The sequence below is a fragment of the Pistacia vera genome, unplaced genomic scaffold (genome assembly GCF_008641045.1).
Source record: "Pistacia vera cultivar Batoury unplaced genomic scaffold, PisVer_v2 Contig140, whole genome shotgun sequence".
Lineage (NCBI taxonomy): Eukaryota > Viridiplantae > Streptophyta > Magnoliopsida > Sapindales > Anacardiaceae > Pistacia > Pistacia vera.
Window position 1 is genome coordinate 1247332 of NW_022195467.1, and position 136893 is coordinate 1384224.

Genomic DNA, 136893 nt, shown 5'->3' on the forward strand with positions numbered 1-136893 from the left:
CACTGTGAGTATTCAATGTTATTTTAGACCAAGAATAGACCTCTAACCCATAATAGTTTTCATGATCTTGGATCCTATGCCATTGGTCATTTGTCACATAAAAAGGAACTTGATCGCCATCTAATTGGCTAAAATTTCTCTGAATCTTGGGATAAGGTATTGAGGCTATCCTCATCACAAATTGGATGAAATATATGTTCCACAGGAAGCATATTAGAACTTTACCCCTTTGAATAAAATGGATATAAACTTTGACATATCTGGAAGAAAATTTACAAGAAGGGTACTGATATAGATTGATCTCAATAGCATATACATTTTTCGTTCTCAAAGAGGTATCTTTCGTCATAACTGTGTTTATAGAAACATAATAAGGCAAAACCTTCTGTTTTTTATAAGAAAGGGAAGTTTACCAATTACTGTGCTATTCTACTTAACATGTAACATGTAACCCCAGGAACAAACCTCACTTCTTAAGGAACATTTCTCTGAACTCATTATTTGACTTCGGCTTCTCATCTTCCACTTCCCCAACTTTTGGATTTGTTGAGGGGACACCAAGTGGTCTGAGTTCCTTGGCATTGCAAATGTGTTCCTCCCCTTCAGTTGAATGCTATCACTATGTGTATTAGTAGCAGAGTGTGGCGCTCTAGACTCCCTGAAAATCTGATTACTACTCTCCGCTGCCATTTAACCCAAAGGAGTAAGAAAATAAAAGGTAGAAGTGGGAAACACAAACATGCTAATGTCTATAGACTGCATTGCACACAAACAAACACACACAAGTAATAACAAAGATAAAACATAATTCCACTTAGCCTACCATGTTCTCCAGAGGCCCCATGACTAGCAGAATCCTTTCTCTTTTGCTTCAGATTTGATCTTGCAATGCTTATCCTCTTCCCAAGAAATTTTTTTTGTTCTTTCCTACAGCTGCAGCAAGGTGTGCATCATCGGCAAAATCCACATATGCGAAGCCCTTCAAAAATCAATTAGAGGATATTATAAATTAGTACGCAACAGTCCCATACAGATGCTCTACAGTTTAAAGGCAAGCTGGAATATGGGTAAATCTGTATTGGATTATGGTTGAGTCTCCTAAGCATATCACTTGCTAGAAAAATGAAAAAATATGCTCTTAGACAGTTAGACTTTTTATACTTAGAAAATTAAGCAATTTTACCATAATTATGGAATTCAACGCTTCTGCAGGTTTATTTGAGACTGCATAGTCATCTCTGGAGGGGACATTCATCTTAAAACCAAAAGCGTAACAACTAAATGATTTATTGATTGCATGCAAGGAAGAAATCAAATTGCAGTTTCAGTGAACACCCTTGAGAAATTTGATCAAAGAGAATGGACTGCAATTAGCAGTTTCTATCTCCCTGAAGCATCGGCCATGCTGATCTCCCAATCTTATTAAAATTAGTTTCTTATGGCTAATTTCTGTGGTATAGTCCACATTATGCATACATATGTTGAAGTTTAAAGGTCAAGCAATGTTAAATAAGGATTTGACTGTAAGACTGATGTGCACATGGAAGGTTTAGTGGATAGCTTCCCCTTTTTTTCATTTGAAACATAAAGGACAAAGAACACTGACAAATAATGAATGAGAGAAACAGAGTCATACCTTTGACTTTCCGGTGAACTTGTCCTATAGAATTCAAACAGATCCAATCCCACCAACATCGCTAAAGAATTTTTTCAAATCTTCAGAAGTTGTCTAAAAAACATTTAAAACCATCAAAATTATCTCTCTGTATTTGCCTATCCAGCGTCAAAAAAGAATAAAAAGCAATCTCTCTCTGAAGTGCGAGAGAATCTCTACTTGCCCTGAAGTTAAGGTTTGATAAAAATGCAGTACACTCGTCAGTGTATACTTTAGCTCTTCCAGTGGTGGAGTCTTTGATGTGCTACTCATTTCAATGCTCTTCAAACTTGGATTTTGCTTCTTCTACTTCCTTTTCTTCAGCTAAGTTTTGTGCTCATCCCCTTTCTTTCCCATGCACTTTGTTTTGGGTTTTGGGCAATATTTTTCTGCTGCTTAGCTGGAGACTGTTTGTCAGTCATATTTGCATTTGTTTTACTCTTTCCATTAACACTTTTCTTATGCGACTTCTCTTTCTGATCTATTAGTTTAAGAACAGATTTGGCTTCTTGCTATAACCTAAATAGTTGCAGCTCTTCCAAGTGGGGTGTAATATGAGAAAGGGCATCTTTACGCATTGAGTTAAAATAGCAAGGATTGCATACATTCAATAAATACCAAGCAGATGTATCATAATTCAGTAACATCTTTAACAATGTTATGTAACAACTTGACTTAAAAGCTTAAATTGATAGTTAAGCGTTCAACAACCATACTTAAAATTTAGCACAATCCCGTGCGCTGAATAGCCACAATCACAACTATAAATATAACATAAATACATATACAAGTTTATAATCTAAATAAGAGCCTATTTGTTATAAATTTTAAATGGTGTTTTATTTTCAAAAACAAGGAATATAAGGAATTTTATGAAAATACGTTTTTATAAAAATAAGTTGAAATGTTTTCCAAACAATGTTTTTGCATATAATCCTAAAAATTAGTGTAAAATTGGAAAACAAGAAAAATATAATTTCTCAGTCTTTATGTAGTTTTTAACTTCAAAAACAATTTTTAATACCAGATATATTTTCAAATATTTAAAATTTTGAGATAAAGCTTTAAGATTTTTAATTGTAACTTAGTTTTTTAAAATTATTTTTGAATCACAAACGAAACTGGCCCAAATCTCTTAAAGAGATTTAAAATACAAAATATATTTTCATATATTTAAAATTTAGAGATAAAACTTTAAAATTTTTAGTTGTAACTTAATTTTGCAAAATTATTTTTGAATTACAAACCAAACTAGCCCAAATCTCATATAGAGAGATTTAAACATGAAATCAAGAGAAAACAAATCCCGATAATCTTTTTATTTCAATCCCTTAAACTAGATAAGACTTAGATAACTCTTAAATTGATCATATTCTAATCTAGAAATCCTACACTCCCCTCCAGCCGGTGAAAAGATATTTATCATTCCCAGCATGGAAACTAGATTAACAAACAACTGTCTAGGCAGTCCTTTTGTAAGAACATATATTGTCTACTGACTTGTAGGCAAGTAGGTAACACACAACAGCTTATCTTCTATCATCTCTTTGATGAAATGTCTATCTATTTCAACGTGCTTGGTCCTATCATGATGCACTGGATTGTGTGCTATCCCAATCGCAACCTTGTTGTCACAGTACAACCTCATAGGCTCCGCACTTTTGATTTCAAGCCCTCCCAAGATTCTTCTTAGCCATATTAGTTCACAAATCCCATGAGCCATAGCACAAAATTCAGCCTCAACACTACTTCGAGCTACCATGTTCTACTTCTTACTTCTCCAGGTTACTAAATTTCCCTAAACAAAAGTGTAATAACCTACGGTCGATCTTTTATCATCCACAGAACCAGCCCAGTCCGCATCCATGAATGGTTCTACTTTCCTTTCATTCTTTTTACCAAAAAATAGCCCCTTCCTAAGGGTCATTTTAAGGTACCTTAGAATCTTACTCACAGCCCCAAAATGCTTCTCTAGTGGGCTATGCATATGCTGACTCACTATGCTCACCGGAAAGGTTATGTCAGGTCTAATATGAGATAGGTATATCAACTTCCCAACCAACCTTTGATACCGACCTTTATCAACCAGAGCATCACAACTCATTTCCTCAAATTTCAAATTTGGTTCAATGGGAGTCTCAACTGGCTTGCAACGTAGCATACCTATCTCCTTCAGTAAATCCAGCACATATTTTCTTTGTGAAACTGAAATTCCCTTTTTACTCCTAGCAATCTCCATACCAAGAAAATACCTCAACTGCCCCAAGTCTTTCAATTCAAAATCCCAAGCAAGAGCCTTCTTAACAGCCTCCATTTCTTCAAAACTATCTTCAGTAATAATAATATCGTCTACATAAACAATTAAAATAGTAATCTTACCTATAGAGGTTTTAAGGAATAATGTATGATCAGTCTGCCCCCGAGTAAAACAATACATCTTAATAGCCTTTATGAATTTTTCAAACCAGGCTTGTGGAGACTGTTTTGGGCCATATAATGATTTCTTCAATTTGCACACTTCTCTATCCTTTCCACTTCCTTCAAACCCTGGTGGCATTTCCATGTATACCTCTTTTGCAAGTTCACCATTCAAAAACGCGTTTTTTCACATCTAGTTGTTGTAAAGGCCAATCTAGATTTGTTGCAAGAGACGAGCACCCTGATAGTATTCAACTTAGCCACCGAAGCAAATATCACCTCATAGTCTACTCCATGCATTTGCATAAATCCCCTTGCCGCTAGCCTTGCCTTATACCTTTCAACTGTTCCATATGCCTTATACTAAATAGTAAACACCCACTTGCACCTCACAGTTGTTTTCCCTCTAGGTGAACTCACCAACTCCCAAGTCTTGTTTTTTCTCAAAAGCCTCCATCTCCTCTATCACAGTCTTCCTCCACTTTTTATCCCCTAATGCCTCATGCATCGGTGCTGGAACCTTCACAATTGAGAGACCAGTGGTGAATGCCAAAAAATCATCTGCCAACTTATCGTATGCCACATACTTAGCAATAGGATGCAACGTACAGGATCTAACACCCTTCCTTAGAGCAATACGTAAATGTAAATCATCATGCCCTGATTTAGACTCATCAGAAGATAGTTCTTCCTTATCTTGTGACTGTGAATCACTGGTTTCTTCTAGTTGGGATGATTGCTCATGCAGATCATTAGGTTTCCTTCCATTTTGATAGTCAGTTTTTCGAGAATAACATTGAAGACCCAGCTTATTTAATCTCTCCATACCTCCCCTTGGTTCCAATCCTTCCTAGGAGTTTGGTTTACCAAGAGTGGGCTATATAGTTAGAGTAGGACCTAAATTGGTAGGCTGACCACGAGACTGACTCATCTTTATAAGACTAGGCTGACCTATAGGAACCTAACCTGAATTAGGCTGATTAGGAGACTGGCTCATTCTTATAGGACTAGGCTGACCTATAGGAAACTAGGTGACTTTGAACTTTAACCTGGACTGGGAGACTACTGAGACTGACTCAAGTGTGGTTGTAAGGGTAACACTACTTCCCACGAATGACCTTCACAATCTCTCAAATTCTCCCCTGAAAGGAAGTGGGAAAGAATGGATGTGACTCAAAAAATGTAACATCACTATAGACATATAATTTTCTCTTTATAGGGCAATAGCACTAATAGTCTTTCTGTGTGGGAGAATATCCAAGCAAGATACATTTAATGGCCCTAGAGTCTAGCTTTCTTCTATTAGGAGACATAACATGTACAAAAGCAATACATCCAAACACCTTTACGGGTAAAGTATTTAGGATCCTACAACTAGGAAAGATCTTTAGCAAAGTCTCAAGAGGTGTATGAAAATCAAGAATTCTAGTAGGTACTCCATTTATCAAAGATGCAGCTATTAAAATCACATGACTCCAAAAATACTTAGGTACATTCATGGTAAACATTAAGACTCTAGTTACCTCTAATAGGTGCCTATTCTTTCTTTCAACTATCCCATTTTGTTGAGGGGTATTAACACAAAAGCTTTGATGAACAATCCTGTGATGTAATAGGTAGTTTCCTAGGATAGAGTGAAAATATTCCTTACCATTATCAGTCCGTAAAACCTGGATTTTTTCTCGAAACTGAGTTTCAACTGTTGAATGAAAGTTTTTGAACAATTGACGTGCTTCAAACTTGTTTTTCATCAAGTATACCTAACATACTCTAGTGTGATCATCAATAAATGTAATGAACCCCTTTTGAAGTCTTGGAAGGCCTGTGATAAAATCCATTGATATACTTTCCCATTTCCATTCAGTAATGCTGAGTGGCTGAAGCAAACCTGATGGTCTTTGGTGTTTTGCTTTCACTTGTTGACAAACCAAACACTTAGTCACATAATCTCCAATATCTCTCTTCATACCTGGCCACCAATAACTTTTCTTTAAATCTTGATACATCTTGGTTCCTCTGCAAGAATCTTTCTCTTCAACTCAGCATCTTGAGGAATGCATATATGATTTTGACAGTGGAGGACACCATCTAACAACTGAAATTCTGATATCTTGCCCTCAATCACTTGCTGACTTACTTTCTAACACCACTCATCAACAACTCTTTGTAATAATGTTCATTAATCAATAATAAAAGGCATCTTATTCTATATCGCGTAAATCATTATTATTGCAATATATATTGATATATGTCCTTAGAATCTTAGAACCGTGACGAGGGTATCAAGTGTTTCAAATCTTGATAGTGAGAACCTTATGAGCACATATGGTGGCCATTCTAGAAACGTCCGTAGCCCCAGTATTATTCTAAAGTAAAGGCACAGATAATACGATAAGGCTATCATAGTGTTGAATGACCCTGTCGAAAGGCAATGACTGATCTCACTTGTCAAGGTTGTTTGATGACAACCTTGTGTAACACATGGGTGCTTGCTGTAGACGATTACACCGTAGCAAGTTCACTGGACTGACCCACCAGAGGATTCTATATGGATGGTAACCCCAATGTCTATGGAACAAATCCTCTAACGAATGGGGAGGCATGTGATCTTAGACTTGAGATCACCAGAGCACCTTGCGCACCAATTGGTGCAGTTTGACACTAGCCTAACGTAGTTTTTTCAGAGCTGTCAATACGGTGGTGATTTGCTGCATCGAGGAGTGTATCAAGACTATGGTGGATTGACAGAGGATTCATCACTCCAGGTACGAGAGAAGTTATCTCACGGCGTAATTTAGTATATGGCAATGACGTTAAAAACTGTGGCCACAGTGGGATTGAGTTGTTGCTCATCCAGTTTTAATACGGGTCATTGGTCCAGAAACTGAATACAAATATCGAGAGTACACGCAGGTTGACAATATTTCTATACCTTCGTCTCGTAAGATAACATATGATGAAAGGATCGAATTGCACAGTAACCATATCGTTGACAGGTAGCTACTTTACTAAATCCGAATCTATCGGGTGGCCATGATGCCTGCTAGGGGCCAATCTTGGTCTGTGTATTAGTGAGACGATTAATTGGTGTAATCGCGATACTATACACTAACGGGTATTATGAGGAGCCTATGGCACACACATAGAGATAATTTAAGATCAGGAAGAAAGCAGGGTGTTTTCGTCTTTTAAGGTAAAGGGGATTTGGTAATTTCATAGTGCAATTAAATTTGCTGAGATCATAGCCTTTATTAATTTGTTAGAAAAATTAAATAAGTGAAATATGTTTAAATATGTGTTCGCACATATTTAAATATATTATCATTATTGTTAAATGTTAATATTATTAAATATATATTATGATTTTAATTGAGATAATGATGGAAAATAAAAATATCAAATTGGGAGTGTTTGGCAACATGGGTGGTTTGGTTGGAGCCAAGGCTTTCCATATTGGGAATAGGGCAACTTGATTATCTATAAAAAAGAAAAGTGTGTGATTATTCCATTATGGATTCCTTTGAAATTAAAACACACACCAGCCCCTCTTTCTCTTCCCACGCCAGCAACAAACCTTTGGCCTAAAATCAATTCAATGATTTGCTTTCTTCTAATCTGAAGCCAAAGAGGATCTAGCAAACCCTCTTTGGTTCTTTGAGATTGTATTCGTGTGGACTAGTGGGTTCGATCCTACACTTGGATCGGTAGCAAAACACTCATTGACAAATTGGAGGAGCCTCCAACGTGCGTTTGTTTTCTTTAAACTCAGATTATTTTTCTGCAGATTTATTTAATAGAATTGTAAAATATACCCTTGATCTTGGCTATGTAAACGATCCTTGTATTATATATTTTTGTTTTGCTGCGTATATGGGGACGTTTACTAACAGTGGTATCAAAGCCCAGGGTATGAATTTTACAATTTTTATTTGGATGGTTGATGACATGTATTTGATGATATAATATTGCCTTATAAAATCTGCCTTAAATCAATTTTTGAGAAATTGATTAATCGATTAATCTAATTTGTGATGACTACAAGTTGGTTTAATGGTTGATGGAGTTTGTTGAGATCAATGTGTTTGATTGATTGCAAAATCCGTTTTTAAGTGTATATGGTTGGCTGTATGAACAGATCTGGAGCTAAGATCTGGTATGCTCGCTGCGGCGATATAACCATCTTCACAGCGAGCGTGTTCACGCTAGCGCTGGTGATGAAACTAGCGCTCGCCGTGGCTATATAAAGCATCACCGCAGCGATCGTCCTCTGGATGAGCGCTGTACGAAAACATTCGCTTGCCGCGATGATAAATCCATTGCTGCGGCGATCATCCTTAGACTAGCATTGTACCAAATCACCATGGCGATAAGCATGACGTCAAGTTACCAATGCATGCCGCGGCGTCACCGCAACGAGTGCACTTCCGACGTGTGCAGGGGGCAAAATGTAAAGTTTCAAAACTTTGGACCAAACAAGTTCTAAAATTTCAGGGGGTAAATAGTAATTATTAGGGGGTAAATAGTATTGACCCACAATTTCAAAAATTGATTGTTTTTAAATGTACGTTGTGTACTTGTTTATATATTGCTGGTGCCCGGTACATGAGCCTTAGACCTAAGGGTGAATGTTTTAAAATATTTTGGTTATGTTGGTTGTATATTATTAAATAGGGCCTCCGTGTCCTGCCTTTCTCATATCTCGTGTACATTTCTTCTCACTCATTCCCCGAATGTAAATCAAGATTTCTAAATTTATGATGTAAAGATGTATAATTATTTATTGTAATATTAAAACGATATTTTGTAATGTACTTGAAAGACGAGCAAAGGACGAGGAAACCATACTTAAGACTCATGATGTTTATTACAGACCCTAGGTGACCCCACCGATCCCTCTAGGCTCGGGAAATCAGTTTTAGGTGGGCCATGTACCAGCACATTTTAATAGTTTGTTAGAATGCATGTAAGGTTGAATGTTCAATAACATGCCAAACAATGTCATTCTAACAAAGATATAATATGGTGAGACATTAAATAACAAAACCCTCAATTAAAGTATATAAGCAACTAAGCCTCCATCACCATGGTTTTTAATCAACCAATTTGTCGAAACCTTGTTCGCCAAAGCGAAGGGTACACTTCTACAGTGGGAGGTTAAAATGCATTGGAGTTTTCCTTAAGTGATGGGTCGACTTAAAATGACGGTTTTGCTGTGTTCGCCAAGCGAATGTGATAAACGTGACATAGGCATAGTAGAGCAATACACATATACGTGTAGTGTGACATGTGGTGTCCACTCTACGATACTAAGAACACCTTGAGGACGATGGCAGTAGTGACCATTGGATTGTGTGATTGGCATGTTGCTTTTCTCACATTTGAGGTTGATAGTGGGAGCTATCATCTGGTGTGGATTAAGTTTGTGGGCCTATCTAATCAACTCATTTGGCTTGTTCGCCAGAGCGAAGGTTTGAAATGGGCGAGGATAGGATCTCAGTCCATAGAAAGTCAACGGACTTCCAAGTTAATGGTGGGGCTTAGACCTTGAGTTAAATAGTGGGAGCTTCGTTTAATAAAGACATATTAAACAAATAATGAACATGGTATAACGGTTACTTTTTCTGCACTTGTAGATTCACTTAAATTTGAGCAAAATGATCCCAAATCAATGCGACAAATCATCAAACTGGGAGAGAAATGGAATGGTGAAAATTTCGTTGACTGGATTAGAGTATAACTAAATACTTTAGTCAAGCGATAGTTATACACCATTGAGCAAGCTCTATCACAAGAGCCTGTGATAGTTCTATCCATGAGACTGGGTATGTATAGTGAAGCATACACATGATGCAAAAGCAAAAATGACTAGATACATTGTGCTTGCATCAATGGCACCATTACTACGACAGTAGGGCCAGAAAATGGATTTAGCTTCTATTCTTCATTTTCTTCGAAGAAATGAGAAGCTATGGTGTCTCGGTCATTCAGATGTAAGACGGAAGAGGGTACCAAAATTGGCGATCATATACTCAAGTGGACCGGTAGTATATGAACAAGTTGAGATTTTGGTGTGGACTAAAGAAGGTTTAGCAATAAACTAATATTACAGTCATTATCGGATTCTTATTCTCAATTGTCTATGACTTCATTGAGGAAGATAAGAAGAATACCCTTCGAGCTTCTGGATTTGTTGAAGGCCACTAAATCAGGCATGAAAATGTCAGAAACATTGACGTTGGTTAAAGCCAACTCAAGTGAAAAGGAAATGGTCAGAAGTCATTGGAAAGAACTGTTACAGAAAGGAAAGCGTTTGTCCTCACTGTGGGAATCCAGCATGAAGGAAACATTGCAAGGCCTTCCTAGCAAAATAGAAGAATAATGTCACTTCTTGTTAGGTACATTCTTAAGATTAACTTCTCTCGTAAACATCTAGTTGACACAAGATGTGGTTCTCACCATTTGATTGATGTGCAGGAACTACGATAGAGTAGATTGCTCACCGAAGGAAAGGTGGACCTACCAGTTAGAAATGAAGCACGTGCTGCTGCATTGCTGTAAGATATCTCGTCTGATTTAGGATGGACTGTTTCTGGAAATTGTGGATTATTTCAGTTTCTAGAAATTTATTTCTGTGTCACATAGGAACAAATGAGAAATTAGTTTACTAATGGATTATGTCTTGAGTATAAAAATATTCTTTATGGAACTGTTTCATAATAATATGTTCTTAAGAAAGACAACAAGGGATAATCTAAAAAATGACAACTATGCCAACTTTGGCAAGTTGAGCTAAACATACCCTGAAGGGATGTGGGATAGTATCATACTCACCCCTCCTATATACACCCCAACACATGGAGTGTCAGAAAGGAGGAATATGACCTTATGACAGGTTAAGTCCATGATGAGTTTTAGTGATTTACCGCATCATTCTGGGGTTATACACTAGAGACTGCGACTCATGTTTTGAACCGGTGCTGTCAAAGTCTATAGATAAGACCCATATGAGCTATGAAGTGGGCGAAAGCCCAATTGTCTTATCAAGGATTTGGGTTGCAAAGCTTATGTTAAGAAATGACTTCGAACAAGTTGGGCCCAAAATCCTGTAATGTATATTTGTGGGGTATCCAAAGGAGACCAAAGGATACTATTTCTGCACACAGAAGAGCGCAAAATTTTTGTTGCTTGATCTGATGTTTCCTAGAAAGGAATATTTTTTAAGAAGTACTAGTGGGAGAAAAGTAGAACTTGATGAAGTTATAGAACCACAAGAAATACTAGACGAAAGATGGACGATGTGCACAGGAAGTGGTTGAGCGTCATGAGGAGGTTACCGACATTTGTGGATCAAAGTGAACCATCAAGTAGCATAGGAGCTACGTAGATCTGGGAGAGTACGCCATGAGCCGAGAGATACGGTTATCTCGTGACTCAACATGTGACGTACTGTCACCAAGATGAGAACCAGAACCTACAAAGACGCTATATCAGATCAGATTCTATTAAATGGCTTGAAGCCATGAAATCTGAGTGGACTCATGTACCAGAACCAAGTGTGGTCTCTAGTGGAACACTGAAGGGTTAAAACCCATAGGGGTAAATGGGTCTGAGAAGAAGACTGACATGGTTGACATCGGGCACACTTATAAAGCATGACTGGTTGCCAAAGGTTTCAAACAAATTCATGGCATTGACTATGAAGAAACCTTTTCACCAGTTGCCATGATAAATCCACAGATTATGCTTGCAATTGCTACATATCATAACACTTGAGATTGGCAAATGGATGTCAAAACTGCCTTTCCTGAACGGAAACCTTGAGGAGGATGTGTATATGATACAACCTAATGGTTTCGTTTCTGATAGTCAAGCTAATAAGGTATGCAAGTTGCAGAGATCATTATGGACTATAGCAAGCCCAAGGAGCTGGAACATTTGTTTTGATGAAGCCGTAAAAGAATCGAGTTTTTATCAGAACAGAGATGAGCCTTGGTTTACAAGAAAAGTGAGTGGGAGCACAAAGTATTCTACTGTATGTCGATGACATACTTCTGATGGGAATGATATACCAAACTTGCAGTTGGTAAAGACTTGGTATCCAAGTGCTCTCATGAAGGACTTAGGGGAAGCAGCCACATCCTTGAATAAAGATCTATCATGATAGATCTGTAAGTGCAAACTAAGTCAGAGTACATAGACAAGGTACTGAACGCATTCAGTATAGAAAAATCCAAGAAGGGATTTCTTCTAATGGCATATGGTGTCTATCTGTGTAAGGATATGTGTCCTTACCACACAATGAGAGAGATAGAATGAGAGGATCCCACATGCTTCAACAAGTGGATCCATCTTGTATGCTAAGATTGATAATCTAATGTGCATTCATCACTTGTAATGGATATCAATCAGGCTAAGTGAGCAATATGTTTGTACTTAGATTGATGTCTTATGTGCAATCAGCACTATAGAAGATATCAGCTAAATCCAAGTAATGACACTAGGTGAGTGTCAATGGACATTCTTAAGTACTTGAAAGGGCTTAAGAACATATTCTTGGTCTAGGAGGAAAGATGAGCTCACTATAAGGAATACAGTGACGCTATTTCCAAATGGGGAAAGGATGGTTATAGTTCGCAATTTGGGATAACATTTTTGTCTTAATGTAACTGTAGTGAGCGGAAGACTCGAATCACGTGTACTGTAGCTGAGTTTTCAATGTGATGCTAAGTTATGCATTTTAATGTACGTGTAGGTGGTTTGGATCAAGAAGTTCATTACTGAACTGATTTGATTTCAAGCATTCAATCCAGTATAGTATACTGCGATAACAATGGAGCCTTTTTGTGGCTAAGAAATCACGATCTCACAGTAATCCAAACACTTACATAGTTGATTCAATATGTCTGAATGATCGATAAGAAGGAATGTGCAGATTTGTTAGAATACCTACCAACCCACTATAAAGTTATGTCGCAGCAGAAGCATGATGGCAATGGGTCATTCAATGTTGAGTGCATGAATGATTGGTATAGTACAAGCACTTGGGTCATCAGTGTTAAGTACATGAATGATTGGTTATGTGCAAGTGGGAGATTGTTGGAGTAGGTGCCTAGAGCCAATCAAATTATATAAATTGACTTTTTGTAAAATGTTATAATCAATAATAAAGGCATCTTATTCTATATCGCGTAAATCATTATTATTGCAATATGTATTGATATATTTCCTTAGAATGGTTGAACTGTGACAAGGGTATCAAGTGTTTCAAACTTGATAGTGAGAACCCCTGTGAGCACATATGGTGGCCATTCTAAAAACGTTCTGTAGCCAGTTATTTTGAAGAGAAGGGCACAGATAATACGGTAAGGCTATCATAGTGTTGAACGACCCTGTCGAAAGGCAGTGACTGATCTCACTTGTCAAGGGGTTTGGTGACAACCTGGTGCAACACATGGGTGCTTGCTGTAGATGATTACACCGCAGCAAGTTCACTAACGACACCAGGGATTCCATATGGATGGTAACCCCAGTGTCTATGGAACAAATCCTCTAACAAATGGTGGTGCATGTGATCCTTAGACTTGAGATCACCAGAGTGCCTTGTGCACGATTGGTGAAGTTTGACATTAGCCTAACGCTAGTTCTTTTCAGGCTGTCATACGGTGGTGATGGCGCATCAAGGAGTGTATCAAGACTATGGTGGATTGACAAGTGATTCATCACTCCGGGTACGAGAGAAGTTATCTCAGGCGCAATTCAGTATATGGCAATGACGTTAAACTGTTGCCACAGGGGGATTGAGTTGTTGCTCTATCCAATTTTATATAGGGTCATTGGTCCAAAAACTGAATGCATAATATCGAGAGTAACCGAAGGTGACCACTATTTCTATGTTGTCTCATCGAGAAAACGTATGATGAAGGACGAATTGCACGTAACCATATCATTGACAGGTAGCTACTTTGCTGAATCGAATCTATCGGGTGGCCATGATGCCTTGCTAGGAGCCAATCTTGGTCGTGTATTAGTAGAAGATTATTGGTGTTAATCGCGATACTATACACTGCCGGTATGATGAGGAGCCTATGGGTCAACACATAAAAGATAATTAAGACTCAGGAAGAAAGAAGGGTGTTTTCATCTTTTAAGGCGAAAGGGTATTTTGGTAATTTCATAGTGCAATTTAAATTTGCTGGATTCATAGCTTATTAATTATTAGAAATAAATAAGTGAAATTACGTTTAAATATGTGTTCGCACATATTAAATTATTATTATTATGTTAAATGTTAATATATATAAATAATATTAATTGATTTAATTGAGTAATGATGGAAATAAAATATCAAATTGGGAGTGTTTGGCAATATGTGTGTTTAGGTTGGAGCCAAGCCTATTCATTGGCATAGGGCAACTTGATTTTTTAAATAAAAAGAAAAGGGTGGATTATTCATTAATGGATTTCCTTTGAAATTAAAACACACACGGCCTCTCTCTTTCTCTCCCACGCTTAGCAATACCTTTTGGCCTAAAATCAATTCAATTGATTTGCTTTCTCCTTAATCTTGAGCAAAGAGGATCTAGCAAATCCCTCTTTGGTCTTTTGAGATTGTATTCGTGTGGACTATATGGTCGATCATACACTTGGATCGGTAGCAAACCTCGTTGACAAATTGGAGGAACCTCCAACGTGCGTTGTTTCTTTAAACTCGGATTTATTTTTCTGCAGATTTTATTTTAATATGAATTGTAAAATTATACCCTTGATCTTGGCTCATGTAAACAATCCTTGTATTATATATTTTTGTTTCCTTTGCGTATATGGGACTGTTTACTAACATTTAATCTCTTCTAGCAAAGTAGGCTGAATTTCTAACCTGGCAAGCCTTCCTGGTATCACCTCTTTTTGGTCCTTTATCAACTCTCCCAATAACTCTTTCTATCTTGTGAGTTGAGACAAGTAGGCCATTCTACTCAAGGCATCAACTACTACATTGGCTTTTCCAGGTTGATACTTAATTTCACAATCATAATCCTTTACTAGCTCTAACCATCTCATTTGCCTCATATTCAACTCTCTTTGGGTGAAGAAGTACTTCAAACTCTTATGATCCGTATAAATGTTACTCTTTGCTCCATACAAATAATGCCTCCATATTTTTAGTGCAAAAACTACAGCAGCCAACTCTAGAGCATGCTTAGGGTATCTCATCTCATACTCTTTTAACTTTCAAGAAGCATAGGCTATTACTCTACCCAAATGCATCAATACTGCACCAAGTCCTTGAAATGAGGCATCTGTATAAATATCATAATCTACACCCTCCTGTGGTAACACAAGAATAAGAGCTGTAGTCAATCATCTCTTTAACTCTTGAAAACTTTCTTCACAGGCATTCGACCATATGAAAGATGTTCTCTATTTGGTGAGAGTTGTAAGCGGCTTAGCCAACTGAACCCTACTACAAACCGCCTATAGTAGCTTGCTAGCCCCAAGAAACTTCTAACTTCCTTTAATATCTTCGGCTGTTGTCATTCCAGAATTGCCTTTACTTTACTTGGATCCACTAATATACCCTCCTTTGAGACGGTATGGCCCAGGAAGATAACTTGATCTAGCCAAAACTTACACTTAGAAAATTTGGCAAACAGCTTCTTATCTCGCAATCGCTGTAGCACAAATCTCAGGTGTTCTTCATGCTCCTCTTCTGTCTTAGAATAAACTAGGATATCATCAATAAACACCACTATGAATCGATCAAGACAATCCTGAAACACCCAGTTCATTAAATCCATAAAGACTATTGATAATCCGTAAATTATACAGTTTTTATTTGATCTTTTTGTCAAATTTCAGGTACTTTCCAGTGCATTTTGACCTGAATTGTTGCTTAATTCTTTACTTTTCGTGTTTCAGGTTAAAATGGACATTTTGAGCAAATAAGGACAAAATTGGATAATTTTGACTAAAAAATAAGAGGATCTCAGAAGATTGGAGAGTTCCGGAGCAGGATAAAGCACGATGAAGCTTGTTCCCAAGGAAGAGCACCGAGAATCGAACGAAGAAGCAAGCAGAGTGGCAGTTCTATAATTTCAGAACTTTTCAAGTAGCTTCGCCTCGATGAAGAAATTGTCTTCGCCGCGGCAAAGTAAGCCAGGGACGAATGTGTCTGCTTCATTCTTCGCCGCGGCGACAGTCAATTTTTCCAGTTTTTTTAAACGCACAGTTTCGTTTTGTGCGTGTTTTGGCTGGGTTATTTGGACTAAGTATAAAAGAAAAACTTAACCTTTTGCCAAAGGGTCTTCAGCTTTTTAGGTTGAGCCGCTTTTTACAATTTTCTTAGAGTAAAACTTTGAGCTTTTCGGATTGTTAAAGGGAGAAGATTCGGATTCTGACTGGGAGATTCATCTTTTGGGGAGATTTCTTATCTTTCATCTTAGTTCCATTATGTTGAACTTGTTTATTTCCGTTTTTCGTTTTTGTAGTATTAATTTAGCTATGAACTAATCTTTTATGGGTTAGGGTTTTGATTGTAGTTTGGATTTTAATGGGTTAAGTGTTTCATTGTTTTATTTTCATATGAATTTGCATGGGTTATGTGTTACTCTGAATTTTTAATGCTTTATATGATGAACATGATGAGATTGAGAAATAATTCATGTTAGGCTTATTGGGTAAACACCATTATAGTATTGGATGCTAGAGATAGATTCAAGAATTAATGCAATCATTTTAGAATTCTTTTGCTTAATGAGTTTGGAATTATTAATCTTCATTTTGTTGGGTGCGGAAGGTTAATAAGGATGAATAGGAAAACATAGCCCGAGAGGGTATGTTTAACACATTAGCGAGTTCGATTTACAACCATTGCATATGAATGTGAATTTAGTGTAATTTTTAGGTTTAACCCATAAAATCCGAATGAAGTCAAAACCCTACCCATTTTGCCTGAATTGATATTCCGTGTTTTCATATTGCTTTCTTAATCAAGTTTTAATTCTTAGTCTAAAATTCATTGTCTTTTTAATTAAAATTTGGTCCCACCAATCCAAAGTATTCGATTGCTTCAACTAGGTAATATTAGGAAACTTAGTGCTTTGCTAACAATCCTCGTGGGAATGATATCCTACTCATCATTTTATTACTTGAGCGACTAGTGCACTTGCTATTTTTGCATGTTGTAAGAAACACGGATCAACTGTTGGGCCATTGGTTAACCTAAAAGGCATCACCACAAACTCATAATGCTGATATCTGGTTCGAAAAGCAGTCTAGGCAATATCTTGCTCTGTAACCATTACCTGGTGATAACCCGGGCTCAAATCAATCTTTGAAAACACGGCTGCTCCTTTCAGCTGATCAAACAAATCATCTATGCGAGGTAACAGGTATTTATTTTTCACTGTCACTTTATTTAACTCTCTGTAATCTATACACATCCATAGAGATCCATCTTTCTTCTTCACAAATAAAATTGGAGCACCCCAAGGAGAATGGCTAGGTCGAATAAAGCCCTTGTCTAAGAGTTCCTGAAGCTGCTTTTTCAATTCCTGAAGTTCAGCTGGGGCCATCTGGTAAGGGGCTTTAGAAATTGGTGCTGTCCCTGGTGCCAGTTCAATACTAAATTCTACTTCTCTTTCCAGAGATAAACCCGACAAATCTTTCAGAAATACATCTAAAAACTCCCGGACTATTGGCACATTCTGAATCTCTGGTTATGGGACATCATTACTATGCACTAGATGAGCAATATACCCCGAGCACCCTTTTCTTAGCATCTTTTTGGCCTTTACACTGCTAATTAACATACTAAGCTGGTGATCCTTGCCAAAATTAAACTGATGACCATCATCAAGATTAAATCTTGCTTTCTTCTTCCGACAATCAATCTCAACTCCAAATCTCCCTGGGAAATCCATGCCCAAAATAACATCAAAATCGGGCATATCAAACACTATCAAATCCACTGGTAACTCTCTTCCATGGATAACTACAGACTCCCTTGGAAGCATCTCTTGAGTTACCACAGTAACACCATCTGGTAACTTTATCTTAATGGGACAATCCACTATAATAGGTTTCAAACCTAATCTCTCTAAAATCCCATGTGTAATAAATGAATGTGTGGCTCCATAATCAATTAATGCATAAAGGGGAATTGAGTGTAATAATAACTGACCAGTAACTACGGATGGGCTAGATTCAGCTTCACTTTGTGCTACTATAAACACTCGAGCATTAGTACCTCTAGGTGTCTGCGCTGCGGGTGTAAGAGGGGCTTTGCAATCTCTCATCATACGCCTTGGCTGCCAGCATCTATAACATATATTTCGGCCCAGAATGATTTCTTCCACACTTCTGGCATTGGGGAACTTCAACAGTTCTCGACCTTTTATTCTGCCAATCCCTCCTATTCTTTTTGGGTTGAAATCTTTTCTTATTTCTCACCTCTCTATTAGTGAGGGCATTAGCTCTATCTCTTTGTGGAGCAGAAGATGGAACACTAGGGGCTACTGCTGATGGAGTTGCTGGGGTTCGCTTATTCACAAATATTTCTGCCCATAAGGATCGTTCCAAAGCTTCACTGTATGTCTGAGGGGGCTAGGCACCGGCTATCACATCTCGGGCTATTTTTGGTTTCAGCATATGCAGGAACTTATCTCTCCTCAATTCTAGTGTACTCACTACACCTAGTGAAAGCCTTGTTAGGGAATTAAATTTCACCGAATATTCTTTCACTAAACTAGTCCTCTGTTGCAAACTGATAAACTCCTGAACCTTTTATGAACTCGATCAACTGTTCTATATTCTGCCTCAAACAATCTTCTGAAATCTCCCCAAGTCATCGAGGCTACATCATGAGTATCCTCCATTAATTCCCACCATATACGGGCATCAGCCCCAAACAGGAAGCTTGCATACTGAATCTTCTCCCAGTCTGTCATAGGGAAATGTGCCCTCATACGCTTTACGGATCTAAACCACTCATCTGCCACTATTGGGTCTGCCGTACCCTTGAATTCTGACAGCTGATGTTGATTAGGCAACCCATATATCGGCTCAATACGATTTTGCACTACTGGGGGTACCAGCCTCTCTCTCTCCTCTCTAGGGGCACTACAAGAAATATATTATATTGTGACAAAATTAATTTTATCAAAAGTTATTTCGTCACAAGTAATATATGTATTATGACAAAATAAAAAAACATCACATTAAGTATGACAAAAGGAATATATAGTGACTAAAACAAATATTGTCATTATATTTTATCACAATAAAGAAATCCATAAGAAATATATTGAAGAAAAACAATTTTATTATAATATTTCATCACAAATTTTTGGCGTCAAATTTTGGCACTTAGGTAAATTGTTTATTGTGACAATCATATTTTGTCATAAAACATTTTAGTCACTATATTTAGTTATACATGCTATAACTACAAATTATTTTGTCACTAAAGAATTTATTTATTGCTACAAAAATAAATTGTCATAATATATGCTAAAATGAAGGTATTAATAACAAAATGTTTTGAGTCAAAATTTAAGCGTCAAGATAAATTGTTTATCGTGGCAAACCATATTTGTCATAAAAAACTTTAGTCATTATATATATGTGTTAAAATCAAGGTATTAATGAGAAAATACTTGAGTCAAATTATATATGATATTTTGTGACAAAAATTTGCTAAAAAAACATAATTAATATGTGTACAACTATTTATCATTCCTCTCAAGTTTTTAGCGATAACATATATTTCATTTAAAAAAAATCATTAATAATTTTAGCATATATGTCACTAAAAAAAACTCATTAACACATAGGATCGGGTATGAAAGACGTTGTTGATAAATCTGTAACTGAACGAAAAACTGAAAAAAAAAAAAAATTTGAAAATGTGTGATTGTATTTCTCTCTTGAAGAAGACGAAGACCAACTCTTTTATAGTTGGTGAAAAAACAATGAAGAAACGCAGCGTTTTGAACACACAGAATTAAACAAAACGCTGCGTTTGATTTTTCTTTGGACGAGTACAAGTAAACCCCCTTTCTTTACACTATTACAAATTCACCTCATTCCAAAAACATACAGGACAATTCTTCAACACTTTATCTAATATTCCCTCTCGAACAGAACTTCTCTTCAAACATTCAGGACAACGTTTCTCCACTTCATCTAATATTCCCTCTTAAACACAACTTCAATTCCATTCTGTTTTTTTTTTTTTTTTTTGGTCTGCTACTGCAGTCAGTTTCTTGCAGTGTTTCTCTTCATTAAGCTTCACATTAAAAAATAAAAAAAAAAAAAAAAAGAAAAAAAATAAAAAAAAAAAAATTTTTGGAAGAAAAAGAAAATAAAATAAAAAAAAATTTTTTTCTGATTTTTCTTCCTTCTTGTTTTTTTTTTTTTTCTTTAATAAAAAAAATTTAAAAAAGCACAATAATATTAAAAACGAAAATATTTCCCTGTTTTTTTTGTTGTTCCTTTCTTTCTTTTTTCTTTTTTTTTTTTTTAAAAAAAAAAAAATTAAAAACTTAAAAAAAAAAAAAAAAAAAAAAAAAGAAAAAAAAAAAAAAAAAATTTTTTCTCTCTCTTTTTTTTTCCTAACAAAAAAAAAATTTTTTTTTTTTTTTTTTCTTTTTTTGTTTTTCTTTCTGTTTTTTTTTTTTTCCTTTTTTTCTTTCTCTTTTTCCTCTCAGGATTTTTTCTTTCTCCTTTTCCCCCGAGAAAAAACAAAAATTAAAAAATAAAATTAAAAAAAAAAAAAAAAAAAAAAAAATTAAAAAAAAAAAAAAAAAAAAAAAAAAAACACTACTTTTTTTTGTCCCTTTTTAAAAAAAAAACCAAAAAAACAACAAAAAAAAAAAAAATTAAAAAAAAAAAAAACATTAGATACTTTTTTTTTTTTAAATTTTTTTTGTATTTTTTTTTTTCGTTCTTTTTTTTTTTTTTTGTTTTTTCTTCAATCAAAAAAAAAAAACATAAAAAAAAAAAAAAAAAAAACGATTAATTAAAAAACAAGAAAATGATTTATTCCTTGGGGGGCTTTGGGTTTTAAAAAAAATTAAAAAAGAACAAAAAAACAAGGAAGAGATAAAAGAGAAATAAATGAAAAAATTAAAAAAAAAAACTTAAAATTTTTTTTTTTTTTTTTTCCTTTTATTTCCTTTTTTTTTTTTCCTCCATTTTTTCTCATGTTTTCCTTCTTCCCTTTCTTTTGTTTCTCTTTCTCCTTTCAGATTTTTCTTTTCTAAGTTTTTTTTTTCTTTCTGTGGGTTTTGTCTCTTTTCCCTCCTTTTTCTCTCCCTTCTTCTTTCCTTTTCTTATCCTCTCCTCACATTTTTTTTCTCTTCCTATCCTTTCCCCCTCCTTCTTTTCCTTCCTTTTTTTTTTCCTCTTTTTCCCTTCCCTTTATTGTAGGTTTAGGTTTTTTTCTTTTTAGTTTTCCTCGAACGATAACAAGAGATAATTAAGTTAAGAAGTTAAAATATATACAAAAAAATTTTTTCTTCAAATTAGTTTTTTTTCTTTTCTCCTGTCCTAAAAGAACATGACATTTTCTCTCTTTTTTTCTTTTTTCTATCCTTTTTTTTTTTTGGTTTTTTCCCTCTTTTATCTTTGTCTTCTTTTTTTTTTTTTCTTTCCCCTTTTGGGATTTTCTGCCTTTCGTTTTTTATTTTTCTTTTTTTCCCCTTTTTTTTCCCTTTCCTTTTTTTTTCCTTTTTTCTTAGGTTGTGTTTTTTTCCCCTTTCCTCTCCTTTTTTCAAAAAGAAAAAAAAAAAAAAAAAAAAGGAGGGGGCGGGGAAAACAAAAAAAAAGAGAGAGGAAAAAAAAAAAAAAGAATTTAACAAAAAAAGGGGGGGGGGGGGGGTTTTTTTTTTTTTCCCTTTTTCCTCTTCTTAGGGTTTCCTTTTTTTATTCTCTTCCATTTGTCTTTCCTTTTAGGGTTGGTGTAGAGTAGTGATAGGTTTGTTGTTTAAAGATTTTTGAGAGGTAGAGTATTTTTTCCTTTTTCTTTGGGAAGGGGTTTTCTTTTTTTTTCTTCGTTCGTAATTTTCCTTCTTTTTTCTTTTTCTCCCTCTTTCGGTTCTCACTGCTTTTCTTCTCCTTTTTCCTCCTTCCCCGTCTTTTTTTTTTTGTTCTTTCTCTTCTTTTTTCTTTCCTTTCTCTCCTTCTTTCCCTTGTACGATAAATCACAAAAGAAAAAAAGAATGAGAAAAAAAGGAAAGTTAAAATGAGAAATAATAAGGTTAATTTTTTTCTCCTTTCTTTTTCCTTCTTTTCTTTCCTACATCTTGTGAATTTCTCTTTCTGTTTTTTTCTTTTCCATTTCTATTTCAGAGAAATTTTCTGGCTAATGAATTTTCTCCTTCCTCCATTTTTTTTTTTTCGCTTTTTCTTGTCTCTATTTGTTCTCTTTTTTCTGTTTCTTGGTAAAAGGGTTCTGTCCCCTTTTCTGATTTTTTTTTCTTTTTTTGTGTGTTTAGGTTTTCCATTTTTTCTTTAATTTTTGTTTTCCTTTTTTCTTTTTTTCTTTCATTTGTTTTTTTGTCTTAAGTTTTTTTACCCCCAAGAAAAAAAAAAAAAAAATAACAAAAAACCAGAAACACAAAAACAAAAAAAAAAAAATAACTTATAAAAAAAAAAATTCAAGAGGTAAAATAAAAACAGAAAAAAAAAAAAATAAAAAATTTTCTTTCTTGTGTTTTTTTCCCCATCCCTTTTTTTTTTTCCCTTAATTAACAAAAAAAAAAAGATTAAAAAAACAATTTTTTTTTTTTCCCCCTTCCCTGTTGTCGATTTCTCCCGCCCAAAATTTTCTTTTTTTTTCTCTTCCTGCTCTCCTCTTTTGACCTTCTTTTTAAGGTCCTTTTTGGTTTCTGCTTTGTTTTTTTCCTTTTTTTTTTTTTCCCCCTCTTTCTTTTTGTTTTCTTTCCTTTTTTTTTTTTTCTCCCCTCCCCCTCTTCTTTCAGTTTTTTTCCGCTTTTTTTTCTTTTCCTTTCTCCTCTTTTTTTTTTTTTTTTTTCCTCTTCGGAAGTTATTTAAAAAAAAAAAAAAAAAAAAAAGAAAAAATTAAAAAGAACAAAAAAAAATTACACAAAAACCAATTAAAAAAAAAAAAAAAAAACAAAAAAAAAAAAAAAAAAAAAAAAATAACAAAAAAAATTTTCTGCGTCCCCTTTTCTCTTTCTCCATTTTCTTTTTTTTTTCCCTTTTTTCTCTTTTTCTTTTCTTTTTTTTGGTTTAAAAAAAAAAACTAAAACGTAATAAATTAAAAAAAAAAAGAAAAAAAAAAAAAAAAAAAAAAACAAAATTAATCCAAATAAGAAAAAGAAAGAAAAAAAATTAAAAAATCTAGATTTTCGTTGTGAAATATAACAGAATGGAGGGAATGAGTGAGGGAGAGAGGCAGGCCGCGTTAACAAAGAAAGAAAAGAACCGACAAACTAGAATAAAACGGGGGAAGAAAAAAACGTTAAAAAATAAAAACAATTAAAAAAACAAAACCAGAACAACAAACTTAAAAGAGAAACAAAAAAACAAAAATTTTCTCTATGTTTGAAATTGTCTAGCCGGGCGGTTTTTCTTTTTTCTTTCTCTGGTTTTCTCACGTGGTGGGTTTATTCTTTGTTTTTTCTCCTTCTGTTTTTTTTGTTTTTCTGTTTTTTCTCTCGTCCTATTTTTTTTTCTTTGATGGTTTTTTTTTTCGTTTTTCCTCCCTTGAAGTATGGTGGTTGTTTTTATTTTCCCTTTCTTTTCTTTTTTTTTCTTTCCTGCCAAGGATTCTCTTTCCCCCTTTGTATTTTTTCTAGTCTCCCTTTTTTTTTTTTCCTTACTCAAAAAGAAAAAAATAAAGAAAAAAAAAGAAAAAAACAAAAGACGAAAATAAAAAAAAATAATTTTATTTTTTCCTCACTTAGTTTTTTTCTTTTTTTTAATTTCCTGGGGTGGGTGTTTTCAACAACGAAGTAAACTTAAAATTACACTTAAAAACAAAATTAAAATTTGTTTTTTTCTTTCTATCCCTTTTTCCTTTCCTTGAAGTTGTTTTTTTTTTTAAATTAAAATTAAAAAAAAAAATTAAGAATAAAAAAAAAAAAAAAAAAAAAAAAAAAACAACAATAAAAAAAAATAAAAAAAAAACAAGAATAAAGAAAAAAACCCAGAAAAAAGGAAAAAATGAGAAGAAATAATAAAGTTAAAAAAAAAAAAAAAACAAAATAAAAAAAAAAAAAATTAAAAAAAAGAACATTAAATTAATTTTTTCTTCTTCTCGTTCCGTTCGTTAGGGTTTTTTTCTGCATTGTGTTTTTTGCTTTCCTGTTTCTGTTTTTGTTTTTTTTTCGTGTTGTTTAAATTTCTTCTCCCTCAGTTGTGGTTTTCCTTTCTCTGCGCTCTCCAGTTTTCCCTTCTTCTCCCCCTCTATTTTTTAAATAAGAAAAGAAAAAAAGAAAAAAAAATGTTTTTTTCCTAGTTTCCCCTTTTTAATTTTCTCTTGGGGGATTTTATTTTCCTCATCCTTCTCTTCTTTTGGCTTTTTTTTTGTTCTTTTCTTTTCTCTTTTCTTTTTTTTTTTCTGGTCCTCGCTACTGCATTAGTTTTACAGTCTTTTCTTCTTCTCACCATTTTTCCCCTTCTCGGCACTGCACACACTCATTTTCTGCCTTCTGTTACAGATGCATTTTCTGCATATCAGTCAACTAACACATCCAAACGCTGCATTGGTCTCTAAAAAAAATACCACTAACATATTCATTCTACTATCCATTCAACTTTCTCCATTTTTCTAACATGATGAGATCACCAAAATGCCACCCAAACTCAATGAATATTGTTAATGAGACTCAGCGAAACAGCTCTGCATACTAAACAAATGATATATATATTGTTTGGATTGACAAACACTGCAAGCAGAAAATAAGAATGACAGAGAAAAGATAAAAAGTGGCTAGCACTTCGAGGGTCTAGCGGCCCTCCCACTGATTCCAGATTTCATCCTCCTTCAGCTAACAAATGCTCTCTCTTAAATACAACTGAAATCACACTTTCTGCACTCCCTTACGAGAGATTCTTCCTAACTAATTCTAATTGAATTTCCTTTGCTGCCCCTGTCCAATGAATTCCCAGTGCCCTTTTCTTCTTCTTGTATATTTTAGTTATAGGAGGCTATCAAATACACTCAGCTTTTCTGCATTTTACTATCCCATCAACTTTCGACATTTTTCTCAACACTTCATCTTTTTTTTGCATTTTACTAACCAACAACTTTCTCATTTTCTAACACTTCAGTTTTCTCTGCATTTACTAACACATCAGCTTTTGCATTGTACTAAACACAATCACTTTCTGCATTTTACTATCCCATTCAACTTCTTCTGCATTTTTTCTAACACTTCTAGTTTCTTTCTGCTTTTACTACCAATCAACTCTTTGCATTTTCTAACACTTCAGTTTTCTGCATTGTACTAAACACAATCAGCTTTCTGCATTTTCCGCTTGAATTTCTGCGCTTCTACTCACTATTCAGTTTTCTGCATTTTTCTAACACTATCACTTTTCTGCATTTTTCTAACACATTCACTTTTCGCAGCATTTCTACATTGATTCCAGCATGACCTGCAATATCATTCTACTCCCACATCATTCTACTACCCATTCAGCTTTCTGCATTTTCTTAGTGAATTTTCTGCTGCGCTTCTACGCTTACAGGTCATGGGTCGCTAAGAAATTTGGTCGGATGGGGGGTGATTAGGGGCGGGTCGAGTTATTACGTTTTGACTTTTGCTAAAGTTTTCAAGATACAATTATTACAGTTTTTGCATGGACATCGAATCTACTAGGCAGAGTCAGCGTGATATGTTGCAGCATCCAAGAAATTTTGTATACCCTCGAATGTATGTGGGGCTGAATCTTTGATTGAGTTTCATCCAACTTCTATCCATTCAAATAATCTCATAAAAAAAAAAAAAAAAGATACGGTGATCATAAATTGTATTACAATCAGATCCATAAATTAAAAATCAAACAACCTAGATCAGCAAGAATAATAAGATAAAGAACTTACTGGTTTCTAGCCCAAAGAACCCGAAATTCAAGATCTGGAGCTGCTTTTTTGGTTTTCTTCAAGGTCACCTTCTTACTTCTTGCTCTTCTTTTACTCCTTTGCTTCTTTTCTTGATTTCGTTATGAGCTCTCCTTTGATTGTCCTAAATTTTTTGTAGCTAATGTTCGGGTTAGAGTTTGGGCGAAAAAGGGAAAAAGGGGAAAAATTGATTTGGGCGAAAAGGGGAAAAATTGAATTGGGCAAAAAAGGGAAAAATTGAATTGGGTGAAGTGAGCTGCCTTTGGTCTCTTCTTTTCTTTGTAAATTTGAATTGGGAAAACCAAAATTGTGAAGAAAAATGAATTGGGAGCAAGGTGGCAAACGAAAGGCAAGAAGGAAAATATGCAGGGAGAGGGGACAAACAAACAACTAAAACGCCGTCGTTTCTCTCACACTTGAGCTGAGTTTGTTTTTCTAGGTAGATATAAAGAAATTAAATATATATAATTAATAAGGAAATAAAACAAATGAGCATATTTGCCCGGGTGGTTAAGGGGAAGACTTGAGAGAGCAGTTCGAATCTTATTGTTCTCATTTAAAAAAAAAAAAATGGTTTTCAAACCTTTGGTCTTTTTTTAATTTTTTTTTTAATCCATTTCATTAATATTTAGCAGCTCCACCAATGATCTTTGCATTTTATTTACTCTTAATTTGGAAAAAGAAAGAAAAAACCCACTTTAGCATATTAGAATATATCCTAACCCAATAAAAATACAATGATAATCTATCGTTTAGGCTTTTTATATAAACTTACATCTTATCCCAATTCATAATCCTAAAATAATTGTAAAGGTATAATATAATGAGTAATAATCCTAACCATAGCTAGTAATACTTAATCCTAATACTACTCCAACTTATAATAATAACTCTAGACTAATAAAACTTGACTAAATTAATTAATTTCAGAAAAAACCCTACAACCAGTATTTGACCATACAGACGGTTGTCTCGTCCTATTTGGAACACTTTCATTCTTTTAGGTTGTCATGTACTAAAACATATATAGTATATGATCATATGAAATTAGAATATTGAGATAAATTATGTAATTCAAGCTACCCTTGAGGTGAGTGTTTGATATGTGGTTTAGTTAATACTCTACTTTATTTGATGTGCTATTTCTAATTTATTGCAATTAGGCCTGCAATTGAATAATTGATTTAAACTTCTAATTTTATGGGGCGAGTGAAAATATATATACATGTAAATGATGAATATATATTAGCTTGACATTATAACGAAAAAAAAAAAACAATTATAATGTTTATAGTTATGTCAAATAATAATATATATTTTGTTAGTAAGCGACCCAGTTACGCAGCGGAAAAAAAAAAACATAAACTCTATGGATCGTTCCTTAGAACCAAGATCCGGGTACAAAAATTACAGTTTATATAAAATAATCAAATCTGCAAAAAATCAGTTCAAGGTTTAAGAAACCATACCCACGTTTGGAGGCTCCACTAATATTGTCTCTTAACGTGTTTGCTACTGATCTAAGTGTAGGATGGAACCGTAGAGGTCCACACGAAGACAATCAACAAGAACCAATGAGGGATTTGCTAGATCCTCCTTGGCCTTAAGAGATCAAAAAGAACAAAAAGGAAAAGTTTGATTTTTCAATCAAACAGTGAAAGCGGCGTGGGAGAGTGTGTTGGGGCAGGAGGTTTTCTCTTTCTATGAAAAATGGAATAATAAAAACACTTACTATTTTTCAACTAAAACTTTTCTTTTATAGTGTTATTTTAGTTGCCCTATTCCCATATGGAATGAGCTTGGGCTCAAACCAAAAAACCCAAAAATTTGCCAAACACTCCCAATTAGATATTTTAATTTAATTCATCATTATATCAATTAAAATCAATTAATATTTAATTAACATTTAACAATAATGATGATTTAATTAAATATGTGCGAACACACATTTAACNTTTTGTTACTCTTTTAAATTGTTGACAAGATATTTTTGTCACTTTTAATATTAACAAAAAAATTATATAAGGTCTCAAAATTTAATGACTTAAATTTTTGTCACTACACTTTTCATGTTTTTGACAAAAGTATTTATGTCGCTATTAACAAAATTTGATAAATATAATTTATCATGATTTTAATTTCCCCATAATTTTTTTTTCACTTGAATATTTTTTTCACAAAAAAGATTCGTCACATTTTAGAAGCACAGACATGAATATTTTTATTATTATTGAGATGTCAAAATTTTTTTGTCACGCTTATATTATTTTGACAATAAAAAATCTGTCATGTAAAAATATTTGTATCAAAAATTATTTGTCATGCTATTAAATTTTTTACAAAATTATTTCTATCACTATACAATTTTTAACAAATAATATTGTCATATAAACAAACATGTGACGAAATAAATATTGTCACAATAAAGTCAATGACAAATAAATTTCTGTCACTATTAAAATTATGATCAAATAATTTAGTCACCATTCACAATTTTGACAAAATCAATTTTGTCATAATATATGATTTTTTCACCATAAAGCTTATCATTTGGTCTTTAAATGTAAATCAATTGTGACAAAATATTACTTGTAGTGATCAAAATTGCTTTCTATTGTTACAAATAATTTATCACAATAAGTTAGTTTAAAGTGACAAATTATTATCGTCATAATAAATAATTAGGCTATAGTGACCAAACACTTTTTCGTCACCATACACTTAAGAGTACGAGCTTAATGTGACAAACCTAATGACGAATATAATTCCTCACATTAAAGAAATGGTCACAATTTTGATATTTGTAGTGACAAATTATTTTGTTGTGAGAAGCCTAAATTCTTGTAGTGCATTAAAAGAGCGCCTAACCCATCCAACAAGTACAAAATGCTTGACTATAACCAAAACATCGAGCCAAGTGAGGTAGTAGTTGTGATAAAAGAAATGAGGAAGGTTGTCAAATGGCCAATAAAAGTTAATGCACATAGGGCCAAGCGAGATACCACCAAGTGGTGCGAGTTTCATAAGGATCATGGCCATGTCACCTCTGACAGTATCACCCTCCATCTCGAGGTTGTGGAGCTACTAAAAATGGGTCATCTCCGAGATTTCTTGACAAATAAAGGAAAGAGCACCCTGGCCAACAAAGACCACCAAGTCACTCTTCCACCAAAAGCACTGACCCCGAATGGATTGTGCAATGTGATCTCAGGTGGTTCAAAAGTAAGCGATGTGAGTTACTCCTCAACTAAGCGCTATGCCAGAGCCGTAACTGGCCCTGAAATCCATTCTTCTGAACCACCTTTACAAGTGTTGACCAATCTAACCATCGAGTTTATTGACAACGAAATAGTGACACTCATTAACCTCTATCACGATGCACTTGTAATCACCCTCCAAATAGCTAATATTCTCATCAAGAGAACTCTTATAAATCCCGACTCCTTGGCTAATAACCTGTTCCTTGAGGCATTCAACGCAATGGATCTAGATGAATCCAACATCACCCATCGCTCCATACTCCTCATTGGCTTTAGCTCAGAACAGAAGTATATCATCGAGGAGATAGCTCTACTGGTCTACGCTAAAGGAACCAACCTCCAAACCACCTTCATGATACTAGACGCCCTATCTCCATACAATGTGATACTCAGTTGGCCATGGATCCATCGCATGCAGTTCATTCCCTCCACCTTCTACTAGACCATCTAGTTCTCTACCAAATGGGGAATAAAAGAGATTAGAGGAGATTAAAAGGCTTCTAGGGATTGCTATCATAACGCCTTGAAGACTAAGTAAGCGACTATGTAGCAATTACATTCCCGCTCAGTTAGAGGAGCTAAGCCGCACCAACCAACTATAGAGGAGTTGGATGAAGTCCAAATACACCCCGATCACCTGAACCGCAAGGCTCAAGTTAGAGCACAACTTCGACCTGACATCCGAGAGAAGCTGATGGACTTCCTCAAGCAGAACCAAGACTGCTTTATTTGGTCCCATTTGGATATGACAAGGCAGCTCTAATGTTAGAGTATGTGCACTAGAGCCAATAATTTGACTCTCATAAACAATCATTTTATAATGAATAAAGGCATTGCTTATTTAAAAGCATCTATAATATAGCATTTATTTACTGCGTGTAAAGAAAATAGTATATGTCCTTAGAAAGGTTGAAACCTGTGACAATGAAATTAAGTGTTATAAATCTTAATTGTGAGAACCCTATGAGCACACATGGTGGCCAATCTAAAATTGTCCATAGTCATTATATAAATCTGACCTAAGATACAGATTATACGAAAAAACTATCATCGCGTTTAACGACCCTATCGAAAGGTCGTGACAGATCTCACATGTCAAGGTTGTAGGCATCAACCTAATGGAACGCATGGGTGCTTGCTTGTGCAAGTCCACTATACTGACCCATCAGAGGATTCCATAAAAGGTGCTAAATCCAGTGTCTATGGAATATATCCACTTACGGGTGGTAGTGCATGTGGTCCTTCGACTTGAGATCACCAGAGTGCCATGTGTAAATATCGATGTGATTTGACACTAGTTTAAAGTCGTTTTTCTTAGAGTTTATCAGAACAGTGGTAATTGGTTACATCGAGAAGTACATATGGCTATGGTGGATCAACAAAGGATTCATCACTTCTAGTTACAAGAGATCTTATCTTAGGGAGATATTTGGTTAAGAACTATGACTAGAAATATGTGGCTATAGTGGAATTGAGTTGGTGCTCGAATCTAATTTTATAAAGTCATAGATTTGACAACAAAATATAAACATGTCAAGGTCAATACTTCGAAGTAGACACTATTTCTATACTTCAAACCTTGATGAGATATAAAATGATAAAATAGAACGAATTGCAAGGTAACCATACTATAGAAAAGGTAAGCCTAATCGCTAATTATTTATTTGTTAGGTAATCATGATGTCTTGCTAGAAGTTAATCTTGATTGGTGTATGAAAACACTAATTGGTTGATGCTTAATTAGTTATTGGGACAACCAGCAACATAAAGAGCCTTTGGGTCACACACATAAAAAGTAGTTAAGAGAGAAACGAAATTGGAAAGGCAACTGTGTCCTTAGGCTAAAAAGGGCATTTTGGTAATTTGGGAAGAAAAGGGCATTTTCGTCATTTTGGGCAGAAAAGGCATTTGGGTAATTTTGCTAGGGTTGATGCCATTATCCAATATTCATATTGGAGCAATTTTAGCAAAATCAGATTAATATTAATTAAAATTAATATGAAGGAATATATTTAATTTAATTTAATATATTAAAACCCATTAATTAAATATGTATATATATATATATATATAGATTAAATAAATAGGTATGTAATTATGTAGGAATTAAATAAATAAGAATATTTATTTAATTAGGATACATATTAAGTCGAGAATATCTTTTAGAGATATTATAATTCCTTTTAGAGTTGCAATCCAAATTAAAAATGAATTTAGGGATTCACAATCCTAATTAAATTCCTACTATGGATTGCATTATAAAAAGGGTACTTGGGTTTTGATTTTGATTTTAATAACAAGTTTGCATAAGTTTTATTTGCAACTTTTGAGAGCAAAATAGTTTAGTTTGATTTTGACTAAACTCTCCCAAATACAAACCCTAGCCGCAACTTAGAGAGAGAACTTCTCTGTTAAAATTCGACCACTCCTCTTAAGCTCTTGGGTTTGATCTAGCAATCAATCCAAGAGTGATCCCGACCTACTTTTATGTGGATATTGTCAAGCTCGATCCTACTTTGGGTTGATAGTAATACCTTGGAGACATCCAGAGAAGAAGAAGCCAACAGAAGGTATAAATCCTAACCTTGAATGGTTAAATTATATATTGTGGTTTAGATTATCGAATCGTGATCTTGGGTAAAGGACTCTGTCATAGCAAACTTTTTTTTTTTTAAATTTTGTGCTTGCTACGATAGAAATCCCTACACCCAATGCTACTATTCACCAATTAAACGCCAACCCGAACCACCCCCTTGTGAAATAGAAGAGAAAGAAGTTTGCTCTTGAGAGGAATCGAGTGATCAATGAGGAAGTAGAGAAGCTGTTGAGCAACGGCTCGGTGCAGAAGGTTCAATACCTTGACTGGTTGGCAAATGTAGTGGTGGTACAAAAGAAGAACGAGAAGTGGAGAGTCTACATCAATTTCACCCACTTAAACAGTTTGTCCCAAAGACTCTTTTCCTCTCACCCATATTGACATATTGGTAGACGCCACTACTGGGCATAAGCTACTTTGCTTCATGGATGCCTTCTCGGGCTATAATTAGATACTCATGCATCCAAATGACCAGGAGAAAATAGCCTTCATCATCGAGAAAGGCATATACTGTTACAAGGTAATGTCATTTAGACTACAAAATGTCGGTGTCACCTGCCAACATCTTGTGAACAAGATGTTCGTCGGCTTATTAGGAGACTCCATAGAAGTATACATCAACAACATGCTGGTAAATTTGTTGATTGTCAAGCAACACCTCAACCATCTCAGGCTAGCATTTAAGGTGCTAAGAAAATACAACATGAAGTTGAATCCAACTAAGTGTTTGTTCGATGTCTCCTCCAAAAAGTTCCTTAGTTATATGGTCACGCAGCGCAGTATTGAGTCTAACCCCGATTAGATTTGTGCGGTCCCTAACATCCCCTTACCTACATGTATCAAGGATGTCCAACGCCTCATTGGAAAGGTGACTGCGCTGAGCCGATTCATCTCTAAGTCAACAAAGAAGTGTCATCTCTTCTTCGCTTCCTTCAGAAAGTCCAAGAAGTCGAATGGACTTCGGCATGCGAAGAAGCCTTTAACAACTCAAAAGGTATTTGGCTTCGTCTCCTTTGCTCTCCAAGCCAAAAACTGGGGAATGGCTTTTTCACCTACTTAACTATATCCGAGTAGGCCGTCTTGGCCGTACTAATCGTGAAAAAGAGAGAAAGCAGTTGCCTATCTACTGTACTAGCAAATTTCTACTTGACGTCGAGACTCGGTACATCTAACAGAGAAGCTCACACTTGCTCTTATCACCACCTCAAGAAAGTTAAGGTCGTACTTCCAATGTCACCCGATCATGGTCTTAACTTCTTATCCCCTTAAGAAGATTCTCCATAAACCATCTCTCGAGTCGGCTAATTTAGTGGACAGTAGGGTTGAGTGAGTTTAACGTCTCCTTCCAACCTCCTATCGTTATTAAGTCTCAAGTGCTAGCTAACTTCATCGTCGATTTTGCACCTAGCACTTCTGTTCAGGCAAAGAAGGAGCTCATTTGCTTGATAGACAAGGCATCATCCAAGTGGGCTCTCTCAGTAGACGGTTCAAACAAGATCACCAAAGTTGTTGAAAATGGAATCTACTAGCTACAATCACCAAAAGGCAGAAACATTGCCAACAATTGGAACACAACTCACCTAAAAGCTTATCACTTCGGATAGCTTTCAGTTCAACTATACCACCATTAGGACATAGACATTTTTCACCCAAAATGTAGAAAGAGGGATAGGGTGGGCTTGTCCACTCCCTCCAAAGCATTCTAGATAAACTTTGCCCCAAAACAGATTTATATTCTCTTTATTCATTAATAAATTAAGATATTATTCAGTATGTTCAAGTGTTTCAGTATTTATTGATGAAAAATGCCTTAAAAGCTATAAGGGTCATTCCTTTCACACATGATCAATGCCTCATACGGCTAAGTCACACAAACTAAAAACATACAAACACTTAGAAAAATATCAACACATAATTGAGGACACACCTCTATATAAAATCAAAAATAAGCCTTAAATGGCTAAATAACATCATCCAGTGCACTCGGCATTTCAAGTACAAAGACAAAAATCAAAATACAAAGACAAAAAAGCCTAAGGTAGAGCATTAACATCAATCATGTTGCTCGGCTCGATCCAATCCTCTACTACCTGAATCTTGGGGGCAATCAACTCGTCCTTACGCTGTATTAGTCGAGTCTTAGTCTCATGCGGCTCATCTCTCTGCCCCTCCAATTGAACCTCAGTACCAACCAACCCCTCATGTTGCATAACTGGCTCGGTACTACCACATCCTGGCTTAGCTCCTCCCTCCAACTCTGTCAAAAAGGCCTCATACATTTTGATGTCCTCGTCAAGCTTCCACTCATCTTGCTTGCCACTTTTGAAGTCCTTCATCAACTTCGCCCGAGTCTTCAGCATCGCCTTCATGGCCACTGATTCAAGCCTCTTGACTAAAGCGTTCCTCTCGACCTCCTATTCGGCCAGTCTCGAATCCAACTCCATCAGAGCTTGTAGGAGTTGAGAACAAAGATTTGCTCGGATCCCCTTCAACTCCTTCTCCTCTTCCTCAATGGCCACCAACGGGTTCCTCAGTTGAGTGTTGGCATTTGCCAGATCCTTATTCCGCTTCTCTTGAGCAGATACCAACTTTTGAAGATGAGCTCTTCCAAAAATAGCCTGCAACCAAGGAAGCAAAGCATTATTAGTTGTAAGTTAACAGCTAAATATTTAAACCAATAAAAATAATAAGTACCTAAAATATCTTAGTGGTAGTCTACTCAATCGCGTAGATCGCACCGATCCTTCCCAATAGGCGTTCATCCTCGGGAAGTGGGAAGGACTCCATCATGGCTCCAACAAAAAAAGTGTCGGAGTAGGCTGAAGGGGTAGAGGGGATGGTGATCTTTACAGCCTCATCATTAAGAATATCTACACTCAGAGCCGACTCCACCCTTTAAGTGGATGGAGGGTTGGGATTAGAGGGAGTCACCTCCATAGAAGTTAATGCAGTCTCGCCTAACCTGCTTCTTTTTCTTGGTCGATTCGGCTCGGCACTTCTCCTATAACTCCTTGGTGCTCGAAACCTGAAAAGTTCCCTTCATTCTCTCCTTTGCAAGGGAGAATTCTTGAAGAGTTAAAGGATGTAAAGATGACTCACCAAAGGTGAGGAAGTTGCAATGTCGAACTAACAATGAGTACTGCAACAAACTTTAAGGTGGGAACAGGATACCTTGCCGAATTTTTGGAATGTGACTCCATAAATGGCTTCGCCTTAGGTCCAACTCTGTCAACACGCTACGATACTCTCTTTCTCCCTCATGGAGTCCAAGTGTGGCTCGGCTTTTCTCCTTAGCAAGTAATCCTGGCAACGATTGGTTGTAAGACAAATCTGTAAGAGAAAAAATAATGAGATTCAGTATATAGTAAATGCCATAAACTCATTGACAACTCACCCATCGCTTGCCAAAAGAAAGGAATCTCTCTAGCTCAACTCTCTCAAAAAACCAAATCCCCTTTTAACGAAGAAGTAGGCATCCTTCCACTTCTTATCATAAGTTTTAAGCCTCATCACCAGGTGCTTGTGGCCATGCCACAACATGAAGAGGTATCGACCCCGCTCCTTGTCATGCTCTTTAAGGTAGTAGGTATAAAGCAGATCCATTATTTCAAACTCTACTTGGAGTCTTATACATAAATACTCTAACGCCAATAGCAGCCTCCACACGTTCGGCATCAATTGGCTAGGAGAAATCAAATAATGGTTCAGTACCTCTCGCACCAATCTCGATATTGTAAATTGCATACCCTCAATCAACGTCTACTCATACATACTAATCCCCCTGCACGAACCAGTCCACTCTCTCATATATGGCTGGGGTCTTGATCTCTATAGTTCAGTACCTCCCCTAGACAAGTCTGGAAGTCAGATTATCAACCAACATACCGCCCCCAAGATGACTTGGCTTGTCCCCATGACCACCACTAGTGGATGGCCCCTCACTCTTTCTGTTAGTTGAGGTCTAGCCTCGAGATCACTCTCGGTTTTAGAACTATCATCCAAGTCTTCATCACTTGAGCCATCATTGTTTAGCTCGGCCATTGGATCCCTTAGCATGTGCCCTACTTGGAAGGCAATGCTCGCACCCCCAGTTCGAGCCGACTCATCACCTTTAAGAAGTACCATGCTCGTAAGAGCATTTTCATAATCGTCTCCCCTAGCCATAACCTCTCCACTTGACTCGACACAACAACAACTTCACCAAAAATATTCACCTGCTCCTTGCTTGACTTAGACCCTCGACCAAGTTACCTAATCCCGTTACCCTCACCTCGATCAACTTTACCCTCAAGCAAAGTAAAACCACATAACATTATCCACACGGCTTGGCCACTAGTTTTTCCCGCTATGTTTCCCAGCTCGGCTCTGCCTCGAGACACTTAAGCGAAAATTATTTCACCCTTTCAATCGTTTGGCTTGGCTAAACCTCCTTTTAGCAACCAAGAAACATAAAACCAAAACCACTTTACTTCCCAAAAAACCACCAAATTCGCAAACCATTACTAAAACCACTTTTCCTCCACAACTTTGACTTACTCTCTCAAAAATCACCAAACTTCAATAAATCAAAGCCTAAACTACTTGAAGCCCATTGTAAACCCGAAAAAAATAGAAACAAAAACAAGAAAAAGTGAAGAAGTTTACTTTAGCAAGATTCACCAGAAAACTTCTTCAAAGAAATAAGAAGAAGAAACAGCTTTGTAGGAAGAAAAAAGAAAAGAGAAAGGTGAAGAGTTTTTAGGGAAAAAAAAAGGTTTGGGGTTTGAAAAAAGAAAGGAAATTGCCCTATTAATGTCTGGGACAGATGGCAACCAATTAAAGAGCCTAAGGAAATGAAACATTCTTGCTTTCCTGCCTACCACACATCCTAATCCCTATTGTACATGTGTTACACATCCATGACATCTTGGAAGTTACAAAATTTGATTTTCCTGCCTACTGCATATTGAATCCCTACATATAGCACCAAAACATAAAACGCTTCGTACGGCTTACACCGTTTTGACATTTTATATCATTTTTTGCCTTGTAAGAATTCTCTTAACAATATGCTCCACTTGGCTATGCCTCTTGGGTCCATAAGGCTCCATTCGGTTTGGTATTATTGTCTTCACCATCCACGAGCAAATAGATTGAGTCAAACATACCTAACGACACCATCTTGTTTTAGCTTCTCTTGGCAGCGCAAAGTTGATTGATCACCGAGCCCCTGCTCGGCCTTGTCAGTATCATTCAGCCTCCTTGATCTCACTCAACCCTTGTTTTACCAAATAACACCAGTCGATCACTAACAACAAATGGCGCTACCTCACCATTTAGCTTGGAGCATCGAAGGGCTTTGAAATCAGCTAATCACTCTACTCGCATAAACCTCCCAGCCAACATTTAGAGCCTAGCGGAATGGATTCATTGTTCTTCCACCTCATGTAGTGTTTGAAGTAGTCCCCATATGTCACTCAATTCGGCCCATGCTGCTCATACTGAGACAAGTGCAAACCTTCTCATTTCAAATGAACCAATCAAAGGCCTAGGTAACTCCATTTAGACTATATTTTTCGCTCAACCATATAGGTCGAGCCGTGCGGCCTATACCTCTGTGGCAGTAACAAGTACTTTGAGTCAAACCCTCCCTGAGAGAACATCGACTCATTTGTATTACACCTATGATTAATTGAATCAACTCTTTAAGCTAAATACCCTCTAACTTAGAGAGTTTCAGACAAAATGTATGGGTCAAAAATCGTATTGGGCTTGACGAGGCCCAATAATGAAGTAAGCATATTACAACCCAGAGCCTTAACCCAATTCTGGTTGGGCCTACGCTTAAATCCACCTTGTGAACTATCCACTCTATGAGTTCGGCTATCTTACAAGTTAAGCTAAATCGAGCTCTAGCCCATTAGCCCACAATAGTCTATAATAGGAATCAGAATCCTATTCAGTTTCCACTTCTGTTTAGATCTTGAATCTTACTTAAAGTGGTAAGCCTAATTCGATAAAGGCAAGAGATCACATTTCCTTCCTAACTGGAATTCATCTACCAAATAGGACTCAGAGTCCTACTAGGATTCCAACCCCTTGGGTTTACTATATAAATAATGGCAAACCCTCTCATTAATCATTCGGAAATCACCCACTAGCTCCTAAATTCTTGTTCTCAAGAATCACTGCATTTCCTTGTCGTGAAGCCTAGTTTTGACTAACTTCACCACCCTAGTCATCGCAAAGTCGTGCTCTAACCACTTTGTGTTGGCTCTTACCTAGCCACATTATGGTAAACCCTTTCCTACTCTCAACCCTCACTAAATTTGCATTCGACTATGCTGACTTGAGCGTTGGAGTGCCTATGATAGACACCACACCGGTGTCATCTAAGCCTTCACGTTCTCTTTCCCTCTCAGTGTAAGTCCTTCAAATTTTCAATGGCTCGTATCACACAAGATCCATCCCTTTTTGAATCAACCATAGATTTTACCATCTATACAAAGTTAAAACGATATACAGTGGCGAGTCACCAGAACTCTTACAAGATTATGAAAATCATAGTGATCCCCTAGTGTAGTTATCACTTATTCAAAAATATTGAGTCCATTTGTGACACTTGTGGTGAGACAAGTAAATGGAGCTCTAGAGTCGAAGATGAAACCAGGACCAATTATAATGTCAAAGATTCATGTTGGTAGTTCTTATTGAGATTTTAGCAATATTTCCTGGATATTTCATAATCTTCTTATTTTGTCAGTTTTAGGGTACTCATAATGTTCTTGATGTTTTGTAATCTCCTAATTATGTCTGTATATTGAAATTGACATAATTAGGAGATTCCGTAGATTGTATATGTCCTACATAAAGCCCATAACTCTTACTGAAATATCAATGAATTGAAAATACAATTCTTCAAACTTTCATGGTATCAGAGCCTCTCTCTCATCTAAAAAATTGCTCATTATAGAGCAATTGCCGAAAAATTCACCAGCGAGTAACCATTCATCATGTCATCGTCAATCCAAGAAAGAGAAAATGATCTACCCCAATCAACCCAAACACCAACCTCAACACATCAAACCAAACCACCACTGCCCCACTACCATCAAATCTAGCTGCAACAGTGACACCAAAAAACAATTCCAGCCACCTTCAACTCTTAAACTGATCTTCAACTCTTCAACCCTCTACTAACCCAAGAATCAACTATCCGCCCTTGTTTAAATATGTACTTTATTATTAATTCTGCCCTTGTTTAAAATGAGGTTTTTATTCAAATTAAAAGCTAAAAATGTCTTTTTCAAAAATATATATTTATTTATAATGAGTTGGTGATTTTCTTATTGAAACGAGAACCGAATGAGAAATTAGTGACAGCCTTTTTTAGCGAAATCATCTACAACGTGTTTCATAAATGTATCAGATTCTCACCCTGCGATATATTTTGATTTAAACTTAATCTAATCTCAACCGTTCAAAAACTGAGTCCTATAATATGTCAGTCAAGATCCTTTGTGTGGCATAAAGATGTGATACATTCGTTGTAGAATATAATAGTTTCGGTTTCTTAACAGTGTCACTGTTATTGGATTTATTTTGTTACAAAAGGAATTTTTAAATTATAAATTTCTTAATTAAATATCCGAAATGACTATTATAACCTTTTGCATTGAACCTTTGAGGCGAGTGAGGGAAAGATGATTGGTGAGGGTAATTATGGCATTATGATGGATATGAATTAATTGATTGATGAAATAGAGAAAGTGATTGTCCGAGTTGGAAGCATGACTTAATTAATGATTTGTTTTTTTTAATGTATGGGTTTAAGCGGGCCCTTCGTCCACCTAAGTTAACCTTCGTCCACCTAAGTTAAACTGGCAATTTTTGGACCATAAAAATTGCCAGTTGTCTTTATGCTTTAGAAAGAAAAAAGAAAAACACAATTTTGTCCCTGAGATTTAGTCTTATCACACTTTAGTCTTATATAATTTTTGGTAGCCTTTTGGTCCCTATTAGTAACATTTTCATCCAATGAGATTTGCTAATGTATTTTAACCAAAATTTAGGGACAAATTTGGTATTTTCCTCAAATACTACCAACTATGTATTATGTTTGGACTTAAATACATTTTAGTCATCAATAAAGATTGATTCACAACCCAATCTCACAACCCCAATGTGGTAGCTCGCAATTGGTCAGACGGAAAAATTCATCAGAAACAAACAGCGAGCTACCACATCGGGGTTGAAAGAGAAAGTTTATGAAATTAAGTTGTAAGTATAGTATTACCCTTTGGTCCTTGAGGTTTGACCTAAGTAAACGAGGTCCAGTAGAATGTAAAAGTAACCTTAGGTCCTTATTAGTTAACAGGTGTTTGAAAAAATGTTTGTAAGAAGTCTAAGGTTCAGTTTGTTTCACTATTTTCCCTCCTATCCTATCTTAAAAAATAAAAAATGCATTCGTTTTAATATTCACTATCCTATTCAAAATCCAATCTTATTATATTCATATCAAAACATTAACAATAACTTTTCTCAATAAAACTTTATAAATTGATAAAAACACCCCCATCCACCCAATTATTGGCCATCAACGACTAGATCTTTGGCCGTAGTTCTGACATTTTCCATCCAAATCCATGATGAATTTCACCGAAAAGGCCAGATCGGTGCATGAGAGGCCAGATCCAACCAATCGTGCGCCATTCCAACAGCTTTTAGCCACCGTCCAATGGTGATGGTCGGTTGTCGCCAATAGTTGGGTGGGTGGGGTGTTTTTGTTAATTTATAAAATTTTATTGTGGGGGTTGTTCAGTTAAATTAACAAATGTAGGGGGTTAAAAAATAGTTTAAATATTTTCATAAAATATTTTTCAAAAATGTACCAAACACATTCTCAGAATCTTGTCATATTTCATTAAATCCTATTCAGAATACAATAAATAGAATACTATTCTAAAAACTCAAACAAACTCAGCCTAACCTAATACTAATATATTAATTCTTTTTTTCTTATAATTAATAGTATTATAATTAAATAATAGGAAACTAATAAAGATCTAACCGTTAATTTCAAATTTTGTTGGACCTAACATAACTAGACTAACTGTTATGGATCAAAATGTATTTAACTCATTGTTTTTGTTCTCAATGTGAACACTTCACCTTGGTTTTAAATATGAGTCAACATTTGTAATCTTAAATTTGAGTTTTAGATGTTAATTTTCCTTTCTTTAATCACCATTACTTTTAGTTATAGTCCAATACTAGGGGTGTTAAAAAAAATGTAGAAACCGAACAGAACCAATAACCGAACCGAATTTTCAGTTATCCGAAAAACCGATTTAGTTTCGGTTCAAATAAATTAAAAAATCAAATTTTTAGTTCGGTTACCGGTTTGTGAGAAAATGAAAATAGGTTAACCGAAACCGGTTTACTATAAATATATTGAATTAAAATATAAAATAAAAAAATCCTATTTATTATGAAAATATTAAATTAAATAAATATATTAAATATTAAATTAAAACCAATTCGAAACTGGTTAACCGGTTTTTACTAACCGGTTTTCCCCTTAACCAGTTCTGTTTCGATTTAAGAAAATTCTTGAATTTCAAACCGGTTCGGTTCACAAAATAGGTTAACCGGTTTTGAACACCCTATCTAATACAATTAAGATTGAAATAAGCTACAACTCTTGTAATAAATAAGCTTTCAAATGTTTATGTAAGGGAAAAAAAATTAATCACTAAGAAAATTTCGAGTGAAGAAATTAACTTCAGTGTTATTTTTTTTTTTAAATAACTGAGGTGTTCAAGCCAGCTACGCATGCGCAACTCGACTAATGCTCAAGGGGAGCTATCCCACAGCAACCTACCGCCACAGCTGCCCAGCTAAATCATGGGCAAAGGTACTACCTTTGCACCCAACGAGAAATTGAACCTAGGACTATAGGTTGAACTATTTACAGCCCCCTTGGTTCGCCCTTACCTTTACGCCCACCTTTAGTGTTTTTAATCAGTGAGCTCCTAAAGTTTTAAGAAATTAGTAAAAAAAAAATACCCCTACTAACATAATACATTAGTTACATAAATTATATTAAAGAAAAAAAAAATGTATTTTGCTCCTAGTTTAATACATAGTTAGCAAAAAAAAAAATGTTCCCACCCCTGGTTTCATAAATTCCAAATTTTCACTCTTAAATCAACTTCATTAGTGAGTTTGGGTTTGATACAGTATAAAAAGTGTTATTACCAAACTACCCTTGACATATAAATTAACAAATTACTTTTTATCTCCCAAATTAGTGGAATCAAAAAATAATTATTTTATTTTCAAATTTATTTCAATAGCATCCTCTTCTTCAAACTTTTTTTTTCTCTTCTTCAACCTTTCCTCTTCTCTGGCTGCTGCGTCACCTGAAATCACCTCCGACCCCCACCAATAGACTCACTAACATCCCCCACCAAAAGCCCTAACCTTCCCCACCTCATTAGCCCACCAATCGTCGTCGCCAACCCCTTAGAGTTTTGCGCGATTGTCACACCTCTCTTGCCAAATTCTGGTCAATCTTGGCATTGGAAATCACCCCCGTCCCCGCCAACTACATCGTCGACACCCCCTCCAAAAGCCCCAACACCTTGACCTCGATTGCTCACCATTTGTCATCCACCACTCTCTTAGGGTTTCGCTTGATTGATGAAATTAGGTTTGATTGGAGGTTGATTTGGAGTTGATTTTTACTAGAGATTGGTTTTTTGGAGTGTTTGTGTGTTTGTTGGCTGTTTGCAGATTTTTCTGGTAACACTTTCATTATTGACGACCACCAAATTCCCTACCCCCAAATCGTGCCCACCAATTGCTCAACCTATTGCCCCAACCAACAACTAGCCAACCCAACGCCAACACCCTACTGCAAGCCCACCTCCGTTGCACTTCCTTAGTCCCTGGCCAACATATTATTTGTGTGCTCCCGCCTCATTGACGCACTGCCACCCATTAGCACAGTCATTTGCTGGACTTGGTGTTGCGTTTCGTTTGCCAATGGTGTTGGTGTTGGTGTTGGTGTTGGTGGCGGAGAGGAAGAATTGGGTACTTGAGTTGTGAGAAAATTTGAGATGTGAAGGGTTCTGAAATTTTACTAATTTTTGGGACTGAAAGACAATAGGGTTTACTTTCTTTGGACAAAAAGACATAAATACCCTTTGATCGTTTCATTAAATGATTTTATTTTTATTTAAGGGTGGGAATCTAGAATTTATGAAACCAAAGGTGGGCACTTGCAGATTCGAAAAACTTTGGGTGCGAACATGTCGTTTACTCTTGTTTGAATAAGAAGCATGCTTCTTCCTTTTGATAAACGGTTCAAGGAAAGATAGGCAAAATTTGTCAATTCCTTTAAAAGATGATAAATGTTTTGTAGAAGAATTACTTTATATAATCTCTTTTTTATTATTATTATTAATAAAAAAAAATCATTGACTTTTGGGGAATTTTTTTTGAATAATTTATCTTAGTAGTAAATTAATACTTTTTAGTAATAGGGAAATTCATTATCTGGTTCGATTTGGTTTACCATGTTTTTTTTATTTTTTGGCCACCCCTAATAGGTAAATCCATTCCCTCTATTTATTTGGAGATAAATAAATAAAGGTAAAGTATTTGGGTGTTTATTTTTTAATCACCATTGGTTATTCAAGTAACTCCCATTCAACAAAATATATAATGTAAGAAAAATACTACATATACAACATTTCTTATACAACACGATCTCACAAAAAATGATTGGCTAATTTTAAATTAAAAATAAACTTTCACCCAATCATTTTTTGGTACATCATGTTGTATAAGAAATATTGTATGTGTAGTATTACTCTTAATATAATTCCAAGATTACCCTTTCTTTTCAAATTTTTACATTTTGAGGTATGTTAGATTGTTGAAAATTTTGAGTTAAAAAGGAGAAGAGATGGGGCTATTTTTTTTTTTTTTTAATGACTATAAGTGTTTGAGTCAACTTGCACGTACCTCAACTAATCTTTAAGAGCTTAGAACTATCGTCCAAATAAAAGCTCTAGTGATCATTCCTATTAGGGGCTATAGAGACTCAAACTTGAAAGATCATATTAAATTCTCTTCTTACTCTTTTACCATCAAGAAGACTCGAACTTGAGAAATTATATTAGATCCTCCTTTGTTTTTTTACGATTAGGTTAGCTAGTGGTAAGTAAAATGTTTTGGAGGGTGAAATGGGAGTGAGCGACCGAGTCTTTTGCTAGATATATTTGGTAAGAGAAGTGGGTTCATTTTCTCGAAAAAATTGAGAGGGAGCAAGAGCAATGGTCAACTAAAAGGTGGAATCAATAGCTATTGAATTCTTCTTCTTCTTCTTCCTCTTCATGTGCCATCCTCCTATCATCAACCTTTTTCATGTTGGAGCTTCTTTTTGGTTTCAAGCCTACAATCGTGTTATAAGTAAAGCTAATATAATGCTGCATTTTGTTAATTACTAATTAATTAGTTTTAATTCTTGTATGCTTCCAATGCGATAAGACCTTTTCTACTAGAAGGATTGCAAAGTAAATAACCTAATATTTGTTAGTGTTTGAAACAACTGACTTGTCGTCTGCAAACAAGATGTCATTCTTGCAGTCGTACCTCAACCACTCTTTGAGAATGACATGTCATGCGCCCTAAGCAGCAGGATATTTACACTTTCATCCATAAGGTTTATGGTTTGTTGCAATCTGTCTTGTTAATATGAAATGTAAACATTTTAGTCTTCTCAGAAGACTACCCGATGGAGAAGAAGCCCACAAAAATTTCAAAATTTACTTAGAAATTTGTCAATTTGATCCCCATAAATTCAATTTTTCACACTTTGACCACCCCAAGTTTTAAACTTAATACTTTGAATCCTGTAAATATAAGTTCCTATTATATTATGTGACCCCTCTATCATTGAAAGATAGATTTTGCCCTTGTAGAATAGATTTTTTGGCTTTGCCCTGTGACTAACATTAGTATTCTTGGCTCACTTTCTTAAGACCAAATGGATTTTTGAAGTTTTCAAAAACCTTTTATGGTGAACCTCAAGGGGTTAGCCTGACGGTTAAGAAGTTTTGCTCCATTCATTGATTTCCTGAGTTCCAACCATCTTGGGACCACTTACCACATTTGTGACTTATCTTGGAATATTAGTTTTGTTGGGTGTTCAATGGGCCTCAGATATTAGTTGAGGTGTTAATGATCATATGACAGGATTAAAGTGTTTGTATATTATAATATTGTGGCATTGTGCAACATACTTCAAACCATAAGTATAAAAGTGTAAATATCCATTTTCTTGAGCTTTTAAAATGTTTTATTTTATCATTTATTTTTTCTATATTAAAGCTAATAACCCATATCAGATATTCTTTTCTATTCTTGATTGGTGTATGATTTGAAGTTTTCAAAGGGTGTATGTTTGTTAGATTGACACATATTAACATTATACCCTTTAACCGGATGCTTATCTGGTTATAATAAGAATAGATATAGATATAAGTATATTTAGCTAATTTTTGGAATTTTTCTTCTTCACCCGGTCATTTCTATCTTCAGCACCTTCTCCAGCTCTTTCTATCTCTAATTCTTCAATAATTCTTTTGGAAAACTTACAACTTACATTACCCGCTTGATTTGTGTCTCGATGGTAAAATCTTAGGTTATCCCGAGATCTTTTATTTGAGTCCCACCTACTGGACTTGCAAGAACATTTCTAATGATGTTTTATATTTTAAAAAGAATTAATAAATAAAAGGTATAAAAACTTATATTTTATTAATTAAAATTATAATTGAGTAAAATTTGACTCTTTAGATGTGAAAAGTCAAACTCACTTTTTAATTTATATTTAAAGAATAAAGAGTATGTTGGACTCTTATTTTTATAGATAAACTCTTTATAATATAGGGTTTAGATCCTATAAACTAGTGGCGGATCCAACCACTTTTTGGGTGGGCCCTCAAATTTTTTTTTTTTAATATTAATATGTATAATTTATATATTGTGGCCCACCCTAATAAAAATATTAATGGATAAAAATAGTAATGTATAATAAATTTTTATTTTGGCCCACCCTAAAAGAAATTCCTGAATCTGCTACTGATATAAACAGTCTTTTGGGGATGCACTAAGATGTTCAATAGACCTTGAAAATCAATCGAAGTGCATGCTAGCTATCCTGGATACCCAGGTCACAAAAAAAGACTATTAATTGCATCATCATCTATTTATAATTAAAAATAATTACAATAATAAAATCTCTTTTTTTTTAAGAAAAAAAGAAAATAAAGGTTACTGTGTCTATTCACGTGTATTTATTCGGTAAAGCCACCGAGATTTTGCAAATGCAATTCTAATTTTATATTATTTGCGTTGGCACAACATATTGGGCCACAAAGATTACAATAATTGATACTTGCAATAATACAATATTCTTCCATTAATTAACTAGTTAATCCAATTTCTTAATCTCAAAATTTAATTAACATTTTTCTAATTTATTCCAATGCAATTTTTTTTTTTATTATATTAAAAGAGTAAACAACTTTTTCCCACTCAAGGTTTTCCCTAATGACACTTTCCACCATTTTTCCATCCAAAGTTTATATTTCGTTAATATCTAAAATACACTTGGCTTTCTCAGTCAACGTTCGATGAGTTACTAGGAGCTAGGATAGGAAGGGCTTTTTAGCGTGGAGGCCGGTGGATTTAATGGTGGTAACCGATTGAATATTCGTCGCTGCAATCAACTAAGAATAGAAAACTCTAGCTTTGCGGTGGCCGACAATCAGCAAGAAATTAGATGTTGAAGTCACAGCGATTTTGTAAAGAGAAGACTTAAAGTTCAAATGGTGGTGACGAAGAGAATTTTCGTCGTTGAAATCAATTTTCGGTGGTAACAGAATATTAACTTTAGATGGAAAAATAGTATTTTGAAACTTTTTAGGTGAGAAAGTGTCATTAAGGCAAACCTTGGGTGGGAAAAAGTCGTTTACTCCATTAGAAATTTTGATCAATCCCACATTTATTATAACACAAAAAAACTTATTTATGAATTAAAATATTTTCTTTAGTGAAGATATTTTAAAAATATATTTTCAAAAATACAAATATTAATTATTAAGATATTTTTGTTGTAGGTGATGATAATGAAATTTTTTATGTAAAAGGTAAAAAGGAAAAGAGAAAAAACCCAAGTGTATGGCCCAGATGAAACGACAAGAAGCCAACCTGTGTGAGAGCCCCCACGAAAGGAGTCGGTGCCAACTGCCAAGTGGTAGGAGTAGGACCTACAAAACCCATAATCAACCGTTAGTTTAAATCCAACGGCTCAACTTCATCTCTGCCGATTGTTTCATCTATTAACTAAATTTTTTCCTTTCATGTAAACATAACAACGTTCTCAACAACGGCGCACGACAAAACAGAGAAAGAGAGGCTCTGTTTTTGAGATACAGACGAGAGGAAGAAGAAAGGGAGAGATATGAGGGAGATTATAAGCATTCATATAGGACAGGCTGGGATTCAGGTTGGGAATTCTTGTTGGGAGCTTTACTGTCTTGAACATGGCATTCAACCTGATGGAACGATGCCTAGGTTTGGTTTCTGTTCAATTTTCCCAACTGGGTTTCTTTTGTTTTTGCGATTGTTTTTCATTTTAGTTTACTGTTGAAATGATTTTAGGTTTTGAATGAATTGGGTTTTTATGAAAGTTTGATAGATTTTGGTTTTTTTAAGAATGGAAATGAAGTAAATGATTTGATTGAATTTCGTCAATTGGATTGCTTTTGGCTTTAGTTTTTCTCTGTTGAATGAATTTGGAATTTATTTCTTTCATGTTAAGAGGTTTCTGTCTTTGCTTTCTGGGGTTCTTCGTTAAATAAATTTTCCCTGTAGAATTTGATGCTCTGGAATGTATTGGATTGAAACCAGATATTGAATATAGCAACGCAGACATTAAATCCAATGTCGTGCAATCAAAAATCTGGCATATATATCATATACTTTTGAAACTCTCTTCATTTGTTAATTGATATGCAGTCAGGCCTAGCAAATTGACCTTGAATTGTTTGGTAACAGTTGTTTGAATAAAACATTAGTTAGAATTCCCTTGTGCAGGCTATTATAAATTTGTGTTATAAAGTTAACTTGTTCCTTATTTTTTCTCAATATTTTCTTAGAAATTAACGATTCTCTTCGTGCTTTCTTGCAGTGACACCTCTGTAGGTGTTGCACAGGATGCCTTCAATACCTTCTTCAGTGAGACCGGTTCTGGCAGCCATGTGCCTAGAGCTATATTTCTTGATCTGGAACCCACTGTCATCGATGAAGTTAGAACTGGAGCATACAGACAACTTTTTCACCCTGAGCAGCTTATTTCCGGCAAGGAAGATGCTGCCAATAACTTTGCAAGAGGACACTATACAGGTAATGTATACTATTCCAATGTCAAAACGGCAATTTTATTAGAAGCTGATATATTGGCTAAGCTGCATTGTTAGTAACTCTTTGCTGCAGTGGGGAGAGAAATTGTTGATCTTTGCCTTGATCGCGTGAGAAAATTAGCTGACAATTGCACTGGTTTACAAGGATTTCTGGTATTTAGTGCCGTTGGTGGTGGCACTGGTTCTGGTTTGGGTTCTTTACTTCTGGAGCGCTTGTCAGTAGATTATGGAAAGAAGTCAAAACTTGGCTTCACCATCTACCCTTCTCCTCAGGTATTGCCTCAAAACTTTGTGGAAAAAGTAGGGGAAAGGATGATTGGAGCGAACTTTAGCTGCTACTTAAGGCACACCAAACATATTTTTATTTTCTATTTATATGTTTCCATGTATCTGATTAGTTTTGATGACCATCATGATTAAAATTTGAAGACAAATAGTAACAAACTTTCAGTAAAGGCCAATTGCCAAATTCTAATTCAGATGACAGAATAACAGGATATTTTTGCATTTTCTAAATCTATCTTGGGCATGGGAGTGGTAAAACTGTGGTTAACCATAAAAGAAAAATGCAGTGATCCTGGAAATTGAACTTTTTTCTAACTAATTCTTCTTTCCTGTGAGTGTATTTGTGCATTTCTTTAGCTTACGAAGTTTCCTTCGTAAGCTCAAACTTTTGGTACAAGATGCTAAGAACGAATTCCAAAATTTGTGCAGGTCTCTACTGCAGTTGTGGAACCTTACAATAGTGTGCTCTCCACTCATGCTCTCCTTGAACACACAGATGTTTCTGTGCTTCTGGATAATGAAGCTATATATGATATTTGTAGGAGATCCTTAGACATTGAAAGGCCAACTTACACCAACTTGAACCGCTTAATATCTCAAACTATCTCTTCTTTGACAACCTCCTTGAGATTCGATGGGGCCATAAATGTGGACATTACAGAGTTCCAGACTAACCTTGTGCCATATCCTCGTATTCATTTCATGCTTTCGTCTTATGCTCCTGTAATCTCAGCTGCAAAGGCCTACCATGAACAGCTATCAGTTCCTGAAATCACTAGTTCTGTTTTTGAACCTTCAAGTATGATGGCCAAATGTGATCCAAGGCATGGGAAGTACATGGCTTGCTGTTTAATGTATCGTGGAGATGTTGTGCCTAAGGATGTGAATGGTGCTGTTGCCACCATCAAGACAAAGCGGACAGTTCAGTTTGTTGATTGGTGAGTAGATATTAATTGTGTTTAAATTTATGAAATAATTGAACTATGGCAGTACTTGCACCATACTGGTGAGTAGCTAAGAATTATTGTCATCACTTTGCCATAATTGTTGCATACCTCATGGTTCGTGAGCCACTATATCCTTTCATTGTCTCCTTCTGTAGATAGGGGAGCCATGGTTTTAGACGCTGATTTATTGTTTATGTTGTACTACTTTGGTCCCTGTCATTTGCATACTCATAATGTTTTTCTATGATTCTGATATACCACCAATACAATGTGAGTCAATACGGCACAGGTCCCCCCACCAAGGGTCACCTAGGTTTGTATATGTTAATAGGTTTTCCCCATCCTACAGGATAGACTGAGCGTCTTCACCAGCAGAAAAAGGAATCTCACGGTGCTACGGTTATCCTCCTTGTTGCAATTAGCACATTACTAATATTAGTTTTGAAAGCAATGATGGACTAACCTAAGTTATTTTAATTATGCTATTCCATGATTCCATGAGAATTTACAATTTACAATTTTTGGTTATAAGATTGATAGTTCCAAATTAGTAATTGATATGTAGGTGTTATTTAGTATATGTACATGCACTAGTTGGCACAGCCTATTTTTGGCATAGGCATAAACACTGCAATCTATTTGACCCAGAATTCTTTTCTCATGGTCTGGCAGACCTAGATTGAAATATATGCTTTGTCCATCATTTCTTTGTTCCATCTGAGTGGTTTTATATCTGTATACCTTCCAGGTGTCCAACCGGTTTCAAATGTGGTATCAACTACCAGCCGCCAACACAAGTACCTGGGGGTGATCTTGCTAAAGTTCAGCGTGCAGTTTGTATGATTAGCAACAACACAGCTGTGGCTGAGGTTTTTGCCCGAATTGACCACAAATTTGACCTCATGTATTCCAAGCGAGCATTCGTCCATTGGTATGTAGGTGAAGGCATGGAGGAAGGTGAATTCTCAGAAGCCCGTGAAGACCTCGCTGCCCTTGAAAAAGACTACGAGGAAGTTGGGGCAGAAGGTGTTGATGACGAAGATGAAGGAGAAGATTATTAAAAGTGAGATATCTGGAGGTAGCCACTGCAGTTTCCCTATCTCTCATCATCTCACTTTGTTATCTAGTTGTGTGTTGTCATAATTCTTTTCTATTGTATTTGATATTCAAAAGCTTCTTTTCTTTTGTTGTCTGGATTTTTAATTATAGTAATATCAGAAGTACATTTGTGAGGCTTAATAGTTTCCATCCTCAGAAATGAGTTTGAATGTGTAATAAAACCGCTTCATTTTGCTGCAATTGAAGTGTAAATATTATGATTCTGATGAAAGTATGATGGTGAAAGTTTATTGACATAAAAAAAAAAAGTAAATCTTCACTACCAGAAAATATAGATGCCCTGAGGAAGTCAATTTTACTCATGCATAATATTTCTGCTTTCAGAAAGACAAGCTATTACAGAAAGTATACATGAATACTATGAATACCTAGATTCTTCTGGAGGTCGAATAACTAAATCGAGATGTCTTCCTTCACTTATTATATATCAATTATGTTAGCATCTTTTAGCAACATGCAATGTCTATTAGGTAATTGCCTTGGAAAATCAGCCTCATTGCTCCAGTATATAGCTCCATTACTGTAAATCCTGACAAGTTCTCACAATTAGGAAAATTTGAGCAAAACAAGAAGGTAAGTTGAGTATTTGACTGGTTGCAAACAGGCAGATTGACAGTCATCTTGGCTATTAGTTATTTCATCTCTTCTTTCAGGAATTGTGATAAAGGATGTCCTTGTCCTTTAAAGCCGCATTGAATGTGTATAGTATTGTATTGTATTGCACTGGATAGTATTATATAATACTAAATATAATAACCATGAAACTGCATTTTCTTTACCCTAAGTTTGCTGTTGGATTTTATTAAATGCACTTTCTTTTACCACTTCTGGAATTGGCTTTATGTAGATTAATTTTTCAACATTCAATCATGAAAATGATTCTTCATTTGTTTGTGCTTTGTCTGTGTTTACCATGCCTGGACCACTTGACTGCTTTAAATTGTTCATGGAACTTCTGTTTGTATGCAAGCCGGATTGAATCCATCAAAATTATAAAAATAAAGTATCAGCTGCATTTCCTGAATATATATATATATATATATATATATTGGATTTATCTTTGTTCTTTGTGAGATATTATAAATTGGGGTGAGCGGGTCTGGGTATCCAGCCCAATTCCAAAGAACCGAACCAGTCGGTTCCAGTTCCAATTACCCTGTAAATTTTATACCCCTCTATAGTCTAAAACATGACAAATATCCCCTAAAAATTACAAGACACCCCTCATAGTTTATAAAAATTGCAAATATACCTCGGATACCAGTCAGCTTCACCTTGGGTACGTGGACCTTGGTTTCGAGTCTAGTTCCTGGTTCTGGGTCTAGTTCCTAAAGTGGTGGAATCGGACATAGGGCCAGTTCCACCAAATTTGGAACCAGAACCGACCCACATAGGGTCGGTTTTGGTTCCCACCCGGAACGCACCGGTTCTGATTCTACTATTTACCCATGTTCACCCTTAATTTTATAATCACTTGGATGAGACATGCCATCTTTGTATCCAAGATCTGAGCTTCCTAGAGCATTAAGAGAGGAGAGAAGCTGCACTTGCCTTCAGGTGAATCGCTGTTCAAATTTCTGAACTTTGATCTCAAAATCTCTTATGGACTTGATCAATTGAATTAGATAATACCCACATCCTCTATATGTCATATGCAGTTGAGCAATACGGTATGGTGAGAGTGAGACTAAAGATTTTTCCTTCTAATTTTTTTAATTTTTTTCCAGCTTCAAGTCATCTATTAAAATCCCAGTTTCATTAGAAAGTTATTTGGTGCATGATTAAGATATTTATGTAATGATATCATCACTGAAAGTGATTGGCAGCATCATCATCTATCATTTCAACCATACCAAAATTTATTAATCCAACTGCCAACAACCATTCTTTGAGGAAAACACCATGTAGATTTTTTAGTCAATTGTGTTTTCATATTTCCTAGAAGGACAATATTACACTTACAATTTAATCTCACAAATTTTCTCTTACAATTTCGATATGGCAGTTCTCAATTTGTCAACTCATAAATGGATCCCGCTTGCTTGCTATAGGTCCTGCTTACTCAATTACGATCTGATCAATTAGGAACTGTTATATTAGGGTTATAAGAAAAAATTTATAAGATTAGGTTGTGAGTCAATTTTTATTATTCCTAATAGTTGATGTTAAGTGAAAGTTCCGAGCCTACAGTTCTAGGATATAGCTCCATCTAGCACAGAAACACAGATTATGGAAGTCATATCAAATTAGCCATTAAAGAGAAATACCTAAGGAATAAGGGAAAAGCTAGATGACCTCTGCAACTAAATTGGTGTTATTAGTCAGAAGGGCCCTAGTTGAGCTGTAACAGGATGCCAAATTTATTTATTTATTTATTTATTTTAATGGTTAGAAAATGTTGATGACATCTACACTTTTATTGAGAGAGACTTTTAAACAAGGAAAGATGGGTATATTTAAAATTCAACATGATTGCTTAGACTTTATGTTGTTGAGTTATGATTGAGGAGAGTTTCCATAAACAACAGATCATGTCTTTAGCTATTGCAATAATAAAAATTATCTAGAAAGAACAAGTTGAGGGAAGAGAAACTAATCTCTTTGATATTCCTTATGTTACTGTAACCTGATAACAAATCCTATATCATATACTTCTAACTTTTCCAATGAAAGAAACAAAAACAAAGATTAAAAAGGAAAGAGAACATTTCATGACCGTCTTAACCATGATCAAATTTGACAGAACAATGAACAGAATGGTGGAAGATCCCAAAAAGCTTCAGTAGGATCATGCACAGTGTCCATGTACTCTTGAACTCCATTAATGGCATAAAGGGAAGCTGAAATCTGCCTTTCAACTTTCATCCTGTCAAATTCTGTAAACTCCAAGTCCTTAGCCTCAGGCAAAGCACCACCGTTCTTCGGAAAATCCAACAATTCTTGAGTAAATGAAAACCGATCAACCACGTTTCCGAAACCAGTTGAAAGGTCCGATTGATAAGAACCTAACTCAAACTCCTCAGTGCAGTTACTTAAATCTGGTTTATATGCATCAGCAAACAATTGAAGGTCTTGAATTATATTACCAGAAGGTAAATGTTCACTAGTCATGCCACCAGTGCTGATGCAACTACTGCTAGAACTAGCACTAGTAGTAGTACTAACTGTGGTGGAAGAAGAAAAATGTTCAGCACTTTGCTGTTTATTACCTCCTTTTTTGTTGTTAACTAGATTTCGAATCCGAGAAGCAAGAGGAGAATCAAAGTTTACATTGGTATCGAAATTGGTTCTAGTATTTGATCCGCGAAGAAGGCAGGCAGCTTCATCATAAGCTCGAGCAGCTTCTTCAGCAGTTTCGAAGGTGCCAAGCCACACCCGTATCTTTTTTGTTGTGTCCTTGATCTCAGCAACCCATCTACCAGAAGGTCTTTGTCTCACACCAACAAACTTGTTATTGCTGTTGCTTTTATTATTTCTTCCCTTGAATTTGCTTACTTTGTTAAGTGGAATGCCCTGTCTTTTCTGCTGCTTTTGTTGCTGAAACTGAATTTCCATTGAAAGTCTGCACAAAAGAAAGATGAACTTTGATTTTAAGGAAAGCAGGAAACTATTGTGGCCCTTAAAGATAACGCAGAGCTTGTCTACATATCCTTGGTTGCCTTGTCAATGACAATGAGAATTTATATCAAGTTTTGAGTTTTCTAAAACAGGCATTTAAAGTCATTTTCATTTGTTTTCTTGGGTTTGTTATCTAATGAATTGTTTATTTATTGATGTAGACATTCTATGTGCCCTCAAAAGATTTCTTTTCTTCCTAATATACCCTAACTTTGACTTAAACATGTAGCAGTTAATACTCTCATCTCCAACAAAACACATTATATAAACACCACTGACAAGAGAATGCAAAGAATGAGATTGGCAGAGTAGGGACAGGAAAGTCATTACAGAAACACAAAGCATACCCTCGGAGAGACAACCTTGATATATTATTTAAGGGCAAGAACTTGTCTTCTCTTAACAACCAAGTCAAAATATGACAAGAAAGTCACGAAGGCATCCAGAATCGCCACTTGGAAGCACCAAAATGATCCTCTAGATGAAACCAAACACTAGAGTTTAAACATTAGAATTAGCCACTGGCTAAAAATTGCTTTTAGCTAGAACAAGAAGAAGACCCGGTCACCATCTAGACCCTGCAAAGAAAGAATATCTTATCGTGTACGCTGCGTTGCTTCTAACCTCTACTTGCATTACCAGACAAAAGCTTATTGCTATGCATTATTTAATTCTTAGATTCTTTCTTAGCTACTTGTATCAGTTCATTTTTATGGTAAAAATGAATGCAAATATATGACTTTATTTGCACGTAACTCAGACAGTACTAAAGTAATATGTAGGAACCTTCTTGACAAATCTAACATTGATACCATCTCGATAATATTATCAAGCTGCAGAGAAAAAAGAAGTTAGCGAAAAGGATTTAGACTTTGCATTCTGTAGAATGAAATGCAGACAACATATGGTAATATGCACAAGAAGATTGAGATAATAACATTAAACCCAGGTGAAAACTCTCACATAAAGTACAATTTCTTTCTTCTTTTCTGGTAAATAATGCAACTAGGACTTCCTATCCCTTTCATCGTCTTTTCCTCTGACTTTTGTAAAGATGAAACAAATATTCAGGCCTGTCTGAATTGGAAAGGTACCTCTTTCGGAATTTAGGATATAAGCTGAGGGACCACCCTATATAAAAATCCAAATATTGACTGTAAATGAGTATGTTTTCTCACTATAAAATTGCAAGTGGGTGTTCATGATTTGTCACGCAAGAATCTGCTTCCTTTTTCTTTTCTTCATTAGATACTTGGTCATACATTAAATTAGGTTTAGACAGTAACAGCTCCCATCAACTCCCTTGAGTGTTTACAAAGTTTTCGTAGAAACTTTTATTTAATAAACCCCACATACAATTTTTTGTAAATTACATATATCTATTAAAACTAAATGTTTTGCATCTTATGCAAGGCAAATTCAGAAAGTTTTGAGTTTACAACTTTCTAGTTCAGATTGAAGAAAACTTTTGTATGACGGATGCATGTACATCTAGCCAACATGTAGAAGTGTTATGTCATTGCAAGTGCAAGTTATGCACTCCATAACTGATTGGATCCGTATGCATCCTTTGTACAGAAGATTATCTCACTGGGATCAAGAGAAAGACAGAAAAGCACTGAAATGTACGCACCTGAGTTGCATCTGATGTGGATTTGGCCAATTTTTCCAAGAGCTGAAACAGCATTGTCATGTGCCATTAAGTTTTCCAAACATAGTGCATTTAAGTGTCTTATCATAAAATTTAAACTGAAGAACCTCTGCATAATAAAGAGGCAATGTTCCTTTTACATATCTAAAACAATAACTGCCAAAGGCAACTATACAACTGAAATATAACCCATTTCCAAAAAGGGGTTTCAACACAGATCCACAAACACAAAGTCCATAAACTGCTTCGGTGCTTACTGAAAATGTATTTGCATTTACTTTAGAAATGAAAAAAATAAATAAATAAAGCCAAGCAGTTTCTGTCATATAAATTTTTCTTTCTTTACATTCAGTTTGAAGTATTTTGAAAACGATTTTGCTCATAAAACAATATTCCAGGAAAACAAAAATGAAGACATAGATTTAGTAGTCATAGTTTCAACAAAGTTCAGGCATTAATAATCTTTATGGGTAAAGAATTCAGCCAACATTCTGTCAAGCAAACGGGTAAGCCAAGCCATAAACCACTTAAATCCAATTGAAATAAAGGTGTACCTGGCTAACAAAATCAGACAATATTCGATTCAGAGAAATTGAATGAGAGCATTAATGTCAATGTATCAATCTCCATAATTTCGTATACAGTGAAGTACACAATATAGGGAATCCGAACTTCAGTTTCTTGCTAAAACTGAATATATATTTATAGTCAGCAAAAGAAGACTAGAAGAGAGAAAATTTACACATTGATTATACATCCAAGGTAAGAAGCTTGTAGATAGTAAAAAACCCTTAACTTGTTTACTTCAATGTTGAGCAACAAACAACAGGAGAGTCAGACCCAAGACCTTTAAGAGACAAAAGTTGCTGAATTTACTGCAAATTACAATTCACTTTTGTAGTAATTGTTACTTACAGGAGTATAGGATAATAGGATACCTTACATGATTTGAATTAAAACAAAGTGAATATAGTTTGAACTTTGAACTTTGAAGAGTGGATTATGGAACTACAAAGTGATTTTAGTAATCAAAGCCCAAATCCAGACATCACAGCAACTTAAACAGAGGCATAAATGATTTTTGAAAGAAAAATTGAAGGACCAATTTTTCTTTTTACACTGTCTCTTTTGAATATCAACGAATTTTTGGGAAGATATGTACACTGTAGTTGATTACTACCAAGGTGTAAGGGAAGAGGAAGCATCTGCAGTCCAAAGTTCCCCATTTTTCCAATGATCCCCAAGCTCGAACCTTTCATCGTCAAAAAGATACTCAAAATCTGAATCCCCTGACTCGAACAAATTCTCAAATCCATCATCCTCATCATAGTCATCATCATGTTCATCATGTTCATCATCAATACCAGAATCATTTTGATCAATATAATTTCCGTAAATCCTATTTTTTCTCTTCTCTCGTCTCATCCTCTTTCCTTCCCTAATCAACTCCATAAACTGTTCTTTTATCACCAAAGTTTCATCTTTCTCTAACAGTACACCTTTGTCATCAAAGTACTCCACCAACATCAAAGAATTCCTTAGGCCTTTCAAGCTCACATAGAATAACTCTGGATGCCTCAAAATCATTGACCTCAACTTATTTGGAAGCCCAAACTCCTTCCTAAAGTGAGTCAAATGATCTATTAAAGTTCTCTTCTCAACCATCATACTAAGCACTTCTCTCACCAGAGCACAAGCTCTCTTCTCAGCTTCAAGAGATGCTCTAGCTAGTTCTTCTATAGAAGTGTTATAAGGGCACACACTCGGCAATTCTCCAAACTTTATCAAAAAATCCCGGTGACGTCTCTTCAAATTCAATCCCTTTCGAAGTCTCAAGTGCTTGAACTTTAAAGGCCTGTCTACTATCAATCCATGTGGATTCATATCAGGGGAAGGTAAACTACATGCCAGATCATGGGCCCATGATACAAGCTCAAGAGCTCGGCCATATGAGGTGTCAACAATCCTGAATTTATCCGGATAGTCATTGCAGAGGCGGGACTGAAAATTTGGTAGTAGACCAAGATCTGGGGCAATGTGAAGCAATTTTGGAAGAAGAAGCCGACGATGAGTAGAGAGCATGAGAAGCTTCTGGACTTTGTTGGCCAAAGTGATGGACTTGGCCGACTTGAGATTCATTTCTTGTGTAGCAAGGCCTGCTGCAGTTGTAGTCAAACGAACACATAGTTGATAGCCTGATTTTGTTGCATTGAGTGGTGTCAACGGCATAGGAATTGTGAACAGTTCAAATATTGTTGGGTAACGATGGATCATTGAGAGGATGGAGCGAGGCTTTGGGAGGCCAAGATAGGATCGGCATTTGGCAAGAATGTGGAGAGGAATAAAGTGTTTTGGCTTGGAAAGTAATAGTATTTTCAGCTTTTGAACAAAACGAATTTTGTTTTGCTTCACTACATGCTTGTCTAGTGAAGGACTTCGAACAATATTTGGTGATGAACATGAAATTGGAAAAGAGATATTTGAAGGTTTCTTACGAGTTTGATGGCATAGTTTCCCATTTCCTAGTTTCCATGAAGGAGTTGATGAGAAGAAGCTGAAATTGAGAAAAATATCCTTCTGGGAAGAAACAGGGAGAGATAGTGTCATTTTTCAAAATGATGTAGCAATCAGAAGTTTCAAAGCTGAAAAACAAAAAAGGATTATTGTGAAGCGATGACATCAAAAAGACATAACAGCATCATTCAAAATCCTTTGCACTTGACAATGACTTCATACAGGTGACAGGAATTGTTGCTTCCAAGCAAAGTTAGATGAAAATTGCAGAATACGAGCACAAGAACCTTCTGAAGCTGAATACGTCCTTGGCCTGACAATGTCAGAAACCAAAATAAACAAACTACAAACTAAAGAATAAGGCTGCTAATAGATCCTGTAAAAAGACTAGGGTTGAGAGGGACATGAATTTTCCCTTGAGGACTATTTGAAGGAAAGTAAACTCAATCTGCATAACATAAAATGGTAAGAGCTAATTAGTCAAAGAAGTCATCTCCAACGTCTTGTTTAAAAAACACAATATCAAGGACTTTAGAGAGAAACTGAATTATCAGAAATACAAGTTGAAAATTGGATGCCGATAAAACAAAATGATAATGAACACTTATCGAAGTGATGACTTCAGGCAAGGATCAAGAATTAAGAAGTTGTAGCAAACAAATGCAAACTTGAGACCATGGCACATAACATCAAGCAATTTTATGTGTTTTTTTTTTTTTTTTTTTCTCTCTCTCTTTTTTGCCTTCAGTTGTTTTAAATTTTCCTTCAGAAAATAACATTACACCAGGCAAATGAACAACTTAGAGAAGCATATTACTATAATTCAATTCCCTTTTACATTTTAATTAAAAATATGACTTCCAGAACAACTAATGGAACCTCAACACATAGCACGGAAGTTTAATCAGCATGACAAGTAGGTAACAGAACTCCAAGAAAATGCACAGGAAACAACACCAAAAACACAGACTTCCGAGAAAATTGGAAAGAAAAGAAGGAAGCCTTCTAAATCTCCTTGTTATTTTAATTTTTCGGATATGAGAGAGAAGAAACCCATTTCAAGTGAAGTAACACTAAACTAAAATTTAGACCCCAACAGGCATAAATGTTAATTTCTTTACTATCCGCAGAATTTTCTCAGCAACCAAACACAACAAAAGAAGAGAGAGAGAGAGAGAGAGAGAGAGAGTAGATACCTGGTAATCTTATACTGAAAGAGTAGGGTTTAGGGTTTTAAAGAGTGAGTCGAAGAGATGAGAGCAGAGTTCATACGCGCGAAGATTGTCGAGTAAATTTTGTATTGTTTTCCAAATTTGTTTATAGTTAAATAACCAGATTAAAAGAGGGTGGTTTGTGTCAAAATCATCAAAATATGAACCCATATGTCATATTTTACACTTTAGGGGTTGTCAGTGAAAATTATCCGGCTATTTTCTATGAACCGGAAGCCAATCCGGTGCGTTACGCGTAGCAGCTATACGCTGTCGTTTTAAGGGAATAAAAAGTGAGAAAAAGCAAGTCACCGTCTTCCTCCCCTTTCCTCTCCTTTTATTTTGTTCTTCACAGAGAAGATTAGGGTTTTGAGTGGAGAAAAATTAAATACTAAATGGAAATTGCAGAGAAGAAGGAATCAGATAATGACACTCAATCAGTTGCTGATTCGGTGGGTAACAATAACAACAAAGACGCCGAAGAACGCCTTGCTCGTGACCTCAAAACCAGTCTTCATCCTCTGAAGGTCTATTCATCTCCCTCTTGATTGATTGGCTGTTGTCTGATGTCGCGTTTTATTTTTTTTATTTTTTTTTTGTAATTAGGAAATTAATTAGAGTTCAAGAAAAAGAAAAGAAAAATGCTTGAACATGTTTTATACTTGGCATAGATCTATGCCTCCATGAACTTGTATTTTGATGTAATTTTATGTTGTTTCTTATACTGGTGGCATTGTCAACCCGCCTTCCCTCCCTCCGGTCCCGTTCTCTCGCTGTCCAGTTTTACATAGAAAAGAAGATCCACTATTCTTTAATCCAAATGAAGACTACAATGTTCTGAATCATGCCGGGCATTTTTATGATATCAGCATGGTTCCGTGGGAAGAAATCGGCATACTTTAATGGTTGTACTTATGAGGCTATAATAACCAAGAAATTTTCAGTTACATTGAATGGGAATCATAAGATAAAAGATTGCTTGCTTATGTGTTATCTTATGTTTGTGATGTTGCCACATTTGTCAACCTTTTCTGTATTTTCATTTTTTTTACCCCTCAAAACATGACTAACATGCATAACTTGTTCTTATTATAAGGTTTTTATAGTTGTTATGATGCGTTGGCACTTATGTTATATTCCTATTAACAGAACAAGTTTGTCTTTTGGTACACTCGTCGAACACCCGGGGTTCGAACTCAAACTTCATATGAAGACAACATAAAGAAAATTGTGGATTTTAGCACGGTCAGTTTTGATATATGAGATGCTAGTGCCAATTGATATTCAGCTTGAATCCTTAGCTTTACATATACTATTTTTTTCAGTTGCTGATTTGGTTTCTGAACATAATGTGTATCTAGGTTGAAGGCTTTTGGGTCTGCTATTGCCACTTGGCTCGTCCTTCTTCCTTGCCAAGTCCTACTGATTTGCATCTTTTCAAGGAAGGAATTCGCCCGCTGTGGGAGGTAAGCATTTGAACCCTGACCCTGCTTTTTGATGACCAATTTTTAACTGTTTTCTTTGTGTTGTATGATCCTGAATACTTCTTAATAGCTTGTAAATCTTGAATATAATATCTACATAGTTCATAATTATTTTAATAGACTTTGTTATTTTTCAGGACTCTGCTAACTGCAATGGTGGGAAGTGGATAATAAGGTTCAAGAAGGTTGTTTCGGGTCGATTTTGGGAAGACCTGGTAAGAAGACAGAAGATAAACTTTTTTTTCTTTCAAGTCTGTGCCCTTGTGTGTTTTAATAAGAAAAATGGGCCATGCCATCCCTTACTTACCTTCATTCTGTCAACTACCAATTTGTTATTTGAAGTTGGCGTTCCTGAAACTTCAAATATCAGAAGTTCTAAGCCTCAGCTATCTTTTCGTTTCTCCTGTTACTACTTCCAGTAATAAAGAATTGATAATTTCATATTTGCTTATGCACTCTAATGGAGTTCAGTTAGATTTTTTGATGATGATATATGCTGCTATTATTAATGTCATAACAATGTCGAAAGTATAAAGTATAAAATTGAACTAGATGTCATGTCTTAATCAGTAAATATTTTGTTTTACTGGTTTCTCTCATGTTTAGTGGCACCTGTTATATATTTGATCCCACTGTAATCTAAATAGCAGGTGGGACCCTTTTTTTTTTTTTTTTTGGTGTGTGTAGAAGTTCTTGATGATGTTTTCTTTCTATTTTTTTTCAATGACTTTTTGTCTAGTATGGACTTTGTATTATATTTGCTTATTTACTTGCCATGTGTTTGCAGGTTCTGGCTTTGGTAGGTGACCAACTTGACTATGGTGATAACATATGTGGCGCTGTCCTAAGCATTCGGTTTAATGAAGATATACTGAGTGTGTGGAACCGCAATGCTTCTGATCATCAGGTTAGTGATTATTGAATGCCAAAATTTGGAACTTTGTTCCCATTTTTCCTTTGACTCATTAAATTTGATATCTGTTTTTCCTCCTTGATACCAGGCTGTGATGGCGCTAAGAGATTCAATTAAACGTCACTTAAAGCTTCCCCACAGCTATGTAATGGAATACAAGCCCCATGATGCTTCTCTGCGTGACAACTCGTCGTATAGAAACACATGGTTGAGAGGCTAGAGACACATTAGTTTCTTCACTGCCCTTGCGGAGAAAGAATAGCAAGTCTAGGGAGATATCTGTTCATTCAGCGATCACAATCCATTATCTTGTATTGTGACCTCAGAATCATGTGGGTTGTCCTGACATCTGGAAATCTTGAAATCAAACTAACTGTAGGACGACACCACGTAAAACCGAGGTTAATTCTATCAATGCAATACTGAATATTGTCTTTTCATTTTTGGATTTTTAGTTGTTGCATATACTGTTAGACCTTGGTGCAGCTTTTTCTGTAGATATAATGTTTCTTTAATCTCATGGTCTGAGTGCAGTTTCATTTATTGGTAAGAACAGGTGTGTTTGTTTCTCCATTTTAGGTAGGATTTTTGAAATCCTACCCAAAATACATATTTGTTTACTTATTTCGAAAATCCAATTTTATGCTATTCAATTATTTTTAAACCTCTAGGTTTGTTAATTTAACTAAACATCTCCAATAAAAAAAAAAGGTTTAGAAATTGACAAAAACACTTCTATTCACCCCATATTTGCCAAATTTTGGCTGCCACTGTTGGAAGGTGGCTAGAATATGGTATAATGGCACACTACCAGTTAGATCTAGCCGGTAGTGCATGGATCTAGCCTTTTTCGACCAGATCCAGCGTGGATCTGATAAAAAAAGACCAGATTTACGGCCAAAGATCTGGCCATTTTAGTTGGTCGTCATAAAAGGCCGTCGTTGACAACCAAATGTGGCCAGATCTAGTCATCAACGTGGTGGATTTGGTCGAAAAATGTTATATCGACGCACGACTGGCTAGACTTAGTCAATCGTGCGCCATTATGGAGACTTCCAGCCATCCTTCGATGGTAGTGGACAGCTATTGACATTTAATATATGGGTGGGGATGTTTTTGTTAATTTTCAATGTTTTATTGTAGAGGTTTTTAGTAAATTAACAAACTTAGAGGGTGTTTTGTTAATTTGTAAATCTTATCTAGTAATAACTATCTAACTCAATTTTTTTTAAAATCCTATCCAAAATAACAAAACAAACACATCCAATAATGTTTTGCTTACAACTGAGTCATTCAATCAAACAAAAATTACACAAAATTCATGTAAAATGACTATTATATCTTTTGTTTTTTGTCTAATTTTATGACTCAGTTATAAGTATAACACTGCTAGGTAAGAACCAAATAAGAATGAGATGAAAAAGATAACAAATGTGGGTGTAATACTTCATATACAGAATACCTTACAATTGATATATCACTACAACAATTTCTGTTTGTGTAACATAGAAAGTTACACTCGTAATAACAAAACGAAAATTTCTTACATATTACAAATTGATTTTCAATGCTACTGGTCTGAAGTTTTCTACCTACCCATGAGGTGGTTTGCTTGTCACAAGGTTTGGTATTTCAATCCCTTCACGGCCACCTACTTGGCCAATGGCCTTTGGCCATCTAGTCAGGTTTCCAAGGTACATGGTCAAAGGCCATTGGGTTTCCCGCTTTCAAAGATTATAGGGCTCAGCAGAGCTTCCCGAAGATTATAGGGTTTTTTGTCGTAGATTATCAAGTAACCTGCTTCCCGAAGAACATAGGGTTTTCAATAGGGACTCTAATTACGTTAGGGTTTCCCACTTCCCAAATATTATAGAGTTAGATNCTAATGGAGTTCAGTTAGATTTTTTGATGATGATATATGCTGCTATTATTAATGTCATAACAATGTCGAAAGTATAAAGTATAAAATTGAACTAGATGTCATGTCTTAATCAGTAAATATTTTGTTTTACTGGTTTCTCTCATGTTTAGTGGCACCTGTTATATATTTGATCCCACTGTAATCTAAATAGCAGGTGGGACCCTTTTTTTTTTTTTTTTTGGTGTGTGTAGAAGTTCTTGATGATGTTTTCTTTCTATTTTTTTTCAATGACTTTTTGTCTAGTATGGACTTTGTATTATATTTGCTTATTTACTTGGCATGTGTTTGCAGGTTCTGGCTTTGGTAGGTGACCAACTTGACTATGGTGATAACATATGTGGCGCCGTCCTAAGCATTCGGTTTAATGAAGATATACTGAGTGTGTGGAACCGCAATGCTTCTGATCATCAGGTTAGTGATTATTGAATGCCAAAATTTGGAACTTTGTTCCCATTTTTCCTTTGACTCATTAAATTTGATATCTGTTTTTCCTCCTTGATACCAGGCTGTGATGGCGCTAAGAGATTCAATTAAACGTCACTTAAAGCTTCCCCACAGCTATGTAATGGAATACAAGCCCCATGATGCTTCTCTGCGTGACAACTCGTCGTATAGAAACACATGGTTGAGAGGCTAGAGACACATTAGTTTCTTCACTGCCCTTACGGAGAAAGAATAGCAAGTCTAGGGAGATTTCTGTTCATTCAGCGATCACAATCCATTATCTTGTATTGTGACCTCAGAATCATGTGGGTTGTCCTGACATCTGGAAATCTTGAAATCAAACTAACTGTAGGACGACACCACGTAAAACCGAGGTTAATTCTATCAATGCAATACTGAATATTGTCTTTTCATTTTTGGATTTTTAGTTGTTGCATATACTGTTAGATCTTGGTGCAGCTTTTTTTGTAGATATAATGTTTCTTTAATCTCATGGTCTGAGTGCAGTTTAATTTATGGGTAAGAACAGGTGTGTTTGTTTCTCTATATATATTTGTTTCTCTATATATATTTGTTTCCTTATTTTGAAAATCTAATTTTATTTTATTCAATTATGTTTAAACCCTTAGGTTTGTTAATTTAACTAAACACCTCTAATTAAAAGAAACAGTTTAGAATTTAACAAAAACATCTTCATTCACCCACATTTGCCAGATTTTGGCCACCATTGTTGGAAGGTGGCTAGAATATGGCGTAATAGTGCATTATTGGTTGGATCTAGTCGGTAGTGTACGAATCTAGTCTTTTTCAACTAGATTCACCGTGGATCTGGCAGGAAAATGCCAGATCTATAGTCAAAGATCTGGCCGTTGATGACCAAATCTTTGACCGTAGCTAGTCGTCAACGACGGCCATATCTTTGGCCGTCGTTGAAGACCAAATGTGGTTAAATCTAGCCATCAACGTGATAGATCTGGCCGAAAAAGGCTATATCAGCGTATGATTGGCTAGACTTAGTTGGTCGTACACCATTACAGAGACTTTCAGCCACCCTCTGATGGTGGTGGCTGACTGTCGGCATTTAATGTATAGGTGGGGGTGTTTTTGTTAATTTTTAATATTTTATTATAGGGATTTTTAGTAAATTAACAAACCTATTAGGTGTTTTGTTAATTTTTAAATCTTGCCTCGTAATAACCATCCGACTCAATTTTTTCAAAAATCCTACCCAAAATAATAAAACAAACATATTCAATAATGTTTTGTTTACAACTGAGTTATATAATCAAATAAAAATTGCACAAAATTTATATAAAATGACTATTATGTCCTTTGTTTTTTGTCCGATTGTATAACTCAATTGTAAGTATAGCATTGTTCGGATAAGAAACCCGAAATAAGAATGGGATGAAAAAGATAACAAATGTGGGTGTAATACTTCATATACAGAATACCTTACAATTGATATATCACTACAACAATTTATGTTTGTGTAACATAGAAAGTTGCACTTGTAATAACAAAACGAAAATTTCTTACATATTACAAATTGATTTTCAATGCTACTGGTCTGAAGTTTTCTACCTACCCATGAGGTGGTTTGCTTGTCACAAGGTTTGGTATTTCAATCCCTTCACGGCCACCTACTTGACCAATGGCCTTCGGCCATATAGTTCATGTTTCCAAGGTACATGGTCAAAGGCCATTAGGTTTCCCGCTTTCAAAGATTATAGGGCTCAGCAAAGCTTCCCGAAGATTATAGGGTTTTTTGTCAAAGATTATCAAGTAACCTGCTTCCCAAAGAATATAGGGTTTTCAATAGGGACTCTAATTACGGTAGGGTTTCCCACTTCCCAAAGATTCTTGGGTCATTGTTTCTTATTTCTCAAAGATTATAGGGTTGGATGCGGGTTAATTTTGTTTAATAATTTTGTTTAACCATTGTTTCTCGCTTTTTAAAGATTAATAGGGTTCGACAAGGGTTTGCAATTTTGAGCTCACCTTCGCAAAGCAAAATTGGGAAATTTTAGATTATAAAACAATAATAATGGTTTTGCACATTCACTATGCAGTATTTGACAGAAGCATTATGACCTCTAAGAATTGTTAAAAGCATTACACTTTGACTTGCCAAAGAAATGAGATAACCTTTGGAATACTCTAGAATGCCAACATAAACTGTTGGTGTGAATTATTTTAGTGTTTAAGAACAGCTTGCAAATTGGTGTGCTGGAATTTATCTGCTCAAAGGGATGGCCTGTCTGAAGCAGCCAAGCCATAAATGTTTGTTGTTGCTGCAACTTAAAACCCTCATCTGTTCTTACAAATTGTTGTTTAACCAGTTTGGTTCCTTAAGATTAAACAAGAAAGGTTTTAAGATCGAATTCTGCTAACAATAAGAGAAGTTTCAATACAGGGTAAAAATTCTTGACACTTTAGTAACAAGAAAATCTATGCGGGTATTTTAATTTACCCTTTCAGAAAATTTCTAATGGTTGCCCTAGATGCTTGCTAGTTCCATCCTTTTTTTTGGTATAGAGTACATATACGAATATTCGGTCCTCTCTCAATATGATAAAAATGTCCTACGATGGAGCATAGGTAGTTCAATTTACACTATCGATATATTAGCAGAAAGATCATCAAAGGTATACAACGATGCTATAAATTAATTGGTGACAACTAATTACAGAGTTGTACAAAATGACGCAAGGAAAAGTTCAGCAAACTGTAAATATTTTTTTATGAGTAATCATATATGTTGAAAGTTAAAAAAAAAAAAAGTTGACAAGAATTTGATTAACATGAGATTTCATGAAAGTCTATTAACTTGAGGATGGCACATATAAAAGTACTTTGACCACAACAATCTGCAAGTAGTGATTCTAAACAGAGGACTGAAGTCCTATGATACCTGACAAAATCAAGCGACGTAAGAAATGTTAGTATTGCTTATATCGAAAATAGGCAATCTAAGACATAATAATACTACTGATAATAGCACGATTCCTTGTTAAAAACCACCACAGGCCACATTGCTGCATCATATCCTTAACCTGAGCCGGTACCCTAGTTTTACCCGCTGCAACATAACAAAATGGCTGCAAAATTGTAATGAGGAAGAATTGAAACCATTACCACATCCAACTCTGGCTCCTGCATTCCCAGTTGTCTTGCTAAGTTCATGTCCACCTGTGTTGGGTCCATAATTAGTTAAAACTTAATAAGAAGTGAAAACGATCGTGACAATAATAGATTTTTGATAAGCAACTGAAACATAGATCAAGGAAAAAAAAGGCATGTGAGAGGCTTTCATATAATATGTAGGCAAGCTTATGTGAGTTTATATTTCCATGTTGTAAGGTCAGTCACTATACCACTAAAGCTTCCAGCATTTTCTTCTTATATCTCCCTTAGGAAAAATAGTATGTAATATGGGAATGCAAAGTCCTCAACTATCTTATCCTGAACCTAAATCCCACACAGCTCAAAGAAGACAATTTGTGCAAAGACAGGTATTCCTACGCAAACACCAAATCTAGAACAGATGTGACAAAACTACACCTTGAAGCCAGAATATAGTGAACAAAAAGATGAGTAATGAAAAGATCACGACAAAAGCACATTGTACTCACCAAACCAAGTAAACACTCTGTACCAGAAGGCAACTCACACCAAGCCATATTAGAGCTTTTCCAATCCTCTTAACTAGATAATGAACTTCTCATCAAAATTAAACTGAAAAACAAATTTAATGAAAGCACCTCATACCATTTGACTTGAAAATCTCATTTGCTTAAAAACATATCAAACTATTGAGATCAACATAAGTTTTGACGCATAAAAATTTATTAATTCTCCTGACTGCAGGTACCAAGGATATTGCTCTAACTGTGAAATTTACCAATAACTATCCAGCGGCAAATGTTGTTCTAATTCATTTGGTACACTATTGATCATACCCCAAATTTAATAAGTAACTAACCTCTTTTCTACTACTCACCATAGAAGAAGGCCTACATTGCTACTGAACTGAGAGTTATCCCAAGATAATCTAAACTGAAGAACAACTCATCAGAACCTGTACTATCTAATTTCTTTTTCTACTACTCACCATAGAAGCTCAATTACAAACTGAACCCTGCAAGCAATCTCAAGATACTTAAAACTGAAGAAACAACTCATATCAGAATCCAGCCCTATGTAACAAAGTAAACCCTAATTAAGTACCTTTGTCTCATTGGATGATTTAATGTGTCGAGCATGCATTATATTCATATCCTGGTATTTACCCTTGGAGTTCTATTTTTTCTCATGAGAATTTCTGATCATAGATATTAGGATTGTCCACACAATTCTAACTCTCTATCTACAAAACTTACCTTCCTATAGATATAAAAAATAAATAAATAAAGTGCTTAAAAGTTAAAACATTTTCATTAAGTTGAACCTGAATGAAGCTCATATGGAATCAATCAAATCATGTGTGAGTTAACATTGCTCTGTAAGCAAAACAGATGGAGGCATCATATTATCAGATGTAACCCTAAACTGAACCAGATAGAAGATCTTTCATATGCAAATGAAGAGACATGCATGTATAATAGGCATTTGTCTATAAAATCTGTATACTTAAGGCAATCAGGACCCGCATGAAAGTTAAGTTCCCCACTCAGTTTTGATTCAACTTGTGTGTATCAAACAGACAATTCTGGACAAGTTGACAACTATACCAACAAGCTATATATCTCATTACAATATGCAAAGAATCCTAAACGAAAATTAAAGAAAAAGAGACTTGCCTTGACCAAGATCATCAGGATCAGCATGAACAACAACAGCCCTCCCTAGTATGGAGTGTTGTCCACTCAAAGGAATCTAAAAGTTGGAACATAAAGATGAAAAATGATAAAATGTAAGCTACAATTCAAGGAACTAAAACATTTCAAGAAATCAAGGAATTAGAAAAAAAAAAAAAATATATATATATATATATACACACACACACACAGAGAGAGCAAGACAACGAAATCATTTCACTACATCTATAGTGCATTTGCAAACAATAACAAAAACTTTTGCAGAGCCTTTGAGAAGAGTATTGCACAGAATGCCTGCGCTCATAATAAATATTGAAGTAAATGATTATCAAATGTTTTTTCACCACACATAACAGAGAGAAAGAAAACATGAATTTGTACACCCAAATGCTAAGGTAAAAGAATCAAAACAATCCAATTACCTGCCTGTCTGCAATTGAAACCTCAGCTACTCCTGCAATATAGATTTAAGAAAATACTTAAGCTCTTCATTATCTGCTCTGAATTATAAAATTACATCCAGATAACACCAAACTGTATATACCATCTGCGCCTGCAATAATGTTTCCCAAATCACCAGCATGCCGCTCGTTATGACTCGGAGCTCCATGATTCTTCTTTAGTGGATTAAAATGGGGTCCTAAAATGAATCAAAATCAGCAACACCGTTCACCAACCAACTCACTAAGAAATGAAATCATCACCACTTACAGATCATCAAACACAGGCCTAATTTGTCCTAAACATTGAAATTCAAGCTTAAAAACAAAGCCTCAACACAATGTAACATCAACTACAGCACCCAACACTCACCACCAAATCAAACCCACCTAAAACATAACTACCATGATCTTAAAATAAACAAACACCATTCACATCAACCACCCCTCAAACCGCACCACTAAACAAAACCCACTTAAAACATTAATAACGTGAGCCCAAAATCAATACAGAATATAAAGATCAAAACTTGAAGCTCAAAATTATTTCTTTAATTGACAAAAACATATTACCAGTAGAATTGCAGCCATTGGTGGTGTCACCAAGAGCGTGAATATGGAAGCCATGAAGGCCTGGTTTCAAACCCGTAATTTTCCCTTTAACATGAGTAACTCCTGCAACACAAAAGCACATAAATAAATATGCATACACATAACAAATACAAAATTGTTTGTAAATGTATAGAGAAAGAAAGACCATTGGGGCCTTGAACAAAGTGAAGTGAGCCTCTAACATTGGTATCTCCTGAGATGAGAGCCACAGCTTTTACTGTGGGTTTTGCTCCAACAGTTTGTTCCATTTTCTGCTTCTGGGTATTCTCAGATTTTGATAGAATATTTCTTGTGTTCTTGGTCCAATTATCTGTTTTTGGTTTTTTGTTTTCATTTCATCCAGAATCTATCCGGTAAAAAAACCAGTGCGCCACTTGTTTTCGGGTTAGGTTGAAAAACAAACCATACCTTGGGGTTTTTTGAAAATATGGCTTGCCTCAAAATATTCTTGCAGTGTAACCCACACTTCGATGTAAATGGACAATAACACCCCTTCAACAGAATATAAATAGTTTATCAAAAATATAATATATATTAATTACCTTAGCATAAAACTAAAATGTTCAGTAATTCTTTGATTACTCAAATATAAAATATATAAATAATAGGTTATCTTATCTTAATTTATATTTTCTTAATAATTTAATAATATTACATTATATTATTAAAAATGATTCGATAATCATCTTTATATATTTATACTATAATACTACTAAATTAAGACTTTAAAATATGTTTGGTTTATTAGCAAGTACTGTATAATTTTTTTCTTCAATATAAAAATAAATAAATATCATCATATCTTAAGTATCCCCACATATATTTTTTTAACTTAGTTATTAGCCTTCACATTTGTTTGAAATGTCATTGCGGCCTTACAACATTTACACCGACCAAGGAATTGAATTTGGGACTTGAGCTCGTCAAGGACCAGTCGCTCATCGGTCTCAGACCCATGAGTAATTTTAGAACCTGGACCGGTCCTATGGGTTTGAAAATTTTCTTTTTTGTCCTTGACCTTTTTTTATATTTTAAGGGCGAAACAAAATTTTGTAGGAGGGTGTTAGTATTTTTCAAGGCTAAATTTTATAAATTTTTCAAGGCAGGAAATTTTTACATTTTTGTAAAAATTTCTTTTTAATCTCTATAATTTATATTTATTTCAAAATTTATATGGGGTTTTATGTAATTGTACAAAGGGCTAAAAACGAAAATATTTAAAAAACTTTGGGCCCAAGCCTAGGACTTGGAGGAGAGCCTGGTCATGTTTTAGGACTAGCCCTCTCAAAGACCGATCCTAGGACTGGGTTTTTAGGCTGAGTTTTTGGACCTAATCTCAAATGTCCATCTCTATCTGGGACTGTAGGACCATCGCAGCCGTGGTACCTTTACGCCCGATAAAGAATTGAACTTATGTCCACTAAGAAATTGTACCTAAGACTGTGGGTTGAAGCCATATATAACCCGTTGGTTACGATTGGACTACCCAAGGGTGGGCCATTGAATCATCTTTCATTAATGCAATTGACTATTTCCCTTTCATTTTCAATTCTTTTTTTAATTGCAACCAAACAAATCAAAGAATATTCTTTTTAAAGAAAAACCTTTCAAAATTAAAAATTAATTAATTAATTGTTCTCCTTGGAGATATAAGCTAAAGCTAGTATTATTTGATTTACTTACCCAATACTCATGTCATTCCATAGGGGAAAATATAATACAATCAATGCATAAATTTATTTCCCTTAATACCTCTACAATTTAGGAAAATGTCATCTACATTGAGCTTTTGTTTTGATTTAATGTTACACTCATTTTGTTTTATCTTCTATTAGTGAATATGATAATCAAACAATACTATCCTCTTTTTAAATATATAAATTCATAAAATTAATAAATAAGAGAAATCGTTTACCCTATTCACTAAATGTGAAAATAAAACGAAATGAGAATCAGGTTAACGAATTTTCGAAATCATATGGATAGTAGATGTCACTCAAAATTAAAAGATTAATCTAATAGACATTTTCCTAAAAAATAAATACATCCTGCAAAATTAACCGTACAATGTACTGTAACATACACATCAGATAATTCAAATAGTTAATGGTTAGAAACAATGTCTACCAAATTTGGGCTTTTAGTTTTAATTAACATTTACTACTCCCGTACTTTTAAGACTCATCGACTACCATCCTTTACACTTGTTTCATTTTATTTTCTATTTGTGAATACGATAAAAAGGAAATATTAACCTAATTCATAAAATTAATAAACGAGAATAATAAAACAAAATTAGAATCAAAACTCGTAAATTGTAACCATAGTAAATGTCACTCAAAATTAAAAGATTAATTTGATCGATATTTTCCTAAACCATAAAAGCATCGAGCGAAATTAATCATACAATATAGCGTACCAAACACGTTCGATAATCGAAACCCTAAAGGGAGAATAGTGAATGGTTAAAAATGGGTTAAATTTTTTGGGCTCATATTGGGCTTTCTTTCTTTTCAAACGACAACGACAACGACAACAATAAAACAAAGCCAGTCAACGGGTAAGATTTTTATACCCACATTTTTCAAAAAAAATAATAATAAAAAAAACATCATCTTTACTCTTTGAACAATGACCACACCACACGAGGCAACCTCTGAGCCAGCGAGAGTTTAATATAAATCAAGCTTTTTCCCTTCATTTTTCGAGCTGGAATTTCAAAAAGTAGTCCTCGCATTGTACCCTTTTTGTTGTTTTAAATAAAGCAAAAAATAAATTAAATTCGAAAAAAAAAAAAAGTATCTATCTTCTACCTATAATCAATCTATCACCGAACAACCACACAGAGAGAGAGAGAGATAGAGAGCGATATACAATCAAACCCATTAAATAAAATCTCAAACTATTACTGGGTTTTTTCTGCTCATCATCAGTTTTTGTGTTTTTCATTTTCTATTTTTTTTTTTTTTTTTTTTCCCATTCTGTCGTTGGTCGTGTTATGAATTCCCTTTTCGCACCCTTTTCGATGGTTTCTTCTTGCTCTGGTTTTTTCCGTTTTGTTTTGTTTGTAAGTGTTGTTTTTACAATAGGCTGCGCTTCATCGGCGCCTCTGTGTCCGCTCCAATCAGATAAGTTTCGAAATAGCCTTCAATCGCAGTGCTCTGTTGGGATCTCGCCAAATCCTCCGATTCAGGTTAGTTTTTCATTTACTTTATTATTATTTTTGGGTTTAATTAAATTTGTTGCTGCTTTTATTGTAATTTATTTTGGTAAATCTGTCTTTGACTTCTGATTAATGGGTTTGTTGAAGGGGATTTGTTGTTATTTTTTATCTGTTTTGTTGATTTCGATTTCTGGGCGTATCACACCGGCTTCTAGGGTTTCTTTTTGGGAATGTTAGGTTATGATTGTGTATGATGAGGTGTATCTTGTGAAAATATTTTGAGGATTATAATTGTTGATTTGATGGCTTTGAAGAGTATTTGCTTATGTCGGTAGAATAAAAATCTAAACTAAAATTCAATCAATAAAGCTGGGAAATTTATTTAAAGAGTATTTGCTTGTGTGATTCGGTGTATGTTGGGAAAAAAAAATTAAAATTGAGAATTATAATTGTTGATTTTTGGGCTTTGGAGAGTGTTTGCTTGTGTGGTAGAATAAAAATCTAAACAAAAATTGAAAAAAAGAAAAAGAATACGAGAAATTTATTTGTTCTGCTCAAGATTGAGGCTTTGACTATAGGTATTTTAGCATATTTACCTATGATTCTCGGTGGGATACCACAGTTTACAAGTTTTTTAATTATCAAGGGTGTAGGTTCAACACTAGTAAAAATGAAAACCTTATAGTCAAAAATTTGATTAGGGTATTGAGCATCAGAATTGATGAGTTAGTGTTTTAAGATTTGAGAGGTAAGTAATTTTTATGCCTATAGTTTAAGGTGTAAGCGACACAATTTAAACCTTATTTATAGACTAAGATCACATGAATCATAATTAATAAGATCATTCATAACAATTCATGAATAGTCAAAACTAGATGTGTGTCATCAAAACCTTAACATATATCTTTTAATTTTTTAGTGATGATTCAAAATCTAGATGTCTCGTCTTGAAAAGTTTAAAAGGTATGTGTTTAGGTATTAGTGACACTCTTTCAAATTTTGAAGACATGAATCGTTATTAGTGATTTAATTATGATTCATGTAATCAATTTAGATACATCCTATTTTATTCTATAAATAGGGTTGTAATTCTATTATGTTGTAAGAGAGAGATTAACTTGAATTCAAAGCTTGTATTATCACATTTATCTCTCCTCACTTCACCCTTAGTACTCAATTTTCAAGCCCTATACAATATAATGATCAATTGTATATATATATATCAAGTTTTTGAAGATCTTTTACCTCCAATTAAAGCTATAAGTGTTGTAAAGCTTTAAAAATTATAAAAATGATATGGCATGTTGTAATAAAAAATTGGGTGGAAATTTATACCTTTTGAAGCTTTACAACACTTGTAGCTTTAATTGGAGGTGAAAGATCTTCAAAAACTTGAAGAATCCTCAAAGTAAGTCCACCTCAAGGTTGAAGAAGAAATCAAGAAAGGAAAAAAGGTTCTTGGTTTTTGGGTGAGAAGAAAAATGCAAAAATTAGGTTAAAATGGGATTATAAGTGCATATTTACACTTGGACCTTTTTACCATTTTCGAAATTACCATTAACCCGTTAGTATAATTTCAATTCAATGAAAAGTCCATAAATTAAATTAAAATTTAATTTAATCCCATTATATATANAATGATATGGCATGTTGTAATAAAAAATTGGGTGGAAATTTATACCTTTTGAAGCTTTACAACACTTGTAGCTTTAATTGGAGGTGAAAGATCTTCAAAAACTTGAAGAATCCTCAAAGTAAGTCCACCTCAAGGTTGAAGAAGAGAGGAAAAAAGGTTCTTGGTTTTTGGGTGAGAAGAAAAAAGCAAAAATTAGGTTAAAATGGGATTATAAGTGCATATTTACACTTGGACTTTTTTACCATTTTCGAAATTACCATTAACCCATTAATATAATTTCAATTCAATGAAAAGTCCATAAATTAAATTAAAATTTAATTTAATCCCATTATATATATATATATATATTAACTTAAATAAAGCCGCACTGGAATCATATTAAGAAGGGAGATTAATTCTTAATCGGGTAACGACAATAGTGCCGTACTAGAACCAGATTAAGTGATGAACAAAATTTTAAAGAAACAAAGAACATAAATGAATAAGAAAACTTAAAAGCATATTAAAGAACTGAAAGAGTAGATTATAAAGAATAATTAAAATCAGACATGGTATATGATTAAGCATTAAAAGATTAGTTGAAAGACTTAAGAATTTGAACTTCCAATAAGTTTTTCTTTTTTTTTGTTTGGGAGAGCTTTTGAGTGGTTACATGTATTGAAAAGATTGTGGGAGGAGAAACTTAGGGAATTAACTTACAAAAGCTTAGTTTACAATGAACGAGACTTACAATTTATAGAAATTTTATTTTTGCTTACTGTAACATCACATGAATACTATTGAGGGAATCTTTGATTTGATTTAAAAAAAATATACCAAATCAAACTTTCCCTCAATAGTATTCATGTGATGTTACAGTAAGCAAAAATTTCTATAAATTGTAAATCTTGTTCATTGTAAACTAAGCTTTTGTAAGCCAATTCTCTAAGTTTCTCCTCCCACACTCTTTTTCAATATATATATATATAATAACTTATTTAGGTGTATGACTATAATTAAAAAAGCCCCCTAATCTTACTTTGTAATGTCATACAACAACATAAGAAAGTTCATGTTTGTTTATAGAAGTTAGGATAGCAAATATTATTTCAGTCTCATATCATGTTATCAACATATGGGATGTATAATAATAATACAGTGATAGGTTGAGTTAACCAAAGAAAAGGGAGATGGGTTAAAGTAAGAGAATTGAGAGATATGAGACTCAAGTGATATTTGCTATAATAATTCTTACAAACTAACTTGAACTTTTGTGGGTTGTTGTATGATGTTATAAAGTAAGATTGAGGGGTTTTTATAGCATATTCCACCGCCCATGAAGCATAACATGTGCCCCTAAGATAATGACTTTTTAATTACAGCCACACACCTAAGTAATTCATTAAATGAATTAATGATGATTTTGATAAGTTTGCAAAAGCAAGTACCACCTAAATATTTCTTTCATGAACGCACACCAATGTAGATGCACGAGTTCATGGTTTTCTGCCTTTTTTAAGTTGCTGTACAGTACTTACAAGGTTTCATATATGGAATTCTTTTGAAGTTTTAAGTGTCTCCATAATTCTTATATGTAGCACTCTAGTTAGTTTCTTTTAAATGTTTATGTTGCTGATGTTTGTTTGGGTTGTTTGGAGATCTTAAGGGTAATGAATGAACTCGATTATAATCTCTCTGTGTATGATTTGATAAGAGTTGGTTGGTTTTTAATGGTATTAATGATTCCTTCAGGTTTCCATATTTGGTTAAATGTTGTTTTCTTAAATCTAGCGAATGCTGATATGGAATTTTTATAAATGTCATAATTAATATATATTAGTTAGTAACATGTTTATGTCTCTTTTGTAGACTACCAACCTGTCTTGTATTGGTATGTGAACCTTGTGATTGATTCCAGTCCTTTAGCCCCTCCTTCCTTTGTCAGGTCAATCCTTCAGTGCCGTTTTTCATGAATTTTTCTGATTTATCCACCCTTGGTTATGTTATGAAGTTTATTTCAATGTGGTTGTAATTCTTTTTTTCTGCTTTCATCATGCTCAAATTCTGGTTCTCTCTTGATACAATTGCTTGCTGTTACTACTCTTTTTTTTTTGGGTTTTGTTTTGTAGATTCTGAAAATAACCTTTACAGCTTTTGTCAACACTGATTAGATTTTAGTCTTGGTTATATATATGTGACATATCCTTTTTCTTTTTTCTTGAACAAGTTCTGTGTGTGCCTTTTTGACCATTCTCTGCACCATATGGTTTGTGACATAAGCCTTTTCAATTTCATTTTATTTATTTTTGCTATTTTATCGTTAATGGTTCTTTTACCATTTTTATTATTATTTTAATTTCTTAATTTCTTTTGATACCGGTCCATGCCACTTCTCCCCTATTTACAGGAAATTGATTCTGAGACTGCATATGATTGGTTTCAGAATGATCAAATTTGCATGATTTTCTAGTACAGGAAATTAAAGATTTCTGGACATTAACATATACTTATGTTTTATTTTCTGCAGGTGTATGGAGAGTTCCTGGATGGAGAGTTCCTGGACAGAGCTTTGAGCTCCAAACAGAGAGACACTTATACTTCGGTACTCTTTTATGCTTCCTGGTGCCCATTTTCTCGCAGTATGCATCCTACATTTGAAGTACTTAGCTCCATGTTCCCACAAATGGAACATTTTGCTATTGAACAATCTTCAGCTCTGCCAAGGTGCTTACTTAACTCGATTCTAATAATATGCTACAGTTGTGTGATCAGATTAGTTTCTTCTTTATATGATATGGCTACTATGGAGAAGTGACGGGACTTGATCAATATATGTGCTTCGAGTATGATGACTAAATTATTAGTAGATGCTTGATTGAGGTGAAGGTATTATTGGACTCTAGTCGATATATGTAGTTATTAGTTTCATGATAAAGAAGAAGCTTTGATACAAAGAATAGTTTTGGTTAATAAAGAAAAAAAAAAAAAAAAAGTTTCTGATGGTGTGCCTGTGTCGTGGATTGTACCTTTGTTCACATCTATGTAACTTTTGCTGAACAATAGTAATCATGTGGAACACTATATTGTCAAGCATGTATTTTCACTGTTATTTTTACTAGATAAAAATCTGAAGTATTATGTTCATATGCATTTACAAACGCCAACTTTAGCCCTGTGCCAGATCCAGATTCTAGTATCTTCGACACCTCATGACCAATCATAACTCTCACCCACATGGACACTGATGAGTGGAAAAAGAAAGGCTAATATGAAATAATACTTTCTAATTAATTGATCCATTTTAATTTCTCTGTGAAAGGATATCTGGCTTTTAATAGAATGCTCTTACTAGTGATGTCCCACCCCTGTTTAGTAGTTAGTGGGACTTAACATGATCTTCAATCCAAAGTATAATTGGATACTATTATTCATTAAGTTATTATACTTGTATGTTTTCATGCAGTGTATTTTCAAGATATGGAATCCATAGTCTCCCCTCAATTTTATTGGTGAATCAAACATCAAAGTTGCGATATCGTGGTCCAAAAGATCTCCACTCCCTTGTTCAATTTTATCAGAAAACAACAGGTAGTCATTTCTTTTTCATAGCAGAGAAATGAGTTTATTTCTGGTCTATTGCATGAGCACTATACCTTTTAATTCTGCCTGTAATGTTTTCAAGGTTTGCCTTGACTTGACTCGGTTGTAAGGAAATGTGACTATGAAACATTGTTTAATGAAACAATCCTTGTGGAGTCTGAAGGAGTCTTTTAATTGATGTCTGCCCTTTCCTCTTATATCCCAGAGATCCAGATCCATAATTTAACCCAATTTGTGAACACCAGGAAACTATTGATTCTGCTTATGTCTTTACCTCACTATCTATATTTCAGGGCTCGAACCAGTGGAATATTTTGCTGAAGATGAATCAGCCAGCTTGGGGAGGAGTGATGAATTAATCATGCAGTCCTGGAACAGGTCTTCACTGAGACAGATGATTCAGAACAAACCCTACTTGGTATTTTCAGTATTCTTCCTCTGTCTGAGGTTGCTTATATCCATATTCCCAGAAGTCTCATCTCGTCTAAAAGCTTTCTGGGATTCATATGTTCCTCACTTAAACTTGGAAATATTTGGTGAGACAAGCCAAATATTTGGGCGTGCCCTTCACATGATCGATGTGAGGAGGGTCTTGACCAAACTGAGACTTTGCAAGACCAGGAACTTCCGTGAAGGTGCAAAGAATGCTCGGGTTTGGGCTTCCCTGGCTTCTGTCTCCCTGGGTGAATCTTCTTCATCTAGGTCATCATCCTGAGGTTGAAGTCACTGTACCAGGCGAGCCAAACTGAGGATTGAAAGAGCTTATTGATCAGATAGTGTGATACAGAGTGGTGATGCAATACGGTATTCTCTCTCTCTCTCTCCCTCATCTAATGTTGGTCAAGTTTTACTGTAGTGATGATAGCTGAAGCTGTTGTCCTTGTTTGAGTTGGGTCTTTTTGGGAAGGAAGCAAACAAGCATGTAAATTGAGAACAGCTCTCTTTTTTGTGTATATTAATGTAATGTCATTTGGAGGAACTACTTCACACATCAGTACAATGTAAACCTATTTAACTTCTCGTCGTGTCTTTTTCTCTCGCATACTCTCTGTCTCTCTTTCACTCTCATGTCACGATTGCGCCCAAAACACCTCTGCACATGTACTTTATAGCCGCAAATGGTAACTTGACATATGATACTGTGCATGAAATTGAGATTATACAATAACTGTGACGATAATAGGCTGGAAATGTTAGTGGTCCTCTTGTATTTCTGCATCAATCTGATGATTCTCAAAGGACTACTGAACTGAAGTTACCAGATCAGTAACTTAGCTATTCTCATAAATGTTTGTGGGATCCATATTCTCTATTGTTTTGATGTCTCCAAAACAATCCAAAAATTGGACCGTCTGATGTTTGGAATTGTACAAGAAGTTGCCTTTTTGATGTTAGGCTTGTCACTGCGGGAATGCCTCTCTATTATTATCAGGACCACTTCATCTTGCCCTGTTTGGTTTAAGGTTAAAAACTAATTCATCCTCCTAGATCATTTGTTCATTTTTGGAAATTTTTTGTAACATTCATAGTGTTCTAGGGGTGTGCAAAAAAACCCGTTACCCGGTATCCGACCCTTATCCAAGCTTAATCCAAAAAAATGGGGTACCTGGAAATCCAATTCGGTTTTGGGTAGTTATAAATAGATACCCACATATTCAGTTCGTGTACCGGTTTGATTTTGAAAGAATCCGGGTACCTGAACATTAACCGGTTTCCTCTTAAAACGAAACTAAATTTTTTCTATGGGAAGCCTCAACTCTATTCAGCAGTTGACTCAGTTGACACAAATTTGGGGATCGATAGGCTGTTCTCTTCTTGGTTTAACTTCAGTTCGTGTTGTGCTCCATTGATTCCTCAGTCTGCCGTCCGCACTCTGTCGTCGTCACTCCTTCAATTGCAGGCTGTTTCATTCGTCTCCAGCTGTAAGTTTGCTATTCCTTCTCTTATTCTTGCTATCTCCTGTTTGTTGATGAAGAATCATATGACTTTTCTTGGTCATCCTTTCGGCTCAAACACCAATTGCGTATTTGGTAGGATTCAGCTTTCTTTGTTAAAAGGCTTAAAGCTAGTTATGTTTGTAATTTTGTAAATGTGTGTAAAAATCTGTTATATGAATTCATCCTGTAAGCATTAAAACGAGTGATGAGTGCCTAAATTTACCGCAGGTGGAATAAAACAAGATTCTTGTTCTGAAGGCAGCAGCTTGTTTGTTGTTTCTATTAAAATGCACCAGCAGCTTCTTTGTTAAATTGTTGTTTCTATTAAAAATTTAAAACACTCCATTTTATGTTTGGTGTATGCACCAAGTAGTTTGTTTCTATTCAAATTTTTATGTTTGAATTAAAAATTGAGAAAGTTTAGAAGAAATTCTACAATATATAAGTGAAAGCTTGAAATTGGGTTCAACATTCAGGTACCCGGTATCTTAACCGAATTTTCAAGTACCTAAAAACCGGGTAATTCAAAAACTGGTTTGGTTACCGAGTACACTTAGAGCCTGACCCGAATATTCAGTTCGAGTTAGTCAAATGCAAAACCGGTTCAGGTACTCAGTTTTGCATAACCCTAGACTGTTCTACTTTCCAATTTTGGATTCTGCCTTTTTGACCAAAAACCTATATATAATTTGAAGTGCAAATTTCGGTGTCAATCTCTTGTAGTTTGTATCCCGTAACAGGATTTTTGGATAGGGAGACTTTCTTTTTTCTTCTACTCCATAGATCAATGTTACATAATTTCTTTATAATTTTAATTGGGTTAATTGTTCTAATGATCTTTAAAAGCTATTAAATACCTTTTACTTTTCGGTGATGGGGGGTATTCTAATTAGTTTGCGCATATCTCAATTAATCTCCTAAGGCTTTGAAGCTAACGATTAGGTAGATATTGTAATAGTCACCCTATTATCAACCAGGAGAAATAACTTCTTATACGAGAATTTTCAATATATTTTAAGAATATTTCATTATTTGTGAGAAAGTATTTGTAATTTGACTTAACAATCTCTCGGGACGATGAAATGAACCTATTTTATTTTACACGGTTCATATTTTTTAATAGTAATTGTATAAAAGTGAAAAAAGAATACTCTCCATCTCCATCTCAATTTAGATTGGTGGAGCTTTCAGGCCTCTCAATTTCAAAGTATGCAGGTTCATCAAGTAAAATAATATATTATTTTCAGTACAGGCAACGTGTTAGTTTGTCAAGCCTCATGGAAAAGGACATAATTTCTTCGTTTTCTTTTTTAAAGTTTAAAAGGTTAAATTTGGGGTAACTTACAAGTCAAGCAAATCAGATGTGCTTTTAATGGAAGCTAAAGCCTTTGTTGTTTAAGAACTTCAATTAAATAATCAATATACTTACAATAAAGATAAAGCTTATGGTTTGTTTTACTCAGATTTGAAAAATTAGAGATAATACGAATAAACGTACGATCTCAGATTTGATTCTCTATATGAGTATCTGTAAGTGACTATATATTTCTATACTAATCTCTCTCAATGATTAATTGAAGTACGTGTAAATTGACGCAAATATCTTAATTAAAAAAAAAAATTTATATTGTAGAATTCAACATAGATTTCAATTTCGAACATGGTTTTGCTAGCGGATTCAAATATTTCTAGATAATAAAATTAATAAAAATAGAGAAAAAATAAGAGGGTATAAATGTCATTAAAATAAGATAGGATTAGAAGGTATTGCAGAAGAATTGAAGGAAAAGGTCAATAAAGATACCAGCGCATGGACAGTTGTAGGGTGGGCCTTTATTTATTTATTTACTTATTTTAAAGAGAAACCCAGAAAGTCATTTTCATTCTTGCCCAACTCTTACAAGAAACCTACCAACCTATACACTGTTTTCCCTTTCCCATCACGAGACTAATAAAGATTTAGTCAAAGAATCCGATCTGTTAATATTTACCATTTTTATCAAATCAATTTCTATGTTAAATTAATAATATTTGTTCCTTTTATGTCATGCTATCTTTTGATTTGGATAATAAAATTTGTAAAATTATGTGCTACTACTATTCCCTAATGGTGGAATCAAGAAATTATATTTGAGAATTATCTCTGGGTGGTCGAGTGATTTGATAGAGACTCTTGAATATATTATTCAAAATATCCTAAGTTTAAGTCCCTCTTTAGGTGCTAATACGGGTAGCCATTGAAGCTCTTACTCGGTCGATAGTTCTAAAGTTTTGAGAGATTAGTTGAAGTGCGTATAAACTGACTCGGACACTTCCGATAATTAAAAAAAAAAATTGCATTGGGGAGAGTTAAAGTGTAAAGTTCAATAAACGGGAGGTCAAAGGAAAAAAAAAATTATTTGAAGATAAGAAATTTAGATTTAAAATCTAAAAACTTTTGTGGGATGTAAGGTAGGCATGAATAGGTTTTTTAGTTCTCATGAGTTGAGCGTTCGCCAATTACCTAAAAAACTAAAACAAAATATGCAACCAATGTCTATCTAATGTGGGATCATGACACTCTCTCCTATCTGACCTCATTACATTCGACATTATTATTGGTAATTACAACTTACCATTTGTAATTTTGTACTCGACTCACCCTATTGGTCGGTTTAAAGGACACGTATAGTCGAAACACGTCACCATTTTTTATTTTTTGTTAACTCAAGAAAGGATCCTAATTCATTTTGGTAACAGTTTTCATGTTTAAAAGTCCTCTCTCTATGTCTCTCTCAAATGTTCATAAAACACCAAAAAAGGGATCCTCAGAACTACCATTCTCACCCCATGTTGAACTCTAGTTTAATTTAATCCAAAGTGATGTTAAAGAAATCAAACTTGGAAATTAAAATAATGCAATAAAGAATTGAAAAGAAATATCTAGGATAACCTAATGGGACCCTCAATGGACCACTCTTCTTTATCATCTCTAGACAAGATAAGCTCTCTCCAAATTCTCTTTAACTTTCCCTCACTTCATGGCTTCATTTTTCCCTTGATTGATTGAGCAAGAGCAATGAAGAGGACACCCATGGTGGTGCCCTTTTTAGCTCTTCTTTCTCTAATATTCGTCTCCACTAAAATCCATCCATAGCACACCTTCTTTGATCCAATAATTCAACCAAACCAATCACCAAACAAAAAATTCCAAAGATCCCACTTACCAAAACCCCTATTTCTACCTTGTATTTGATCCATTTCCAGGAAAGATTCTTACTCAAGATGGATCTTGATGAGTGGGAATTCCTTCCCGATCGAAGGTTCCTAGATTTTCCTGAAGATTCCGATGAGAAAAAAATCATCTCAGGGAAGCGTAGTTACAGTTCTAAAACATTTTTTGATATGAATTACTTCTCACCAAACTCTCCAGGATCAAGATCAAATTCTGGGAAAGTACCCAAACAGCTTGTTCCAATTCCTTTTGACCTGGAACCAGGACTTGGAAAGTCTCCAGCTCCAGGTGATGAATTTTCTAAAGAAATCATCATCAAAACTCCTGTAGATGTTAATTTTATCCCGTCCGTGATCGCTGAGAAGATCAACAAGGGTCCTGTTATTGGATCCCTTGAAGCCGATCAAGACTCAGTGTCACAAGTTTTCTTCAAGAAAATGAAGGAAAATGAATTTGTCGACATGAAAATGGACTCACCGAAGTCCCCAACTTCAAGAAACCTCATGCCTCAGGTTGATCCAGGCACGTTCAACTTTGAGGACAAGAGTGACCAGGCCCTGGAAGGAATGAATTGTCATTCTCCAAGGAAGACCACCATCGATTTTGAAGCTGATCGGAAACAAGAAGCCACTTGGGAGGAGGAGGAGGAGAACGGTGGAGGCCTTAGTCTTTGGAAATGGAGCTTAACAGGGGTTGGCGCTATTTGCTCCTTTGGTGTTGCTGCCGCCACCATTTGTATCATCATCTTTGGCAGTCAACACAAGACTAAACAACAACAAAATCAGAAGCTTCGTTTCCAAATTTATACTGATGACAAGGTTTGCATATTTATTCAACTTATTCCTGACCAATTTTTGGCCTTATTAGTCCAGNTTTTTTTTTTTTCTCTCTCTTCGTCACTTTCCTCTCTCTTCTGTATAACTTTATTCTCTCTTATTCTCTTTCTTCTTCCTTCCTCTTTCTCTTCTGTCTCCTCTTCTTTTTCTTTTTCCTTCCCTTCCCTTTTACTTCACTTGACGGCCAAGAAGGCCTTGGCCACCACAATCTGGCCAAACAAGGTCCAAATCGGATGGCCACTTCTTCCTTCCCCTCCCTCTTACTTCTTCTTCTTCACTTTAATTGAAACCCAAATTAGAGAGCCGAAAACGCAATGAACAAGTGGTGAGATAAAATGAGATGGGTACCTCATTGAATGGCGACTACAGTGCCGTTGGCAACGGTGGTCGATTGAAGAAAGCAATAGTGGAAGAGAGAAAATGTAGGTTAGGGTTCAATTGTCGAATGAAAATGGTAAAAGAGATTTAGAATTAGATTTTAGAATTAAGGAATAAGAGTTAATCCAGTTTTGGCAAAAAATCGGTTGGTTCACCATAGTAACCCTGGTTCAACTATGGGTCAAAACAGGTGAACTCTTATTTTCGGTTTTTCACCTTGACTAGCCCGACTCAGTGGCCATTCCCGATCCGATTGGTTGAACCAGCCAAGCCGAGTCAAATTTTAAAATAGAGGTCTTGAACTTTACAAGAGGATATTGGTAAATAACTTGTTTAGTACATAGAAACGAAGAGTTCAATTTTATATTGTTAAAATCCAATACTCTAAAAATAATCTTATGGAAATAAATAAATAAATTGAAAAGTATGTTGATCATAATATTTCGAATGAAGTAAATTAGGGCTTTTATAGAAATCTAAAAACGCTCTTTTTCTGTAAGACTTAAAATGTTTCAAGTATTGAAGAATGAAATTTGTATTTTTCACACTATAATCAAGTATATCTTCTTCTTTCTTTAATTTATAAAATTGAAAGTATACTCCATATGACAAACGTTCACCTAAGAGTTAACGATCAAAGTATTAACTATAAACTCAAATACGCTTTAGTTTTAATTCTATTCTTTAAATTCATATAAGTTATAAACTTGATTGGTGCGATTTTTATCATTTTACAAACTTAAATAAAATATGAATTGTGATATAGATATTGGTATATGTTTACAAAGTTCATCTCTCCATTTATCTTATTTCTATTATCGATATTACGTAGTCAATTCTATCGTACTCGACAACTTAGATTTCAAGCAACGAGAAAAATACCTTAACCATGAAATCCTTCCCAGCTTGGATATGACTTACCAACAAATGAAAAGACCAATTTGTTAGTGTTTTTATAATAATTTAAGGATACGTACCCATATATTTATTTATGTTTGTTGATGAGTTATTTAAACAAAAGATTTATTATGTTGATGGGTTGGAGAGTTGACAATCAATCTCTCTAAGCCAACCATGTATCATTTGTTAAAAAGAGTTAAATTATTTGTATTAGATAGGGGCATTGCTCAATCATTTAAAGGGAAGAAATGTGAGAGGATTTGCATGTGCTTATGCCTAATTAATTGAGTGTGAAACACTCCATTGGTTTAGGCAAAAGTATTCATTCTTTCTTGCATCATTAAAGTTCATTCTTGGTTCTTTCTTAGAGAGTAACAGTAAGTCAATGAATTCATCTATATTTATTTCAAATTTAAATCATTGATCATATTTATTTCAAAGTTCACGATACGTGAATTTGTTATACTAAATCATTTCGATAAGGATTATTTTTCTATCTTTAATATTTTCATAATATCTATTATATATATTGTGAACTATATATGATAAAGAAATGAAACATCTCGAAATAATTACTTTATATTAATTTTCCTCAATGAAAATCTTGAAGAGATATTTCCGAAGAAATAACTGCTCTTACTAGTGATGTCCACCCTGTTTAGTAGTTAGTGGGACTTAACATGATTTTCAATCCAAAGGATAATTGTGATACTTATTTCATAAGTTATTATACTTGAGTTTTTCATGCAGTGTATTTTCAAGATATGGAGTCCATAGTCTCCCCTCAATTTATTGGTGAATCAAACATCAAAGTTGCGATATCGTGGGCCAAAAGATCTCCACTCCTTGTTCAATTTATCAGAAAACACAGGTAGTCATTTCTTTTCATAGCAGAGAAATGAGTTTATTCTGGTCTATTGCATGAGCACTATCACTTTTAATTCGCCTGTAATGTTTTTAAGGTTTGCCTGACTTGACTCGGTTTGTAAGGAAATGTGACTATGAAACATTGTTTAATGAAACAACTTGTGGAGTCTGAAGGAGTCTTTTAATGTGTGCCTGCCCTTTCCTTTTATATCCCAGAGTCCAGATCTATATTAACCCAATTTGTGAACACCAGGAAACTATTGATTCTGCTTATGTCTTTACCTCACTATCTATATTTCAGGCTCGAACCAGTGGAATATTTTGCTGAAGATGAATCAGCCAGCTTGGGGGGGAGTGATGAATTATATGCAGTCTGGAACAGGTCTTCACTGAGACAGAGATTCAGAACAAACCACTTGGTATTTTCAGTATTCTTCCTCTGTCTGGTTGTTATATCCAATTCCCAGGAAGTCTCATCGTCTAAAAGCTTTCTGGGGATTCATATGTTCCTCACTTAAACTTGGAAATATTTGGTGGACAAGCCCAAATATTGGGCGTGCCCTTCACATGATCGATGTAGGAGGGTCTGACCAAGCTGAGACTTTGCAAGACCAGGAACTTCCGTGAAGGTGCTAAGAATGCTCGGGTTTGGGCTTCCCTGGCTTCTGTCTCCCTGGGTGAATCTTCTTCATATGGTCATCACCTGAGGTTGAAGTCACTGTACCAGGGAGCCAAACTGAGGATTGAAAGAGCTTATTGATCAGATAGTGTAATACGAGTGGTGATGCCAATACGGTATCTCTCTCCTCTCTCCCTCATCTAATGTTGGTCAAGTTTTACTGTAGTGTGATGATAGCTGAAGCTGTTGTCCTTGTTTGAGTTGGGTCTTTTTGGGAAGGAAGCAAACAAGCATGAATTGAGAACAGCTCTCTTTTTTGTGTAATTAATGTAATGTATTGGAGGAACTACTTCACCATCAGTACAATGTAAACCTATTTAACTTCTCGTGTGTCTTTTTCTCTTGCATACTCTCTGTCCTCTTTCACTCTCATGCTCACGATTGCGCCCAAAACACCTCTGACATGACTTTATAGCCCGCAAATGGTAACTTGACTATGATACTGTGCATGAAATTGAGAGATATACAATAACTGTGAAGATAATAGGCGGAAAGTTAGTGGTCCTCTTGTATTTTCATCAATTAATGATTCTCAAAGGACATACTGAACTGAAGTTACAGATCAGTAACTTAGCTATTCTCAAAAATGTTTTGTGGGGATCCATATTTCATGTTTTGAGTCTCCAAAAATCCAAAAATGGACCATCGATGTTTGGAATTTACAAGAAGTTGCCTTTTGATGTTAGGCTTGTCACTGCGGAATCCTCTCTATTTATACAGGACCACTTCATCTGCCTTTTTGGTTTAAGGGTAAATACTAATTCTTCCTCCTAGAACTATTGTCATTTTTGGAAATTTTTTGTAACATTCATAGTGTTCTAGGGGTGTGCAAAAAACCCGTTACCCGGTATCGACCCTTATCCAAGCTTAATCCAAAAAAATGTACCGAAATCCATTCGGTTTTGGGTAGTTATAAATAGATAACCACATATTCAATTCGGGTACGGTTTGATTTTGAAAGAATCCGGGTACCTGAACATTAACCGGTTTCCTCTTAAAACGAAACTAAATTTTTTCTATGGGAAGCCTAACTCTATTCAGCATTGACTCAGTTGACCAAAATTTGGGGATCGATAGGCTGTTCTCTCTTGGTTTTAACTTCAGTTCGTGTTGTGCTCCATTGATTCCTCAGCTGCCGTCCGCACTCTGTCGTCGTCACTCCTTCATGCAGGCTGTTTCATTCGTCTCCAGCTGTAAGTTTGCATTCCTCCTTAATTCTTGCTATATCCTGTGTTGTGTGAGATTTGAAGAATCATTGACTTTTCTTGGGATCCTTTCGGCTCAAACACCAATTGCGTATTTTGGTAGGATTCAGCTTTCTTTGTAAAGGCTTAAAGCTAGTTATGTTTGTAATTTTGTAAATGTGTGTAAAAATCTGTATATGAATTATCCTGTAAGCATTAAAACGAGTGATGGTGCCTAAATTTACCGCAAGTGGAATAAAACAGATTTGTTCTGAAGGCGCAGCTTTTGTTGTTTCTATTAAAATGCACCAGCAGCTTGTTTGTTAAATTGTTGTTTCTATTAAAAATTAAATACTCCATTTTATGTTTGTGTATGACCAGTAGTTGTTTCTATTCAATTTTGTGTTTGAGTTAAAAATTGAGAAAGTTTGGAAGAAATTCTGCAAATATAAGTGAAAGCTTGAATTCGGTTCAACATTCAGGTACCCGGTATCCAAACGAATTTTGATCTAAAACCGGTAATCAAAAACTGGTTTGGTTATCGAGTACACTTAGAGCCTAACCGAATATTCAGTTCGGTTAGTCAAATGCAAAACCGGTTCAGGTTACGTTTGCACACCCCTAGACTGTTCTCCACTTTCCAATTTTGGATTCTGCTTTTTGACCAAAAACCTAATATAATTTGAAGTGCAAATTTCGGTGTCAATCTCTTGTAGTTTTATCCCGTAACTGGATTTTTGAGATAGGGAGACTTCTTTTTTTTTTACTCCCAATGTTACATAATTTCTATAATTAATGGGGTAATGTTCTAACGATCTTTAAAAGCCATAAATACTTTTTTTTTTCGATGAGGGAGGTGTTCAGACTAATTGCGTGTACTCGATAATCATCTTAAGACATTAAAATTAACGATGAATAAATATTGCAATAGTCACTTCTATTAGCAACCAAGGAAAAATAATTTCTATGAGGATTTTCGAATATTTTTAAGAATATTTCATTATTTGTTTAAGAAAGTATTTGTAATTTAACTTCACAGTCTCTCGGACCATGAAATGAACCTATTTATTTAAATGGTTCATATTTTTATAGTAATTATAAAAATGAAAAAAAAAGAATACTCTCCATCTCAATTTAGATTGGTGGAGCTTTCAGGCCTCTCAATTTCAAAGTATGCAGGTTCGTCAAGTAAAATAATATATATTTTCAGTACAGGCAACGTGTTAGTGTGTCAAGCTCATGGAAAAGGACATAATTTCTTCCTTTTCTTTTTAAAGTTTAAAGGTTAAATTGGGGGAACTTACAAGTCAAGCAAATCAAATGTGTTTTAATGGAAGCTAAAGTCTTTGTGTTTAAGACTTCAATAAATATCAATATACTTACAATAAAGATAAGTTTATGGTTTGTTTTACTCAGATTTGAAAAATTAGGGATTCACACGTTGATTCATATTTGATTTCCTATAGAGTATTTGTGAGTGACGATGTATTTCTGCATACTGTTCATCCTAAAGATTAATTGAATGTGCATAAGTTAACTCATATATTTTGATACAAAAAAAAAAAAAAAAAACTAAGTTGTAGAATTTACGTAGATTTCAATTACGAACATGGTTTTGCTAGGGATTCAAATCTAGATTATAAAAAAAATATAAAAATAGAGAAAAAATAAGAGGGCATAAATGTCATTAAAATAAGAAAGGTTAGAAGGTATTGCAGAAGAATTGAAGGAAAAGGTCAATAAAGATACCAGCCCATGGACAGTTGTAGGGGGCCTTTATTTATTTATTTTAAAGAGAAACCCAGAAAGTCATTTTCATTCTTGGCCAACTCTTACAAGCGACAAACCAACCTATACATGTTTTCCTTTCCATCACGAGACTAATAAGATTTAGTCAAAGAATCCGATTGCTAATATTTTCCATTTTTATCAAAACAATTCTATGTTAAATTAATAATATTGTTCCTTTTATGTCATATATCTTTGATTTGGATAATAAAATTTGTAAAATTATGTGTGCTAACTATTCCCTAATGGTGGAACCAAGAAATGCATTGAGAATATCTTTGAATGATCGAGGGTTTTATAGAGACTCTTAAATATATATTCAAAATTCTAAGTTGAGTCTCTCTTTGAGTACTAACAGGGTGTCATTGAAGCTTTTATTCGATCGGTAGTTCTCAGTCTTGGAAGGTTAGTTGAGGTACACATAAACTGGCTAACCCTCTTGATATTAAAAAAAAAAAAAATGCAGGGGAAGATTAAGTGTAAATTCAATAACAGGAGGTCAAGGTAAAAAAAATTGTTTGAAGATAAGAAAATTAGATTTAAAATCTAAAAACTTTTGGGATCTAAGGTAGGCATGAATAGGTTTTGTTCTCTCAAGTTGAGCGTTTGCCAAATTACCCAAAAAACTAAAACAAAAGGATTACCATGTCTATTGATGTGGGATCATGGCATTTCTCCTCTTGACCCTCATTACATTTGTAATTTTGTGCGTCGACTCACCCTATTGGTCGATTTAAAGGACACGTAATGTCGAAACACGTCACCATTTTTTTTTTTTTTTTAACCCAGAAGGATCCTAATTCATTTTGTAACCGTTTTCATGTTTTAAAGACCTCTCTCTATGTTCTCTCAATGTTCATAAAACACCAAAAAAGGGATCCTGAGAACTACCATTCTCACCCCATGTTGAACTCTAGTTTAATTTAATCAAAGTGATGTAAAGAAATAAACTTGGAAATTAAAATAATGCAATAAAGAATTGAAAAAAATCTTAGGTAACCTAATGGGACCCTCAATGGACCACTCTTTCTTATCATCTCTAGACAAGAAAGTTCTCTCCAAATTCTCTTTAACTTTCCCTCACTTCATGGCTTCATTTTTCCTGAATTGATTGAGCAAGAGCAATGAAGAGGGCACCCATGGTGGTGCCCTTTTTAGCTCTTCTTTCTCTAATATTCTTCTCCCACTAAAATCCATCCATGCACACCTTCTTTGATCCAATATTCAACCAACCAATCACCAAACAAAAAATTCCAAAGATCCCACTTACCAAACCCCTATTTCAACCTTGTATTTGATCCATTTCCAGGAAAGATTCTTACTCAAGATGGATCTTGATGAGTGGGAATTCCTTCCCGATCGAAGGTTCCAGATTTCCTGAAGATTCCGATGAGAAAAAAATCATTCAGGGAAGCGTAGTTACGTTCTAAAACATTTTTTGATATGAATTACTTCTCACCAAACTCTCCAGGATCAAATCAAATTCCGGGAAAGTACCAAACAGCTTGTTCCAATTCTTTGACCTGGAACCAGGACTTGGAAAGTCTCCAGCTCCAGGTGATGAATTTTCTAAAGAAATCATCATCAAAACTCCTGTAGATGTAACTTTATCCCGTCCGTGATCGCTGAGAAGATCAACAAGGGTCCTGTATTGGATCCCTTGAAGCTGATCAAGACTCAGTTCACAAGTTTTTCAAGAAAATGAAGGAAAATGAATTTGTCGACATGAAAATGGACTCACCGAAGTCCCAACTTCAAGAAACCTCATGCCTCAGGTTGATCCAGCAAGTTCAACTTTGAGGTACAAGAGTGACCAGGCCCTGGAAGGAATGAATTGTCATTCTCAAGGAAGACCGCCATCGATTTTGAAGTGATCGGAAACAAGAAGCCACTTGGAGGAGGAGGAGGGAGAACGGTGGAGGCCTGCTCTTTGGAAATGGAGCTTAAACTGGGGTTGGCGCTATTTGTCCTTTGGTGTTGCTGCCGCCAACATTTGTATCATCATCTTCGGCAGTCAACACAAGACTAAACAACAACAAAATCAGAAGCTTCGTTTCCAAATTTATACTGATGACAAGGTTTGCATATTTATTCAATTATTCCTGACAATTTTTGGCTTATTAGTTCAGATCCAGATTTTTCAGTTGTTGGTGTCGTTGTTTTGACAGAATTTTTCTGATTGTTAGATTAAATTAGTGCCTGAAAGCTCTATTTGTCTTATTCAAATGCAGAGGATTAAGCAAGTCGTGCGGCAAGCAAGTAAAAGAATGAAGCAATTTCAGCAGCTAGAGGGGTACCAATCACAGGGCTCACATCACATTTGGTGGTTACTATGATGCTCTCTAAATACACTGCAAGATTAGCTTTTTCAGAATTGGAATCGGAATCAGAATGGGAATGGGAATCAGATTCTATGAGTGGTTTGCTTTGGTGTTGTTTTACAGGATCCTGTAGGTCTGTCTATCTATGATATTATTTGTGAATAATATAAACATAATGTATTATATATGTAATAATTCTGAATCCTATAGCTTGTACTAAGAACTACTTTATTATGTAATTAGTGTGCTTACGTTAATCTACTTTTGTGGTGTTAAAGTTGAGTAGGATTGATGGATTATCCAGTAACAAGTACTATTAAATTTGTTTAGTTGGAAAATGATGTAAGCAAAACTATCTAATAGTAAATATTGGAATTGGATAATTGAAGTGGTTTCAAGAATTGTCTTTGAAGATAATATTTTAAAAGAGTGTAAGAAGATAGCTTCTAAAACTTAATTCTTTTATCTTAATATAATTATATAAGCTAAATAGGAAGGAAAATTATTATACTATTGTTCAGTTTTTTTTTTTTTTTTTTTTAAAATGATACCATGTGTTTGGGCTAATTTACGCGAACCTCAAATAATGTCTTGAGACCTTGGAACTACTAACAAGTAAAAGCTTCAATGATATCTTATTAGCCAACGAGGAGAGACTTAACTCGTACCTTTTGAGTAACACACCTAAGAGTCTTATCGAACCACTCAAGGTAGTTAGTTTCAGTTAATTTCAACTACTCTTCATCTATCAAAAATTGTAAAATATTCACTAAAATGATCAAAAACCTTTTAAAATGTATATATATATAAAAAAAAAGACCCTTTAAAATAATCCAAAAACTTTCTATAATATATATAAACAAAACCCAAATAAAAAATATTAAATAAATTTTTTTTTTTTTTTTTTAAATAAAACGTTATCTAAAATAACTTTGAGTATGATAAGTTTTTTTTTAATTTTTTGGTAACCAAGGAGTCCAAGCAGTTGCATGCACCAATTAGTCTTCAAGTCCATTGAACACCCTACAAGCTCAAAGAACCAAGTAAGTCATAATATGATAGATGACTCTAGAGTCAAACCCAAAAAACTTAATGAAGGGGCAAACTTATGATCGTTAGATTAATCCCTTGGGATTTATGATAATTTCTTACTTTATAGGCTGTTAGAAAGTCTTGTCCTCATGAGACGTTTTTCACTTCATAATATCACCAATATAATTTAAAATGTGCAACACATAATAAAGTTAATAATCTGAAGTAAGCAATTGAAAGATGCATCTTCAACTAATTCTAAAAAATGTGAGAGTTATCTCCAAATCTGTGGAAGATTTTTTTTTGAAAAAACAAAGGGAAAAGGACTGATTGAGAACCAAACCATCCAAACAAATAGATTAAGGAGGGACACATCCAGAAAGGGGTCTCCAAATGAATAATAGCCCAAATAGTCATTATGTTTGATTTTGTAATGGTGGTGGGTTCACTTAAAATTGTGATGACGTGATACCAGAAGTGGAATTTTGTGCTTGGTGCTATGTCAGGGGCAGGCTTAAGATTTTTCAGCTTGTCAATTGTGGAATTAGGTGAGGTGAGGGGGCTAGGGTTAGCCAAGTGGTTAACTTGTAAACCAACAGTAACCAAATTCCAAATACTTGAAGATTCAGAATACGTTAATGATTTGAACATGATCTTTTAGTGCTCATGTCACCTTATTTATTTATATTTTTTTTGGTCAAATATCAAAGTTTTTAATCTACAGATAAGTGATAATAATTTAATTGTATAAAATGTAGAAATCTATAGTTAATTTTTTTTTTTGGGTGCTTTTAATCGACTATCACAATTTTTTAATCTGCGATCATTTAATAATTAATATCATGTTTATAGAAAGTAAAAATCAAAGATAAAGATTAGTTGATAACATTTGGTTTGCACGTTAAAAACTTTATAAAGTTACATCTACAAATCTGTCATGTAGATGTTAAATAAATAAATGTAAATTATTTCATGTGATTATATGGGAGGTGTGCTTCTCAATACCTTATTACTTTTTGTTTACTTTCGGTAATTTTTTTTTTTTAAGTAAATCTAGAGGCTTCTAAACTTTAAATTTGAGAATTTTGTGGACCCAATATTGTCGTGAGAACAACACTGCTAGATTCTGTTTTATTATATCTGTTTATTTGTCCTATTAACTTCTTCAATAAGTTTTTTATGATTTATTTATTTTTTGTGGGTAATAGAGATTAGTTTCTCGTGACTCCTGAAAGGGTATTATATTAATTAGAAGCTAATGTTTTTTTGTTTTTTTTTCTTCTTACCAACTATAATCGCATTGTGACAGAAAAAAAATTACTCTGATAGAACAAAATTTTCCGTAAATTAATAGTTTTAATCTTTCATGGGTCTTGAAACATGTTTAATAAACCGGACTGCTCCTTGACACGGAGAAGGGTTGGTTCCGGGTTGAACCGTCTGACCGTTGTGCAGCAAACACATCCCAAAAGTTCTCCATCAGTCCTTGCAAGCTTGAAATCCAGCAAATACACGCCTAAAAAAATACGCATCCTCTATAGGTTTGAAATAAGAAAAAAACACCTTGCAGCTCTATATTAGATATATTTTCTTGCTCTTCGTCACTTTCTTTTCTATCACTTTCCAGACTCTCTTCTATAAATTTGTTCTCTTTATTCTGTTTCTTCTTTTTCCCTCTTTATCTCATCTCATCTTCTGTTTCTTCTTTATTTAGGTGTATGACTATAATTAAAAAAGCCCCCTAATCTTACTTTGTAATGTCATACAACAACATAAGAAAGTTCATGTTTGTTTATAGAAGTTAGGATAGCAAATATTATTTCAGTCTCATATCATGTTATCAACATATGGGATGTATAATAATAATACAGTGATAGGTTGAGTTAACCAAAGAAAAGGGAGATGGGTTAAAGTAAGAGAATTGAGAGATATGAGACTCAAGTGATATTTGCTATAATAATTCTTACAAACTAACTTGAACTTTTGTGGGTTGTTGTATGATGTTATAAAGTAAGATTGAGGGGTTTTTATAGCATATTCCACCGCCCATGAAGCATAACATGTGCCCCTAAGATAATGACTTTTTAATTACAGCCACACACCTAAGTAATTCATTAAATGAATTAATGATGATTTTGATAAGTTTGCAAAAGCAAGTACCACCTAAATATTTCTTTCATGAACGCACACCAATGTAGATGCACGAGTTCATGGTTTTCTGCCTTTTTTAAGTTGCTGTACAGTACTTACAAGGTTTCATATATGGAATTCTTTTGAAGTTTTAAGTGTCTCCATAATTCTTATATGTAGCACTCTAGTTAGTTTCTTTTAAATGTTTATGTTGCTGATGTTTGTTTGGGTTGTTTGGAGATCTTAAGGGTAATGAATGAACTCGATTATAATCTCTCTGTGTATGATTTGATAAGAGTTGGTTGGTTTTTAATGGTATTAATGATTCCTTCAGGTTTCCATATTTGGTTAAATGTTGTTTTCTTAAATCTAGCGAATGCTGATATGGAATTTTTATAAATGTCATAATTAATATATATTAGTTAGTAACATGTTTATGTCTCTTTTGTAGACTACCAACCTGTCTTGTATTGGTATGTGAACCTTGTGATTGATTCCAGTCCTTTAGCCCCTCCTTCCTTTGTCAGGTCAATCCTTCAGTGCCGTTTTTCATGAATTTTTCTGATTTATCCACCCTTGGTTATGTTATGAAGTTTATTTCAATGTGGTTGTAATTCTTTTTTTCTGCTTTCATCATGCTCAAATTCTGGTTCTCTCTTGATACAATTGCTTGCTGTTACTACTCTTTTTTTTTTGGGTTTTGTTTTGTAGATTCTGAAAATAACCTTTACAGCTTTTGTCAACACTGATTAGATTTTAGTCTTGGTTATATATATGTGACATATCCTTTTTCTTTTTTCTTGAACAAGTTCTGTGTGTGCCTTTTTGACCATTCTCTGCACCATATGGTTTGTGACATAAGCCTTTTCAATTTCATTTTATTTATTTTTGCTATTTTATCGTTAATGGTTCTTTTACCATTTTTATTATTATTTTAATTTCTTAATTTCTTTTGATACCGGTCCATGCCACTTCTCCCCTATTTACAGGAAATTGATTCTGAGACTGCATATGATTGGTTTCAGAATGATCAAATTTGCATGATTTTCTAGTACAGGAAATTAAAGATTTCTGGACATAAACATATACTTATGTTTTATTTTCTGCAGGTGTATGGAGAGTTCCTGGATGGAGAGTTCCTGGACAGAGCTTTGAGCTCCAAACAGAGAGACACTTATACTTCGGTACTCTTTTATGCTTCCTGGTGCCCATTTTCTCGCAGTATGCATCCTACATTTGAAGTACTTAGCTCCATGTTCCCACAAATGGAACATTTTGCTATTGAACAATCTTCAGCTCTGCCAAGGTGCTTACTTAACCTGATTCTAATAATATGCTACAGTTGTGTGATCAGATTAGTTTCTTCTTTATATGATATGGCTACTATGGAGAAGTGATGGGACTTGATGAGTATATTCTTGGCAAATTAGTATGACAGAATAATTTTTTAAGATTTTGATTCTTTTTATGGTTATAATAACATATATTGCACTGTAAAACGTATGGAGTTGCTGATTGTTGTGAAAGTATTATTGGACTTGATCAATATATGTGCTTCAAGTATGATGACTAAATTATTAGTAGATGCTTGATTGAGGTGAAGTTATTATTGGACGCTGGTCGATATATGTAGTTATTAGTTTCATGATAAAGAAGAAGCTTTGATACAAAGAATAGTTTTGGTTAATAAAGAAAAAAAATAAAGTTTCTGATGCTGTGCCTGTGTCGTGGATTGTACCTTTGTTCACATCTATGTAACTTTTGCGGAACAATAGTAATCATGTGGAACACTATATTGTCAAGCATGTATTTTCACCGTTATTTTTACTAGATAAAAATCTGAAGTATTATGTTCATATGAATTTACAAACACCAACTTTAGCCCTGTGCCAGATCCAGATTCTAGTATCTTCGACACCTCATGACCAATCATAACTCTCACCCACATGGACACTGATGAGTGGAAAAAGAAAGGCTAATATGAAATAATACTTTCTAATTAATTGATCCATTTTAATTTCTCTGTGAAAGGATATCTGGCTTTTAATATAATGCTCTTACTAGTGATGTCCCAACCCTGTTTAGTAGTTAGTGGGACTTAACATGATCTTCAATCCAAAGGATAATTGGATACTATTATTCATTAAGTTATTATACTTGTATGTTTTCATGCAGTGTATTTTCAAGATATGGAGTCCATAGTCTCCCCTCAATTTTATTGGTGAATCAAACATCAAAGTTGCGATATCGTGGGCCAAAAGATCTCCACTCCCTTGTTCAATTTTATCAGAAAACAACAGGTAGTCATTTCTTTTTCATAGCAGAGAAATGAGTTTATTTCTGGTCTATTGCATGAGCACTATACCTTTTAATTCTGCCTGTAATGTTTTCAAGGTTTGCCTTGACTTGACTCGGTTGTAAGGAAATGTGACTATGAAACATTGTTTAATGAAACAATCCTTGTGGAGTCTGAAGGAGTCTTTTAATTGATGTCTGCCCTTTCCTCTTATATCCCAGAGATCCAGATCCATAATTTAACCCAATTTGTGAACACCAGGAAACTATTGATTCTGCTTATGTCTTTACCTCACTATCTATATTTCAGGGCTCGAACCAGTGGAATATTTTGCTGAAGATGAATCAGCCAGCTTGGGGAGGAGTGATGAATTAATCATGCAGTCCTGGAACAGGTCTTCACTGAGACAGATGATTCAGAACAAACCCTACTTGGTATTTTCAGTATTCTTCCTCTGTCTGAGGTTGCTTATATCCATATTCCCAGAAGTCTCATCTCGTCTAAAAGCTTTCTGGGATTCATATGTTCCTCACTTAAACTTGGAAATATTTGGTGAGACAAGCCAAATATTTGGGCGTGCCCTTCACATGATCGATGTGAGGAGGGTCTTGACCAAACTGAGACTTTGCAAGACCAGGAACTTCCGTGAAGGTGCAAAGAATGCTCGGGTTTGGGCTTCCCTGGCTTCTGTCTCCCTGGGTGAATCTTCTTCATCTAGGTCATCATCCTGAGGTTGAAGTCACTGTACCAGGCGAGCCAAACTGAGGATTGAAAGAGCTTATTGATCAGATAGTGTGATACAGAGTGGTGATGCAATACGGTATTCTCTCTCTCTCTCTCCCTCATCTAATGTTGGTCAAGTTTTACTGTAGTGATGATAGCTGAAGCTGTTGTCCTTGTTTGAGTTGGGTCTTTTTGGGAAGGAAGCAAACAAGCATGTAAATTGAGAACAGCTCTCTTTTTTGTGTATATTAATGTAATGTCATTTGGAGGAACTACTTCACACATCAGTACAATGTAAACCTATTTAACTTCTCGTCGTGTCTTTTTCTCTCGCATACTCTCTGTCTCTCTTTCACTCTCATGTCACGATTGCGCCCAAAACACCTCTGCACATGTACTTTATAGTTTATACCCGCAAATGGTAACTTGACATATGATACTGTGCATGAAATTGAGATTATACAATAACTGTGACGATAATAGGCTGGAAATGTTAGTGGTCCTCTTGTATTTCTGCATCAATCTAATGATTCTCAAAGGACTACTGAACTGAAGTTACCAGATCAGTAACTTAGCTATTCTCATAAATGTTTGTGGGATCCATATTCTCTATTGTTTTGATGTCTCCAAAACAATCCAAAAATTGGACCGTCTGATGTTTGGAATTGTACAAGAAGTTGCCTTTTTGATGTTAGGCTTGTCACTGCGGGAATGCCTCTCTATTATTATCAGGACCACTTCATCTTGCCCTGTTTGGTTTAAGGTTAAAAACTAATTCATCCTCCTAGATCATTTGTTCATTTTTGGAAATTTTTTGTAACATTCATAGTGTTCTAGGGGTGTGCAAAAAAACCCGTTACCCGGTATCCGACCCTTATCCAAGCTTAATCCAAAAAAATGGGGTACCTGGAAATCCAATTCGGTTTTGGGTAGTTATAAATAGATACCCACATATTCAGTTCGGGTACCGGTTTGATTTTGAAAGAATCCGGGTACCTGAACATTAACCGGTTTCCTCTTAAAACGAAACTAAATTTTTTCTATGGGAAGCCTCAACTCTATTCAGCAGTTGACTCAGTTGACACAAATTTGGGGATCGATAGGCTGTTCTCTTCTTGGTTTAACTTCAGTTCGTGTTGTGCTCCATTGATTCCTCAGTCTGCCGTCCGCACTCTGTCGTCGTCACTCCTTCAATTGCAGGCTGTTTCATTCGTCTCCAGCTGTAAGTTTGCTATTCCTCCTCTCATTCTTGCTATCTCCTGTTTGTTGATGAAGAATCATATGACTTTTCTTGGTCATCCTTTCGGCTCAAACACCAATTGCGTATTTGGTAGGATTCAGCTTTCTTTGTTAAAGGCTTAAAGCTAGTTATGTTTGTAATTTTGTAAATGTGTGTAAAAATCTGTTATATGAATTCATCCTGTAAGCATTAAAACGAGTGATGAGTGCCTAAATTTACCGCAAGTGGAATAAAACAAGATTCTTGTTCTGAAGGCAGCAGCCTGTTTGTTGTTTCTATTAAAATGCACCAGCAGCTTGTTTGTTAAATTGTTGTTTCTATTAAAAATTTAAAATACTCCATTTTATGTTTCGTGTATGAACCAGTAGTTTGTTTCTATTCAAATTTTTGTGTTTGAGTTAAAAATTGAGAAAGTTTGGAAGAAATTCTGCAATATATAAGTGAAAGCTTGAATTCGGTTCAACATTCAGGTACCCGGTATCCAAACCGAATTTTCGAGTATCTGAAAACCGAGTAATTCAAAAACTGGTTTGGTTATCGAGTACACTTAGAGCCTAACCCGAATATTCAGTTCGGGTTAGTCAAATGCAAAACCGGTTCAGGTATCCGGTTTTGCACACCCCTAGACTGTTCTCCACTTTCCAATTTTGGATTCTGCCTTTTTGACCAAAAACCTATATATAATTTGAAGTGCAAATTTCGGTGTCAATCTCTTGTAGTTTATATCCCGTAACTGGATTTTTGGAGATAGGGAGACTTTCTTTTTTATTTTACTCCCAATGTTACATAATTTCTATATATGTTAATTGGGTTAATTGTTCTAACGATCTTTAAAAGCCATTAAATACCTTTTTTTTTTCGATGATGGGAGGTGTTCAGACTAACTTGCGTGTACCTCGATTAATCTCTTAAGACATTAAATCTAACGACTGAATAAATATTGCAATAGTCACTTCTATTAGCAACCAAGGAAAAATAATTTCTTATATGAGGATTTTCGATATATTTTTAAGAATATTTCATTATTTGTAAGAAAGTATTTGTAATTTAACTTCACAGTCTCTCGAGACCATGAAATGAACCTATTTTATTTTACATGGTTCATATTTTTTAATAGTAATTATATAAAAATGAAAAAAGAATACTCTCCATCTCAATTTAGATTGGTGGAGCTTTCAGGCCTCTCAATTTCAAAGTATGCAGGTTCGTCAAGTAAAATAATATATTATTTTCAGTACAGGCAACGTGTTAGTGTGTCAAGCCTCATGGAAAAGGACATAATTTCTTCCTTTTCTTTTTTAAAGTTTAAAAGGTTAAATTTGGGGTAACTTACAAGTCAAGCAAATCAAATGTGCTTTTAATGGAAGCTAAAGTCTTTGTTGTTTAAGACCTTCAATTAAATAATCAATATACTTACAATAAAGATAAAGTTTATGGTTTGTTTTACTCAGATTTGAAAAATTAGGGATTCACACGTTTGATTTCATATTTGATTTCCTATATGAGTATTTGTGAGTGACGATGTATTTCTGCACTAGTCTCATCCTAAAGATTAATTGAAATGTGCATAAGTTAACTCATATATTTTGATTACAAAAAAAAAAAAAAAAAAATCTAAATTGTAGAATTCTACGTAGATTTCAATTACGAACATGGTTTTGCTAGCGGATTCAAATATTTCTAGATTATAAAATTAATAAAAATAGAGAAAAAATAAGAGGGCATAAATGTCATTAAAATAAGAAAGGTTTAGAAGGTATTGCAGAAGAATTGAAGGAAAAGGTCAATAAAGATACCAGCCCATGGACAGTTGTAGGGTGGGCCTTTATTTATTTATTTTAAAGAGAAACCCAGAAAGTCATTTTCATTCTTGGCCAACTCTTACAAGCGACCAACCAACCTATACACTGTTTTCCTTTCCCATCACGAGACTAATAAAGATTTAGTCAAAGAATCCGATCTGCTAATATTTTCCATTTTTATCAAATCAATTTCTATGTTAAATTAATAATATTTGTTCCTTTTATGTCATAATATCTTTTGATTTGGATAATAAAATTTGTAAAATTATGTGCTGCTACTATTCCCTAATGGTGGAACCAAGAAATTGCATTGAGAACTATCTTTGAATGATCGAGTGGTTTTATAGAGACTCTTAAATATATTATTCAAAATGTTCTAAGTTCGAGTCTCTCTTTGAGTACTAACAGGGGTCGTCATTGAAGCTTTTATTCGATCGGTAGTTCTAAAGTCTTGGAAGGTTAGTTGAGGTACACATAAACTGGCCTAAACACTCTTGATTATTAAAAAAAAAAAAAAAATGCAGTGGGAAGAGTTAAAGTGTAAATTCAATAAACAGGAGGTCAAAGGTAAAAAAAATTGTTTGAAGATAAGAAATTTAGATTTAAAATCTAAAAACTTTTGTGGGATCTAAGGTAGGCATGAATAGGTTTTTTAGTTCTCTCAAGTTGAGCGTTTGCCAAATTACCCAAAAAACTAAAACAAAAGATTCAACCTATGTCTATTTGATGTGGGATCATGGCATTTTCTCCTCTCTGACCTCATTACATTTGTAATTTTGTGCTCGACTCACCCTATTGGTCGATTTAAAGGACACGTATAGTCGAAACACGTCACCATTTTTTTTTTTTTTTATAACCCAAGAAAGGATCCTAATTCATTTTGGTAACAGTTTTCATGTTTAAAAGACCTCTCTCTATGTCTCTCTCAAATGTTCATAAAACACCAAAAAAAGGGATCCTGAGAACTACCATTCTCACCCCATGTTGAACTCTAGTTTAATTTAATCCAAAGTGATGTTAAAGAAATCAAACTTGGAAATTAAAATAATGCAATAAAGAATTGAAAAGAAATATCTAGGATAACCTAATGGGACCCTCAATGGACCACTCTTCTTTATCATCTCTAGACAAGATAAGTTCTCTCCAAATTCTCTTTAACTTTCCCTCACTTCATGGCTTCATTTTTCCCTTGATTGATTGAGCAAGAGCAATGAAGAGGACACCCATGGTGGTGCCCTTTTTAGCTCTTCTTTCTCTAATATTCTTCTCCACTAAAATCCATCCATAGCACACCTTCTTTGATCCAATAATTCAACCAAACCAATCACCAAACAAAAAATTCCAAAGATCCCACTTACCAAAACCCCTATTTCAACCTTGTATTTGATCCATTTCCAGGAAAGATTCTTACTCAAGATGGATCTTGATGAGTGGGAATTCCTTCCCGATCGAAGGTTCCTAGATTTTCCTGAAGATTCCGATGAGAAAAAAATCATCTCAGGGAAGCGTAGTTACAGTTCTAAAACATTTTTTGATATGAATTACTTCTCACCAAACTCTCCAGGATCAAGATCAAATTCCGGGAAAGTACCCAAACAGCTTGTTCCAATTCCTTTTGACCTGGAACCAGGACTTGGAAAGTCTCCAGCTCCAGGTGATGAATTTTCTAAAGAAATCATCATCAAAACTCCTGTAGATGTTAACTTTATCCCGTCCGTGATCGCTGAGAAGATCAACAAGGGTCCTGTTATTGGATCCCTTGAAGCTGATCAAGACTCAGTCTCACAAGTTTTCTTCAAGAAAATGAAGGAAAATGAATTTGTCGACATGAAAATGGACTCACCGAAGTCCCCAACTTCAAGAAACCTCATGCCTCAGGTTGATCCAGGCACGTTCAACTTTGAGGACAAGAGTGACCAGGCCCTGGAAGGAATGAATTGTCATTCTCCAAGGAAGACCACCATCGATTTTGAAGCTGATCGGAAACAAGAAGCCACTTGGGAGGAGGAGGAGGAGAACGGTGGAGGCCTTAATCTTTGGAAATGGAGCTTAACTGGGGTTGGCGCTATTTGCTCCTTTGGTGTTGCTGCCGCCACCATTTGTATCATCATCTTCGGCAGTCAACACAAGACTAAACAACAACAAAATCAGAAGCTTCGTTTCCAAATTTATACTGATGACAAGGTTTGCATATTTATTCAACTTATTCCTGACCAATTTTTGGCCTTATTAGTCCAGATCCATGATTTTTCAGTTGTTGGTTTCGTTGTTTTGACAGAATTTTTCTGATTGTTAGATTAAATTATGTGCCTGAAAGCTCTATTTGTTCTTATTCAAATGCAGAGGATTAAGCAAGTCGTGCAGCAAGCAAGTAAATTGAATGAAGCAATTTCAGCAGCTAGAGGGGTACCAATCACCAGGGCTCACATCACATTTGGTGGTTACTATGATGCTCTCTAAATTACACTGCAAGATTAGCTTTTTCAGAATTGGAATCGGAATCAGAATGGGAATGGGAATCAGATTCTATGATGTGTTTGCTTTGGTGTTGTTTTACAGGATTCCTGTAGGGTCTGTCTTATCTATGATATTATTTATAAATAATAAACATAAAATAGTTATTATATATGTGTAATAAGTTCTGAATCCTAATAGCTTGTATTAAGAAAACTACTTTATTATTGTTAATTATGTTTTGCTTACGTTAATCTACTTTTTGTGGTGTTAAAGTTGAGTAGGATTGATGGATTATCCAGTAATCAAGTACTAATTAAATTTGGTTTAGTTGGAAAATGATGTAAGCAAAACTATCTAATAGTAATATATTGGAATTGGATAATTGAAGTGGTTTCAAGAATTTGTCTTTGAAGATAATATTTTAAAAGAGTGTAAGCAAGATAGCTTCTAGAAACTTAATTCTTTTATCTTAATTATAAATTATATAAGCTAACTAGATAGGAAGGAAATTATTATATTATGTTCAGTTTTTTTTTTTTTTTTTTTTTTTTAAAATGATAACCAGTGTGTTTGGGCTAATTTACGCGAACCTCAACTAATGTCTTGAGACCTTGGAACTACTAACCAAGTAAAAGCTTCAATGACTACTCTTATTAGCAACAGAGGAGAGACTTGAACTCGTGACCTTTTGAGTAACACACCTAAGAGTCTCTATCGAACCACTCAAAGGTAGTTATGTTCAGTTAATTTCAACTACTCTTCATCTATCAAAAATTGTAAAATATTCACTAAAATGATCAAAAACCCTTTTAAAATGTATATATATATAAAAAAAAAAGACCCTTTAAAATAATCCAAAAACTTTCTATAAATATATAAACAAAAACCCAAATAAAAAATATTAAATAAATTTTTTTTTTTTTTTTTATAAATAAAACTGTTATCTAAAATAACTTTGAGTATGATAAGTTTTTTTTTTAATTTTTTTGGTAACCAAGGAGTCCAAGCCAGTTTGCATGCATCCCAATTAGTCTTCAAGGTCCATTGAACACCCTACAAGCTCAAAGAACCAAGTAAGTCATAATATGATAGATGACTCTAAGATTCAAACCCAAAAAACTTAATGAAGGGAGCAAACCTTATTGATCGTTAGATTAATCCCTTGGGATTTATGATAATTTCTTTTACTTTATAGGTTGTTAGAAAGTCCTTGTCCTCATGAGACAGTTTTTCACTTCATAATAATCACCAATATAATTTAAAATGTGCTTAACACATAATAAAGTTAATAATCTGAAGTAAGCAATTGAAAGATGCATCTTCAACTAATTCTAAAAAAATGTGAGAGTTATCTCCAAATCTGTGGAAGATTTTTTTTTGAAAAAACAAAGGGAAAAGGACTGATTGAGAACCAAAACCATCCAAACAAAATAGATTAATTGAGAGATGACCCACTTCTAGAAAGGGGGTCTCCAAATGAATAATAGCCACAATAAGTATCATTATGTTTGATTTTGTAATGGTGGTGGGTTCACTTAAAATTGTGATGACGTGATACCAGAAGTGGAATTTTGTGCTTGGTGCTATGTCCAGGTGCAGGCTTAATAATTTTTAAGCTTGTCAATTGTGGAATTAGGTGAGGTGAGGTGGGCTAGGGTTAGCCAAGTGGTTAACTTGTAAACCAACAGTAACAAAATTCCAAATACTTGAAGATTCAGAATACTGTTAATGATTTGAACATGATTCTTTTAGTTGCTCATGTCACCTTTTATTTATTTATTATTTATTTTTTGGTCAAATATCATAAAGTTTTTTAATCTACAGATAAAGTTGAATAATTAATTTTTAATTGTATAAAATGTAGAAATCTAATTAGTTAATTTTTTTTTTTTGGTTGCTTTTAATCGACTATCACAATTTTTTTAATCTGCGATCATGTTAAATAATTAATCTTTAATTTATAGAAAGTAAAAAATCAAAGATAAAGATTAGTTGATAACATTTGGTTTGCACGTTAAAAACTTTATAAAGTTTACATCTACAAATCTCGTCATGTAGATGTTAAATAAATATAAATGATAAATTATTTCATGTGATTAATATGGGAGGTGTGCTCTCTCAATACTTATTACTTTTTTGTTTACTTTCGGTAATTTTTTTTTTTTTAAGTAAAATCTAGGTCTTCTAAACTTTAAATTTGAGAATTTTGTGGACCCAATATTGTCGTGAGACCAACACTGCTAGAATTCTGTTTTTATTAATATCTGTTTATTTGTCCTATTTAACTTCTTCAATAAGTTCTTTTATTTATTTATTTATTTTTTGTGGGTAATAGAGATTAGTTTCTCGTGACTCCTTGAAAGGGTATTATATTAATTAAGAAGCTAATGTTTTTTGTTTTTTTTTTTTCTTCTTACCAACTATAATCGCATTGTGACAGAAAAAAAATTACTCTGATAGAACAAAATTTTCCAGTAAATTAATAGTTTTAATCTTTCATGGGTCTTGAACCATGTTTTAAAAACCGGACTGCTCCTTGACACGGAGAAGGGGTTGGTTCCCGGGTTGACCAGTCTGACCGTTGTGCAGCAAACACATCCCTAAAAAGTTCTCCATCAGTCCTTGCAAGCTTGAAATCCAGCAAATACACGCCTAAAAATTACGCATCCATCCCTATAGGTTTGAAATAAAGAAAACACACCCTTGCAGCTTCTATATATATATATTTTCTCTTGCTCTTCGTCACTTTCTTCTTTCTTCTATCACTTTCCACTCTCTCTTCTATAAATTTGTTCTCTCTTATTCTGTTTCTTCTTCTTTCCTCTTTCTCTTCATCTCATCTTCTTTTTCTTCTTCCTTCCCTTCCCTTTTACTTCACTTGACGGCCAAGAAGGCCTTGGCCACCACAATCTGGCCAAACGAGGTCCAAATCGGATGGCCACTTCTTCCTTCCCCTCCTCCTTACTTCTTCTTCTTCTTTACTTTAATAGAGAATGAAACCCAAATTAGAGAGCCAAAAACGCAATGAACACGTGGTGAGATGAAATGAGATGGGTACTTCGTCGAACGACAACCATAGTGTTGTCGACAACGGTGGTCGATTGAATAAAGTGATAATGGAAGAGAGAAAATGTAGGTTAGGGTTCAATTGTTGAATGAAAATGGTAAAAGAGATTTAGAATTAGGGAATAAGAGTTAATCCGGTTTTGGCAGAAAATCGGTTGGTTCACTATAGTAACCCCGGTTCAACTGTGGGTCAAAACAGGTGAACTCTTATTTCTGGTTTTTCACCTTGACTAGCCCGACTCAGTGGCCAGTTCTTGATCCGTTTGATTGAACTGGCCAAGCCGGGTCGGATTTTAAAACAGAGGTCTTGAACTTTACAAGAGGATATTGTTAATTAACTTGTTTAGTAAATAGAAACGAAAAGTTCAATATTATATTGTTAAAATCCAATACTCTAAAAATAATCTTATGTAAATAAATTAAAAAATTGAAAAGTATGTTGATCATAATATTTCGAATGAATTAAATTAGGACTTTATGGAAATCTAAAAACTCTTTTTTTTTTTTTTTTTCCTATAAGACTTAAAATGTTTTAAGTATTGAAGACTGAAATTTGTATTTTTCACACTGTAATCAAGTATATCTTCTTCTTTCTTTAATTTAAAAATTGAAAGTATACTCTATATAACAAGCGTTCACCTAAGAGTCAACAATCAAAGTATTAACTATAAACTCAAATACACTTTAGTTTCAATTCTATTCTTTAAATTCATGTAAGTTATAAACTTGATTGGTACGATTTTTATCATTTTACAAACTTTAATAAAATATGAATTGTGATATTGGTATATGTTTACAAAGTTCATCTCTCCATTTGTCTTATTTCTATTATCGATATTACGTAGTCAATTCTATCGTACTCGACAACTTAGATTTCAAGCAACGAGAAAAATACCTTAACCATGAAATCCTTCCCAGCTTGGATATGACTTACCAACAAATGAAAAGACCAATTTGTTAGTGTTTTTATAATAATTTAAGGATACGTACCCATATATTTATTTATGTTTGTTGATGAGTTATTTAAACAAAAGATTTATTATGTTGATGGGTTGGAGAGTTGACAATCAATCTCTCTAAGCCAACCATGTATCATTTGTTAAAAAGAGTTAAATTATTTGTATTAGATAGGGGCATTGCTCAATCATTTAAAGGGAAGAAATGTCAGAGGATTTGCATGTGCTTATGCCTAATTAATTGAGTGTGAAACACTCCATTGGTTTACGCAAAGAGGATGAGAGCAAAAGTATTCATTCTTTCTTGCATCATTAAAGCTCATTCTTGGTTCTTTCTTAGAGTCTAACAGTAAGTCAATGAATTCATCCATATTTATTTCAAATTTAAATCATTGATCATATTTATTTCAAAGTTCAATCTTGATACTTGAATTTGTTATACTAAATCATTTCGATAAGGATTATATATATTGTGAACTATATATGATAAAGAAATGAAACATCTCGAAATAATTACTTTATATTAATTTTCCTCAATGAAAATCTTGAAGAGATATTTCCGAAGAAGTGAAATTAATAATTTTTTTTCTATTAATTAATTTCCTTGAAGAAGTCGTTAACTCATGCTAGAAGAAGTAAGATTACTGATTTTATTCTTCATTCTTCCAGAAGGAGTTTCCTTCAACAAGTAAAATAGGTTATATTATTTTCTATTAATTAATTTCCTTGAAAATTGAAACAATTTGAAAGAAATATGACCATCAAAATTAAAGTGATATATAAGCAACCGCCAACTTATCCATAAATAAAGCATACAAGTTATTTTGCATTAACCTCAAATATTAGGTTATAGACCTCTCCCTTTATTATCAGATGACAAGTCATTTAACCAATGTGATTAGTTATACTCAGAGGTTTTGTATTCGAGTCACGGAAGAGAAGATTATTGGTTTATCCAAAAAAAAAAAAATTAGGTTATAGGGTTATCGTTCGAACTTGAATGTGAAGTCGTAAGTGGCCTATGACCTATTACTTAAATTTTTAACCTTGAACTTCGTATTTGGGTTTGATAGGGCCGTTTGACTGAATTTGACAAAATTTATTATATTTTAGGTAAAACATCAAATATTTGTCTCACCCCTTCATTTTTAGGCCTAATATTTTATCCCCAACAAATATTATAACCTAGATATTTAATTTTAGGTCATATTACTTGTCAATATTCTCATTTATAGTTGTCAAATAACCTCTTATCTACTTGATTACATTTTCATAGTGGCGTGTCTCCCAAAGTTATCGCTCACTTAAACATTTGTATCATAATTCAATTAATCTTTAAATCATTATGTACAAATTTAATAATCAGATAACATAACATAAATCATGTTTTTATTAAATATATTTGAATCATATTTGTTGTAACATTTGACTTGGCCATTTATTTAATAAATTGAAGTCTACTTAACCATAATGGTTCGGCTATTACATGAACATTTATTCATATAAATTTTTCTTATTGAATACGTGATGCATTTCATATATAAAAAAATCAAAATATAAATTTTGATCAGTGCCCTATGCTCTAACCTTATAAAACAAAGGATTTGACAGCTTGAACGTCCGATTGCTCCATTGGTCACCCACGTTTCCAATTATCCTGTATTCATCCTCCTCCACAAGCTTTCTTCTTTCTTCTGCTTTTAACTCAAATGTTGTTCCATTATAGGATGTTTCCCTGAACCCAAAAATTACGCTCAAAGATTAACATTATTGCTAGGTGCTAGCCCCATATTATGGTAATAATTAAAAATTGGTTAGATAAGAGTTCTAGCAGATACCCCATTAGCACGCGAGATTACTTTTCATTTTACCCATCAACAATATATGTTTCATATTTTTGGAAAATGATACCTTTGTCTATATGTCTATATGTTTCCTATTGAAAGAGAACATATAAGATCTGGTAATAATTAATAGTAATTTTTGTATTTAGCAATTCAAAACATGATAATGAACTCTTCTAAATAATCAAGTTACGGAAATTAAATCTCACAAATACTTTCAATTTCTATATAAATGCTTCACCGCGAATACTAGTAAGAGTTAAGCCGAAATAGCATTATACAAGTAAAGTTTGAGTTATGGACCTCGCCTTATTTTTAAACAAACTATTGAAAACATACAATATTATAATTACTTGACTTGTGACCGGATATCAAAACTGCAGGTTACTTAAAGATATTATATTTGAGTCACATAAAATGATCACTTATTACATTTATGATTTACCTGACCTATTAAACTTGTAAGGTGTTCAATAGACACCGCAAACGAGCCCAAACACCACGATCAATAAAAAAAAAAAAAAAGCATATAATACTATTAATTATTACACATGAAATTAGTTAAATGTCAAATACTATAACTATAATTCTCAATTTCTGATAGGTTCACGCTATGAGTGTCTTGTTGAGTAATCTTAAGATTTGAAAATGACGATTCACCTAACAATTTTTCAGTCTCTTCACTATTCAGCTGCGCCGAAAAATTGTAATTTAGCCTTTTCAGCCTTTCAAGCTCCTCAGCAACTTCTTGCATACTAGGCCTTTTGACGCTACTACTCAAGCATCTCTTTGCAAGCTCAGCAACTTCTTCTATCTCTTCCATTTCAGCATCATCATCAGATACTTCAAACCCTAAAACCTGAATGAGACTATTGTTTTCTAACGATGACATAAAGTGTTGAATCACACTAATGTTCTTCCCATATGACACACAACTGCCAGGCTTCATCCCCATTAAAAGTTCTACAAGGACGACTCCAAAACTATAAACATCACTTTTTTCTGTTAAGATACCAGTCATTAGATATTCAGGATCTAAGTAACCAAAAGTGCCTTGTACTTTTGAGACCATGAGGTTTTGCCCAGGCGATATTAACACTGAAGTCCCGAAGTCAGATACTTTCGTTGTGGCGTTTTCATCCAAGAGTATATTAGCTGACTTGACATCTCCATGAATTATTGGTGGGTTTGCTAAAGAATGGAAGTAGTCAAGTGCGAGCGCAATTTCTGCAGCAATCTTGAGACGGCTCTTCCATGTCTTTAGAAGTCGTGACCGTTTGTCATGGATATGATGAGACAAAGTTCCATTAGAGATGAACTCGTATACCAGTATAGGCACTTTAGTCTCCAAACACAAACCCAAGAGCTTGACTATATTCTTATGGTTAATCTGTGAAACAATCCCAATTTCCCTTTGAAATTCTTGATTTATCTGAGTCTTGTCCACCTCTTTAGACTTCTTGACTGCAACTTGTGTCTTGTCAGGTAAAACTCCTTTGTAAACAAAACCAAAACCACCTTCTCCAAGAAACTGGCTATTATCATAATTTTCAGTAGCTTTTGCTAGCTCCGCTTCACTAAAGATCCTCACACGTTGGTTCTTCAATATCATACCCCCATTTTTAAAGAAATTCCTCTCCTTTTTCTTTTGTTTGAATGCAATAAAAGCCAGAACTCCAATAATCACAACGAAAATAGCTGCTCCGGTAACTGCATGCAAATAATTAAATCAATTTGTAGTAATTGGAGGACCATAAATAATGAATGAAATAGTGTTCTGAAACCCGGTGCGGCCTGGCCGGTTTAACCGGTAGGACCTGGACCCCGGGCCTTTTTCAAGTTGAATTAACCGTGTCCATGGTTTAAAAATCCCTAACTTGACCATCAACTACTTCTAGCCACTTTTTTACGCCCCCAGCCCCCTCCCACTCACCCCCCGCCCTCATCTGACCGCCACCCACCCTCACCTGACCCCCCATCGCGTGATTGCAGTCACAGGATGTCAGTTGTGCGATCGCAGTTGCACGTCCTCCGGGGATCAGAACAGGGGAATTAAAACTGTTAACTAGTTACATATATTTTTTAATATATAGGCCATAAATAGATCTTATTTTCGTTTTGTGTGCATTAACAAACAAAATAAGTTTTAACGAACATAATAAACTAATTGATTAACTGCATGAAACTTTGTAAAAGAATATTACCAGCAGCAATTGTAGGTATACGATATCCTTGACAACCGACTTTACCATCTCCTCGCATGCCAAGCGGACAGCTGCATGTGTAATTCCCCAGTGTGTTCTTGCAAGTACCTTCACATGGGTAATTTTCTGGTTTTTTGCACTCGTTAACGTCTATTAATTTTACATAAGACAAATCAGTAAACCAATTATGATCAGAAAGTATAATTGTTTATATATAAAAAATTTTAACATAAATTTTACGTACCTTCACAGCCTTCTGGGAGATAGGGGTTTCCCCTAAATCCTTCCTTGCATAAGCAACGATATCCTTTGCCATTTTCGGAATAAACACACCAAGCATCACGACCACAGGCATAATCGGACGAATTTTTACCAACTTCACAGGTCTCTTCTTTAGCTACCCATTCAATGGTAATATTTGATTTCATCACCTTATCTGATTTAAGATCAAGAGATTGTTTCAACTCTGAAATATTAAACCTCTCGTCCGCTAAAAATGCGTAATCACACCGATTGAATTGCCAAGATTGTTTGTGATTTCTTACAGAGTCGAGAATTATAATTAATGAGTTGAGACTTTTAGGAAGTGGAGTCTGGCAACAACCAATGCCTGAACAAGAATCTCCAGTTATATTCATAGAGACAGACCGATTGTCTGAGCAAAAGGAGCCACAGGCACTCCAAAAGCTCTCATTCCAGTCACCCATTACGGCCAGAGTATCACAGCCGAAAGCTGTGAGCTTGTTTCTGGTGTCTGAGAACCTAAATGGGCCACTTCACAGAGTGATACTTTGATCAAAAAAGGTCTCCTGCATTAACCCGGATTCATTGTAGCAGCGCATAGCTGAGTCAATGCTTGCAACAACGATGCCCTCATCAACTGAAATATTGAGAGTTACAATGTTTTCTCTAAACATCAGTGTGGCCGGGGTTTTACTACGGTTGCATATTAGCAAGAAACTCTAGTATTTGGCGCAGTATAGTTTGTCGATTCCGAAGGGAAAAGGAACGCTCACATCCCCACACTTTTCTTGGCAACCAGGTTTTACATTAGAGCTTGTTGTTGGCCACCATAACAGCATCATCACCCAAATCACCCACATTTTTCTGATCATTTTTAATATTTTTTCTAACATATACCGGTACCATCTTTTATTGCATAATTATATAGGACAATAACTTATAATATAACAGAAGAGGAAACTTGGGAAGAAGAAGAAGACTTGAGAGTCAGTCTTTTACCGCAACTCTTCGACGTCCCCACTCACCAATAAACAGTCCTTTCAAGGACAGTTCAAGTTAGACTGATTATATTTGATCATTCTTTATCTCGGTCTACAATAGATTTTTTCAAAGCTATAAGACAACAGTCTTTGTCTTATTTTTCTTTATTTTTTAATCATATGGCAAAACAATAATAAAAATAATTGCCCCAACCCAGTTCCTCAAGGATAATTTGTCCAACTAGGTGATGGTTAGAACCAATATTTTGACCCGATCAAACGATCAGGTCTCCGGTTGAGTGGTTGAGCTGGCCCGACCCTGCCGGTCCATCATGCTCAACATAAATCTTAATAATTTAAAAATTCAATAGCAAAATTCAATAACAATCCCAAGATCATTAAAAATTCAATATCAAAATTCATAAAGAAGTTGGAACCTGGGTGTCCTTCCTAGCAAAATTTTACAAGTTGCAGATTAAGACAATTGGACTGATGGTTGCTGGTTCAATTGGATAACGTGTTTGGAGTTTCCAACAAAACGCGTTCATACAAATTATTGTACGTTTAATTATTGTACGTTGTGACAGATTCATACAAATCAATGCAAAAATGAAGTCTTTTTCTCAAGTTTTTTCTATGCAATTTCACAAGAATCGATTTAGGCCTCACCTTTAATTCTTGTACGTTTTTGTGGCAGGTTCATACAAATCAATGCAAACATGAAGTCTTTTTCTCGAGTTTTTTCAATGCAATTTCACAAGAATCGATGCAGGTCTGACGTTTAAGAGTAATGTTAATCTTATATCATTTTTTTTACCTAATTTTCATTATGATATTTCACACAAATTTTTTATTTTTAATACTATAATAGAATTTATATAATTATAACATATACCAGTGATGATGTTTATAAAATAGTAAGTGCAGCTGTACTCCAAAGTTTAATTACTGAAAAATGAAGTTTTTTTCTCAGAGTTTTTTCTATACAATTCACAAGAATTGATTGATTGATGAAAGAAGACTGCCAATACCTCTTAACCCAGAACGAAAGTGAGACAGCTAAGCGTCAAAACGACAGCGTAGAGAACCAATAATAAAAATAATTGCCCCAACCCAGTTCCTCAAGGATAATTTGTCCAACTAGGTGATGGTTAAAACCAATATTTTGACCCGATCAAACGATCAGGTCCCCGGTTGAGTGGTTGAGCTGGCCCGACCCTGCCGGTCCATCATGCTCGACATAAATCTTAATTAAATAACAATCCCAAGATCATTAAAAATTCAATATCAAAATTCATAAAGAAGTTGGAACCTGGGTGTCCTTCCTAGCAAAATTTTACAAGTTGCAGATTAAGACAATTGGACTGATGGTTGCTGGTTCAATTAAATTATTGTACGTTTAATTATTGTACGTTGTGGCAGATTCATACAAATCAATGCAAAAATGAAGTCTTTTTCTCAAGTTTTTTCTATGCAATTTCACAAGAATCGATTCAGGCCTCACCTTTAATTATTGTACGTTGTGGCAGATTCATACAAATCAATGCAAAAATAAAGTCTTTTTCTCAAGTTTTTTCTATGCAATTTCACAAGCAGTAATACTGTATTTACCGACCTAAATATCGATTTTTATATACCGACTCACTACCCAACAACCCAAATCCCAAAATTTAACTCAGAGTCAGTATATTAAATCGGTCGCTAGGTGGTAAGCCTAGCATTCCTGTTTCACAAGAATCGATTTAGGCCTCACCTTTACTTCTTGTACGTTTTTGTGGCAGGTTCATACAAATCAATACAAACATGAAGTCTTTTTCTCGAGTTTTTTCAATGCAATTTCACAAGAATCGATGCAGGTCTGACCTTAAGAGTAATGTTAAACTTATATACATATCTTTTTTTTACTTAATTTTCTTTATATCATGATATAATATATATTATAATTACATAACTTTTTAATTATTTTTAATTTTTAATATTATAATAAAATTTATATAATTATAACATATACCACATAATGATATTTATAAAATAATATAAATGTAGCAGTGCTTCACCTTTAATTACTGAAAAATGAAGTTTTTTTCTCAGAGTTTTTTCTATGCAATTCACAAGAATTGATTGATTGATGAAAGAGGACTGCCAATACCTCTTAACCCAGAACGAAAGTGAGACAGCTAAGCGTCAAAACGACAGCGTAGAGAACCGTGACATACGGTTCGAATAGGGACCCACCGTTTGTGATGAGGCACAGATAAAGTCAAGCGGCATCCGTTAGATTCACTGAAAAACTTTTGGTCAAACAAGATCTTGTGATCCAGGCTGTAAAATTGGCACAGTGCATGGGATTTATCTCTCGCTTTGCTTGCCGACAATAAGGCTCTCTAGATGGGCCATATTGGGCCTTATTTATTGGCTTTGGATTTTCTAATAGTGGGCCCCCTGCTGTACTATTTTTTTTGTACTGCATTGTCGAAGACTTGTGGTCTGGATAGTCGACTTGTCGTTTTCTGCTATTTATTGCTTTGCTAACAAACTCCTTCTAATGGAGTTACTAAGTTTGTGCTTTTCAATAAAATTAGTATTTTTTTAATTGATTTAAATAATATATTATGTGTAACATTATTTATTTCAAATTTAAATCATTGGTCATATTTGTTTGAAAGTTCGTGATACTTGAATTTGTTATACTAAATCATTTCGATAAGGATTATTTGTCTATCTTTAATATTTTCATATATATATATATATATATATATACTGTGAACTATATATTATGAAGAAATGAAACATCTCGAAATAATTACTTTATATTAATTTTCCTCAATAAAAATCTTGAAGAGATATATCCGAAGAAGTGAAATTAATAATTTTCTTCTATTAATTAATTTCCTTGAAGAAGTCATCAACACATGCTGGAAGAAGCAAGATTAGTGATTTTATTCTTCATTCTTCCAAAAGGAGTTTCCTTCAACGAGTAAAATAGGTTATATTATGTTCTATTAATTAATTTCCTTGAAAATTGAAACAATTTGAAAGAAATATGACCATCTAATTAAAGTGATATATAGCCAACCACCAACTTATTCTTAAAGAAAGCATATAAGTTATTTTGCATTAACCTCAAATATTAGGTTATAGATCTCTCTCCTTGTGATCAAATGAGAGATCTATAACCTAATATTGGTTTAAAGTTCTTTAGCTAGTGAGATTAGTTATACTCAGAGGTTTTGTATTCAATTCGGGGGAGAGACAAATATTGGTTTATCCATATATATATATATATTAGGTTATAGGGTTATCATTTAAACTTGAAAGTGAAGTCGTAAGTGGCCTATGACTTATGACTTAAATTTTCGACCTCGAACTTCGTATTTGGGTCTGATAGGGCCCTTTTTCTAAATTTGACAAAAATTGTATATCTTAGATAAAACACCAAATATTTGTCTCACCTCTTCATTTTTAGGCCTAATATTTTATCCCCAACAAATATTATAACCTAGATATTTAATTTTAGGTCATATTACTTGTCAATATTCCCATTTATGGTTGTCAAATAACCTCTTGTTTACTTAATTATATTTTCATAGTGGCTTGTCTCCCAAAGTTATCACTCATTTAAACATTTGTATCATAATTCAATCAATTTTTAAATCATTATGTAAAGATGTAATTATCAGATAACATAACATAAATCACGTTTTTATTAAATATATTTTAATCATATTTGTTGTAACATTTGACTTGGCCATTTATTTAATAAATTGAAGTCTACTTAACCATAATAATTTGGCTATTACATGATCATTTATTCATATAAATTTTTCTTATTGAATACATGATGCATTTCATAATTCATATATAAAAAATCAAAATATAAATTTTGATCAGTGCCCTATGATATAGCCATACTATAAAAACAAAGGATTTGACAGCTTGAACATCTATTGCTCCATTGGTCACCCATGTTTCCAATTGTCGTATTCATCCTCCTCCATAAGCTTTCTTCTTCCTTCTACTTTTAACTCAAATGTTGTTCCATTATAGATGTTTCCCTGAACCCAAAAATTGCGCTCAAAGATTTAACATTATTGCTAGCCCCATATTATGGTGGTTGTTCCCCCTTTATTCAATGTTTTCCACCCGAGGCATTTATGCTATGAAAGGGAGGCTTGTCATGTTCCTCACTAAGTTATATTCCCTCTTTTACTAAAGGGCAACATTGTGGGCAGCCAAAAATTCTTTTTCCTTTGTCGATTTTTCTACCACGTTTTCCCAAGCGGTTTTATGGACTCCAGTGTCCAATGCCTCAAGTTCATGTCCAGTGACCCCAAATCTTGATTTCCCGTGACTATGGTCTTCCTATCATTACAGTTTATTTTTTATTTTTTTAATGATAAGGGGTATTCGAGCTAATTTACACACCTCAAACTAATCCCTCATGACACTAAAACTATGGTCAGATACAAGCTCCAGTAGACACCCAAGATTACTTTTCATTTTACCACAACAATATAGTTTCACATTTTTAGAAAAGATACCTTTTATCTATATGTCTTATGTTTCCTATTGAAAGAGAGACATATAAGATCTGGTAATAATAATAGTAATTTTTGTATTTAGCAAATCAAACATGATAATGAACTCTTCTAAATAATCAAGTTACGGAAATTAAATCTCACAAATAATTTCAATTTCTATATAAGTGCTTCATCGCGATTACTAGTAACAGTTAACCAAATAGCATTATACAAGTAAAGTTTGAGTTATGGACCTCGCCTATTTTTAAACAAACTATTGAAAACTTATAATATATTATAACCACTGACTTGTGACCGGATGTCAAGCTGTATGTTACTTAAGATCTTATATTTGAGTCACACAAATGATCACTTCTTGCATTTATGATTTGCCTGACATTAAAGCTGTAAGGCGTTCAATAGACACCGCAAACGAGCCCAAACACCACGATCAATTAAAAAAAAAAAAAAGCATATAATACTATAATTAACACATGAAATTAGTTAAATGTCAAATACTATAACTATAATTCTCAATTTCTGATAGTTCACGCTATGAGTGTCTTGTTGAGTAATCTCAAGATTTGAAAATGACGATTCACCTAACAATTTTTCAGTCTCTTCACTATTCTGCTGCGCCGAAAAATTGTAATTTAGCCTTTTCAGCCTTTCAAGCTCCTCAGCAACTTCTTGCATACTAGGCCTTTTGACGCTACTACTCAAGCATCTCTTTGCAAGCTCAGAAACTTCTTCTACTCTTCCATTTCAACATCATCATCAGATACTTCAAACCCTAAAACCTGAATGAGACTATTGTTTTCTAACGATGACAGAAAGTGTTGAATCACACTAATGTTCTCCCATATGACACACAACTGCCAGGCTTCATCCCATTAGAAGTTCTACAAGGACGACTCCAAAACTATAAACATCACTTTTTTCTGTTAAGATACCAGTCATTAGATATTCAGGATCTAAGTAACCAAAGTGCCCTGCACTTTTGAGACCATGAGGTTTTGCCCAGGCGATATTAACACTGAAGTCCCGAAGTCAGATACTTTCGTTGTGCCGTTTTCGTCCAAGAGATATTAGCTGCACTTGACATCTCCATGAATTATTGGTGGGTTTGCTAAAGAATGGGAAGTAGTCAAGTGCGAGCGCAATTTCTGCAGCAATCTTGAGACGGCTCTTCCATGTCTTTAGAAGTCGTGACCGTTTGTCGTGGATATGATGAGACAAAGTTCCATTAGAGATGAACTCTATACCAGTATAGGCACTTTAGTCTCCAAACACAAACCCAAGAGCTTGACTATATTCATGGTAATCTTGTGAAACAATCCCAATTTCCCTTTGAAATTCTTGATTTATAAAAGTCTTGTCCACCTCTTTAGACTTCTTGACTGCAACTTGTGTCTTTTCAGGTAAAACTCCTTTGTAAACAAAACCATAAGCACCTTCTCCAAGAAACTGGCCATTATCATAATTTTTAGTAGCTTTTGCTAGCTCCGCTTCACTAAAGATCCTACACGTGGTTCTTCAATATCATACCCCCATTTTCAAAGAAATTCCTCGCTTTTTCTTTGTTTGAATGCAATAAAGCCAGAACTCCAATAATCACAACGAAAATAGCTGCTCCGGTAACTGCATGCAATAATTAAATCAATTTGTAGTAATTGGAGGACCATAAATAATGAATGAAACAGATTCTGAAACCCGGCCCGGCCTGATCGGTTAAACCGGTTGGACCTGGACCCCGAGCCTTTTTCGAGTCGAATTACCCTGTCCATTTTTTAAAAATGCCTAACTTGACCATCAGCTACTTCTAGCGACATTTTATGCCCCCAGCCCCTCCCACTCACCCCCACCCTCATTGACCGCCACCCACCCTCACCTGACCCCCCATCGCGTGATTGCAGTCACAGGATGTCAACTGTGCGATCGCAATCGCACGCCCTCCGGGGTTCAGAACACGGGAATGAAAACTGCTAACTGGTTGCATATATTTTTGACTATATAGATCATAAATAGATCTTATTTTCGTTTTGGTGCATTAAAACAAAATAGTTTTAACGAAGATATCAAGATCGAGGATTATAATTTCATATAATATTCCTCGTAATAATAAACTAATTGATTAACGCATGAAACTTTGTAAAAGAATTTTACCAGCAGCAATTGTAAGTATACGATATCCTTGACAACCGACTTTACCATCTCCTCGCATGCCAAGCGGACAGCTGCATGTGTAATTCCCCAGTGTGTTCTTGCAAGTACCTTCACATGGGTAATTTTCTGGTTCTTCGCACTCGTTAACGTCTATTAATTTACATAAGACTAATCAGTAAACCAATTATGATCAGGAAGTATAATTGTTATATATAAAAAATTTTAACATAAATTTTACGTACCTTCACAGCCTCGGAGATAAGGGTTTCCCCTAAATCCTTCCTTACATAAGCAACGTAACCTTGGCCTTTTTGGAATAAACACACCGAGTCACGATCACAGGCATAATCGAACGATTTTTTACCAGCTTACAAGTCTCTTCTTTAGCTACCATTCAATGGTAATATTTGATTTCATCTTCGTGACGTCGTTCAAGAGATTGTCGAAACTCTGAAATACACAACTCTCGTCCGCTAAAAATGCGTAATCAACATTATTGAATTTCCAACATTGTTTGTGATTTTCTATGGTATCGAGAGTTATTATGAGTTGAGACTTTTAGGAAGTGGAGTCTGGCACAACCAATGCCTGAACAAGAATCTCCAGTTATATTCGAGACAGACCGATTGTCTGAGCAAAAGGAGCCACAGGCACTCCAAAAGCTCCCACTCCAGTCACCCATTCCGGCCAGAGTATCACAGCCGAAAGCTGTGAGCTTGTTTCTGGTGTCTGAGAACCTAAATGGGCCATTTCTCAGCGTGATACTTTGATCAAAAAGGGTCTCCTGCATAACCCGGATTCATTGTAGCAGCGCATACTGAGTCAATGCTTGCAACAACGATGCCTCTTCATTGAAATATTGAGAGTTGCAATGTTTCTCCCAAACATCAGTGTGGCCGGGGTTTTACTACGGTTGCATTTTAGCAAGAAACTCTTGTTTTTGGCGCAGTATAGTTTGTCGATTCCGAAGGGAAAAGGAACGCTACATCCCCGCACTTTTCTTGGCAACCAGGTTTTACATTAGAGCTTGTTGTTGGCCACCATACAGCATCATCACCCAAATCACCCACATTTTTCTGATCATTTTAATATTTTTTCTAACATATACCGGTACCTTCTTTATTGCATAATTATATAGGACAATAACTTATAATACAACAGAATAGGAAACTTGGGAAGAAGAAGAAGACTTGAGAGTCGTCGTTTACCGCAACTCTTCGACGTCCCCACTCACCAATAAAACACCTTTCAAGCTAGGAAAGTTCAAGTTAGACTGATTATATTTGATCATTCTTTATCTCGGTCTAAAATAGATTTTTCCAAAGCTATAAGACAACAGTCTTTGTCTTATTTTTATTATAAATAATAATAAAAATAATTGCCCCAGCCCAGTTCCCCAAGAGTAATTTGTCCAACTAGGTGATGGTTAGAACCAATATTTGACCCGGTCAAACGAGCAGGTCCGGTTGAGTGGTTGAACCGGTTCGACCCTGCCGGTCCATCATGCTCAACAAATCTTAATAATTTAAAAATAATAGCAAATAAATAACAATCCCAAGATCATTACAAATTCAATATCAAAATTCATAAAGAGGTTGAAACCTGGGTGTCCTTCCTAGCAAAATTTTACAAGTTGCAGATTAAGACAATTGAACTGATGGTTGCTGGTTCAATGGATTACGTGTTCTGTGATGGCCGATGGGCTCAAGATCGATTCAGGCCTCACCTTAATTATCGTCCGTTGTGGCGGCAGATTCAACAAATCAATACGAAAATGAAATATCCTCATTTAATATTTTAGTTATAGCCCACACACAAGTTAGTCAAGGTCTTTCGGCCATTTAATATAATCAAGACAGCTCATAATCAGACAGCTCATAATGATTTGCCGTGCTTATGATGGGAAAGGAATAAAATATAATTTTCACAAGACTTAATTTGCGATGATTTTCCACAAGCACAAAGATTTTCTGAAATAAATAGCTTTCTACTCAAATGGATTCCAATATAAGAGATATGAACAAAGAACTAGAGAAGTTTACCAATCTTTAAGCACAATATTGAACTAAATTAAACTGTAGAACTAAGTATAATTTCTACACAAGACTTAATTGGTAAATGATTTTACTTAAGCATACTGAATTTTATAAAATAAAATAGCTTTCCAATCAATGAATCCAGTAGAGAGATATGGTCAAAGGACTAGAAGAAAATATGAATCTCTTAAAAGATTTATACCTGTAGAGGCCAGAGTATATGCATTAGAATAACTATAATCTGTATTGTCTTCAGTATTTTAGAATGTAACGTATAATATGTGGTCTATATTGCGGCATTTTGCTGTTAAGATTGGGAAATGGAGTCGATTTAGGTTCCTGCAGAGTAGGTCTTGAACAAGAAAAAATTCACCAAAGGATGACTTTAGGCCTCTGACATCTTCTGATTGCATTCTTAGGCTCATATTTCATTCTTAAGTTATTTCTCACACAGATCTTAACAAATCATTTTGGCATTAGAATTTCAAGGAGATAACTCTTTTTACATTTATCATTTTCATCTAATTCATTAATCAGAAAACTTCAACAGTTGAATTGAGAATAGCAAGCTAAATATTACACTAAAGTGTCGAGGCTAGAAGCTCAAATAACACGTTTGGTCATTATTTGCGCATTGAAAAACTCTATTAGAGAAATTAATTATGTCTTTTCTGAAATTAATTTTAGTGCAGCACATGAAGATAAAAGACAACATTAAGGGAGGTAATTAAACTCGAAAATGAGGCTAAATTAAAATCTTGCTACCTGTATGACACTCAAATTGCCAATAGAAAAATGTTATTTAGATGGTGAAGCAGGAACTACATAATTACTTCATTATAGACAAGACTACCATGCTTAACAATCCCATTCATAATAAATTGACACAACCTCCCCCCGACCCTTCCTATGCCCCAATCCTTCCTATCCACAAGCTCTGACGCACCCATGAGACTCGAGCGATTGAGACGTGCTGTATAAAAATCTGTAAAACTTAAAAACCTGTTTCAATACACTTTTCATAAAACATTCTCTTGGTTCATCATGAAAAACACACACATAATATATATACATATATTGAAAATCTTAAAGCATATCCATTCATTTTATAAACTCGAAACGCGAGGTATCTGGCTTTCATGTCTTTTACAGTCAAAAATGAGATAACCATATTAAATAAAACATAATTTAGCGGGACAAACATGACAAATTCCTAAAACCACAAGCTTGAGGGTAGTGACGAAATATGAATGCACAAATTCATCAATCCATAATTTATGTGATTGATTGAATTATTACATTTAATTGTTTTTATTGTTTTCTATTTTACAATTACAAAAAGTGTATAAATTAGCATTGTACAGTTTTACACATATAAAATATACATAAATTTTTTGTTTATCTCTTCTCTTAGCATACTTTGACAGTATCAAATCCCCATATATCAATTCTTGACAAGACTGATATATTTGATCATTCCTGTCTCGGTCTACAATAGATTTTTCCAAAGCTATAAGTCAACAGCTCTGTCTTATTTTTTTATTTTTTATCTTATATTTTGAAGATGGCAAAACAATAATAAAAATAATTGCCCTAACCCAGTTCCTCAAGAATAATTTGTCCAACTAGGTGATGGTTAGAACCAATATTTGACCTGATCAAACGATCAGGTCCCTGGTTGAATGGTTGAACCGGCTCGACCCTGTCGATCCATCATGCTCAACATAATATTATAATTTAAAAATTCAATAGCAAAATTAAATAACATCCCAAGATCATTACAAATTCAATATCAAATTCATAAAGAAGTTGAAACCTGGGTGTCCTTCCTAGCAAATTTTACAAGTTGCAGATTAATACAATTGGACTGATGGTTGCTGGTTCAATTGGATAACGTGTTTCGAGTTTCCAACAAAACGCGTTCATACAAATTATTGTACGTTGTGGCAGATTCATACAAATCAATGCAAAAATGAAGGCTCCGTTTGCATGTGCTTATGCCTAATTAATTGAGTGTGAAACACTCCATTGGTTTAGGCAAGGGGATAAGAGCAAAAGTAGTTGCCATGTCTATTCATTCTTTCTTGCATCATTAAAGCTCATTCTTGGTTCTTCCTTAAAGACTAACTAAGTCATGAATTCATCCATATTATTTCAAATTTAAATCTTGGTCATATTGTTTGAAAGTTCGTGATACTTGAATTTGTTATACTAAATCATTTCGATAGGGATTATTGTGTCTATCTTTAATATTTTATATTCTATTATATATTACTGTGAACTATATGATGAAGAAATAAAACATTTCGAAATAATTACTTTTATTAATTTTCCTAATGAAAATCTTGAAGAGATATATCTGAAGAAGTGAAATTAATAATTTTCTTCTATTAATTAATCCTTGAGAAAGTCATCAAACATGCTAGAGAAGTAAGATTAATGATTCATTCTTCATTCTTCAAGAAGGAGTTTCCTTCAACGAGTAAAATAGGTTATATTATGTTCTATTAATTAATTCCTTGAAAATTGAAACAATTTGAAAGAAATATGACCATCAAATTAAAGTGAAATTAGCCAACCGCCAACTTATCCTTAAACAAAGCATACAAGTTACTTTGCATTAACCTCAAGTATTAGGTTATAGACCCCTCCCCTTGTGGTCGATGACAGTCCTATAGCCAGCAGAATTAGCTATATTCAGAGATTTTGTATTCGAGTCGCAAGAGAGGCAATTATTGGTTTATTCCAAAAAAAAAAAAAAAAATCAGATTATAGGTAAGTGGCCTATGACCCATTACTTAAATTTTCAACCTTGAACTTTGTTTTTGGGTCTGATAGGGCCCTTTGACTGAATTTGCCAAAATTTCTTATATTTTAGATAAAACACCAAATATTTGTCTCACCTCTTCCTTTTTAGGCCTAATATTTTATCCCTAACAAATATTATAACCTTGAAATTTATATTTAGGTCATATTAACTTGTCAATATTCCCATTTATAGTTGTCAAAAAAACCTCTTATCTCTACTTAATTACATTTCATAGTGATGTGTCTCCCAAAGTTACGTCACTTAAACATTTGTATCATAATTCAATCAATCTTTAAATCATTATGTAAAGATAGATGTAATATCAGATAACATAACATAAATCACGTTTATTAATATTTTAATCATATTTGTTGTAACATTTGACTTGGCCATTTATTTAATAAATTGAAGTCTACTTAACCATAATAATTTGGCTATTACATGAACATTTATTCATATAAATTTTTCTTATTGAATACATCAAGCATTTCATATATAAAAATCAAAATATAAATTTTGATTAGTGCCCTGTGCTCTAGCAGTATAAAACAAAGGATTTGACAGCTTGAACGTTCGATTGTCGGGTGAATCCCCTGGATATCGCTCCATTGGTCACCAATGTTTAAGGTGGAAAAAATGGGTGGGTTAGGTGGGTCAACCCTAACCGGCCCGCATTAGAGAGGGTTCAAGCTGGACAGCCTTATAAGTGCGAGTCAACCTAATGACCCGCATGCAACCCTTGGGCGGGCGGGTTGTTTTATGGCAACCGGCGACCTGACGGATTGCTGTTTTGTTTGTTTTGGGAGAACTCCCCAACCCGGGGGTTGTTGAAAAAAAATAAAAAAAATAAAATAATTTTTTTTCAAATAACCTTTTACCCTTGAAATATAACTGTTTTATGCAGTTTGAGAGGTCTTTTTCGTCATTTTTTTCCATTTTTTTTCTATAAATAGGCTCTAAACTTTCATATTTCTCACATCTCAAATTCTCTCATTTTCTCTAATCTCTAATTCTATTGAAATCTCTCATTATTCTCTTTGTTTATCAATTTGCTCAATTGTTCTCATTAATTTATTAGTTTTTGCAATTTTCAATTCATATTTCGAAATTCAATTCTCCTTCTTTAATTTTGTATTTCTTCTATATCAATTTTTTTTTTTTAACTACAATGGATAATATTTCAATCCCGTCAATTCCGATGATGAAGGAAACTACTATCTAGTCCCCCTAAATTTACTAACATAAATGCAGGAGATTCAATAGTCCCGCTTTCCCAGTCTCAGAATCTGATACACCTCATAATATTCCCTCGATTCCTCCCATGCGTACAGTCCCGTGGTTCTGGAAGTCATCCTCTAATCGACATCCTCGTCCAACTTCATCTCAAGCTGGCGGGTTTATCAACTGCTGTCGAATGCAACGACAGACACACATTAGACGTTTGGGGCGCATCGATAAGTTTTCGAGACAGAAAATAGAGTTCAAGTGAAGAAAGAACATGCAAGTATTGTGAAAATGTTTATAAAGCTGATTCAGGTAATGGTACTAGTACTTTAAAAAGGCATTCTAATAAACATATTGCTCAACATGGAAATAGAGAACCAATCAAACTCAAATAACCAATATGGGTACTACTTGGCGTTATAATTCTGATGTATATAGGGAAAATTAGCTTTATTATTGTTGCAACTGATCAACCTATTAATATGGCTGAAGATAAATATTTGAAAGATTTATTAAATATTCATTTTTTCAAGGATTTAAAGTTATTCTAAAACTGCAACTAGAAATGATTTAATAAAATTGTTTGGGAAAATGAAATTAGAATTAAAATAAAATACGATTGTCATGTTAGTGTGACTTTAACTGCCGATATTTGGAGTGGTAGAGCTAAACAAGATTATATTTGTGTGACTAGTCATTATTTTGATAACGAATGTAAATTAAATAAATCTTATTAGGATTTAGATTAATGGATGTAGATCATAGTGGTCAACAAATTTAAAAAAATGTTAAAGTTTTAGAAGATTATGATGTATTATAATAAAGTGATAAGTTACTTTAGATAATGCAAGTGCTAATAGTAAACTATAGATTTTTTTTAAAATAATTATATTTTTATAACAATTTGAAGTTTTTTCACTAACGTTGTGCATGTCATATTATTAATTTATTGTGAAAAGTGGTAGAAAACAATTAAAGATAATATTGATAGAATTAGAGATCTTTAGCTTGGATTACTAGTAGTAATAAAGAAATGATGAATTTCAAGATGCTTGTATAAAATCAAATATGTCTCTTAGAACTTTTGCATTAGACATGCTTGTTAGATGAAATAGTAACTATTTAATGCTTGATTCATGTTTACCTTATGTAATATAATTAGTTATTTTGTAACAAATAATAGAGGTCACCATTGTGTGGAAAATGATTGGCATAGCTAAAATATTTCATTCTTTTCTTAAAAATTTTACCAATCCACTTTACAACTTTTTGATGTATATTATCCTACTAATCCATTGGTAATACATACAATTATAAAAATTTCCGAGTTATTTACAAAAAACAAAAACAATGAAATTTTAAGGGGACCAATAAAGGCATGGAATTTTTTTTTTTAATATTGGAAACCCATTCTTCTTTATTGTTTGTTCTATATTTAATCCTAGATTAAATTAGTAGGTTTAGAAAATGGTTTAGACACATTAAGTGAAAATTTACAAAATGAAGCATATGCCAATCAACTAGGAGAGGTAAAAAATTGTCTTGCAGATGTATATTCCATATAAAAACAGGTATGGGAACCTGCAAAAGGCGAAATATCCAGGGAAGTGCATCAGAAGAAACAAATAAAGACTTCTACTCCCCGAATCCAAAGCATAGCCCCTCTTCAGAAGCACACCACCACCAACAATAACTAATATACTGCCTTCCATGCAGTCACAAAGTAATGAGCTTCAACAATATTTGGCAACCCCCGAAAGTTACCAGCATATCCACAACAAAGAGCCAACTTTGAGTCTTAGAATATTGGAAAACCAAGAAAATGTATTTTCCAGTATTATCAAGACTTGCCTGATGTTTTCGCTATTCCTGTCTCAACCGTTCATCCGAACAAACATTTAGTGCAAGTGGAAGAATTTTAAATGAAAGGAAGACTAAACTTTACAAAAAAATGTTGAAGTCCTCACATGTCTTCGAGATTGGGAACGGTCGCACCATCAAGATCAATACGAGGTTGTCGACAATACTTAATAGAATCATTTCAATTTTGTAATGCAGATGATCAGATGAGGGAGGTCCTAGTAACCACCCCAAATCAGTTGTTTTGGAAATTGTAACTTGTAAATTAATTGTCAATTATTGCACTCTTTTTTCTTTACCAAGTTTTTGTCCCATTGGGTTTTCTTGGTAAAGTTTTTAACGAGAGAATAATTGTTGTAATTCTTATTTTATTTTTTGATAAGTGAATAAATCTAATTTTTCTTATATTACAATTTTTTGTATTAAAATTGAATTAATATTTGAAAAGTTAACTAAAAAATTACCTTTATTCATTTATAAATGTTAATTATTCATTTGAAAAGTTAACTAAACAAAACAAAAGAAAAAAAAATAAAAAAAAGGGGGCTAACCCGGCCCGGCCTGGGCCAACTGACTTGAAACAGGCGGGTGCACCCACAGATCAAGGGTACCCGTACCCAATAGGCGAGTACAGGTAGCACATACTTCGACCCATGGAATCTGACTCATACCCGGCCCGCCCATGACGTTTGCGAATGGACCGGGTACTACCCGCGAGTACCTGCAAACCCGCAAATTGATTAAAAAAAAAAAAAACTTATCACTCTCAGTCCAAAGTCTCACTCTCAAACCCTATCTAAACTAAAACTTATCAGTGAAAAAACAAAAAACGCAGCAGCTCATTCTCTTCTCTCACAGCCACAGCAGCTCCCGACCACTCCTCAGTCCTCTCACAGCAGCTCCACTCCCTCACTCTCTCACTCTCACAGTAGCTCTACTCTCCCTCATTCTCTGACTTCTCTCACGGCAGCAGCAAGCGCCAACAGCAGCAGGTCACGACGGCCCATTCTCTCATGGCAGCAGCAGATCTCCTCTCACGGCAGCACTAGCACAGCAGTAAAATATCTCTCTCACGGCAACAGCAGCAGCAGGGCAGCAGTCAGGTCACGGCAGCAGCAGATCTCCTTCACAGCATAGCAGCACAGGCAGCACAGACCATGTCATGGCATTCTTGCTCGTGGAACTGGGTACAAGTGGATCACTTGACGGACAACAAAGATTGGTTGTGAAGGGTAGATTTGCTCCCAAAAATTTTGAACGGATACTGCGTCGTTATGTCAGAAGATCTTGTTTTTAAGTTTTTGTGCTACATGCAAAAATTAGTTATCAAATGACATCTTGGACTTAAATGTTTTCAAATGAATATGTTATTTGCATTGGGTGCAAAAGTCCCGAAACAATACTTTCGAAGGAGAATGTCTCTTCTTTCTCAGATGTGAGAAGGTAAAATAATTTTTTTCATCGGCTTGTGTCAAACTGTGTTACCTGGGATTTCAATTCGATGTTACTCACAGTTGGACCTAATTTTATGATTTCATTTCTGCAGTTTGGCTCTGGACGGTCAGTTGCTCCAATCAAAGTTGGTTTTATTGCCCGTGTTGGCTGGAGGAATGCTGGGACCAGAGCTCCCTCCTATTCGTTTTTGGGTTGAGGTATAATACTATATATATTTTTTCCCTTTTTCCACCATCTTAATGAAGAGCTACAAACGTGTTAAATGATATTTCATGTTAGAGCTCTTTTCTATGGCTGTTTTTGATGACTTACAATATGAAATAAAAGCTTAGCATAAAACTTTTTTTTTGTGTAATTCATGAAGTACATAATATGCGATATGATGAGATTATTCGAATAGTGCCTTGAGTGAATTTAATTTAATCATCCATTATTTTAATTATAGTTAATAACTAATAAGTTTAATAAATAAATTTTATATCAAGTTTTTAAATTAATAAATTTAGTATGCAATTTGAAATTTTGAATAAAAAAAACAGTAAAAAATAACAAAAATTGGAAAACAATAAAAAATATGAAAAATGTAAAAGGCTGCTTCCATTTTCACGGGTGACCTGTACCCGCACGGGTGGGTACGGATCATGAAAGTGCGACCCGTGAGAATTTTTCACCCGTCCACCCGCAACCCGTTCCACCCATGACCCATTGCTACCCGAGCCAACCCATCCAACCGCCGTTTGCCAGGTCTAGGCCAGCCAATCCTAACAAGTGGCAGGCCTAACCTGACCTGCCTTCAAAACCAGTAACCGCCGTAGGCCGGGCTGGGCCGGGTCGGGCCAAGCGGGTTACTTTTCCAACATTACCCATGTTTCCAATTATACTATTTCATCCCTCCACACGCTTTCTTCTTTCTTTGGGGACACCGACATTTTCCCACCCAAGGTTTGGCGACACTTCCACCTTTCAAGTTTTAAAATGACACTTTCCCACCCTTGTTGATTGTGTATGATTTATGTTAATATTTTACAAAAAGATGAAAATACCCTTAAATATTTGACTTATAGCTTTTTATTATTTTTTTAATTAGCCAAAAATTTAAAAAAGAAAAAATAATTGCCCCACCTAAAAGTTGGAGTAATGCTATAGAATTGTTTAAAGTTAAATGATATTAATATTTATTTATTTATAATGTCATCACTATCTCATCTACTAAATTTATAATGTTTTTCATGATATAATGTTTTTATTTTAAATTAACATAGAAAATCAATTTCCTAATTAATAAATAAACAAAGGAAAAAAGATATATTACACTTGAAATAATAATAATCGAACAAAGACTTTGACTTAACTAAATTTAATTTATATAAACTAGTAAGAAATAACTATTTAAAGGTTTTTCGTCTTTTTAGTTAAATATTAATGAAAAAACACTAACCAAACCTAACGAAGGTGGGGAAAATGTCATTTTGAAACTTAATGAATGAGAAAGTGTCGTTTTTCAAACCTTGGGTGAGAAAATATCTTTTCCCTTTCTTCCGCTTGAACTCAAATGTTGTTCCATTATACGAGCTTCCCGAACCCAAAAATTACGCTCAAAGATTAACATTATTGCTAGCCCCATATTACGGTGGTTGTTCCGCTTATTTAATGTTATTCCACCCGAGGCATTTATGCTATGAAATGGGGAGGCTTGTCATGTTCCTCACTAAAGTTTTATTAAAGGCAACATTGTGGGCAGCCAAAAACTTCTTTTCCTTTGTCGATTTTTCTACCACGTTTCCCAAGCGGTTTTATGGACTCCAGTGTCCAATGGCTCAAGTCATGTCCAGTGACCCAAATCTTGATTTCCGTGGACTGTGGTCTTCTATCTTACTGTTCATTAATTTTTTTTAATCATAAAGGGTGTTTGAGCTAATTTATACACCTAAATTATCTTTAGGATACTGAAACCATTGACCAGGTAAAAGCTTAGTAGACACTGCCATTAGCACGTGAGATACTTTATTTTACCCATCAATGATATAGTTTCATATTTGGAAAAGGATACCCTTATCTATATGTCTGATGTTTCCTATTGAAAGAGGACATATAAGATCGGTAATAATTAATAATAATTTTTGTATTTAGCAAATCAAAACATGATAATGAACTCTTCTAATAATCAAGTTACGGAAATTAAATTCACAAAAATTTCAATTTCTATGTAAGTGCTTCATCGCGATTAATAGTAACAGTTAAGCCGAAATAGCATTATACAAGTAAAGTTTGAGTATGGACCCCGCCTTATTTTAAACAAACTATTGAAAACTTAAATATTATAACCACTTGATTTGTGACCGGATGTCAAAGGTAGTTACTTAAAGATCTTATATTTGAGTCACACAAAATGATCACTTCTTGCATTTATGATTTACCTGACCTATTAAGCTTGTAAGGCGTTCAATGACACCGCAAACGAGCCCAAACACCACGATCAATAAAAAAAAAAAAAAAGCATATAATACAATTAATTATTACACATGAAAATAGTTAAATGTCAAATACTATAACTATAATTCTCAATTTCTGATAGGTTCACGTATGAGTGTCTTGTTGAGTAATCTCAAGATTTGAAAATGACGATTCACCTAACAATTTTTCAGTCTCTTCACTATTCTGCTGCGCCGAAAATTGTAATTTAGCCTTTTCAGCCTTTCAAGCTCCTCAGCAACTTCTTGCATACTAGGCCTTTTGACGCTACTACTCAAGCATCTCTTTGCAACTCAGCAACTTCTTCTATCTTTCCATTTCAGCATCATCATACGATACTTCAAACCCTAAAAAATGAATGAGACTATTGTTTTCTAACGATGACAGAAAGTGTTGAATCCACTAATGTTCTTCCATATGACACACAACTGCCAGGCTTCATCCCCATTAGAGTTCACAAGGACGACTCCAAAACTATAAACATCACTTTTTTCTGTTAAGATACCAGTCATTAGAATTAGGATCTAAGTAACCAAAAGTGCCCTGCACTTTTGAGACATGAGGTTTTGCCCAGGCGATATTAACACTGAAGTCCCGAAGTCAGATACTTTCTGTGCCGTTTTGTCCAAGGTATATTAGTGACTTGACCATCCATGAATTATTGGTGGGTTTGCTAAAGAATGGAAGTAGTCAAGTGCGAGCGCAATTTCTGCAGCAATCTTGAGCGGCTTCCATGTCCTTAGAAGTCGTGACCGTTTGTCGTGGATATGATGAGACAGAGTTCCATTAGAGATGAACTCGTATACCAGTATAGGCACTAGTCTCCAAACAACAAACCCAAGAGCTTGACATATTCTTATGGTTAATCTGTGAAACAATCACAATTTCCCTTGAAATTCTTGATTTATCTGAGTTGTCCCCTCTTTAGACTTCTTGACTGCAACTTGTGTCTTTTCAGGTAAAATTCCTTTAAACAAAACCATAAGCACCTTCTCAAGAAAATGGCTATTACCATAATTTTAGTAGCTTTTGCTAGCTCCGCTTCACTAAAGATCCTCACACGTTGGTTCTTCAATATCATACCCCATTTTCAAAAAAATTCTCGCCTTTTTCTTTGTTTGAATGCAATAAAAGCCAGAATCTCAATAATCACAACGAAAATAGCTGCTCCGGTAACTGCATGCAAATAATTAAATCAATTTGTGTAATTGGAGGACCATAATAATGAATGAAACAGTGTTCTGAAACCCGGCCCGGCCTGGCCTGTTAACCGATCGGACCTGGACCCCGGCCTTTTTCGAGTCGAATTATCCTGTCCATTGTTTAAAAATCCTTAACTTGACCATCAGACTTCTAGCGACATTTTTACCCACCCAGCCCCCTCCCACTCACCCCCACCCTCATCTAACCGGCACCCACCGCACCTGACCCCCCATCGCGTGATTGCAGTCACAGGATGTCAGCTGTGCGATTGCAGTCGCACGCCCTGGGGTTCAGAACCAGGGAATGAAAACTGCTAACTGGTTGCATATATTTTTGAATATTAGACCATAAATAGATTATTTTCGTTTGTGGTGCATTAAAACAAAATAGGTTTTAACGAAGATATCAAGATTCGAGGATTATAATTTCATATAATAATTCCTCGTACATAAAAACTAATTGATTAACTGCACGAAACTTTGTAAAAGAGTTTTACAGCAGCAATTGTAAGTATACGAATCCTTGACAACCGACTTTACCATCTCCTCGCATGCCAAGCGGACAGCGCATGTGTAATTCCCCAGTGTGTTCTTGCAAGTACACTTCACATGGGTAATTTTCTGGTTCTTCGCACTCGTTAAAGTCTATTAATTTACATAAGACTAATCAGTAAACCAATTATGATCAGAAAGTATAATTGTTTATATATAAAAATTTAACATAAATTTACGTACTTCACAGCCTTCCGGGAGATAAGGGTTTCCCCTAAATCCTTCATTGCATAAGCAACGATATCTTGGCCATTTTTGAATAAACACACGAGCATCACGACCACAGGCATAATCGGACCAATTACCAGCTTCACAAGTCTCTTCTTTAGCTACCCATTCAATGGTAATATTTGATTTCATTATCTGACGTCGTTCAGAGATTGTCGAAACTCTGAAATATCAAAACTCTCGTCCGCTAAAAATGCGTAATCACACTTATTGAATTTCCAACATTGTTTGTGATTTTCTATGGTATCGAGAGTTATATTAATGAGTTGAGACTTTTAGGAAGTGGAGTCTGGCAACAACCATGCCTGAACAAGAATCTCCAGTATATTCATAGAAACAGACCGATGTCTGAGCAAAAGGAGCCACAGAAACTCACAAAGCTCCATTCCAGTCACCCATTCCGGCCAGAGTATCACAGCCGAAAGCTGTGAGTTGTTTGGTGTCTGAGAACCTAAATAGGCCACCTCCCAGATCGATACTTTGATCAAAAATGGTCTCCTGCATTAACCGGATTCATTGTAGCAGCGCATAGCTGAGTCAATGCTTGCAACAACGATGCCCTCTTCAATTGAAATATTGGAGTTGCAATGTTTTCTCCAAACATCAGTGTGGCCGGGGTTTTACTACGGTTGCATTTTAGCAAGAAACTTTCGTTTTGGCGCAGTATAGGTTGTCGATTCCGAAGGAAAAGGAACGCTCACATCCCCACACTTTTCTTGGAACCAGGTTTTACATTAGAGCTTGTTGTTGGCCACCATAACAGCTCATCACCCAAATCACCCACATTTTCTGATCATTTTTAATATTTTTTCTAACATATACCGGTACCCCTTTATTGCATAATTATATAGGACAATAACTTATAATACAACAGAATAGGAAACTTGGGAAGAAGAAGAAGACTGAGAGTCGTCGTTTACCGCAACTCTTCGACTTCCCCACTCACCAATAAACCTCTTTCAAGCTGGGAAGTTCAAGTTAGACTGATTAAATTGATCATTCTTTATCTCGGATACAATAGATTTTTCCAAAGCTATAAGACAACAGTCTTTGTTATTTTTCTTTATTTTTAATCTTATGGCAAAACAATAATAAAACTAATTGCCCACCCAGTTCCTCAAGGATAATTTGTCAACTAGGTGATGGCTAGAAACAATATTTTGACCCGGTCAAACGATCAGGTATAAATCTTAATAATTTAAAAATAATAGCAAAATTAAATAACAATCCCAAGATCAAAGTTTGCAGCTGATTACAAATTCAATATCAAAATTCATAAAGAAGTTGAAACCTGAGTGTCCTTCGTAGCAAAATTTACAAGTTGCAGATTAAGACAATTGAACTGATGGTTGCTGGTTCAACAAAACGTGATGGCCGATGGGCTCAAGTTTTTTCTATGCAATTCACAAGAATCGATTCAGGCCTCGCCTTTAATTATTGTCCGTTTGGGGCGGCAGATTCATACAATCAATACAAAAATGAAATTTCCTATTTAATATTTTAGTTATAGCCACCACAAAGTTAGTCAGGTCTTTCGGCCATTTAAAATAATCAAGACAGCTCATAATGATTGCCGTGCTTATGATGGAGAAAGGAATAAAATATAATTTTTCACAAGACTTAATTTGCGATGATTTTCCACAAGCACAATAGATTTTCTGAAATAAAATAGCTTTCTACTCTAAGGATTCCAATATAGAGATATATGAACAAAGAACTAGAGAGTTTACCAATCTTTAAGCACAATATTGAACTAAATTAAACTGCAGGAACTAATTATAATTTCTACACAAGACTTAATTGGTAAATGATTTTACTTAAGCACACTGAATTTTATAAAATAAAATAGCTTTCCACTCAATGAATCCAGTAGAGAGATACGGTCAAAGGACTAGAAGAAAATATGAATCTTTTTAAAGATTTATACCTGTAGAGGCCAGAATTATGCATTAGAATATCTATAATCTGTGTTGTCTTCAGTATTTTAGAATGTAACGTATAATATGTGGTCTATATTGCGGCATTTTGCTGTTAAGATTGGGAAACGGAGTAGATTTAGGTCGTGCAGAGTAGGTCTTGAACAAGAAAAAATTCACCAAAGGATGACTCTTAGGCCTCTGCCGTGTTCAGGTTATCATTTTTCAGAACTGACATCTTGATTTGCATTCTTAGGCTCATATTACGTTAAGTTTTCTTTCACACGGTCTTAACAAATCATTTTGGCATTAGAATTCAAGGAGATAACTCTTTTTACATTTTATCATTTTCATCTAATTCATTAATCGAAAATGAGGTAAATTACAAATCTTGCTACCTGTATGACACTCAAATTGCCAATAGGAAAAGTATATTTAGATGGTGAAGCAGGAACTACATAATTACTCATTATAGACAAGACTACCAGCTTAACAATCACATTCATAATCAAATTGACCAACC

General features: G+C 34.5%; 11 protein-coding genes and 2 pseudogenes across 13 annotated transcripts; 6 read left to right on the plus strand and 7 right to left on the minus strand.

The window, feature by feature from the left end:
- Nucleotides 1-3452: 3452 nt before the first annotated feature.
- Nucleotides 3453-4898, minus strand: LOC116123194 (uncharacterized mitochondrial protein AtMg00810-like). The gene is made up of 2 exons (XM_031409000.1): nucleotides 4493-4898; nucleotides 3453-3982 (listed from the first exon to the last, which is right to left on the minus strand). Exons 1-2 carry the CDS (start codon nucleotides 4896-4898, stop codon nucleotides 3453-3455), a joined length of 936 nt encoding a protein of 311 aa, XP_031264860.1.
- Nucleotides 4899-47429: 42531 nt separating this feature from the next.
- On the plus strand, nucleotides 47430-51051 carry LOC116123083 (tubulin alpha-3 chain-like). The gene is made up of 5 exons (XM_031408867.1): nucleotides 47430-47648; nucleotides 48265-48479; nucleotides 48570-48769; nucleotides 49211-49719; nucleotides 50477-51051. Exons 1-5 carry the CDS (start codon nucleotides 47536-47538, stop codon nucleotides 50787-50789), a joined length of 1350 nt encoding a protein of 449 aa, XP_031264727.1. The 5' UTR covers nucleotides 47430-47535; the 3' UTR covers nucleotides 50790-51051.
- Nucleotides 51052-53375: 2324 nt separating this feature from the next.
- LOC116123156 (ethylene-responsive transcription factor ERN1-like) lies at nucleotides 53376-54724 on the minus strand. Its single transcript, XM_031408964.1, has one exon. The coding sequence runs from the start codon at nucleotides 54400-54402 to the stop codon at nucleotides 53578-53580; it is 825 nt and encodes a 274-aa protein (XP_031264824.1). The 5' UTR covers nucleotides 54403-54724; the 3' UTR covers nucleotides 53376-53577.
- Nucleotides 54725-56681: 1957 nt separating this feature from the next.
- LOC116123120 (protein WHAT'S THIS FACTOR 1, chloroplastic) lies at nucleotides 56682-59917 on the minus strand. Of its 2 annotated transcripts, none has more exons than XM_031408918.1 (2): nucleotides 59827-59917; nucleotides 56682-58943 (listed from the first exon to the last, which is right to left on the minus strand). In XM_031408918.1, exon 2 carries the CDS (start codon nucleotides 58721-58723, stop codon nucleotides 57293-57295), a length of 1431 nt encoding a protein of 476 aa, XP_031264778.1. In that variant the 5' UTR covers nucleotides 58724-58943; nucleotides 59827-59917; the 3' UTR covers nucleotides 56682-57292. The 2 variants fall into 2 exon arrangements, with proteins under 2 accessions (XP_031264778.1, XP_031264779.1); XM_031408919.1 differs by having other exon boundaries at nucleotides 56682-58758; nucleotides 59827-59900.
- A 239-nt stretch (nucleotides 59918-60156) lies between these two features.
- LOC116123114 (eukaryotic translation initiation factor NCBP) lies at nucleotides 60157-65119 on the plus strand. 2 transcript variants are annotated; one of them, XM_031408910.1, is made up of 6 exons: nucleotides 60157-60368; nucleotides 60991-61086; nucleotides 61203-61307; nucleotides 61463-61540; nucleotides 64451-64570; nucleotides 64665-65119. In XM_031408910.1, exons 1-6 carry the CDS (start codon nucleotides 60237-60239, stop codon nucleotides 64794-64796), a joined length of 663 nt encoding a protein of 220 aa, XP_031264770.1. In that variant the 5' UTR covers nucleotides 60157-60236; the 3' UTR covers nucleotides 64797-65119. The 2 variants fall into 2 exon arrangements, with proteins under 2 accessions (XP_031264770.1, XP_031264769.1); XM_031408909.1 differs by lacking the exons at nucleotides 64451-64570; nucleotides 64665-65119 and adding exons at nucleotides 62113-62232; nucleotides 62327-62788.
- A 2257-nt stretch (nucleotides 65120-67376) lies between these two features.
- Nucleotides 67377-70807, minus strand: LOC116123118 (superoxide dismutase [Cu-Zn] 2). Its single transcript, XM_031408913.1, has 7 exons — nucleotides 70621-70807; nucleotides 70437-70538; nucleotides 69968-70063; nucleotides 69846-69877; nucleotides 69406-69481; nucleotides 67742-67795; nucleotides 67377-67517 (listed from the first exon to the last, which is right to left on the minus strand). The coding sequence occupies exons 1-7, from the start codon at nucleotides 70721-70723 to the stop codon at nucleotides 67489-67491; spliced, it is 492 nt and encodes a 163-aa protein (XP_031264773.1). The 5' UTR covers nucleotides 70724-70807; the 3' UTR covers nucleotides 67377-67488.
- A 2307-nt stretch (nucleotides 70808-73114) lies between these two features.
- LOC116123076 (5'-adenylylsulfate reductase-like 7) lies at nucleotides 73115-79894 on the plus strand. Its single transcript, XM_031408860.1, has 4 exons — nucleotides 73115-73668; nucleotides 77781-77977; nucleotides 78717-78841; nucleotides 79147-79894. Exons 1-4 carry the CDS (start codon nucleotides 73474-73476, stop codon nucleotides 79566-79568), a joined length of 939 nt encoding a protein of 312 aa, XP_031264720.1. The 5' UTR covers nucleotides 73115-73473; the 3' UTR covers nucleotides 79569-79894.
- A 3917-nt stretch (nucleotides 79895-83811) lies between these two features.
- On the plus strand, nucleotides 83812-92510 carry LOC116123195. Its single transcript, XM_031409001.1, has 2 exons — nucleotides 83812-84822; nucleotides 92445-92510. The coding sequence occupies exons 1-2, from the start codon at nucleotides 84055-84057 to the stop codon at nucleotides 92508-92510; spliced, it is 834 nt and encodes a 277-aa protein (XP_031264861.1). The 5' UTR covers nucleotides 83812-84054.
- A 1978-nt stretch (nucleotides 92511-94488) lies between these two features.
- Nucleotides 94489-99472, plus strand: LOC116123196 (5'-adenylylsulfate reductase-like 7). Its single transcript, XM_031409002.1, has 4 exons — nucleotides 94489-94542; nucleotides 97229-97425; nucleotides 98295-98419; nucleotides 98725-99472. Exons 1-4 carry the CDS (start codon nucleotides 94489-94491, stop codon nucleotides 99144-99146), a joined length of 798 nt encoding a protein of 265 aa, XP_031264862.1. The 3' UTR covers nucleotides 99147-99472.
- Nucleotides 99473-103329: 3857 nt separating this feature from the next.
- LOC116123149 lies at nucleotides 103330-104882 on the plus strand. Its single transcript, XM_031408955.1, has 2 exons — nucleotides 103330-104364; nucleotides 104524-104882. Exons 1-2 carry the CDS (start codon nucleotides 103597-103599, stop codon nucleotides 104638-104640), a joined length of 885 nt encoding a protein of 294 aa, XP_031264815.1. The 5' UTR covers nucleotides 103330-103596; the 3' UTR covers nucleotides 104641-104882.
- A 6110-nt stretch (nucleotides 104883-110992) lies between these two features.
- On the minus strand, nucleotides 110993-113867 carry LOC116123075 (wall-associated receptor kinase 5-like). Its single transcript, XM_031408859.1, has 3 exons — nucleotides 112952-113867; nucleotides 112708-112857; nucleotides 110993-112213 (listed from the first exon to the last, which is right to left on the minus strand). The coding sequence occupies exons 1-3, from the start codon at nucleotides 113412-113414 to the stop codon at nucleotides 111072-111074; spliced, it is 1755 nt and encodes a 584-aa protein (XP_031264719.1). The 5' UTR covers nucleotides 113415-113867; the 3' UTR covers nucleotides 110993-111071.
- Nucleotides 113868-118954: 5087 nt separating this feature from the next.
- Nucleotides 118955-121366, minus strand: LOC116123197 (annotated as a pseudogene).
- Nucleotides 121367-132577: 11211 nt separating this feature from the next.
- LOC116123199 lies at nucleotides 132578-133553 on the minus strand (annotated as a pseudogene).
- Nucleotides 133554-136893: the final 3340 nt, after the last annotated feature.

Excerpts from the sequence above, each read along its gene's own strand:
- LOC116123194 (XM_031409000.1), bottom strand. The coding sequence starts at position 4,898 with ATGGAGAGATTAAATAAGCTGGGTCTTCAATGTTATTCTCGAAAAACT. Across the intron at positions 3,983-4,492 it reads AAAACAAGACTTGGGAGTTG|ATAGTTTTGAAGAAATGGAG; the intron begins GTGAGTTCACCT and ends TTATTACTGAAG.
- LOC116123120 (XM_031408918.1), bottom strand. The coding sequence starts at position 58,723 with ATGACACTATCTCTCCCTGTTTCTTCCCAGAAGGATATTTTTCTCAAT.
- LOC116123075 (XM_031408859.1), bottom strand. The coding sequence starts at position 113,414 with ATGGGTGACTGGAATGAGAGCTTTTGGAGTGCCTGTGGCTCCTTTTGC. Across the intron at positions 112,858-112,951 it reads TCTCCCAGAAGGCTGTGAAG|ACGTTAACGAGTGCAAAAAA; the intron begins GTACGTAAAATT and ends TAAAATTAATAG. Across the intron at positions 112,214-112,707 it reads TATACCTACAATTGCTGCTG|TTACCGGAGCAGCTATTTTC; the intron begins GTAATATTCTTT and ends ATTTGCATGCAG.
- LOC116123114 (XM_031408910.1), top strand. The coding sequence starts at position 60,237 with ATGGAAATTGCAGAGAAGAAGGAATCAGATAATGACACTCAATCAGTT. Across the intron at positions 61,308-61,462 it reads GAATTCGCCCGCTGTGGGAG|GACTCTGCTAACTGCAATGG; the intron begins GTAAGCATTTGA and ends GTTATTTTTCAG. Across the intron at positions 61,541-64,450 it reads GTCGATTTTGGGAAGACCTG|GTTCTGGCTTTGGTAGGTGA; the intron begins GTAAGAAGACAG and ends ATGTGTTTGCAG.
- LOC116123118 (XM_031408913.1), bottom strand. The coding sequence starts at position 70,723 with ATGGAACAAACTGTTGGAGCAAAACCCACAGTAAAAGCTGTGGCTCTC. Across the intron at positions 70,539-70,620 it reads CTTTGTTCAAGGCCCCAATG|GAGTTACTCATGTTAAAGGG; the intron begins GTCTTTCTTTCT and ends TTTGTGTTGCAG. Across the intron at positions 69,878-69,967 it reads CATTATTGCAGGCGCAGATG|GAGTAGCTGAGGTTTCAATT; the intron begins GTATATACAGTT and ends TCTATATTGCAG.
- LOC116123156 (XM_031408964.1), bottom strand. The coding sequence starts at position 54,402 with ATGGAAATTCAGTTTCAGCAACAAAAGCAGCAGAAAAGACAGGGCATT.
- LOC116123083 (XM_031408867.1), top strand. The coding sequence starts at position 47,536 with ATGAGGGAGATTATAAGCATTCATATAGGACAGGCTGGGATTCAGGTT. Across the intron at positions 48,770-49,210 it reads CCATCTACCCTTCTCCTCAG|GTCTCTACTGCAGTTGTGGA; the intron begins GTATTGCCTCAA and ends AAATTTGTGCAG. Across the intron at positions 49,720-50,476 it reads ACAGTTCAGTTTGTTGATTG|GTGTCCAACCGGTTTCAAAT; the intron begins GTGAGTAGATAT and ends TATACCTTCCAG.
- LOC116123195 (XM_031409001.1), top strand. The coding sequence starts at position 84,055 with ATGGATCTTGATGAGTGGGAATTCCTTCCCGATCGAAGGTTCCTAGAT. Across the intron at positions 84,823-92,444 it reads AAATTTATACTGATGACAAG|AGTGACCAGGCCCTGGAAGG; the intron begins GTTTGCATATTT and ends TTGAGGTACAAG.
- LOC116123076 (XM_031408860.1), top strand. The coding sequence starts at position 73,474 with ATGAATTCCCTTTTCGCACCCTTTTCGATGGTTTCTTCTTGCTCTGGT. Across the intron at positions 77,978-78,716 it reads CAATCTTCAGCTCTGCCAAG|TGTATTTTCAAGATATGGAA; the intron begins GTGCTTACTTAA and ends GTTTTCATGCAG. Across the intron at positions 78,842-79,146 it reads ATTTTATCAGAAAACAACAG|GGCTCGAACCAGTGGAATAT; the intron begins GTAGTCATTTCT and ends TCTATATTTCAG.
- LOC116123196 (XM_031409002.1), top strand. The coding sequence starts at position 94,489 with ATGTCAGGGGCAGGCTTAAGATTTTTCAGCTTGTCAATTGTGGAATTA. Across the intron at positions 94,543-97,228 it reads CAATTGTGGAATTAGGTGAG|GTGTATGGAGAGTTCCTGGA; the intron begins GTGAGGGGGCTA and ends TATTTTCTGCAG. Across the intron at positions 98,420-98,724 it reads ATTTTATCAGAAAACAACAG|GGCTCGAACCAGTGGAATAT; the intron begins GTAGTCATTTCT and ends TCTATATTTCAG.
- LOC116123149 (XM_031408955.1), top strand. The coding sequence starts at position 103,597 with ATGGATCTTGATGAGTGGGAATTCCTTCCCGATCGAAGGTTCCTAGAT. Across the intron at positions 104,365-104,523 it reads AAATTTATACTGATGACAAG|AGGATTAAGCAAGTCGTGCA; the intron begins GTTTGCATATTT and ends ATTCAAATGCAG.